The 125,260-nt window shown below is 33.9% G+C and overlaps 1 protein-coding gene and 1 long non-coding RNA gene across 2 annotated transcripts; one reads left to right on the top strand and one right to left on the bottom strand.

Annotated features, from left to right (window-relative positions):
- The first annotated feature begins 3,659 nt into the window (after positions 1 to 3,659).
- On the top strand, positions 3,660 to 90,352 carry LOC138856389 (uncharacterized). Its single transcript, XR_011395654.1, has 3 exons — positions 3,660 to 3,942; positions 41,983 to 42,065; positions 90,074 to 90,352. It is a non-coding gene; the product is annotated as an uncharacterized lncRNA (long non-coding RNA).
- On the bottom strand, positions 66,459 to 69,383 carry LOC106626248 (trypsin-1). The gene is made up of 5 exons (XM_036370259.2): positions 69,088 to 69,383; positions 68,723 to 68,964; positions 67,019 to 67,168; positions 66,717 to 66,948; positions 66,459 to 66,636 (listed from the first exon to the last, which is right to left on the bottom strand). Exons 1-5 carry the CDS (start codon positions 69,230 to 69,232, stop codon positions 66,515 to 66,517), a joined length of 891 nt encoding a protein of 296 aa, XP_036226152.2. The 5' UTR covers positions 69,233 to 69,383; the 3' UTR covers positions 66,459 to 66,514.
- Positions 90,353 to 125,260: the final 34,908 nt, after the last annotated feature.

Genomic DNA, 125,260 nt, shown 5'->3' with positions numbered 1-125,260 from the left:
GCTAAAAAATAAAAAAATAAAAGATAAGCGAAATATGAAAATTATTGATTGCAAAAATTCAATTGTTGTTGCTGTGCAAACATGCCACACGTGGCAAGAAGTGAATGTCAAGTTCACATAAATTCAAATCGCATAAACCTGCTTAGAAGCCAGCACGCTTACTTACACACATATGTGCAAATATAATTGTGTGTGTGTGCGTGTGAAAACGGCCAGTAAAAGTGGCGCAATAAGTCGCCGCAGGTTATGCAGAGCTAACTATCCAACAAAATGTATATACAGTCATAGACAAATTTTTTTAATACTTTTGCTCCTCTCCCTTTCTCTATAAGTCATCAAAATCCAACTGCCACACTTGGTGGCAGCCAAGCTGATGTGTTCAAATCAAAAATGTTTGTACTTCACACAACTATGCGTGAGAACGTTGCAGTGTGCAACGGTTGAGTGTTGCATGCAACAACGCAAATCGTTTTAAATTAAGACATTAATCTTTGCGGAAGTGCCAAGCGCACATTCACACACACACACATATATATAAACACAAACATTTTGTGCGTTAAGCGTTTCTACGATGTGGATGCACTTGCTGTTGTGTAATTAGCGCCTTGCCAACTAGTTATTGTTGCAGATAGCAAGTGACTGGTTACTTTATGGCACATATACTATATATACATATATACAAGTACACGAAAATTGTTATAAAACAAGAAAAAATGTTCTATTGTGCATTTTTTTATAGCATAAAAGGCTATAAATAGTTACTTCTCCTGATTTTTTGCGGTCAATTTCTATGGCAGCTATATGCTATAATGATCCGATCTGAACAATTGCTTCAGGGATTGTGCTGTTATATGGCATAATATTCCATGTCTAATTTTGTGAAGCTATCCCGTCAAATCGAAAAGTTTTCCATACAAGGACATGTATTTGATCGTTCAGTTTGTATAGCAGCTAGCTATGCTATAGAGGTAACGGTCGATAACGGTCATTCTGACAAGCGAGAAGCTTCTTGCGTAGAAAAGGTTGTGTGCAAAATTTCAGATCGATATTTCTAAAATTGAAGGAATAGTTCGCGTATATACAGACATATCACGTTTAACGGGATTAAATTAAGTCAAAGATCAATTTCCGTTGATTTTCTCGATATAATGGTAGCTAAGAGAGAAGAGTCAGGCGATTTTCTTTACCTTGACGTGAAGTCAAATATGCTGCTGGGTCGCCAAATGGCGTTGTATGTGAATTGAATAAGATTGTGTACCGATCCCATTACGCAACTATACCTCTACTAATTTTATGAAATCGTTTTAGTTGCTTATTTAATATGAAATTTAAAAGTGATCCATAGCATAACTTTTTCACTTTATTTTAAGTGACCCTTCCATATCATTATTTTTAGGCGTCACAAAGAGCAGAATTCACTCCTTTGGAATACCAATCTACTCGCAAATTTAGATTATTGCTCATACATATAAACGAATGGACGGACAATCATCACCAAGTCGTTTGGTATCGCCAATTTTTTCATTTTGGAAACATTACTCTATATATATATCTCAATTACAGTTAAACTTGCAGCTTGTCAAAGTTTGCTAAAGAGTTTTTTCTACTCAAATTTAAACCAACCGCTTTGTAACTAGTCACTTACTACTAATCAACGCACTAGTGAAAAAGTGTTAAAGCTTACATAACAACTTTTTAATTCTAACAGCATACTTCAAACTATACACACACAAGCTCACACATAAACAATTTTATAAATATAAGCTGCAACACGCATATCACGCTGAGGCAACCAAAGTATGGCATAAATATTGCAATGTTGCAAGGCTTATGTAATGCAACAAATGGCGCCACATATTCATATAAAGCTATAATCTGATCTTAAGCGCAAACACTCGCAAATATATATACACGAATATGTGCTGCACACAATTCATATCAAATGGCTGTCGCTTTGCCATTTGGAAAGCTTTTAATTTCATACTTTCGCATGCTTTTATTGGATTTTATTTTTCACGCGCTTTCATGTCGCACAGTAATTAATGCGCAGAATACATGATGCCGCAGAGGAAAGGGAAATCGATAGGCCATACGGATATTGTGTTGGACCCTGGCTCCGCTTTCTCTTCTACCTAAGGTACTACGGTTCTGCGTAGCGTTATTAGCGGCCAACACTCTTCTTTGCGCCGGTGCATTGCACTTCTAATAGCCATGCACTGTTATGTAATAGCCAGCGGACACTGATCTGCGCCGAGAAATTCGCAAGCAGATTATGTACAAATTAGCCTGACACTGAGCTGGGGTTTATTGCCCATTGAAAGTGGTTAAATGGTGAGGTACAGTCATACGTATATATATATTCATACATATGTATGGAGTTAAATGGTAGGTTGTGCGTTGGGGAAAATACTCTTACTGCGCAGAAATGATTGCAATGCAATTACAAATGTGGATGATTCAGTAAATTAATAAGCAGCTTATGCAGAACACAGAAGAGGTGAAATATGTACATGTACAAGTATATGTATATAGGTATATATACGTATATACGCATACAATATTATTTGGACGAAGCCTGGGAAATATTTTTGCAAATTTTTATTTGTCTAATCACAGCATTAATCCTTCCTCAATTTGCTTAATTTACACTTTTTCATAATGCATATACATCTATTTGAAAGCACGAAAGAACCTAAAAAAAATAATTGATATACTTGTAAGAATATAAATGTACTCAATTCTGCCGCATAATTGGCATTTCGGGCGTCATAAGCTTGAAGTCATTAAGGTGAGTCGAAACAAGAAAAACGGTTCACTTCGATTGCACTGAAGCTATAATACCCTTCGCAAATACAAAAGATATCAAATAATAACTTTGATCGTTCAGTTTGTATGGCAGCTATATGCTATAGTTATTCGATCTGAGCAATTTCTTGGGAGTTTGCATTATTTCCTCAGATAATAATTCATGCCAAATTTCGTGACGATATCTCCTCAAATGAAAAATCTTTCCATACTAGCAATTTATTCCGATCGTTCAGTTTGTATGACAGCTATACGCTACACGGGTGCGATATCGGTCCAATCTGACAAATGAGCAGTTTCTTGGTGAGAAAAGAACTCGTGCAAAATTTCAGATCGATATCTCAAAACTGTGGTTCGCATATATATAGACGTACTGACAGACAGGCGGACATGGCTAAATCGGCTTAGTTCGCGATGCTGATCACTTACGTGCACATTTTATAGGGTCTTCCAACAGCAATCTTTGAGCAAATCAGTTAATATCTCTGAAAGATTTCAGTGAACTTCGCAAGGCTAAAATTCGGCTCAGTTGCATATTTGCATGACGCAAATAAACAATCAACCAGACATTCGAAAATTACGTTCGAATGCAGCAAATTAAATTATTACCTCATAGTGTGTCAGACAGTGCTGTCATAGCCAACACACTGCAAGTACAAATCTCCCGTCATTCGCTACATGAAATGGTCGCTTCTCATTAATCTATAAGTGGAAATCTACCGCTATACAACACACTAACACACTCATACTTACTAAATTGAGATTGCAGGCGAATTGAGAGGCTTAGCGTGTTAACTTGTTGTTTGCCGAAGCAAACATAAATCAATGTCATTTATAAACATATCTTTTCAGCGTCTTCTTGAGTTGGTCACATGTTTGATGTTTGAAAAAATTGTGCAGAATTTGTCATGCGAAAACATCATATCGTCAGAGCGAAGTCCATAGACAGTGTGGGCAGCTATCGAACTGCTTTATATGGGTTAGTTGTACAATAACAACGCAGACGACTAATCATTGAGTAATGAGACATTGAAATGAGACACATAGTGGGAAAAAAGATTATACTAAAAAAAGGGTGAAGAAACAAGAAATTATTAGCGAACTAAAGCGGTGACACCTACACAGCGGCAACAGAAGGTACGTATGTATATAAATGTATTCGTACATATTGGTGAAAGATATGAAAAAAATAATTTATGAATTTATGACGATGCAGCGAACTTACTCATTTGAAAATAAAAGAAAAAAATATTTTTGTATTCTATATTAAAAATTCGAATATCAAAATTCAAAATCCAAATTAAAATTTTGAAATCAAAATTTGAAATTAAAAAATCAAAATTCACGCTTAAAAAGTTCAAAACTAAAAGCTCAAAATTCAAAACTTAAAATTTGAAATTCAAATTTCAAAAAAAAAAAACGAAATTTCAAATTCAAAGTTCAAAATTTGAAAACTCAAAATTTTATATTTAAAATTTACAATACAAAAGTCCAATTTCAAAATTTGAAATTCCAAATTCAAAATTCAAAATTCTAAATTCAAAATCTAATTATTCTAATTTAAAAATTTAATGTTCAAAATGCAACACTCAACATACACAATTCTAAGTTTTAAATTTGAAACTAACAAAACTACGTAATTCAAAATTCGAAAATTATAATTTCAAAATCTAAAATTTGATTTTACAAATCAAAAATATAACTTAAAAATTTTAAAATTAAAGTTCAAAACTTTAAATTGAAAACTCAAAGTTCAAAACTAAAAATTTCAATTAAAGAACACAAGATTTTCATAATTCAAAATTTGAAACCCAAAATTAAAAATTCGTAACTGAAAAACTTAAAGTCCAAAATTTAATGTTCAAAACTCAAAACTAAAATTTCAAAACTTAAAATTTACAGCTCAGTATTCAATATTCGAGAAACTAAATAATTTTTTCTAAATTTGAAATGTACAGTCAGCAATCTAAATTGTATCCTTCATTTGCAAAAAAAGACAATTTAAAAAATGTTGTACGAATTTTCTAACAACTCTTAACATCAAGGGGGTCATCACTTAATAGTATCTGTCTGTATTTTCACTTTATGCTCCTCTTAAAGTGTCACTTCCCTAACCATAATTCACTCTGAATATCCTTCAAAGTAAACAACTTGTTGGTAATCAACATTTTATTATCGCTGGTCGTAAAAAAATCGTAACAATTTTTGTTTGCGTATGTTACGTGTGTACGAGTGTCTAGCGTAAACTAACGAAGGCTGTCGCAATAAACATTTGTGGAGACACGTAAAACTGCATTTTTCAACATTAAAAACTCATATAAATACGCTGAAGCTATGACTTTTATAAATCCAACAACAAGTAGAAACACTTCTAAATAATCATAGACATCATGTGTAAAATGTCTGATTCTAATTGGTGGTGGTGTTGGTAGTGGTGGCAAAAGTCTAGGATAAGTGATAAAAATCACCATAAAAAGGCGGTTTGCGTTGAGGATGTTCGTTGAAGTTACTACATGTGAATTAAAGACACAACTGACCGGAGTTTGGTGCTTTGATTTGTTTCCTTTCTTTTTGTTTTTTTTTTGTTGTTTATCATTATCGACTTTTATTTGAAATGTAGTGATACGAGTAAGTTTTTGAATATATTGCTATACTGAGCCTTGGAACAAGAAAAAATATTATAGGAGTACTTGTATTCCAATTCTTCTGTGGAAAGTATATTCCTACAACCCTCTATTTAACGTTATAGGCTAGGACATCTGGGTTCTACGCAGTACTCTAGGCGGACATATTATATTTTTTTGCCGATTTAATTTTCTTATTGTACGTAGTAGCTCTGTATATACATAGATTACGTTTTACGGATGAATCTCAAGTGAATATAACCATTTCGAATTTGAGGCAAGTTGAAACACATCTGTGATCTCTACTCTTCCTTTTAAATTATATATTGATTTCAAGATAGTTTGACGGTATTTCTTTCAAGGTTTAATCCTAGTAGAGTTCTTGGCGACAACTACATATATATATGTACTTGTATACAAATATTAGAGTCAGTCTCCCAAAGAGGTTTCTTCGCTGTCAGATTCCTAAAATTCGCTGTCTAGTCAAAAATACAGATATTTGAATTGCAGATATATAATATCATGACTAAAATCTTTATGGTGTTTGCTTTCTTTCAAGGTTTTGATACATTGAAGGTTGGTTGCTAAATAGATCGAAAATACCATTTTAAATTTTAAATAATTTTTAACTTTCCAAATTTATATATAAATATATATATATATATTAGGGTGCCTTTTTTTGAACTATTTTTTTTTTCGATTCCACCATTTAAGTTGAAGTGGTACGGAAATTTTAAGTTGAATTGTTAAATGAGAATTCCGTACCACTTCAACTTAAAATATCTGTATCTCAAAGGGTATTAACATTATTGATTTGGTGCTAAAAACTTTTTTGTGGAAATTAAATTTCCTACAAGTTATTATTTACAATTTTTCTGTAGCTAGTGTTGTTTACGAGATTAATCTAAAAAAAGGGGAACTTCATGGAAAAATTAGATTTGGTGGCCCGTACTATCCCGCAGGTGCAAGTTATAACTTTACCGCAATGGAGACTTTTGTAGAACGTTCAATTCTGAGGAATACCTAATGACGGGTGAGATAATTCCATCAAAGGCCGCTGAGTTATAAAATTAAAAAGAAAAAAAATCAAGTTTTACGTGTATTTTAGATGGATAATCTTTACAGGCTTTGGTCTAGTGCTTAATATTAATATTAAAAGCTCAAACTTTCAGAGAATTTTTTTTTTGGTTTTTCCAACAAAATTTCACCATGGGATTGAAAAAAAAGTTAATAAAAAGCACCCTAATATACATATATATGTGAATTCTAGAGACATTAGACAAACTACGCAAAAGGTTATTACATAATAAAGTCATAGATACAATTCCGTATAAAATTTATTTTAAAAAAATATTTCCTATCACACCTAATGGGTATTTAAGAGGATTACATTTCTTCTAAAAGGGCAATAACCAATAAATTTGAACGAAAACAATGAAAGACAATGTGACAAAGCATAATTTACAAATAGAGGCTAGTAATATATATGTACATATATGGATATTTAATATATATATATATATACATATTTCAAAACAAAATGCTCATAAAAAATGTTAAGAATATTTTAAGCTCTTGCTCATCACTAATGTGAGTTTTAAAAAAGTTCGCTGAGCTAAGTCAAAAGTTCTGCGCACAACGACTAATCGTCAGAAATCTTTCTCTGCATATTTTTTTGCCTCCTCTTTTCGCCAACAACACTCTTTTCGCGATACTGTCTAACACAACCACACTAACTCAGGCGCGCTTTTGATTTTGATTAGTCCTCAGCCCACATAAATTTGGTGGTCAATTGTCAAACTATGTTGCTTTGATTAGCTTTCGCTGATAATAACGGTTTTTTGTGATTACTTTTGGTGTGGTGGTCAATCCAAATTCGGCATTCTGTGCAATTGAGATGATTTGATAAGATTTGCTAATTTTTTCTGCAGATGATTGTGTTCGCATTACGACAGTGAACTGAGAAAATTTGGTTGCAAGCTTAAAATTATTTAAATAATATATTTTTAGCTTTATTTCATTATGAGAGGTAAAAAAGTTTACTTTTTCGAATATTGTTTTTGCCAAATGTTGTTTGGCAATCTGTTTGCTGGTCTAAGAAGAGAGACATAAATACTTTTAGAGATTTGGGAGAGAGTGATAATTAGCAAAAACGATTTCAAATCTATATAATTTGTTCCTACTTGTATAAGAAGTCATTACCCCAAAGTCTGTACAAAAACGTATTGTAATAATATGAGTTATCAGACAATGTGAATTTCCTTACTACATTGGGATCTTAAATGAGTGAAATTTGTTAGAAGATATGTACCTATAAGAGGCTAATATTTCTATATAAGTTTTTTGATTCCTATTTTTGATCAGACTAAATCACTCTTGCTTCAAAGACACTTTTCTAAAAAAAATTTACCTCGGTTTGAATCCAATGTGACTGTGGTAGGATACCATAGCAGAGATATATAAGGATGTTAAGTTACTTAAGCGATTCATTCTAAAGGATGTGATTAAGCATTTTAGTCCTTTCCGAAAAACTGTAATTTTCAAAAACGAGAACTTTAAAAATTTAAGGTTATTATGTTATTATAAAAGTTGTACTTGAAAATTAGATCAGAAATGAGTATAGTGTACGAATATCAAGCTATATGTGGGCACTTAAGATACCCTTAAAAGAAACACAGAAGTTTCCACTAATTATGAGTAGACTTAAATGAGCCACTTTGCTGTTGAAAGAAATCCAACGCAGCATTCGCAAGCCGTTATAAAGTTGTCACTAAGAACGCTTTACTTGCAATTCACCAAAACCAATTTAATTAACAAATGAGCTGACAGAGAAAATAATCACCAACTTTGCAATGCATAAATGTTTGTCTAATCCTTCAAAGCTATGAAGTCGCACAAGTGGTAAAATAACGAATGACTCGTTTACCCGAATACACCAATACTAACATAACTCATGTAAGCCAGTTAATTGGCGCATGCGCGTCGGTAAGAGAAGTGAAGTGGCCACAGAAGTGTTGACATTCAAACAACAAATGACACTGGTTATGCTGTGGGCATACAGGAAAACTAATTTGCAAAATTAAGACAGCAACAGCTTTAACAAAAAAGAAAAAGTCAAGTAAACAGTTCTCACACCAATTTGTTGTTGCAGGCAACTATCAATGGCTGGGTGTGGGCCCTGCGTCGCTTTTAAATACCTGCTTTACAAATGACGGGAATGCGCAATGGGAAATGCAAATTATATGCAGCGGTGAGACAGTGAAAGAAACAGTTAATTGCCGCCGGCTGGCGTTGGGAAAGTTGAAGTTGTGGGGAAAAAATTAGAGTAACAGCGAAAGAGACAAGAGATTGTAGATTTCTTGCTTTGCAGTTTTGAGCTACTTTACTAACTGGATACGTAAACAACTAAGAAGAAGAGTATCAATTCAAAAAAAAAAAAAACAAAGGCCGGAAAGAAGAGCTTCTTCCGACAACCTACTCTTCGGAATATAAGCGTGGCTGTAGCATATCTAATATTTGTACAGATTGCCAGCGCTGCTGCCGGTTGGCTGCGTTTCAATGGCAGACTCATCAACTCGTACTGCTTATCCAGTTGTGTAGCTCAGTTGCCGTTAACTGTCAATGATTGCTTTGATTTTAATGAGCTAGACGACTGCTCGCTCTGCGACTTTTTTTTTTTAATACAGCTATGTAAAAACGCGAAAAAACGTAAGAAGAACCAAAAAAGCAACGCAGATAACGACATAGCAGTATCAAGAAATCTCAACAGCAAGCGACAAGTGTCAACCGAACAGCAAACAGTCGCTTGTTTATCTATTAAACATTACAAAACAAATACTTAACTCACTCAACAGGTATAAGTAAGTGAGCTGAGCTATTCAGCTTGTACTTCTGACTTAGAAGCTGCTTTGATAAAGTATTTGCTAAGGTTACTGTTTGTGTGCAAGCTTGTTTTGACTTGTTGCTGTTGTTATTGCTAATGTGATAGCAATTCGTATTCTTTGTGAATTTTATAAATTACGCATATATTCGTTTTTTTCTAAATTAATAGTTCTGTGAAGTTTTTAAGTTAAGTTATATTAAGTAAAAGTAAGTTAAGTTTAATTCTGCATTTTATAAATTACACATAGATTCAAGTTTTTTCTAGATTAATAGTTCTGTAAAGTTTTTAAGTAAAGTTATGTTAAGTAGAATTAAGTTAAGTTTTGTTAAGTTCAATTCGATATTTTGAAAATTGTGCATAGAAGAATTTTTTTCTATATTAAAATTTTTTAAAGTATTTAAGTTTTTTTAGGTAAAATGAAATTAAGTTACGTTACGTTAAATTTAATTCTGCATTTTATAAATTACACACAGATTCAAGTTTTTTCTAGATTAATAGTTCTGTGAAGTTTTTAAGTTAAGTTATATAAAGTGAAACTAACTTATGTTAAGTTAAGTTTAATTCTGCATTTTATGAATTACGCATAGATTGTGTTTTTTCTATTTTAATAATTCTGTAAAGTTTTTATGTTAAGTTATGTTAAGTACAAAAAAATTAAGTTAAGTTATGTTATGTTAAGATTAATTTTGCATTTTACAAATTACACATAGATGCGTTTTTCCATATTAATAATTTTGCGAAGTTTTTAAGTAAATTACGTTAAGTCGTATTATGTTATGTTAGGTTTATTTCAGCATTTTATAAATTACGTATAGATAAGTGTTTTTCTATATTAATAGTTCTGTGCAGTTTTTAAGTTAAGTTATATTAAATATAATTAAGTTATGTTAAGTTAAGTTTTATGAATTACGCGTAGATTGTGTTTTTTTTTCAATTTTTATAATTTTAATAATTCTGTGAAGTTTTTAAGTGAAGTTATATTAAGAAAAATTAAGTTAAGTTAAGTTATATTATGTTACGTTAAGTTTAATTTTATATTTTATTTATAACGCTTAGATTTGGTTTTTTTATATTAATAATTCTGTGAAATTTCTAAGTTAAATTACGTTAAGTAAGGTACGTTATGTTAAGTTTAATAGGAACTAGAGTTTTTTTTAAATAAATTTCCAGTAGTATTATGTATAAAGCATAGGCTAAATGGTTAAGTTAAGTTAAGTTTGACTAAGTTAACATTTATATTTTATAAAAAAAAAGACAGTTGCTTCGTTTTATATTCTAAAGCCGTTTAACAAAACTATGAAAGCTTCAATGGAAGTGCCGAACTCATTTGAGATTCACAGTAGAAATAAATTATTACCTCAAAAGTCATCGAATGTAAATTTCACGAAATACAAATATTAATAAGTGGAGCATATTTAGAGTTGTCTGTGCAGAATTACCACTTACAAAGTCGACCTCAGCATATACAGAAAATCTTACGGCTTAAAGCAATAAACGTTTTTGTGTCGCGGAGCGTGCAAGTACGGAGTAAGCCTTTCTAAACTTTCCTTATTGCAAGTTAATATTATTTAGGGTAATAGCTCTCTCACTAGTTGAATATATAGAGTTTTAAATAAGCGCTCTCTTCAACATCTTTCACGCGCTTCAGTAAAATTTACTTTAAATACTGAATTAGTTACAGATATGGTTCTAGAGGCCTTTTCCAGCCACTTGGCAAAAGAAAAGTAAATATAGATGGAGATAGATATGGTAACGCAAAACAACAACAAAAACATACTTACATGGACAACAAGTTCAAATTAACTGATCGCGAAGAAAGTCAGAAGTGGATGTCTCAATTTGAAATAGAAATCAAGGGATCAATAAAACAGTTATGGCAGGTTGTGCGACATGTTGCTAAAACAAGTAGAGTGCAAAGCTAGATAAGCAAAACATGCCGCTTTTTTGCTGATGACAATTTGTGGCAGCAATAAAAGCTTACGACTACTTAGAAGCCAAGTACATTGATGTATGCACTGCTACAAAAACAAGTTGCAACATGCTAAGCGCTATGTTCTAGTAAATACAAAAACATTTCGACTACCATTTTGGCTAGCGACAAACGCAAAAGTGCGGCAATCGTCACGCTGAAATCAGTCAGTCATTGGTTGGTGGCACGATTAGAATGCCTGCACGCCTCACATAGCCTTACATATGCCAGCTAGTTTGCTAGTTGTAATGACAACAACATAGAACAACAAGTACAGCAACTGCTTAAGAAGTCTACAGAGTGCAATTGATGTTTATTATTGGCAGCAGCGCCGCTACTTTATGGGCAAAAGCACTTAGAAGTCATTTACAAATTAACAAGCAGTCAGCGGTAGCACAACAGCGTAACCAAGCAGCGGCGGTGGACTTATGCGCTGTCTCGCCAACAGCTCTTACAGCTGGCAATAACGGTAAGCGCGCTAATTAGTATGAAATCCTCCGCACTTGGCTACTCTTACCACCGCCAGTATGTTGTTATTTATGCAACATGTGGCATGTTACATTTTTCTGCTATTTTATAGGCATTTCACTGGCATTGTTGCTATACTTTGCTTTGCTATGCAACTGGGAGTACATTCACCGCCAATCATATTTGTGCCATGACTTTGTCATTTGTGGCAAAACCGATTTGTTGCACTCCTTAAAAAATGAAAGCAATTTGTTGCTGCTTATCAGCGCGGCGCATAGTAAAATTCTATATGAGTGATTCATGCATAGAAGGAATGTAGGAAGTCCATGCAGCAATTGGATATGCTTACAAGCAAACTACATGCATATTTGCATGCTTTCAATCGCATGTACTTACCGGGTACTACGGTAGGGCCGTAGCCATAGCGGAAGTACAAGCGTTTAGTTGTAAATAATATTCGCAATTACCAATTTGGATTATGCTGCTGCTTATGCTGTGTTGCATTCTGTAAACTCATTTAACATCTCTACGATTTATGGGCAAATTTGCTGGTTTGTTTATGGTGTTGGTTTATGGCGCGCTATGTTGTAAGGTACTCGGCTTGTATTGCACTACAAATGTGACATATTTTCTAAGAAAAAGTGACGAAGGGCCACAGCTTAATTAACTAGGAAATGTAGCAGTCTGCATATTAATTTTTTAGTGCACATATTGTGTAAAAAATAAATTATGATATCGTAAGTAATATTATCACATAATATTTTAATGAAGCATTCGAATTTGTTTCTCTTGGTTCTATTTGCTATATTTTTAATGATTTTTCTATTTAACAAATATTATACGTTGCTATAATGGTGGTGTGTGACTTAGCTAAGTTGTGCCTAAATGTAGGCAACAAGTTGATTTTACTTCGATAGAAAAAAAATGTTAATTGCCTGCTTTTAGGATAATGTTGAATTCGAATCAAAAATAAACATTATATAAACACTGTCGTTTCTTTCTTAAGGTGCTACGTTGTCTGCGCTACCATATACTTCAGCATGGTATGTGACTTCTCTAATTTACGCCTAAATGTAGGCAACTTTTAAATTCGATACGTAAAAATTTGATAATTACCTGCTGTTAGCGTAATGTTGAATTTGAACAAGGATTATCAGTCAAAATAATTTAGAAAATCTCGAAAATATGTATTGAAGATTATAAAAACGATTTTTTTCTTCCAAAATAATAAAATTAATAGGTCGATATTATGCTATGCACCATAGTCGAGAATGATAGTAGATCCAAAATAAAATCCATGAGGGCAACTCCACTGCCAATGCTTCCACTAACTAGGGTGCTAATGAAAGTATCATAGCATGAATGCGATAGCCGATAATAATTTACATATTCTAACCTTCACCACAGCACAATTGATTGCTCCTGAATATATACGAATTCTAATTTACATTGAGCTAATGGAAAATATATAAACACATTTCGCGCAACCTTCTAATTTTGAGTATACAAAAACCGAACTCGCTCCACAACCGAAAGCAATAAAGAAAACGCAAATGTAGATAAAACGGAAACAGCTTGATAGCAATAAAAGTAAAACAAAAACAAAAATTAAACGCGCATGTGAAACGCTCGTAAAATCAGCTGCTGCAGCTCAAAGCAGCAATGCTGGCGACTAACTATACTCGTGGTATCATAGCTTGTATCAGTAGTGCAGCTCAAGGCGCTTTTTCCGGTTCAGTGCGTTTATTTGAATAGTGTTTAGCAGAAAAAGATAACTATTATAATGGAGATTGAAAAAGAAATGAAATCGTATTGAGATCCAACAATCGATTCTGAGTGACTGGTTTACAAATTTGCTGTTTATTTGTCTATCCCATCAAGCTTAGTAGTTCAACATTAACAAGCGAGACATCTTGCATCACTTGCTGCGCTTCGGTTCTCATCATTACGGCAGTTCTAGGTCAAACTGTGCGGAGCTCGCGTTTTGATTCGAGTATGCAGCAGCAGCGCTTCCTATTTTGCTCTAAAATGTATATGATTCCAGCAATTGCGAGCGTTTGTGGCACAAAAGTGGGCGGGCGCTGCTTAGTGCGCAGATAATATCGATTGCGGTTGTTAGAAATGCGCGTTTGTATGGTTGATGTGATGAAATGCAACTATGTTTTCTGTTTCGGTGCTCCACTTGTTTATTTTTATTATAGTTTTGTGGAGCACGATATCTCCGTGTGCTGCTTCAATTTCTTAAGTGCCATCTACTTAAATACATGTTTTAAGGTAGGGTAATTTATTATACAAGTACATATATTTTGTCATCAAAGACTTTTTTTCAAGGGGTAAAGCTAACGAAGTTAGAATTGTAAAAATATCTATAAATATATACGAAATCATAGTAGTAAAGAACGGATGGACCGTACTGTAAACTTAGAAAATAGATTAGAAAGTAATCTGATGGGAAACAAATGGCTGATTTCGGAGAGTTTTCGGTTAGTCTGTGGATGAGGTTGACGCTCCGCTAATCTGAAGCGCCGTGGAGTACTGGATTTTAACAACAGAGCCGTCAGCTCAGCAAAAGAGGTTGGTCTTGTGATGAACGATGGCAAGACATAGTATTTGGAGGCCACATGTAAAGATTCCTAGCATCTTGGGAACTACGTAACTGTTGGTAACTATAAATATTAAAAAATTAGAGACTTTGTATATCGCGGAACCAGCATAAATTCCACCAATAATCATAGCCGGGGGATCAAGCGCAGTATAACTCTTGCCAACAGGTGCCACTTTGGGATCAATAAGCAATTGACAAGCAGATCCCTCCCATGACGAACAAAAATTACACTCTGTAAGCCTGTCATTATTCCCGTCCTGTTATACAGCTCCGAAACTTGAGCGATGATGAAACGTGATGAAGTATTCGAAAAAACTGTTCTCCACAAGGTGGGTGGAGCCGTCCGCGTGAGCGCTGAAAATCGATGAAGATGGAATCTGTATGAGCTCTAAATAACGCATAAAAATCCAACGAATGCATAGGTTGATGCTTCAGCGAAAAATTCCTTCGATTCGAGACTTATGAGAGGGCAATGGAAGCAAGGGCGCCCACGCATCCAATGGCAGAACCAAGTGCATAGCGACGTGGCTGCCTTTGGGATGTACAACTGTCGTGACCTCGCAACGGATACAGGCAACTGGCGAAGTTTTGTATGCTCGGCACAGACCAACCCACAGTTTTAGTGCCAAAGAAGAAGAAGTTGATGACGTTGTCATTAAAAGATTAAAGCTGTTGATTGGACTCCGAATAAGCAACAAATTGCAAACAGAATTATTGGCTGTCACGACCATGAAAACTTAGTTAAAAGCTTTCGTGCAGTTACTGCGCCAATCTAGAAGAATATAGGTTAATTAATATTGGAGTCTTCAACCAAAAAGGTTCAACGGATCGTTAATTATTGGACAATATTCTGCTAATTACAGCCATAAAAAAGTGGGCATAAGTAACGGCAGAGGTGATTATACAATCTCACTGCACCAGTTCCACACTAAGCACAGATATTTAAGCAAAAACTTTATTTTAAATTCTAGCTCGAAACCAATTAGACGCACAACCAACCACCGGCGCAGTTAATTTTTGCTGCTTCATGCCACCAGCTGTCATATTCATATAGGTTTTGATTGATTTCCGTCAATTATAAACCCATTCAGCAGACAGACTAAAATGAAACTGTCATAGCTGTAATTTAATGCCAACAAAAACATAAGCAGCAAACAACAACAACTACAATTAAAAATCAAGTGCGCATGTAAAGTAAAATGTATGCAATATGTATGTGTGTGTGTGTGCGTGCGACAACGGCATAATGTGGCATACGGCATGCGGCAAACCAAAAACAATACATTATGCCTGCCCCAGTGGTCGGTTGGTGTAAGCGAAAAGTGTTGAACCACGAAGACATGCTAAATCAAGCAGAAGATGCTATCAACACCAGCGACTAGCAACAAAAGCCAAAACGGTTCATGTTGATGTTGATGACTTACAACAAGTAATTGGCTGCGCATCGTATGCCACAGCCGACACCGCAGCACAGCACAGCACAACAAATACAATAACAATTGGTTGACCGGTGTAGTGAGCAATATACTTGTAAAGTTGCTTGCTGTGGTTGAACGAAGAAGCCACAATGGCTGCGACTACAACTGAGACTCAGACTGTAAGCAAGCGCTTATGGCTGAGCTTGGCTGAACAGTTGGCAAGCAGCGGCGTTGGCAACCGCAAAATGCAAAGCGAGCAGTTTTTAGTTGATGTTTTTACGCAGTGACTTCGTTGTTGTTGTAGTCATTTTTTAAACATATTTTTTGTTTTTGTATATTTTTTTCTTTTTTTGTTATTCCGTTTCGTCTTCAGCGTCGGCTGTGCGGTCGAGTGCCGCAGATCAAGCGTGTGCATTAGGGCACTCTATAAATAATGTATGAAAGAGTATGTGTGTATGTATGTCAAAAAGTCTGTCACACACACTCATACAAACGCATTGTGGCACACGTGCGTTCATGGCATTGTAATGCACCAGAAATTTTGCGGGTTAAATTTTCAACTTGAATCTGTATGCGGGCGATTAGTCGCTTGGCCGGTCAGCCACCAAGCCGCAGCAAGCCTTCAAGTCAGCAAGGCAGTCAGCCCGCCAGCTTACATGTCGTTATGCTTGAATGGCTGTGCGATAACCATATGAGGGTCGGGGATGAGCACATTTGATTGCGGGTCAAGTTCACGGCTTCGTGGTGTGCAAAGTAGTGAACAAAAAAGATAAACAAAAAAATACAAAAATAAAATTATTGAAAATAAAAGTTGTAAATAAAAACGAAAAAGTCGAGCAGAAACTGCACGTCAAGGTGAATTGAAGCGTTTCACCTGCAACACACCTATTTGCTTCACATATGCGCACGCATATGTGCATCTGTATGTCGGTTGCTTGCAACACGCGTGATGGATATGCCGAATTGCTGCGTTGAGTAGTGCAGCGTTCTCGGTAGGTCGTACGGGCACGCTGACTGCCAAGTCAAGCTAAATGAAGTGGCGTGGCAAATGTTGCAACATTTAAATCGGCGAAGGATTGATTTGTAATGCGTTGCTTAAGCGTTGCATATTTATTTTCCGTGCTGTTTTGCAGCTTTTATATATTTCACTTTTCGCACGCTTTATATGTGTTGCATGTGGCAATGCAATTAGATTGTCAGTGACTGTCTCATTAGTTGATTTATGGACTTAAATTGTTTCTGTATTTTACTTAGTTGTTTTGAGTAATAATTATTGCGTGTACTTGCATTTGAAGGTGTGATTTTAGCCCGTTTTGTGCAAGTCAAGCATTTTAAGCATTTTAGGGATTGATCAGTCTAATGCTGATACTATTATATGGCAGAACAGTCGCCATCGGCCGATGTTCTGACTGATATATCAGAGAATTCACTGGACTTCGCCTTGTTTATATAAGTATAGAAGCAAAAGTCCAGCCTGGTGCGGTCGGCAGCACAACCCAAAACCCTCCCCAAGGCACTTAACTCATTCAAAGTTTGATTGAGGCTATGTTCATTAGGGGAACTGCACCACTACAGAACACACCAAAACATTAACTTGCGATAGGATAGGTTTTGGACAGACTAAAAGACTTATAATTTTTGGAAAAACAGAGCTGAGGAACATCACATTATCGGAGACCTGTTAAAGTGGTTTATGTACAGCATGCGCGGAGAATGCTGAAACGATAGATGATCTTGTGCGAATATTACCTTCAGTCGGTTGAAGTGGGATATCTTACCAAGCCCGCAAAGTTCCTATCTAAAAGATACTGGGTATCTAGGCTAAAAAGAGTTTAGGAATTCTATAAAGGCAAACGATTTGTGGAATAATGCTTAGTTGGCACTCACTTGGCAGCACAATGAGCCTAACGATGGCTTAAGTGCGCTCTATATCCATGGCTTGTATTTTCGAACTTCCTTTTTTACTACTACATTCGAACTGCTTATCCTCAGGTATCTTCACAATTTACACCACTAAACCATGAAACCAACCTTTTTTTTTAATATTTGTAAGACCAACTAGGCCCTAGTGGCTATCATATATAAGGTAAAACACGTGGAATAGTGCTTGAATACGTCAGTAAAATTTACAAACTCCGTTAGAATGATTAAAACACACTTTGATTTCATTACAAAATACTTTGATTACCAGGTCGCCAAGTCTAGCTCTGGCTGTCGTTTTTAGCTGTTGGAGGTGAGTGGAGTTGAGCTATTTTTACAGATGAATCAAAGCTTGTGAAGTTGGTGGAGAAACACTGTCCGGAACCATCCACCAGCTCCAGTTTCAGTCTTCCTAACAACTGCAGCATTTTCCAAATAGAAGTGGCTGCCATAAAGGTGGCAGGTAGATCTACTTTTCCGGAGCGCAGTCTCCTTCAGAGTGGTGACTATCCACTTCGATAGTAGGACAGCGATACTAGCCTTGTGCTCGCTGACTATGCGCTTGAGACTACTGAAGGGATGTCTATTGTCGCAGGTGTTCTTCATCTGGCATTGCAATGGACGGTACAGAACAGTCTATAAGTGATACCCCGCCTATTGAGGGATTAGACATCTAACCTAAACTAACCTAGTATTTGTATGACAAATTACAAAAAAAAATTCAGAACATATTTTATTTTATTACTTTGCCATCATTCAAGCGACTAAACGTTTTTTCATTAGAAACTTGACACATTGATGCATAACTGTAAACGTAAGCTAGTCGCCATTTCAAGAACAAAGACATAATATTAATTTCATAGCATTTTGATTATATTTAGCACAAAGCTATAATTTTACACGCATTCTTGACCCACAGATGTCAATATTAACGATGGAACTGTAAATGGAAAGTTCAATAAAATCCGCATGACAATATTATGCGTCAATAAAAAGTTTATGCAAAAAATTTTGTTTCCATAATACAATTCGCTATAAAACTGTTTTGCTGCATAAACGAAGCGAAGCATATTGACAGTGTTGCTAACAGTAGCGCTGTCAATGAATGAAAAATAATTAAATTGATGTATTTGGAAGAAGCGCAAATGGAGGAGGTAGGAAATTCATCTTTTGAGAATTGACATCACACGATATAGAAATTTACTTTTAACTGAAACCGAGCTCAGAGGACCTGAGTGATAGTAAGCACCTCTAATTCCTATATTCTAAAATCGTAATACGAAGTTGTGTATTACAAATCACAATAATTAAACGATTTTTGTTAGAAAATTTTAGATAGGAAATAATTCCAAGTTAGGGTTGCCAAATATTCAAAAAAAAATCAAATCTTTAAAAAGGAATTTAAATAGAACAAACATTCAAACTTAAAAAAAAATGATGAAAATTTTCGAATTAGGGTTGCCATCTAGAAAAAAAACTAGATTTTTTGAAATATTTAAACTAAGTTGTAAAAAAACTGTTTTGCTAACATAAATGTATATTTTAGAAATAATTGTGATTTTTCAAATTTTAAATTTAAATCCAAATAAGGGCAACCCTTCAAAAGGCATTTCTTCAAAAAATTCAAAGCTTCAATGAGTAATGTAAAAATAACATCTATCCGAAGCTGTAAGAAAAATAAATACAAATACATTTTCGAACTGGGGTTGCCATCTAGTTGCAATGAAAAGAAAATAGATTATTTAAAGTATTCAAACCAAATTGTAAAAAAAACTGTTTTATTTACATATTTAAGAAATAATTTTAATTTTTCAAGTTCTGAGTTTAATTTTATTTACCTATCGACTCCCACAGTGGACCTTCTGCCACATTTAGCTTGGCACATCTACCACTTAAGAACCAAAGATAACCGCCGACGAGCAACCATACCATACCCCTCCCACCAGCGACTGCAGCGTGCGCTTGTAACCGTAAATTTGCGCTGTGCGAATTGCACCAGAAAAACGGCTGATAAGCGTAGCGTAGGCTGTTGCACAGTCGAACCTCGAGTTGTTGCCACAGCGCGCGACCGAAAAGCGCAGACAATTGTGCCACATTTTGTAGCACACCAACGCGTCGACGGCGTGGCGCATTGCCAACGGTCGAAATGCTACGCGCTATCTTCATTTGCTTTCGCGCTGTCATGCCACAGTATTTTGCCATTGGATGTATGTGTGTGTGCAATCGGACACTGCCATCGCCATTAAATGCAAATTATTTCATTCCTGTGCCAATTCGCGCTCGCTGGCAGCCGTGTCTCCATTTTTACTTGCCTCACGTTGTAGTTTTAAACTGCCATTCCATTTGTGTGCATGTGGTGTGTGTGACTTTGGCGGTGGTCTATGTATTTGTGCCACAATTACAGCTTCAACGCTGCTGCCGCCGCCAACGATGTGGCAATTTGCTTTGGTTGTGCCACTTTTTGTTTAGCATTCAATTGCATATGCTCCGGCTGTTGTTGCTGCTGCTACTCTTGTTGTTTTGTTGTTTTTGTTGTTATACTTGAAATCCTGTTATGCTGCACTATATTTTATTGAATTCGCTTTTGTTTGTGTTGCTTTTCAATGGTAATAACTAGCGGTTGCGCTCGCCGCTGGTTGTGGTGCATCAGCAACAATAAAAGCCGCAACAATATCAACAGCAACATCAGATGCATTCGTCCAACCGCCACAAATTGGTAACAACAGCTGAACTGGAGCGTCAAGGCAATTTCGAAAATTTCGTTTATTTACTTTGGTTGTCAGCAAATTGGAATATTGCGCCAAGCGAAATTGCTGAGGTTGAAGCATTCTAAGCGCATTTCTGAGAAAAAACTGGCATATAGCATATTGTAGTGTTCTTATGTAATTCATAATTTTCACGAAGGAATTTGTAGAGAATAAAGTTTCTTGAATTGATCAGATTTCGGTGGACCTATTGATTTTGGCTTTTAATTTTACTAACAAGGCATATTTTTTCTGTTTTGTTTATAAAACTGAAACCTCAATCAAATGTTTAATTTGATAATATCAATAATATATAATCTGGTAGGTAACTGGGGTTAGTAGCAGTGGTTCTTCCTAAATGTGGAATGTGTGTGTCCCAATTGTTTTTCAATAATCCGTAATAATATTCAAATTTCCTTGCCTACATTTAGGGAGTTGCTTGATAAAATCACAATTATTTCTCAACAAATTGGTTAGATTTATCATAAATCATTATTCTGGTAGGTCACTTGGGTAGTTTTACCTAAATGTAATTAAATTGTAATAATAATCAAATTTTCTTCCCTACATTTAGGCGGTTTTTGAAACTAAAATTCAAAAAATATTTGTACCCTGAACAGGGTGTATTAACTTTGCCACGTGTTTGTAACACACGAAAGGAAACGTCGAATACTTGTAAATTATGTATATATAAATGATCAGCTTCACGAGCTGAGTCGATTTTGACATATCCGTCTGTATATGCTTGAACTAGTCCGTTAGTTTTTTAAATCACGACCGGAAATTTTGCCCACCTCCTTTTTTCACCAATAAGATGCTCATTTGTCGGAATAGCTGATATCGGTCTACTAAAGCATTTAGCTGCCATACAAGCTGACTGATCCAACTCAAGTGCTTGTATGGAAAATTTTTTTATTTGATACTTTATCTTCATGATGCCTATCTCTGAAAAAATTGTTTAGATCGGACAACTATAGCATATAGCTGTCATACAAACTCACCGATCGAACTCTAGTCCTTGTATGGAAAATTTTTTTATTTAAGAAGGTATCTTTACAAAGTTTTACATGGAATATTATTCAAGCATTGCCAAAATCTCCGTATATATTATTCAGATTAGACCACTATAGCATATAGCCCTATATATTGACCGATCAAAATCAAGAAAAATATCTTTTTTTTTACCCTTTTACAAGTATGCTATAAAAAAATGCAGCTATAAAGGTTATTATAGCTTCGGTGCAGCCGAAGTTAACGTTTTTGCCTGGTTTTTATTTATATTTTTTTCAAGAGAATCAGTGTTTTGTGCCTCGTTATCAATCGATTACTCCTCAGTGCGAGTTAGAGTAAAATTGATGGTATAAGGTGTGTTGCAGAATATTTTAGATCTACATTTTTACTGATAGGGTTCTTCTCATCATATTTAAATCAAGTAAAGAAATTTTTCTAAACTTTTTTTTAAAGAAATTTAAACAGATTTTGCTTTTGATGTATAGTAGATTTCTTGATGTTCGTGAAGTTCATATAAGGAATGAATTTTGGCAATAATTGGCAAGAATTTATTCAGAATAGTAGATATACCTACATAATTTATATTTATATAATTCCATAAAGCTGCCAAAAAAGCAAAGGAAGTCGCTGCCAGTTTAGTGAGCTTGAAATAATTAATAACAGCTTACAACTCCACAAGTCTAGTGCAAAAGTTGTTCATGTCTCAATTAAAAAATAATAATAAACTACAATACACAAATCAACTCATAATATTTGCATTACTTCAGCTAATTCAATATGTGGGTCGCAATTGTTAGCTTGGCGTGCTGTCAGCATTGTTCAAATGATAGTGCTTTTCCTACTGTTTTTGCCTGTGTTTTTCTCTGCTGCTTTGTTGTGTATTCAAGTATTTGTCTGACAACAATCTCTAATAATATTGCAATTTGTCGAGTTTGTGAACAAATATACAAGTAATTGGCTCATTTCAAGATATTCTATGTTTTCACAGTTAATCGTCTAAGAAAGTGTGATTTAGGTCAGATGATGAACAAAGAATATAAAAATAATTGAAGAAGTTTGTAGATGCATAGAATTGCGCTCCAAGTGAGAAGCACTAAAGAGAACAGTTAAAATTATTTCTGAGTTTTAATTGTAATCTAATCATCTGCTTAGAATGGGGAAACATGAAATAATTGTTTGGAGCGATGTACATAGGCTTGGAAAATGAATTTTATAAAACGTGATGCCAAAGCTTTCCGACTTCATACCAGAAAAAATATGCCGAAAAAATCTCATTAAACATTGAAACGTAATTATCTCCAACAAAGAGAACGAGAAAGAGTGTTATTATGTAGAAGTCTATAGAGAGATCGGTCAGCGCTTACATAGCAACTCGCTGCACGATAGAACTCGCCGCTTAAATATGTTAGAGCTCTGTGCAAAAAATGTTTTCAGTCTAAATAAAGTTTTCCAACTTCACAGAGGATTGTAAAACGCATTAATGATTATCATACAGATTGCTAAATATTAAAGTAAATAGAATTCATATCGCTAAATCACAAGCTTTGACAGTAAGCAACCTTATCCTTATTATTAGTGCATCGTCTAAGGTTTCGACTTTCACGAAGTAGCCATAGCACGCTCTGGTAGGCTTGTAGAAAGGAGGAGCTAAAATAGCTTACACATGGAAGTGAAAAGAAAAGAAAAACTATCCGTAGTCGGGTCGGCGTCTGTATGGTTCCAACACGTAAATTGCCTACTAATTACTGTTTCTTCAAATAATTTGTGATTTCCGCTAATCTTGCTTTAATTCAGCTTTGAAAATCGATTAAATAAAATTTCGAAAATCTTCAGCGGAACTTAAAAAAAAATTAGGTAATGACTTATTTCCTCCAAACCACTAAAAATATAATATGTTATACATTTTATTAGCATTATTATTTTTTTTTTTTGCCAAGAATTCATAAAGCTTCCGCAAACAAAGAGACAGCTTATACGCGCGTTTTGTTCCCTGCTAACAAAATGCCAATGAAAGAATTTGTCATCGTCGGTAGCTACACTCAAAACACAATAATTATGCTGAAAAAATCCAGAAACTAACTGTTTAACAGTAGCAAAGGCACTGTGAATACACACATACACGCACATGTGGCTGTGCATTATATAGGAAGTTTGCGCCGCATGCTGCTGTTGAAAAGATGAATGAACTCGCTGGCTAATGGCTTTTTAATAATATTTTTGAAAACAAGAAAATATCCCTGATCTAAAGTGCTAATTTGCGCAACAACAATAGCAATAAAATACGCGAGTCTATAAATAAGAATAATATCTTTTGCAGAAATGCCAAGAGCCACCAGAAATTAAAAGGTAATAAATTGAAGCATGCGACTCGAGCAATAGCTGAGCACTCAGCGTTAAGCAGTCTTGCGCAGAAATCACTTAAACAAGCATCTCGGCAGTGATGAACTAACTTAAAAACCACCGACAAGTGATTTCAGCATAATGCTGATTTTTTATTACTTTTATTATTATTTTTCGTCTATTATTTGGCATTTAATTATGGATGAATTGGCGTATTTCGCTAATGGTGTAAAATTAAATATGTTATGATGTGCAGAAAATTGGCACTCACGTCGGGGCAATAAAAATGAAAGATTAATAAAAAAGAGGAGAATTTTAAATTATAAGTGCTCGTATGTTACTTCAGTTCATTCATGGTAGCTGCTGTGTGTTGTAATTTTAGACTGAAGTAAATTTTAGGTTTTTTTGTTTTTAATAGGGGAAAATTCTATAACAGCACTGTAGTGCCCTATATCTAGCATAACAGCCTATAAAATTAAAAAAAAAGCTACTGTATTAATATTGCAAAATCTTAAATATATATTTTATTTTTATATCGAAATACGAAAACAACAATTTTGTTTTAAAATTTTGCATTAAGTATGCAACTTCAACTTGTTGAACCTAAAGCGTTCTAAACTAACATCTTGTAGACATACGCTTTTAAATATTGGATCAGAATAGTATTATATAATATATTATATAATTATAATATAATAATAATAGCTCAAAATTGTTATTAAATCAGTGGAGCATAAATTCACTTGTCCAACAAAATAATTTTGCTGCGCGATTTTTTATGATTTGCTTAAGTTTGCTTGACTAATTTTTATAGCCTTTCTCTTGAAGTAGCCACCGGATATTCCGTGTTTCTTTTATGCTTTTGCCTTTTTGCACGATCTGCATGTTTGCGCAAGCGTGATGTCATACCGTGGCTGGCGTCATGCAGATTAAAGCTGCTTATTATACCATATATGTACCGTTCCATAATTCGAGATAATCATATGGCAGGCCACCTCTAAGTAATCTACAAATTTTGTACGTTAATTAGGTTTTGTAAACATACATACATATATACATATACAAAAAAATATACAAAAAATATATAATTCTTATTATAATATCGTTTTATAAGTTTATTACTTCGATAACCCTTCATGGCAGTATTTTTAGAATTTCTTATGCCAAACACTGGCCTACGCGTGGCTCACGAACCTACCAGCCTACCCTTGTGCCAAACAAGTAACATAGGCTGCAGAAACAACTAACATGTTAGGTTATGTTATCTACATAGTGCAGCGAAGGAAGAAGTAGTAATGACCTAATAAAGTCATTTATACAGACACATCATATTTTTCTTTTGTAATTTTTTTCAGTGAAAATATAAAAAGTGTTGAGAAAATTTTAATTTAGAGATCATTGTATTACTAAATATTTTTAAGAGGTTCAGTGTAGTCAGAGACATGAAAAATTATAACTTTAAATAATTTTTTTTTTTTTGCCAGCAAATCTTTTTATTTTATAAAAGCGTCCTTTTATTTATAACATAGCATCATTAAATATGGTTTCGTTTTGACTTGATAGAAATTTGAAAAAAAAGTTAATAATTTTAAAAGTAATGGCTGTTTGTCTTAAACCAGCTTCAACCGAAGTTCCTTGTGGTAACTATCATCTAAAATCAATTGGAAAAAAATAATAATAGTTTTATTAATAGCTAATCTAGTACCTGATCGAAATTTTTTAAATTAACAAAATTGCGGCCTCCAGATTTTTGGAAAACAATAACTTTTTTTTTTTAATTGTTTATAAAAAATCGAAATAAAAAAATCCTTTGATCAGGCACTAGCTTTTCACGTGTTCAAAGGCTGTATAAATTGTATAAAAGTCTTTGGAACGATTTTCGAGTTATGGTGGTCACTAGTTTAAAAAAACAGAGTTTTGAAAAAAACCCATTTAAAGTTTTACATTCAATTTACCCGTTGCTGGTACATAGCTGCTATCTGTTCTTGAACGTACCAGAGAACGCTTGGCTAATTATCGAATAACTCAAAAAGTATTTATCGAATGTACTTAAAACTTGCATAGAATATTTCTAGAATATTGAAGTTTAAGTAAATGCAAAAAAAAAGATATTGTTTTGAAAATTTTAACTACGCCTAACATCTTGAAATATTTCGGATTTTTGTTTTTTTTAGAGTATGTCGGATTTACTTCAAATTTTCAGAGAATATTTCTAAGATATTATATTTAAGAGAATGCAAAAAAATAAACATTTCTTTGTAAGTTCAAACTACCCCGAACCACTTGAAATATTTTCAAAGTTTTAAAATATCGGCTGCTGGGTATTCTTCGGATTTTTGTTTTACCTTGGAATTGTTCTGAATTAGAAAAATATATTTAGCCTGTTATTGAAATTTTTCTACTTATGACTAAAACTAATATTTTTTACACTTAAAATTTTTAGTACTATATATATATTTAGTACCTATATTTTGGTTGCAGTCTAAATAAGTTCACTCTATCTATCTATATCTGAGTTAATAAATATTAAATCTCGAAAATGAGATATTTAGAATTTACTAACTGTGGTGTTCTGATTTAGCATTGAAAATAAAGAAAAATATTATTTTTCCGTTTGTGCAGAGAGGCACAATTTAGAAAAATAGCTTTTTATAGATTACTGAGAATGATTAGTACTAAGTTTGTTGCTCCACTTGCTCCGCTATATACACAGTCTAATATTGCATATTTTTGTTTTAAAAACTTTAATGTTTATGATTAAAATTTAATAATAAAACATATATTATTTCTACACTTCTGCACTAACTAGCGAGTACCCGGAAGCCACTAGTGAATTCTTCATCAAACAAATAAAACTAAAATAAAATAAAAAACAAAATATTTACTAAAATATTTATGTAAAAATTAAGTTTTCCCCACAACATCTGCAAGTCCTCCGCCTACAATGCCAAATATGAACTATTCCCATTAATTAACTTCGTATAAATTAAGCCTAAACAAGACTTTCGATTAATCTTTGTCAAAGAAAATTAAAGAAAATAAAAAGTGATTTTTTCCAGCAAAATTCGCTATCAAAAATCTTAGTAACGCACTTATAATAGTTCATTGGCCAGCGGGAAGCGCGCTTCAATGCGTTTGGCAGCCGCAATTAATTGCTTCACAGCCAAATTTGTAAGCTGCAAATGTGTGCGTATGTATGTATGTGTATATCGTATGTAGGTTGTTGCGTCGTGTTGCGTAACTTGTCGAACATGTGTGCGGTATAGTGCCAAAAGACATGTCGGGCATAATTAATTTTACTTAATTTATTTTCGGAATAGATGGTGTATAGTTAGATATGTATATACAAATTTACATGCACGTATATATATGTATATATATATATGTATATAGTGTTCTTATTTTACTTTTGATTTTGCAATTTGCCTCATTTGACGACTTCATTTGCTAATTTGGTAATTTGGTAATAACAAGGCGCCTACGCTGAACTCAAAAGTGCCGGGTATTGGCCATATGGAGTTGCTGTTACGTGAGTATAAGTTTGGAATTGTGTGTGTGGTTTTGAATAAAAATTAAAGAGGACCTTTAAGTTTGCACACAAAGAATCGAATCTTAATATGAGTAATGAATCATCGGCGTGCAGGCTCAGTGATGGATAAGATGTAACGCCACCAAATTGTTCTTAGCTAATTGTATGCGTTTAGAATGGTGAAATTTTTTAGACCAATAGTTGGTAAACATGTATGACAATAAATAAGGGTTTTGCAAAAAAAAAAAAAATAACATCAGCTGAACGTTTTAAGATTATTATTTAAAAAAGTACAAAATTCAAGGTCCCAAACATTTTCGAAGATACTCTCTTTACTGATCTAAGCAACATGAGAAGCTAGCTCGATTTTCACTACAGTTTGTAGAGTAATATTCTCACGAACACGATAGGTCAGTAGAAGCAATAGTTTTTAAGCTACTGCTATGAATAAAGCTTCAGTCTTCAATAGTAGTGACACTCAACTGTGGAGAAATGCAGGTGGAAGTATATGCAGGCGATGTAATAACGGCAGTATTATCTAGAGCGAGTTTAGAAAGGACTATACTAGCAAATAGTGGTTCTAATAGAGAGTTATTTTTACAATTACTTTTGCGATCGCATATACTATCAAATTGTAAATAGAGGTCTAAAGCCAAAATGATGATTGCCTTACATTCCTGTTAGAACAACAAGGTGTTTGCTTCCGCTCTGAAAATTCCTAAAGGGCATGTTCACACATAATTTATTTGCCACAAACCACATGCCAGTTTATTTGTTGTACAGCTAAAAATAGAACCAGACGCCAGCAAAAGCAATTCAATCAATCGTCAAGTAATCAAATAATTTTACACGTAATTCTTTTATTGCCTTACAGTTTCGTTTTCACTGCTGCGCAATGCAACAGCACACATACATACACATATATAATAAGATAATGGTCAATTGACCCCTGTCTGCGGGTTTCTCCTTTAAGCAAACTTGGTGTTGGTGTAAAGCAGCCAACAAATGCGAATTCCAATAGCATATTAAGCACACTTAACTTGGATACCATATGCACATATAAACATAATTTATGCACACAGATGTTAGTATGTGTGTAGTGGTAGTAAGTGCGAAAGTTATTTATGAAGCATACAGCAGCTTATATATATATTTAAACACATATGTATGTATGTAAGTGTACATATGTAACTGCATATATTACATAAATTAGTATGTGGCCAAAGTGTACTTTGTGCTGCAACTTGCCACAAAGAATTTCTTTAATGCATTTGATATTTTTTGCACACTGCATATGTTGCTACAAGCCATATGCGCTTCCATATAACACTTGCATTATTCCTATGTTTTTATTATGTTTTATGGAAAAAGCGCTTGAGATCCTCTTTTTAGATGCGGCCACTGCAACTGCGCCCAACCACTTGATTTTCAATTATTTCAGAATTTTTATTATTTCTTTGAATTCAACGTCTACTGCAAAAAACAGCTAATATTAGCGCAGTAAGTGAATGCTTGCAACGGATATGTTGCAAAAAAATGCAAAAAGTGTAGAGAACGAAAGAAAAAGTAAGTGAGTGATAAAGTGTGTAAATGTGTAAGAGGTGTCGAAAGTTATCGCGTTTTGTGCGTAGCCAAGATACACGCACTCGAAATTGCTTTTAGGCGTTGCCTACAGCATCGCCACGAAATTACATATACACACATGCACATGCATATATGTTTTTATAGAAATGCGCTGTTGCTTCTTAAAAGAGGCAGAAATATAGCATTTGCATCGTCTTTCAAGAGTCTGGCTGTCTGCCACAATGCATTTCGCTCTTGGCGCTTCGGTAGGGATTTTGCGTTCGAGCAATTAACCAACACTGACAGCTGACGATAGGCAAACTTTATTGGCCGATACATGAATTATTATTTCTTTTCGATTTCCACAAATAAATTTACATGCAAACGTGTGATGTAAAGCTCTAAAAGAATTGATATAAAAAGCATTTAATATTACTTTTATTGGATAACTAGAAATTAAAGAAAAATAAGCGTCAACTGTCTGGATATTATATACATTATATTAATGGGTTAGGGGTAGTCAGTGGCACGCACAAATGAGAATTTTCAGTATTTTTGTTTGCTATTAAATCATGTTATTTAACAAAAGTAGTTATATAGCATTATTATACAATGTTTTAACTTGCATTCACAAAAAATTCAAAAAAAAAAATTCAAAAATTTTCAAAGTTATAGCTGTCTGTGTTGACCCAGTTCCAAAAAAAGCTCCTTGCGGTGGCAATCATGAGTCTTTGGAGATTCATCTAAAATCAATCGCATAAAAAAAATTTGTTTTATAAATAGAAAATCCTGAGGCTGAAGCGAAGCTTTTTTTGCAAAAATTAACAAAATGGCGGACTCAGGAAATTTTTTTCTAAAGATGTATCACACTTAAAGAAAATGCAAAAAATTAATTAATTTTTTAATTTTTTGCCAATTCTGAATACCCCTAACCTCTAAAAAACTAGAGTTTATTTTAAAATAGTTAAAGCTACTTTTCAAAAAGATTTAAATTTGTTTTTTGTTTTTTTTTATTAATTTTTCAATTGTAATATACCGATACAAAACTTGCAGTGTAAAGTATATGCCTCCATTATAACGAAACTGCAAAGAGAACAGAAAATAAATTAGAGAAGAGGCAATGACCACATGTAATCAACAAAATTTGGTACAAAAATTTACAATTGCAATTGAAACAAAAATTTTGTTAAAAAATTAAATAATTTAATAATAAAAAAATCTCGAGAAAAATCAAGTCAAAAAGGCTCACTGCAGTGAAACATTTTCTACGCTCGCAATTTAAAATTGAAGACGGGTAAACAAGTATCTCACATATTAACCGCTGTATTCCACATTATAATAAAAAAGTAGCCGAAATTTTCCAAATTAGGTAAATTTTCGCTAGTCTAAGGTCTTAACCGATCTTATTAGTTGACGACACCACATCATATTGCGAACAAAAAAATATATTTTTTTTAAATATCTTACATATTGGGTAATATAAACGGTATAAGCCTAATTGGATGTTCAAAAATCGCTCGCATATATTCCCTTAGGCTCGAAGGGAAGATCTGAATTAATTTTTTTTACATATATTTAATATCAATTCTCGAGAATATATTCCCAACTAATTTTTTATTCGCCATTGTCAACATCATACTAGGATTTCGAAATTCGTTTTCTGTGGGTGCTATGTCAACGCTTGATTTCATTCATTTGCGGCGCCAAACTACAGCATATTCCAGATATTACGCTCACTTAATTTGGTTAAGCTATCTGAAAAATTAACCAAAACATGCGGTATAAAGTCAATCTCAAGTTGAAAAATCATTTGGGTATATTGGGCTAGAGAACGTACAGAACCGATCTTATTAATTTTTTAACATCCAATATGACTCTATTTCAAAAATATATCTCTCAAATTGGCTGATATTTTCTGTATCAAATCAGGTATAGGCTTTCAAGTTCTCATCTGGGTAAGCTGAAAGCTTGATATACCGCTTTCTTCCGATTTTAATTATTAGATTATTAGAAGAGCGGTTAGACATTTTGTTGCCACTATTTGCGTAAAATTTTAATCCGGTATCTTCTTTCATTCTTAAATGATGTAATGCAGGCGTGGCGGTAGTTCGATTCCCGACATTTTAAAAATACGATGCGCTTGTCAAGGGACTATCATATAACATATTGGTTCTATAGTTTCTGAGACATAACATTTCTTGTAAAATTTGACGATGTCTTGCCACTTTTCCTATTCTTACACACAAGCCCGGCTGCTGTTTTCTTAACGATAAAGGACCGTTTCGTTGGAACTTGGCAAAGTGTTCAGATTTGAGTGTTAGTTATGGTTATGCATTGTCAATATTTCTAATGAAAATGTGCTGCCGTTAAATTTAATTTTCAAATATTTTCTTCTTTCGAAGCTTGGAACTCAGTACGCGTATAATTATACTATAATTGAATATTTCTTCATTTATTTAACATATTATTGATTAAGTTATATTCGTGTTAAATTGCCACTTAAAAATATCGTGTGACTAAAATTACTTATATTAATTTATTAGTCAATCTGTTATCTAGTAGACACATAAAATTGCGCAATAATTCAAATAGAAGTCAAATAAAATTTAATTAAGTAACAAAATGTTTATATTTAACTTAATGTATCCATATATTAATATGCTTTTAATAACAAACTACGTTTTAACACGCGCATGCGCATACATGACATACAGACAGACTCACTCGTTACACACAAACCACCAGGGACGCACACAAATGCTTTTACGGACGACGCTCAAGTGACTTGCGCATAAGCCACATGTAAGTTAAAGCAAAAATACCACACCACAAATAAAAAAATGAAAAAAGTGAAAAATATAAAAAATGAAAAATAGAAAAGCTAAATGAATAAAAACGCAACACTGATGTGCGAGAAATGCAATAAATACACGTACGTGGCAAGGTCTGCGCATACATATGTGACTGAACAATCAGTAAGCAGCGCATTTTGACGTTTTTTATGGTGGCTGTCAAAACGTTTAGTCCGTTGAGTGAATTAACGCGCCAAAGTCACAGTTGTTGGCCGCAATGCTGGCAGGCGAAGGGCTGCGTAAACCTGACGTTTTAGCCCCAACACACATACAATAAACATTTATAAAAACCGCAAACATTTGTGTATACTTGTATATGTTTATGCTTTCATGTCAAATGCACATAAATTCTATGGCTTGCCATTTACCGCCAGCATACGATTACCGATGTTGTTGCGCATGCGCATCACTTAAACGCAGCTAAAGTCCATAAATGGTCAAAGCTCAAATATTTATTTCAGCACATTATGCGCCGCCCTGACGTATAGCCTTGCGCATATTTCTAAGCACACATACAACTAAATACATTAGTGTATGTATGTATGTATTTATGTATGTATATTGCATACTAGTCAGTTGAATCTTCGTTTTCGTTGAATACTTTGTTGCATTGTCCCTGCCACCGCCACCTGCTGCGTCAGCGCTTGCTCCTGTTTTGACGCTGCTTACTGCTTGCGAATGCCGCAAAGGGCTGATGGCGTCAATGTTGCGCATATTTTCCCTCATCTTTGCCTGTTATTCTTAAGTACCGCCGCCTATTTTGCAGTTGCGCAAAGAATTTCTTTCCACACGCACTTGTGAACCCGCGAAATTATTATTACTTCTCAGTATTGCTTTGCCAGAAGATTCTTTGACTTGATTTATCTTAAACTTGCTAAGGGGCACGAACAATTTTTCGCGTTCAATGTGTGATATGCGCTTATGGTGGTTACTCTTGTTGGACCAAGAAATGTTGGTCAAGATTTTTTTGTTTTTTTACTTTTCTACTATTCAGCTGCCTTTTGTCTATTTTGTGTCATGTGAATTGTGTCAATGCGAGATCCTTTTTGTGACTGTTGGTTTTTATTTAATTTTAATTGAAAGTTAATTTAATGTAAATGTAAATGTGAATGTTAATGTGAATGTTAATGTGAATGTTTATGTTAATGTTAATGTTAATGTTAATGTTAATGTTAATGTTAATGTTAATGTTAATGTTAATGTTAATGTTAATGTTAATGTTAATGTTAATGTTAATGTTAATGTTAATGTTAATGTTAATGTTAATGTTAATGTTAATGTTAATGTTAATGTTAATGTTAATGTTAATGTTAATTTAAGTTAATGTTAATTTATGTTAATGTTAATGTTAATGTTAATGTTAATGTTAATGTTAATGTTAATGTTAATGTTAATGTTAATGTTAATGTTAATGTTAAAGTTAATGTTAATGTTAATGTTAATGTTAATGTTAATTTAAGTTAATGTTAATATTAATGTTAATTTAAATTAATGTTAATGTTAATGTTAATGTTTATGTTAATGTTAATTTATGTTAATGTTAATGTTAATTTATGTTAATGTTAATGTTAATGTTAATATTAATGTTAATGTTAATGTTAATGTTAATGTTAATGTTAATGTTAATGTTAATGTTAATGTTAATGTTAATGTTAATGTTAATGTTAATGTTAATGTTAATGTTAATGTTAATGTCAATGTTAATCTTAACCTTAATCTTATTCTTAATCTTAATCTTAATCTCAATGTTAATGTTAAATTTGTTTCTTATAAATTTTCTCCGCTGCGTTAATTACTCAATTTTTGCACTAATATAAGCAAAAAAATGTATGCTTCTGTTGCTTATTTTATCGCCTAGCGCCATAACAGTAAATCGGTATGCTAACTGCCAGCGTCTGTGTCGTTTACAGTTTTTCCCAACGATTATCGTAAGTTACATTATTTCCCGTCATCGCCTTTAGCGCTTTGAAATATTACGATTGCGACTAAACATTGTCGATTACAGCGCAAAGTTATATTACTATATACATACGAGTAATTCGTATATCTGTGTGTTTGTGTGTGCAGAATGCTGCATAAATTTCACCTCGTAAAGCAGAAAGCATTGTGCAACATACCATTTTGCATGCTCAATCCGCCACTTAGTAGCCATTAGCTTGTTGTTATGGCCAACATTAGTTCATATAAGTATTCAGACATATAAACGAATATAAATGTTCGAGTATGCATTGTATATCTGTGTGAGTTGCAGCAGTAGTTCGTCAGTGGGTTCGTCGGTGGTGGTCGTTGGCGAAACTGGTAAAACGGTCAAATGCCCGCCAAACAGTAAAACGGCTGTTGTAAAGAGAAGGCAACAACATTATTAAGCTAATGATATGCCATTAATTTTATTATAATAAGCCTTTCTTTTTAGCCAGTCAGCAAATCAGCCAACTCCCTGGTTAAGTCAAGGCTTGCAGCTATAAAACGGGGTTGACCACGGCGCTCCCGTTGCTGCCGATTTGTTGTTAGCTTTTTTGTAATGATTTTTTTCCCTTGTAGATTGCGCTGTCGCTCCTACTGTTGCGATGATAAATTATATGCTGAAGTGTTCATCAACAGCTTAACTGATTTTTTATCATTTTTTATTGCATTATTTGAAGCTTTTGTTGTTTTTTATTTTTAGTATTTTTTTTTTGTAGTTTTTTCTACTCTCTTCAAGTCATTTCTTTTGCATTACCCTCTTTGCTTGCAAATTTGCTTCACTCTTTTTTCTTCAACTGCTACTGGCCACCGCTAATCCACATTGTCTTCTTTCGATTTGACCCAAATATATGCTGATAGCTGTTCATTCAACTCGTTCAGCTGATTTACATGGAAACCGTTGATAATTTTTGTGTCCAAAAGTGGGTAAATCACAACTACTTTACGGTATTATGTATCTGCAAAGTGAGTATATATAACTATGTATTCAAATAAGTTGCCAAAAAATGGGTGCAGCATTTGTTTTTTTTTTCTCTGAGAGGAAATTCTAGTTTTGTTTTTAATATGTTTCTTTTGCTCCTTTTCGGGTTTTATCCTCTATACTATAATTTTGCATATCTCCAATATTTAGCAATACCTTCTTCTTATTTACTCTGTATTAACCGTTTTGGTTTTTCCTCCACTTCTTTCTTGAAAATGGTGATCAGTGTCAAGTCTATCATATATGTATATATATATTTTTTATATACAATTATTCCCGGTGCATCCGCAGGCAACATTATGACTGAGACTACTTCTAAAACCATAGAAAATATTTCTTCTCTCAAAGTTCCTGGTACGGCAGCCATTGTTAACCTTCCGATTCTAGTTTTCATGCAGCAAAACTTCCTATAAAATCGATCAGCTATTTAAAGTTCCCGATGAATTATAGTTATTATTAACTCTGAGCTATAATTTCACTTTTGATTATTTCCATCATTTATTCAGTATGTTGACCTCAAAAAAAATTATTGATCCTATTTGAGCCAAATCTGATCTTCTATAATTGCATGGGGAAGGCATTTTTTCAACTCTAGATCCCACTATAGAAGTACCTATATTTTTTCTCTAATACCGATCTATCCCAGAAAATAACTGCCTAGAGGCATATTATAAGCATATTTTACAAAATAGGTACACTGCTTGGCATGAAACATCTTATAGCTGCAAGTGTCTTAGGTGGCTCCACTAACCTCTTAGAAACCTATATCTCCTACGCGAACTATATATACACATATATATATATACAAACACACTAACGTCTGTATCCCACTCCACATGTTGTCAGCCACTGGTGACACCTACCAAACCAAAACAGCAGACATGTCTCAGTATTACTACTACAGACATAGACACACGCTCAAATGCAAATATATGCGGCTACTAAGGACTAAAGAGGACCCCACGTGTTGTGGATTCAGCAACTTTAATTAAAATTTAATGTTTTCATTATTTTTTATTTACGATATGGGATAGCGCTACAGATACATGTTTGTATGTGAACTTGATTACATATTGGTGGTGTGGCAAAAGTAGAGTGGCAATGGAAGTATGTGGCCTGGTAGCCTGCCACATGCCTAGAAACATGAGTAAATGCGAGAACGAAGCATTGTTCGGTTTACAAGTGTAGCGCTGCTCGTAAATTCAGAAACTGCATGTTGCTGCCACAAGCAGCAATTTATGATTTCAACAAAACCAGCGGTGCACAACAATAACAAATAACAACAGACGTTGTTGTTGGTAATAATAATAAAGGTATAAAAAGGGCCTAGTGATCATAAAAACGGTGTGGCAAGAGTTTGTTTGCAAGCTACGCCACTATTTATTTACTTATTTGTTCGTTTGTGCCTGTGGGTGTCTCCGTTGATTTAGTTTATTTGAGTACTAACATTTAAAATTAAAATAAATTCAAATTAAATTATATATAAACATTGCAACTTATAGCTGTGCTAGCGTCTGCATAGCTACTTTGCCACAAAGACTCAAATAAAAAATAATAATATATAAAATAGATAAATTTTACAGCAAAAATATTTTCAGTTCCTTTCATGCACGATTGGCATTTCCAGTTCAATAACTTTCGAAGGAAGTAGGTACATGCAACTTTCATATGCCATGTTGCATGCATACTTTCACGTTGCAACATGCTGTACAAGAACGCGCATTGCACCATCTTTACTTGTACAACTTATTATATCACATTTTATGCCGAAAATAATGTCAGATAATATTATGATGATATTTATTATGAATATATGTATATTTAAGCAGGTCCACAACTGGCAACTGCACTTGCTTCATTGCTTTAGCTCTGCCTGCCACAGCCAACACTGTGCACGTCATCTACGTCAAGTTCGTTCTAAGCTTGCAATCGTCTCAGCTATTCTGCTTTCAACATTACTTCGTTGGCTTTACATTTGAATTGAATTGTCAACTGCTACGAACATCTATATATATATACTTGTATATATATATATGTATGTATGCGTGTGGCGATAGACATTTGCATAATACCATTGGCTGTTTAAACATTTTATAACATTTCGTTTCTATTTCATTTTATTTCCTATGCATTTAATAAAATTTTATTAAGTCATAAAAATCCTTAACAATGCGCATGCCGGTAGAATACCCACAGCCACATTTACACGCAAGCATAAAAGGAAGTGAGTCCGTGTCTTTGATATCGTCACTTGGGATACATAAATACATGTGAAATTTATGTTAAAATGCCATAGAGTTGTTTTTGCTTTGACTGAGGTTGAAATAGTTTTGTGGTATAGACATTTGAACCAGGAAGCTGTTAGTCACACACAATTTCTATTGCTAAATACTACTTTGTATACTAACTTATAAAAAATTTATATAATATATTAATAAGCTATTTTGTTTTGAATTATACTTGCAAGTAACAACCACAAGATAATTAAGAAAATTATGCAATAAGTAATAGTACTGGTAATAGTAATGGTATTGGTAATTTTAGTATTACTGGTAAGTGTAATGGTATTGGTATTAAAAATAGTAATTGTAATTGAATGATAATGGTAATGATAATATTAAATAAGTAATGGTACTGGTAATGGTAATGATAATATTAAAAAAGTAATGGTACTGGTAGTGGCATTGTTATTGGTAATGACAATGGTATTGGCAATTTAAATAGTATCGGTAAGTGTAATGGTACTGGTAATAAAAATAATATTCGTAATTGAGTTATAATGGTAATGATAATATTAAATTGTTTTACGATGTATAACAGTCTTGGACGTTCAAAACATTTAGAAACCTTAAAACTAACAATATTCATTGTAATTACAAAATAAATAAGTGAGTAATTAAATAAGTAATTAGCACTGAAGTTTAAAATTCGCTCTTTAAAAATTTTGCTTTTACAAGGTTGAAAGTAATCGTAATACTATTGGCAGTAATAATGAAAATTTTAAAAGTAATGATATTAGTAATTATAAAAAATATAATTATTTATTTTAACGGTAATGACGAAGGTAGCTGAAGTGTAATACACCCATTGTAATGGTGTACTTTTGCGGGAACTATAAAAAAAACAGTATACTTGCAAAAAAAAAAATTTTTGGTAATTATGGATATAATCTAATCTGTATAGAAATGCATTATCTAATAAATTTACATCTTACAATGCTAAAAATCATTCAAGTAAGAAACGATGGAAATGTATAAATTATTATAACTGTAGCGCTACTTATACTGGTACTTGGAAACATACTGATTTTAAGCAAATAATAGCGGTACTGTTAATAAATATATATGTATGAGTAGATATAGTACTTACAGTATGCATTGCAGTAAGTAATTAAAATACGTTACGGCTACTAAGTTATTTAAACTAATTACCGACTCACTCTGAAACTCACGAATTTCCGATTTTCCTTAAAAATCACAGAATACTGTTAAATTTATTTAATGAATATAGGCGTTTATTCAAGGTACATAAAAATTAGCAAAACAAAATATGTCATAGCTTTTTTTTATAATTAATTGTTGACATCGTTTCCATGGTTGTGTGCGCATATATATACAATATATCAGAGAACCATTTATAGCATGTAATACTTTAGAGTAAACGAAGTGTCTTTCAGCCTTTCCCACGTCAAACAAGGAATGCCCAACCACATAGGTCCCTATGACGGCAGATGTATATAGTATTTATATAAAAAAATTTCTGAAAATAAAACGACTTTTTATATGAACATACATATAATATTATATATAACTAAATAGTCCCATAATGCCTGCCTTTATTGAGTTGTTGGCGCTAGCGTTGGCGGCATTTACCGGGTATGTGTGTATTTTGTTGGCAAAACAGTAGCTGGCCGGCTTTATATTGCTGACGTTTTGTACAGTTCACATTTAGACTTGCACTGAAAGCGTCATGTCATGTCTCTAGTGTTGTTTTGCTTTTGTTTGTGTGTTATTGACGCAGCCGTAACACAATTCCGTCAATCATGCGTCTACATTAGTTAGCAATTTCAGTTTGAATTGACGTATTTTGTTGTTTTTATATATTTATTAATATTCACATGGCGTATATGATGTAACTGGGTAAGGAGAAAAGGTTTAGACTTGTATGTGTAAAAACTATATATATCATAATACTCATACGATTTTTATTGTTTGGGAAATATTTTCGGTAGAGTTTTACGATTTTTTCAATATTTATATACCCATAATAAATTCGTTTACAGTTATTGAATAGAACCGTTCTATATGCCATAAACTTATTACGAATAAAGGGAATTTATCAAATTATGCGGTAGTTAACTTTAGATCGTTATCGTTAAGCAGCATACGTGCTTCGGAATACTTTGTAGTACTCATTACAATATCAATTACAAGTATTTTGGCAATTTTATTGTGTACTAATGGAAACAACATTCAGAATTATATTAGTAGTGTTAATTGTAATCAAGGCGGTATGCTTATGGACAGTTTAAATGTAACTGGATTAATTAATGTAATGATTACAGTAATTATAAATTACTTAAGTGGTAATAATATAAATATTAACAACTCACTGAGTGGTTATATTAGCTATAAAAGTAATTATAGTTTTTTTCCTCATGATAATTGCTATTCTAATGGTAATGTGAATAAAAAGAAACATATAATGGTTATAAATATGATTACCATATGACTTATGCCGATATCAATTGAACTTAAATTAATGCAAATAATGTTTACAGTATTTGGAATTGAACTTAATATAAATATTTGTAACTAATGGAGTGGTAATGCTAACTACAAAAGTAATTATCAAGATAATTGCTATTATAATGGTAATATGAATAATAATGAAAAGTATAATAGTGAAAACTTGATTATTATATGACTTATGACCAAATCAATTAGAGTTCGAATAATAAAAGTAATCATTACAGTATTTGTAAGTGAACTTTATATAAATATTAGCAAGTCACGGCGTGATATTGCTAACTATAAATGTGAGTGGAGTTACATGTATTCCCCAATATAATTGCTCGCAAGAATAATGAAAAAGTTAATTGTAATCGTATAAAAATGGTAGCTGTAATGTTTATGGTTTTTTCAACTCATAAAATTAAAAGTAAAACAGGTAATTGTAGTAATGGCGACGATTGTACTTGTTGTAATGGTAATGAAAAAAAAAATAAACTAAATATTCTGCACATGCGTTACTCAAAAAACTCACTATGGTGGAGTATTCTATATAGCCACTGAAAAAAAAATTAATTAACAGAATTTAGAATCTGTTAGGAAAAGCGCTATATTAACGAAACTGACAAAAAAAAACTGTGTATAGATTTTTTTATTTAATGTTATAAAAGAGTTATAACTTTCGACCTTCCTCCATAAAGTGAAGTGAACGCTTTCAAGTGATGCTTTACAAAATTAATGAAAATGCACATCACATAAAATTTAATTTCATAATTCGTTCAGCAAAGTCATAAGAAATATTATTAAAATCACATTAACCTAATTCAATGTGCGTAAACAGTTATATCTTTTTTTTATCTTACAAAGATTATAGACACTGTACGTGCCACAAAGGCACACCCACGCCAATGGTAGGCGGGCATAAATCAGAAAAAGAAATAAAAAGCAAGAAATGTTGAATCAAAAATTAAAAAAAAAACAACTTAGATCCGAATCGACATATTAAAAAATAAAGCAAAGAACGGTGCTTTCATTCATGCAATTATTCAACGCAGCGCTTATGTAAGCGTGCAAAGCGTGTACAATGATTTTGCTCGCAAGCTGAAAGGCATATCGATAGCAGAAATCAAAGTAAAAACTCGTGTGACTTCATTGTAAAACAATCAACGCCAGCAGCGGGAGGCAAATAGCTCACTGTTGGCCGCACACACACACACAGTTGTACATATATATATAATCACATAAAAAATACACATTTATACATAACGTATACCTTTTATATACATACACACATAAACACCGTGTTAAATCTTCGTATCAAAAATTCGAAATATGAATTGGTATGAAATTAATGTCTGTCATGTTGTACATAAATTCATGCTGTGCCAGTGTAGCCAATGAAAGCACAGAAGTGGCAAGAAGCGCGGCACGCACGTGCATATTTACATAACAGCTAATATGTGGGTGTGTTAGTGCACTGTTAAACACTTGTTTGCATAAGTAAGAAGTTTGGTTAAAGTGTGGACTAGAGTCGAGTCCTTGTTCGGCACATCGATCATCGGTGGTCATGAATTATATATACACATATGTTTGTATGCATGTTGCATGTTGTTACCAGCAAATGTCATTTCGAAGCTATTAAAGCATTAATGTGCGAGCGCTAATAATTCATGGCTTATTAGTCATACAAACAATTTGTAAGTGTGCTTTTGGCATATGTGGGGTAGTGCGAGGTCTATGCAGTGCCAAAAGTAAATCAAAAACAAAACTATTAAAATGTTGTACTAGCCAAGGTAAATAAGTCACAAATTAATAGTCTTAACAACTTCTCCAGTCTTTCGCTTTAGGAAAATATGAGTACTTCACATTCACCTCCTAGTGTCTCTAAGCAAAGCATATGTATTTAAATTTCAGTCCAGCGGATGTTTATTAGCTACCGATTTCTATACAATCGTTCCATGAATAGTTATGGCGCATTCTTTGACATGGTTTATGTCTTCATGAGGTCTTTCATATTCATCCTATTAATATAGTGAACTCTACAAAATATGAGAAAATCGAAGACTGTCTAATGAGATATTCAACGATTTTTAAGTTATCTATTCACTAATGACTACCCATAAGCTACCTGGAACTCTCAATAAACTGCTCTTTGTCAGGCCGCTCAAAACAAATTGAGCTCTAGTTAGAACCCGATGAATAACTGCTTAGGCTGCGAAAATATAGAAAGAAGAGGCACATAAATGCTGAAAATTTTGAGGACTTCACAGAGGTAACGAGGAATACAGATTTATCTGAGAAAGTAAAGCAAATCGTAAAAGTATACTTTGTTCATGAGAAGAATGTTATGGAAATTGATTTTTTTTATGTAAATCACCGACTTCGCTTATTTATAATATTTCCAATTATAAAATTATAGTCTATCTACTTTAGTAATCAATACATATTAAAAAAGTTTTTTTTTTCTTTTCTAAGTTTTCAACAAATTTATTATAGTAAGTCTATTCACTTCTAATTCATCTTCTTAATTCTAATGCTTTTTTCTTTTTGCATTTCTTTGCGTGCGCATTATTTCAGATTATTGACTCTTGATTTATGATAAAGCTTGAGCCGCTCACTTCTTACGCCTTCAACAGCCGAAAACGGCCTCTGGCACTCTGGTAAGTAAATAATATTTTGTTTGTTATGTTTGGTGTTTCTATAAATTTGAGCGATGTTAGCAACACCCGTTTGCGGGTGCTAAGTAACGCGTGCGCAGAACAACGAAAACGAGCAATGAGTGTACCAGCCAAAGGCGTTAGTCAAGTGATTTGTTCTGAGTATTTGTAAAGGTGTTTGAGGCATGTTAAGCTGTTAAGCGATACAGTGAGAAAACTTATGTTATTGTATATATTGTAGAAATAAACACTTGTGTCACAGAATAAGCAGGGGAGTGGTTATGAAAGCCACTGAGCTGAAAGGTGAGAAAGGCATTTAGCTTTTGTGTGGAGAAATGTGTCGCTTTTGCTGTTGCTCTTTCGCAATAAAGTAGCAGTAGTTTTGTGATAAATGAAGGTAGCGAAAAGTCAATATTTATAGTGAATAGTATGATAACTCAACAAGTTATAGCAATTTATTTAGATTTATTATTTTTGTTTTGCGGCAAGAAAAAATTGCAAAAATAAACTTTTGAAATTTAAATATTTTTTTTTGCTTGAATGCTTTCTTTACTTTGATATTAAAAAAAAAAAATTTCAGATCATGCAATAAGATTATTATATGCACATATGTATACATATATAAAATATTTTTATGTATTAATTATTTTCATATATTTTTAAATTTTTTCTTTTGACGCATTCTGTTTGTTCCTGGGCCGTTGAACTCTTCCGCAGATGCTAATCAGTTTCGACACTCAAACATTAAATTAAAATCAACTTTTTCATATAATTACAGTAGAATAAGCTATTTTTTTCAACCAGAAAAAGTAACCAATAATTACCTTTCATTGACGGTGTTTTGCATAAGCCGTCCGCAGGCAAAGCATATTATTTAACTTGAGCATGAGTAAAAAAAAAATAAAAAATTTTGGTTATATAGATAAATATAGGCATTAGTGTCTGCATGCCTCACAAGTGTAGGTGCGAACTTTCAAGGGTTTGAAAGAACATCAAAAAAACAAATGAAGCAAAAAATTATCGCAAAAAATATTTATAATTTTGGTTTTTGTAATAAAGCCTGAGACGTTTTACAATTTGGAAGTTTTGAAAAAATCGGCGCGATGTGTAATTTTTGAGATTAGGATGTATACGGCAAAAAATTAAATTTTCTACTGTTTATGCATACATTACTTTTTACTTATGAAAAAATATATTAATATATGTAAAGTAAATCTTTAAGATAAATACAAAGATATAGACAATATATCTGATATTCGATATATATACATATATATATATATATATATATATATTATAAGCTACAGGCGGTTTGTTTATAGCTGCATTCGCGAATTTCATTCTATTGACTCAAATGAGCACTCGTCAAATCCGGAGCGAATATTTGAGTCGCTGAATCTGAAAAATTTAGCATGGAGTCAAGTCTAATGAATAATATGGCTTCGCTCTCACGGCAGTCGATTCCACATAACCGGAACAGATAAACATTTTAATTTGGCCAAGAAATGTCATCTTGACAACTAACCTCAAAAAGATTGGAAAATAGTTACTGTTACTACAAAAACAACAATAAGCTGCTTAAACGATGACTTCTATTTGTTTTTGTTGAGAAGAATATCTTTTAATAGCTTTCTTTGCAGCGTTTTTGCATGAAGGAAGCTGTTTTTGTACTCGTCTATTCCTCTATTTCTTCCATGCTATTGTCATTAATAAAGATGGATTGACGATAAGTTTTGCTAAGACTTTTTTTTATACAAAAAACCACTCGAAGTAAATCGGACTTCTTCAACATTCAACAACATTCGTATGATTCTATATGCATTATACTAATATACCATATATATCCAGTGAAAAAAAATTTTTTTTTTGCTAAGCGTGAGGGTAAAATCTGTAAGTTATAAAAAAAAGTTTTGGACAAAAAATCACATTTTTTGTTTTAAATTTTTGGACAAAAAAATTTTTTTTTAACATCACAGTTTAAAAGTAAATTTTGAGTTAAAATTTTTTTTGACAAGAAAAAATTATTTTTGGTTTAAACTCTTTACATTTATATAAAAATTACCGAATGTGACGGTTTTTGGCTCAAAATTTATTTTAACGTTTAAGGAAAACGACAACATGTTGAAAACTTTTTTTAAACTCCAATAATGACCACAAAATTGTTTTTTGAGTTGATAATTTTTAATTGGCTAAAAAGCTTCTAGAACACTTAACAAAAATTTTTTACGAAATAAAAATTTTAACTCGAAAATTTACTTTAAAACTGATGTTAAAATAAATTTTTTTTTTTTATTTTAGTCCAAAAATTTTATATTTTTATAATCTACAGATTTTACCCTCAGGCTACCCTATTGTGTAGCCATGGTCTTACCTCTGACTATAGTTGTAACAGAGACAAAGTGACTTCACGGAAAGCAGAGTTGTTTTAGCCGTCTCTCTGGTTATATGGCAAATAACCAAAAACTCCTTGTTTTTTACTTAGTGGTTGATATGTTGCTTTGAATAATGTTGAATTAGGTACAACAGTAACTAATGTTATAAATATACATATAAATAATTAATTATGCTCATGAATGTACACTTTAGAATCGAACTTTAATGGAGACAAAATTATTTAGCTGCTATTGCATCCAATGGCCTTTCCACCGCCTTTTTCCACGTGCTCAATGCATAATCTATGATCAGTGAGAATATCAAATTATCCAGTGCAAGAATCATCGAGCTCCAGCACAATGCGAATAATTCGACGACAAATTATCAATGAAACTAAATCAGCGCCAAAAGTATATATTATTATTGTTTTAATGCACCACTGATTATGCGAAATTATTGCACATAATTGGCGCATGTCAACACCGCACACAACTGACAGCCAGACAGCCAGACATAGAGGCAATACACACACATAAACACAAACTGTGCGATAAGATTTAGCCAACTTTTACGATCAGCTAAGTTCAATAATTAATCCGCTTAAATATGATGATTGTAATTTTCCCGAGCACTTCTAAGTGCACGTGAATGCGGACAAAGCGTTGCAAGCAACGGCTGTGGCAATGGCATTGGCAAATAATGCCAGATATGCTGCATACAAGCAAATACTAAGCACAACCATGACCATGATCATGACCATAGTCACGGCCAATGCTGTTGTGGCAAGCAGTTTTTTGCAGCGATTGTTGTTGTTTGTGTTGCGCGCAATATATCGCTGACGCATCTTTTCTGCTGCAGCGCTGCACAACTAATCGCATTGTGGCAATTACTAGGCATATCGGCGAGCATAGTGTGTTGGTCATTGCATTGTGGGTTTGTGTCTTAAGTCTTTCGTATGCATCCATATTGCTGTGTGTTTCTGAATATTTTGTTGTTGTTATTTTTTGCTCATTCACTCGCACATAGATATCTTAAGATTTTATTTGATTTTTAATTTCACATATAAACAATATAAAGATGTTGCATGTGTCGCTGCGTTCTTCTTCGCATTGTTTTCTTCTTACATTTCCCTTTATGGCAGCATAGTTCTGAAGGCCGTTTCATCATCGTCGCCGTCACAAGTAACCAAAAGTCACTCTAGGCATGCGAATATGTAGTATATGCGCGTGGTCGTTGTCGTTTATACTGTTGCTTGTTGTATATATAGAACGCTTCTGCTCGCGCTTCGCTCTCCGTGGTGTCCGACAATAATTTCGTTTGGCTTTACTGGATTTTTCTTTACTTTACGGCTCGCTGGCGATTATGTGTGATAATCTCTGAAATTACTGCAGCCAGGCGCGTATTTATATAACCTGCCATATTTGCCATTTGTAACGCCGGAGCGTCGCCATAAGGCGCAGTGGTCAATTTTGAGTGTTGAGTGTATTTTATTTTGAAATAACATAGTACTAATATGAGTAAATGAAAAATCAGAATATTAGTGTTTATTTAGGGTTGCCACTCCTACTAAATACGTCTGGATTATGTATAATTTTTAAATCATCTTTGCATGTGCGTTACATGGCTGTAAATTACATAATTTATTTAAAATATAATAATTGTTTAAAGTGGCAACTTCGCACTAACTTCTAATTTTTGCCACTTTTTCAAAATACTTACGCCGTTTTTAGTCATATTTAAAGATGTACAACAGAAATAATAATGGTTTTACTTATTTAGCTTATAATAGTTTACAATCGTATCTAAAGAGTCTTCAATGGTAACTCTTTTTCGAAATTTATTTAATTTAGTTTTTTTTTTGCTTTTTTTTTTAATGTGTATCTACATATATGTATATGCTTTTGTATGAGAGAATGTATAGAATATAAAATTAAATTTAAAAAAAAGTTTTATAATTGATTTATAGGTAACCCTAAAAAACATTTTGATGTATTCTTTAAAGGTAATTAATTTAGTATAATTCTTTTTAATTGCATAAATAAAAAAATTTGTAATCAGATTTTACTTAGGTGGCAACCCTATTTGTACACAAAATACCAATTTGGCGTATAAAGCGTCTACTTGTATAAAGCTGAAGCATATACCATGTGAGTAATTATGAAGGTGGCAACTCTGCTTTCCGAATTCTTTCGAATTTAAATTGACGATAGTAGCTGGCGATGGCTTCTTCAAATATTATTTCTTCTAAAAAATTTTTCTTGCTAAAAAATTTTTTCGAATAACACATTCGTATAATACAAGTATGTGGCAACTTAATTTCAATAATTTTTCAAATTTATGTAAATAATTTTTTGTTTTAAATGTATTCCATATACTCAATATAAATATAAAATATAATAAAAATGTAAATTTTCAATAAATACTAATGCTTATCACCCACAGTGGAACCCCTATAACCTTTCACACCTCTCCGCTTGCTATATTTTTCTTTAAGCTATGCTTCCAGCGAACTGTCATAGGCATTCCTGCGACTGTAACAGCATCTTTATTTGTTGAAATTTCGTTATGAGTCAAAGTCTGCTATTGCCTCTTGCCTCCTTATCAACCGAAGTCCCTTTTCATGTTAAACCATGCTTTCTCATTTTTCCCAACTTCACCTCGCATTACCAGCTCATCACATATTTATTCAATTCTATAAAAAATTTATACAACTTCGCAGCACTTTTCCCCGCGCTGCCACGATGCCAGCCAAGGTCGTTCTATCCTCTCAGTTCGTTTGTCTGTTTATCTTTTAATTCTCGATGCAATTTGTGTTGGAATCACTGCTTCATCGGCATTTTTATGCTTTTCATAATATTGACAGCAAATTATTGTGTCAGCCGCTTTCATTCAAACCAATTAAGTTCCATTTCACAATGGTTAATGTAGTTTTACTCTGTGTTACTATGGTATGTGCTGCTGCAAATGAGAATGACTTTACCTATTTTGAAGTGCAGAATTATGGCGTTCGATTGGGGCGTTGAAGTTACCGAAAGATATTCGATTATTGCAAAATGTCTAGATAATTGAAATATTGGCGCCGCTGTATTATTGAAAGAGCTGTTCGGCTATTGGTCGGATCTCACTAGGTAGAGTCAAGGCTAACTCTGTAGTTGTGCGCCACCGTAGTACATATTTTCCTTAGCTATGTCAGCGGAGCACTGGAAAACTTTCGATTGAAATTTTTGGTTTCAGATTTGTATGCAACGATAGAAATTACATCAGATTAATATTCCAAGAATTCCCAATATGCTGTACATATCAATTATCTCCAAAATTTAAGCGGTATATGTAGTTTCCAATTTTATGTTTGAATTTTAGATATTCAGTAGTTACGTGCCTCCACACCTTTCTAAATTCCTTCAATTTTAAAAAATATTGTATCCGAAGCTATATAACCCTATATAGTAACATATTTGAGAAGTGCAGAAGCATTCAGCATAAAGCGGAAGAAATTGTGTGCCAGCGCCTAAAACTATACAAGGCAATAAATAAAGCTGCTCAAAAGTCAGCAGACTTTCAGCTGGCTCCACAGTGCTGGATATGTAGTACAATAGGTCAGCTAGATAACACTTCTAATAGCAGTTTTACTTTTAAAAATTTGAGAGGAGAGAAAAATATATGGGTGTGCTATTCTATCTCCGAACCTAAGAGTAAACTGTAGTAGGTATTTCTGCTGCAATTGTACTTATATCAGTAATAAATGACCTACGCTTCTACATATATATCATTTTATCACCCGTAAGCCGCTGCCTACTCATTACACCGTAGATGGAAGTCCTGTGCGCCAAACGCCAGTTACATCGGGGCACCGAATAACTTATCAAAATGGAAACAAGTGTGTATGTGTATGCATACGATCATGAGCATTCTGTAAGCTGCTCGTAAGTCTGCGGCAAATTGCTATCTCTTCGCATTAAAGAAAATAACTTCTGTGTGTCGCAAGATCACTAACGCATAACTATAACCTGGTATCTACGCCCTATTGCTGTTCCGGCAGCCACTAGCACACCTAGCCGACAGTCAGCGGCGGCAGTTTGCAGCAACACTTAAAGATTACGCTGAACATGAAATTGATTAGAAGCAATTTCATATAAGATAATATTGATTCTAGGCGAATGCCACAATTGATGGAAGAGGAGTAGTAGCCGCCATCAATTTTGTAATATATAATTTTGCGAGTATTTATGTTTGTAACTTTTTATATGTGAGTATAGGTACGTGTATGCGTGGTGGTGCAACGAGTGCGCAATTTTGCAATTACACAAAGATTAATTCATGTTATATTTCCAACACCTCAGCCGGGTGTTAAAATGAAATTTCAAATATTTGAGCATACACAAACTTGTGTATGTATAGTTGGTTATACATATGTATGTATGTAAGCCTATTAACCAAGACAGCATGACAGAGCAACTCAAAGCTATCATTAAGCGGGATTTGCAATTTAATTCGGGATAACAAATATGTACTATAAATATAGTGCTTACACAAGAAAGGAGGGGAAAGTTAGAGAGAGAGAGCGAAAAAGTAACAAAGGAAGGCATCGCTTAGAGGTCTGTTTCTATGAAATCAAAACATGTTTTTTATAAAAAATTATACTAATTGGAATTATATTATGTAAAACGTTAACTGCGCCTGCACCGAAGCTATACTTGTATTACACCTCACATATACAAAAATTCTTTACAAGAACTTTGATCGGTCAGTTTGTATGGCAGCTATACGCTACAGTGACTTACCTAGGACAATAACCCATGCAAAATTTCGTCAAAATATCTCATCAAATTAAAAATTTTTCCATACAAGCACTTGATCCCGATCGTTCAGTTTTTATGACAGTTATAAGCTATAATAGTATGATATCGGTGGTTCCGACAACTGAGCAGCTTCTCGAGAAGAATAAACGTGCGCAAAATTTCAGATCGATATCTCAAAACCGGAGGAACTAGTTCGCGTATACCATATACAGACAGACGGGCGGGTTAAATCGACTCAGCTCGTCATGCTGATCATTTATATATACCATATATGTTATAGGGTCTTCGACGTTTCTTTCTGAGTGTTACAAACTACGTGGCGAATTTAATATAAGCCGCAGTGTACAAAAATGTTGAATAGATAAAATTTAAATTGTTAAAGACTTTTAGATTGAGAAATTTATAATTGAAATATATTGAATAAAAAGGAGTAACAAATAATATTGATAATAAAAGCTTTTTGAAAGTATTTAAAAATTTTAAAATTAAGAAAAAAATATATATAATTTACAAAAACAAAAATTCGAAAAATTAAATCTAAAATAAAATAAAAAGTATCGAAATCGCTTCAAAATAACTTAAATACTTGAAAAATATTTAAAAGTAAAAGTTATAATAAGAACAAGTAAATTAAAACATTTTTAAGAGTATTTATTAACTTTTATATAAATTGAATAATGAAAGTTAAAAATTTGTTTTCACTTCACAAAATTAATTAATATTTAAATAATTTTCTCGTTATGTTATAATTTGCTGCAATCTGAGATACTTCGAGTTTGCTATTAAATTTTTTTAAACCTAATCGATGGGAATATCACTACACTTGGGCCATCACAGTTCCTATGCTTTCATTATATAATACAACCTTTCGTTCCGCACTGTTATCTTAAACAGCGCACAGCGAGTATATAAATAAACCTAATTCAATTTTAGCGCTAGACTTTGTAGCTATTTAAAAATAGGAAATTATAGTCCGTTGAAAACTAGGAAATGCTTAAACAAAATCACTTTATACACCGACGACAAGATCTGACATGTAGCGTTGACCACAGCGCTTCCAACACACGCTCACACCAGCACACACAACTTAATTAATAAATTAATGAGTTGCGGCGTACCGAATGGCGCGTTCGATCGTGCGACCACTTCGTTGCAGCGGATGTAAGTACACGCGCCCTAGCAGCGCCAGAAACAGCCAGCCGGTACGTAGGCGCAGTATATTGGCAGTCCTCGCACAAGGCGCTGCCATGGCAGATTATCTGCCGATCAATGCGATGTGTCTGCGCGCGCGCTAGTGAGACTTCTATCGGCTAAGGACTGCATAGGGCCGTCAAGGCGAGAGTCAGTGCGCTTCTAAGCCGACTTTGATAGACGTGTGGCGCGCTGTTGAGACCCACAGCTTAGTTGATATGCAAGACACAGTTGTTGTAGAAGAAATACACACACATACGAACACAAAAAAAGCAGATTTTAAAATAAAAGCCAAGGAAGCATTGATCGACACTTTGATTAGCACGGCATGTAAAATTAAGTTGGTAGACCAACTCGGTAGAAAACTTTACTTCGCTCGGCGTCTCCACATTGCAGAATTTTGACCGTTTTATTTTTTTACTTTTACACGCATTATACTAATATTTATGCCAATGAATTGCGTTACGCAGCGTTGCGTAAACGTGCGTATGCCAAGAGAGTTTTAAATTAATATGTTGCAGGCGTTTTGTAATATATTCATGGAAGTGGGCGTGGTATTGCTTAGGAGAGGTGTAAATATTTGCAGAAGTTATTAAAATTGTATAAAGCGTGACAGCAATAAAACATATTTTATATGGGTTACTGGCACATATTAATGTTTGAGGTAAATGGAAAAGCGAGAAAAGTAAATAAGGCTTGAGATTTGATATATATTGTGATACCGACGTGATATAATTAAAACTAAGTATAAAAATATTAGTTTGGAGTGATTTAGTTTAAGTAATGTCAATATGTGCTTTTCATATATTTAGCCTGAACAATAAGTAATTAAAACATTGCTTTATTTAAATAGTATATTTGATATTTGCTATGGGCTGCGGGTGTGATTATTATATCATTACATGATAAATTTCACTAGTTTTGTTTTAAATACAATATGACGAAATATGATATGATATGTTATAATGAGATGAGATGTTTTAAGATATGATGCCATGAGATATGGTGTGATGAGATATCATTTGTTGTGATATGATGTGACGAGATGTCATGTGATATGGCATGATGTGATGAGAAATAATCTGGCATGATGTGATGTGAGGGGTTGAGCTTAGATGTGGTGTGTTTATTGCGATGATAATACATATATGTTACTAGTATATGTGACTGTCGGTCGGGTAACACGTCATGCGACTCACCAAATCTCATATTTTATATTTTGTAAACACTTTTGATAAGTATGGCATTTATCTAAATTAATTTAAATTGATGTGATGTCTCGTAATGTGCTTAGCTGCCTATTTACCGATAGAATATAATATTTTATAGTAAAATCAGTAGATTTGATATTGCAAGATCGACTTTTATATATTGGGTGATATGCATGTATCTGTGACTTCAGTCAAGGTTCCGTCATTTGCTATGATTTATTCCGATTTTATTTGCTGCAATTGTAGGAAGCACCCTCCAGTGATATTCTGAAACTCTAAAACATGGCACTAAATCATATCTATATAATTCATATATTTGAAGTGACTGCATAAATGTTCCTAACCCACATACATGCGCACACATACGCATTTATACATATATAATAAATATAACATAAAGTTGTCGGTTACGGTTAATAACCCCTCATATACACATTGTGCTTCTAAGAAAATAATTGCTTCTTTCCTTAACTTTTTCGAACAAAGACAACAACTATTTATAAACCAGATTTGATTTAAGTTTAATTTGCTGAAATGGCACACATACGTACGCTGAAGTCCATCAGAGTGATGTATATAGTTGCCATACAAAAAAGGTGATTTCAAGAAATTCGCAAAACATTAATGACCTTGACTTAACTTTAACTATGTCTATTTGTATTGTGGTGATGTAGTTTAATATAGCAGCTTCGGTTTAATTGTGGGGGTTGAAGCTGAGAAAAAGTGTTCGCGCAGAGCAAAAAGGCGGAGGTTAAAAAATTATTTTCTGAAAAATATGTGTATTGAAGTACTACGACGCAAAGAGGAATAGAAATTTTGAAATAAAAAATAGATAGAGAAGAACAAACGAAGTGTAAATTAAACGTTATCTTTTGATGCAAAAAAACTCGGTAATACCAAAACGTGCTTTTGAGTCATATGCGTGCGCAACAAGCGAAATTTATAGTTGAGGGCTTGTTTACTGTTAGAAGAGAGTAAAACTAATCACCACTGCTTTTTACACTTTCAATAGACAATCAGCTCTCTGATGTTTTCTGCATTTTTGTATCGCTAACCGAATATTTGGTAGAGTCTATGAGAAGCTTTTTTTATTAAAAATAAATTTTGGTTACGACTTGAGGTTGTATATTGATTTGGATCCAAGGAAAAAGCAAATCTAATATATGTATCGGAGAAATCTTACAAAAAAAAAAACAGTTTTTTAATATTCCAAAAAATTTAAATATATATAATAAATTGCTAGAGATCCAACTTCAGACAACCATACCATGTTGGTAAAGGCTTATATAGGTAATATTTTATTTCGAAAAAGATTTCAAATACGAAAACTACTATGCCGCTTAAAAGTAGTATTCTGCTTGCTCCATACATTTATGAAGTTTTATACACGTGAGTTCTTATGAATGCATATATGTCGCATTACCACTTTTAATATCGTCATACCACACCCACTAATGGTAAAAAAAAAATGAAACTGGACAACTACGCGCCACGGCAGATCGACATTGGTGACAAAGTGCGGGTATTGAAAAGCGTGTATGTGTACTGTGAGCACACCAGCTTGTGTGGGTGAACTGGCTGGAAGATTTTGCATTAACACACACGCGTTAGTTATGTAAGTATGTGTGTATGACACGCGAATTGTTGGAATATATATAATTCAGTGAACGCAAGTTGAAAAAACCAATTCATGTGTGTGCGCATGTTTCGCCGAAGAAGTAGAGCTCAAATTCCCGGCAGCAGTCGCGTTGTGATGAATCATCGCGGCTTGGCGGCACATTAGCCAATCGGCTTGGCAGCGAGGTCACTGCGCATGAAATGATGCTGATTATTTTATTACTCTTTTCAATGTTCTTGTTGTTGCCTTTATGCTGTTTCATTTTTAAAAATTTTTTTGAAACTTGTTGCTATGCCCACACATGCCACACGCAGCACGCCTTTGAATCTGAGTCTATGTTTAAACAATAATCACTATCCAACTACAACATTTGCTAATGAGCATCTATGCTTTTTAGCCTAAATCGTTTTTTTTTACTTAAATAGAAGTATTTCTCAAATTTCTTGTAGCTGTCTATATTTGTGTTTTAGTAATTCTTCTCAAGCGAAATTTGTTCTGCCTTAATTGCTGAAATTTGATTGATTTTTTATGCGCTTTGGTGCAAAAGGTTGCCACAATTGGGCAATTTGATGGATTTCCTGCCAAAAAATTACATTAATTTTTTATTTTATTTTTTTGTTGTTACAGGTGGTGTGCGCTGGTGTGTGGGCTCACACTGCCTAAGGAGTCCCTTTTATGCTTGTTTTCTGTATTTTTATGCTAATTAGTCTTGTGGCAGCACAACAGCTGTAGCATCTAAATTTATCAATTTTAAGGAATTGGGCGTGGCACTCATGAATATGGGTTAGTCGCTTAGGTAATTCATTATCTCTTAAGTACAGGTATGCTTACTGACATCTACATATATATTTATATATAACTATACACACCCATACAAACATATTTTCAGTGTTAGTCAACTCATTGAATTTTGTAATTCTTTATAGAAAATAGTTGCCTCTAAGCATCTAAAGTTTATATGCGTCCGTTTTATAGCCATAAAAGCCCTGAGGGCGTCTGCTGTAACTGCGCTGGGCGGTGGCTTCACTACTCAACTTACATTTTTATGGCAAATCAATGCAAACTAGGCGGCACATCAACGCGTTTGCTTTTGCAGTATAAGCACACATACACATTAACGTGAACATGCGCACATTACACATACAAACAAGCAACTTACACTCATTTGCTTGCTAAGTTTTAAAACCTCAAAGGGTGAACTTTCAGCTTTGCCTCACACGCTTCAAAGTTGTTCAAGGCATTCCGTTTGAAATCGTTAATAAACACTTTTTTCTACTTTTCCACATTCATGTTGAACATAAAATTGTTAAAGGTGAACTGCCTCCGGCATGGTTGTATATTGATTTAAGCTTTGTATTCTAAATATCTATGTTTCTTTGCATTTTAAGTACTGCTCTGGTGGGTTATAGCAGTGTACATGTATATTACAGAAAACAAAAAAAAAAAAAAAATTAAAAACAGTAGTTGCGGTTTAAACTAGCAATTAAGTTGGTAAATTAGTACTGTGGGTTCACTTAGTGGGAACGAATAAGTGGTATAACTGCAAAGCAACTTTTGAACAGGACGTTATTTATCAATCCTGTCGAAAGAGTTTGCATGTCTCTAGAAAAATACGATAACACCGATTAAATTTTTTTAAGAAGTTTGAGCCAATTTCTTTTATCTCAAGTACCTTTAACGACTTCAGGTATCGAGTTCAGCGCCCAAACACATTTATGAACGTTTTATAGAAAAATATTTAATTATAATCGAATTTTTTAAATATTAGATTCTAGCATTAAAAATATTGAAATCTCATTAGTGTTATTTGCGTTCTTATAAATCTGAAAGCGATAGCTCATTCAACAAATCATTAGTGGAACTCAACAGTTGTTCAATAGGAATATTACTTGTAGTTCATAAATTCAAAAATTAGGTCAAAGTTGGGCAGAACATCTGTGAGCTTACCTCTGAATCTCTGTAACAGGTTAATAATCCAAATAACATCACACAGTATTTTATTTCTACTAAAAGAGATAATAGAATATAATAACGAATTTAGTACAATTTTCGAAGCTAAGTACGATTTTGATGTAGATAGAAAATTAGAAAATTATTTTAACTCTGCTTGGAGCTTAAATTATTATTAGCAGCATTGAATTAAGTTGCTTAAATATTTTTTTATTGAAAAGTCTAGTTTCCTATATCATATTAGCATTTTATAGTGCGAAAATATTGCTTTATCTCTTACTAAGGTGCTAAGCAAGAGTATAAAATAATTGAGACTGTACTTTAATCTCTTAAAAGAGATGCTTACAGTCATTTCACACGCTTAAGTCACCCTGTGAGTACTTTACGGGAGATTATCCATAGCATAAATACACTCGAAGTTTCTCAAAAGCTTACAGAGGCCAACTGTCGCTATTGTAAAGAACTTTTGGATTATTATTAGCATAAAGATCGAGTCGAAATCTTGCGGAGTAGTTTTAAATAAGTTTTATTGTCAAAAATAGCAAGATTCTTCTAATATAAATCCGGAATTATTGTATATCTGTACAAATACAAAGGAACAACATAAATTGTCTCAAAACCCATCAATAATATTAACACCCCCATCACAGCTTGTACTAAGAAGACATAAGCTTATTTTTTGTTGCACCGCCAACCAACATCAAACCAATTAATTTCACTTAGCTCATCTGCAACAACAAGTAACTCAAAGAAAACAACAGTAAAGATTAATTGTTAGAATGGCTTTGGATTTACTGCAGCTGTTTTTTTTTGGCTTTCAACTTTAGGTTTGTACCTGTGCTAACAAGAGAGAATTAATTTTTTTTTTGTATTTTGTAAAAAGGTTTTAATTATTTTATATTCGACTAAAGTAGTTCATGGAGCGTAGCCAATTAGACTTGAACAGAATGTGTTAGCATATGTTATATATAAGCATATATATTTACTTAAAAGCAGATCTGCACCCAAATAAATACACACAAGCGTCCAGTTTCTGCTATATAAACAGACATATGTGTATATATTTATAATGCTTAATTTATTTATTTCCACTGCGCTACCTCAGGCGGATGTTGTCTTAATTTCAGTGCCTTCACTGCCAGCTACTGCTGGTCATCACTCCAACGTCAGCCACATTTGCTATACGTAGAGCATAGCGTATGTAAATTTCGCGTTTTTTTTTTTGGGAGTCTTATTTCCTAATTCTTATGAAATCGCACTTGCCACAGTTTTTTCTAAGTATTGCCAGTTAAATATACGCTTAAAATGTATTAGCTTTAGTAACGCCTTTGAATTTAGTGAAGTGTATCGCTACCAAGTTCGTTGCTTAAGTCTATTGTTTTCATTTTTAAATATTCGTTTTTGATAATTACTGTATTTTTATTTGACTTACGACCTGTTTGATTCCGTTTTCGAATTAATTAACACTTTTTGTGCGAAGTTATTGCAGGTTTTATTTTTATTTTTGTATTTCGTTGCATGTACTTAAGCAGGGGTGTGTATTCTTTGCAAATGTTTTGACAATAAAAAGAAATACTCACATTACTAGTTTGGTAAGAAATAATTATAACATAACGGTGCTTTGCAATTTATGCAAAAAATGTGGGTGCTCAAAAATATTTTGCTTGCGAATTCTGTGAAATTTTCAGTCGGTATAAACACGGTCTCACTAAATAGTTAGTGTGGCATTAGCTTTCCTCATTTTAAACGAGCCAGAAAAATCTCCGAATTTTGTATGACGAAGGATGTCTTCATCAACTTACAGATCTAGCTATATCTCATCATCACCTTGCTCTCACTAAAATTTTCATATAAAATACGAGATATTATCTACACTTAGCACACAGATGTGGCTCGGCCTTCAAAAGCTTATTGTCCTCGCGTTAAGAGTGCGAATAAATCGACTATGGAAGCTTTGAACAGAAAAAAAAGCTCTGAAAAAGCTTTGGCATAAGTTTATACTCTCAAATATTCTCGATCTTCAAAATGGTGTTATTATTTTATAGCTAGGGAAGCTTTGTGGAGTTATGAAAGCTGTGGTGAAAGCTCAAATAATCAAACGTGCTAGAGCTTCTAAGATTTTTCAATTTTATTAACCTGCGGAAACTTTAAAGAGTAATGTAAGCTCTTAAAACTGCGAAATCACAAATATTTAGTTACTCTTTCTTCTAAATTTGAACTAATAATAAACTAATACCCGACCTGAATCAAATTGAATCCACTAAATAGACTGCAAATGCCTGAAAATCTATATACTACCTTTTCGAACTTATCTACACACACTCATTTGGTCTTAACAAAGTAATTACGTCTACTTAGCCTACAAATAGAAGTCAAATAGGGTGAAGTTAATAACTCATTTTGCGTGTTGCCAACTTTAATTGTTGACGGCGCATTTTGTGCGCAGCAACGTCGTAAAAGTACGCGTACCGGCAGTTACAGGCCAAAAGACCACGAACACATCAACCGACAGCATTGTAGCATGACAAGAGAGTAAAAGTCATTCTAGTAGTCGGCCTCTATGCCTGCGGTTGAATATATTTTAGTATTTTAGTGAAATAAAAATATATACGCAACCATTTAACTGGAAGCCGTGTCGTTTGCTTTGCGTCGATGACTTAACACAAGTATTATGTGGCCGGTTCGACATGCAACTTGCAATTTGTAGTGCTGCACCTCTGGAGGCAGCTAACAAAGCTAGTAAGTAAGCAGGAGAAAGATGGAGAATGGACCAACTACAACTTGTGCCAAGAATGGCTGGCTCTAAGTGCTGTGCAAAACTCATTAGGCGTATTCTATAAGTGAATGAATGATTGCTGTTGTTAGTGCTGTATTCCACAGCCGCTTTTCAATAAATATATAAAAGAAAATTATTATGGAATTTTTATGCGTATTTAGATTTATTGCGTTTCTGAATGTGTTTTGTTCAGAAAAATATTTCTGCGTGTATATTGGTTGTCTGCCTTTGATGCGCTGAGTTTTTGGTTCTCGAATATGCTTTTTTATTATATGGAAATAAAAATATAGAAAATGTAAATTGTAATAAAATGGGGTCTTAAAAGTAAATTAGCATTTTTTACCGTTGAAGTTTGAAGCAAACTGTAAAAGAGAAGATAATTAAGTATTAATTAAAAAAAAATACTCAAGAAATATAAAGCATTTGCTAAAATTCTCAGATTTTGCTGCAGTTCTCCTCAAGGAACACACTTTCATTCTTATTGGACAAAGCAGACCAGTTTCAAGCATTCGCCTCCTTCAGACGTTCCAATTGTTAACAGTAGAAGTCGAATTTCAAATTTAGCTTCAGGGGAGCGCCTCAAGTAGTTGATTCCCCGCCAATCCCACCAAACACATACCAAAACCTTCTTGACCGTTAACCCTGGATTCATCTTCAGAAATATATGGGTTTTGTTGCGATTCGCTGATGTAAATTCTTGTTTTGAGCATTATTTAAAAGTTCCAACACAGTGACGATCGGACTCGACTATTTTCGTTATTTTCTCGATATTTTCGACAATTTTCAGCCGCTTTATCGAAGTCTTATCTTTCTAACGCCATATAGCGTAACCCGATCTCGAATATGCAACGAGAGTTGCTAAATCTTATACATGCATAAAAAATAATTGACTTCGTGTGTATATGTACGCATATATATGTGTATGTCTATAAAATGATAAGTTGCTATATATGTCAATAAACTTTGAACTATAAGCGTATTTCATTCATTTGAACCCACACAACCTTTACTGGTAGCACAATAAAAACTGTGAGCATATACAAGTACAAAACAAACAACAACAACTTAATGCAATTATAATTTGTCTTAAGTCCGCTATTTACTAACTTATTTATAATGCTTGTGTGTAGTTACGAATCTAACTTTACTTTTTTTTAATCACACAGCAGTAATGATGTAATTGACCGGCATGGCTTAAGGCTTTGCTACCACTGAATGCAAATATAATGTTACAACATGTCGAGTAGTAAAGCAAATATTGCGGCGAAACACATCGCTCATAATTATGTAAATGTGGACCAGATACTGGCTTTACCGATTACGCAATTTCTTTGAGCTGTTACTACACATATCCCTCGAGATTTTCAAATCTATAGGTAGAGTTCAAAAACAACTGAACAGAAAAATCAAAACTTGACGAGTTTCAAAATAAATTTGGCATTTATATGTATATCATTCCAAAACGCTTTTTGCTGATTGCGCGATCCAACGACTCACAAGCCGTACATATATAGCAAAATATTTTGTAAAGTGGTATTCTAGTCTAGAAATAAAAAAAAATCGATTTTTTGTTGGTTTTCAAAATTTAACTATTTAGGAATATGCCTACTGGAGTATTTTTCAAAATTAAAATTATTTTCGAAAATATAGGCATTATATCGGAGATATAAGTATACGCGAAACTTTAAACGCGTTTTTATCGAATGTGTCTTTTTCAAAAGGATATCCACGATTTATCAATTTCTACTGCATCGATTTACCTAAAATTTTAGATTAATTTAGAGAGACTTCTCTATAGACCTGTCTATGCGCTAACTATCCATATTCCCATATTCTCAAATTTTAATTTTTAATATTTTCAAAAAATTCGAAACAATAAAAAAAAAATTTAGAAAAATTGTTTTTTTTTCAGATAGTCGCCAATTCGGTACACAAATTTTACAACTTTACCGCAAATCCAGACTTTGCAACATTATTCTAGATGTATAATTTTTTAGTTTTTTTTTTGGGTTTCAGATTGCTAGGCGGGTTAAAATCGTGGGTATTTTCATGTGCCAATATATTTAGATCCCCCACTTTATCAGGTGTTAATTATTGAAATTTTTAATTTTATTTTAATTTTTAATTTTTTTTCCTGTATATGACATATGTTGTGGTCCTATAACCAAATCAATATATAGGACTCACTAAGCGCTTTAATATTACCTCTTTGGTTACAACGAATTCCTACATCTTCTCTGCCTTCATCGTTCTGCGCGCCCACAGCTTTTAAATATATAATTTTCGCCTCATTATAACATTTCCGTGGTGAATCCCATTTGGCTAACCGAAAACGCTAACTAATTTGTAGTTGTATTCAATGTCAGGGACTGCAACTAAACGAAAATATAGTGGAATCTAAGAAGAAAAACAACAAAATTACCAACGTTACAAAGGTAACAAAGGCCAACTGACCACCGCATTGTTGCAACAATTTGTTGCATACAAATACAGGCGTAATATGAACCTTTGGCGTTTTTTCGGCTGATAGGGCGTGCGCACATCGCACGGGAAATGGCCTCAGGGGCAATATTTGCTAAAATGGAAAATCCAAATGCGCCGGAAAAATGTAAAAAGTTGCAAAAAGTGTGAAATAAATTGTACAAACCTAAAGTGATGAGCAAAAGAAATGCACTCAACGCGCGCACTTATAATACTTTAATACACACATACTCGTTGCAATATAAACGGCTGTTGTGGTAAGGGCGAACAAACAAGAAAGCGCTGCGCATATTTTCTTTTCGGCGGCGACAGTACCGAATAAATCGCCTGGACGGCCGAGAAAAGCTGGCGAGTGCGGACTGCTTGCACGTTGCGCGCTTACCAAAAAAAAGCAAAAAAACAAAATCAAAGCAAGGCATAAAAACAATTGCTGCGCTGGACTATCAATTTATTTTAACACCAACAATTGAGTGTCAGTTGCAAGTTGCAAGCTGAAGACGACAATTGCCAGCATTACCGGCATTAGAACGTTGCCACAATGAGGCAGCAAAGCATGCAACAAAATCACCGGCTTTTTATTTTGCTAAACTTTGCAAACGAGTAATAGAAGCAATTCAAACTGAGTGCAGTGTTGCAGCACTACTTGCAACACCGTCATTATCGAGTCACGACAAATTCCTAAGCGCGTAGTGCCAAGGAGTTTGGCGTTTGAAAATCGTTCGTTGCGCTTGGCGATTTACTGTGCGCATCTGCCTATTGTTGTTATTGTTGTCAGTCATACTGTACAGTCCGCACATGCGGCAGGGAGTTGTGCCTATGTCTGGTACTTAAGTGCTGAATGTGTGGCGATGCATTTGTGGCGTGTTGCTAATTTTCTAGCGACGCTTGATTTGGTATTAGAAAGATGCACTTTTCCTATTTATAGTGCCAAACTTGGCTAAGCAATGGTGGCCCGTGGCGGCTGATGACCACAAATGTTGCAACAAACGACGCGCCACACTGTCAATAGCAGTAATAGTGAGCGAAAAAACGAACGTCGCTTGTTACATTGTGGCAAAAGTGGCAATCAAAAGCAGAGCAATGACAACAATTGCGGCAGTAGAATATGGTTGCTGTTGTTGTAGCTGTAGAAGTTACGCTATTGCTGGTAGCGACAGCAAAGAGCCATGGTGGCGACGATAGCAATGCCAATAAAACACCGAGCAGTAGCAACAACAACGCATTAAAATGCAATGCTGCGCCACAGTTTGGGGCCACAATCTGCTGCGCTGCTGCCACATGCCACTTTGGCACTTTGGCACATTTATTGACCATATCGGTGTGGTGTGGAAGGTGTGAAAATTACAAATGCAAACAATGCGGTGAGCGCGCGCTCGTTCTTAACCGAAAGCAACCATATTTGCCAGCAGCCAGCAATTCAGTAGTGGCGCGCGCTGATCAAAGCGACCGGGGCAAACAGCGCGCCACTTGGCATGGCGGTAGCAACGCCTGAAGTGGCGGCTTTTAAAGCTGGTGTCTGCTGATTGTTTCGCATGCACATATATTGTGTGATTCGATAATGTGTGATTTACAATTGTTGTACTTAGTTGTTGTTGTTGTTGTTGTTGATGATGCGACTACTCATTCACTCGTCGAACTACAAAATTGCTGGTGATATGTGTCAGTCAGCCACATTTGCGTGATCGCTGATCGACAATGCAATTGTCATGGTAATTAAGAAAGAGCGGAGAAAAGAGGCAGGAGAGTATTCTTTGCTTTTATTAGAAACATTTTATTTTGTTGCAACATACATGAAGAATAGTATAGGCTTTGTTGTAACCTTTTATTGTTGTTTATTTGAAGATGTCGAAGTCATGTGTAGTCTGCTTTGGGATAACTGAAAGGTTCCGGATTTCTTTTTAATATTTCTCAAAAACTCTCCAAGTGCTTTCCGTCTGTAGATGAATACGAATCAACTCAAACACTTCCCTACGATTCATCCTCAACTAGTTTCATATATTACACAATATTCTGCTAGCAACATTTTCTTATAATAAATCATATTACCATAAGCTTTCACTAGCAACATGTTGACTAATTGAAATTAAAACACTATATTCAAAATTTGAAGCCCGCATATTTTTTTGAAAGTTTCCCACATATAATGTTGCTATGCAACATGATTCAGCAACATGTTGCTATACAATGTTGGCAAACAAATTTTGTTTGAAAATACGTAAAACTTTAGCAGCTAGTTCTTTTCACGAAACAACAACAATTTGCTGCAAAATTTTGCTAAACTCGTTTTGAATATGTTGCTTTTACCTGAAAGCCACAAGAAACTTTTCATAATCGCATCGAGAATATAAACGCACCAAGAATACAGAAAATAAACAAGAAATCTTAATCAAAATACTTCAATATGTATTTACAGTATTTCGCTGAAATTTTTTTTAAAGAAATGTTGCTCAACATTGTTGCTTCATATTCGTTTTTTTATTCAACTATTAAAATTTAAAAAATTTCATTAAAAAATATGAAATAAAGAACGCAATAAAAAAATTATGTTGCAACATGTTGCTGGAACAAATTGAACTAAAATGTTGCGCTAGTACTTACCATCATAAGGCTTCAATATGTATTTACAGCATTTCGCTGAATAATGTTGCGAAGCATGCAAAAAATGTTGCGCAACATTGCTACTTCATTTTCGTTTTTCACTCAACTGAAAAAATAAAAAAAAAATTAAATAAGGAACGCAATAAGAAGTTATGTTGCAACATGTTGCTTGAACAAATTGAGCTCATTCGCGCTAGAACTTACCAACACAGATTATTTTAAGCAAAAAAGTAGAAATTTCTCATTAGATTTCACGAAAGTTGCAGCTACTTCAAAACCATTTGTTAGCAACATGTTGCTAAAATTATACAGGTGCGCAGCTGCTACATTTAAGTCCCCGATACACACCCATTTATTATGCTGGCATATATTTAACTGTCCGTAACCAATGCTCCACACAGATGGCCTCAATTACATAGCTTGGCATTCCAGTTACTCGCCGCTGATGATGACCATGAAGCATCAGCAGACTCTATACAATTCTGGTATTTATTTACACGGTACCACTTTCGAGTCTAAGTGATGCTTTCGCCAATTCCTTGCGGTCACCACAATCGAAATGGCAAAACGCCTTCACTGTGCCACATAACGCAAAGTCGCGCTGCTCTACTTTAAATAGTTGCACTGCACACACACACACACTTACACACATATATTCATACGAATTTATTAGCACATCAAAAGCAGCGTGTCAATCTTATCTAGCTGAAGTGCAGAAAGAAAAACAAAGACACGGTCATACCATCATTTGGCGATTGGTTATGCGCATGCGCGCTTCCACGCTAAAGCTATAATAAATTCATTTCAACCAAGTTGCAACAACTGTGCGGCGACATCAATCTGCATACAATTGTGCGCCGGACAAGCGCACCTGAGTGCATCCACCGCCGCGCCATTGCCGTTTGCCACACCACACATTGACAGCCAAAACGCAGCGTTTTTTTCGGCCCACTTGCCGCCACCTTCGCCGCCAGCACTTCGTCAACGCTACATCATTCATAACTTTTAATGTTAAGGCGGTTATTCTTCAAGCGCTCAAGCGCTTGTTGTTGCCCTGTCGATCGTTTACACAGATAGGCCGTTTGTCTAGCTCAAGCGCACTTCACGCACACACACGCGCACACGAATAGGCGTCTTGTTGTTTTTGCTTGCCGCATGATTTACAATGTGAACACTTTATGGTTGTTTAAGTTGTTAAATTGAATTAAGATGAAATAAATTCTGCACAATAACAACAACAACACACATTTTTATTTTGTTTTGAATCATATACTTGTTTGTTCATAAATTTTGTACGCACCTCACGGCGCTCTCTGTATCACGCACCGGCTGCGCGCACTCCCTCTCTTCTTTACAAATCGCTGAGCAGCTCTTCTCATTCTGCAACTGGAGATTTTGCGCTCGTAAATTCACTTTAAGAGGGCGTAATCATGCGTTGGAATTTAAATTAATTCGCTAGTAAAATCATCGTCTGCGCGGACGTGCAACGATCAGCCGGCAAGTGATCGAACGCATGCGCAGCGCCCAGCCAATGCATCATTCAACCGATTGCCCCATGCCGTCGCTAATCTGCGCTGAATTTTGTAGCACAAGCGCACATGCCTATTTTTACCGCATTACGAGCTCATAAATCTTGCTATGAAGATATCGCATTTAACGTTTAGTCGCCTGCGACCGCAGCGCTCTTAAGGTGACCCCCGCCGTTTTTCTTATTGTTGTTGCTGTTGTTGCCGACTGCAAATTTAACGCTTAATTTCATAAAAGAAGAAATGAGCAGAAAAAAAAACAACTCAGTGCTACGGTGAGTACCATTTTGCTTGTGTCAGTCAAACAATAAATATCTATGTAGCGGCCTGCCAGCGAGAAAAATCACAGAAACACATAAATAATTCATTTCATCCACTTGGCGCGGATAATACGCTGTCGTGCATTTTATAAGATGCGCGCAGACAGCATAGATTTCAGTTGCAATAGCGAAACGAGAACAACGAAATTATAAATAAAATAGAAATTAAAATAAAGTGCAAGTGCCCTTGGGAACGAGCGCGCCACTTGAGGGACATAATGTAGAAAGATGGAAATATATTTTGTTTATGGGGTGACCACTCTTCTCTTGAAAAACGTTAAGGCATAAAACAATAATCGTACATAGAAATCTTATTTTAGCCTTGACAGTAAACTCTAGCTAACTTGTTCGCACTTTGGGACTTTGGTTGTCCCAAGTATGAGGGTTTTGCTGATATGTGGGAGAGTTGGCAGTCGTGCTATGATTGATGAGTTGAAAAGCAACTCTTGATGCTCCAAAGAAACCTAAAACGAGTTTTTGGAAAATACTAACAGTTATGCTGGTCGAAAGTTTATTTTAGACTGACATAAACTCGTCTTTTAATCTACGGCTTAATATTGGCTGTGAATACTTCGCATCGTAGCCAGAAATCTAAGCATTATCTGGGCTTGAATTGACGTCAAAAAGCAGCAAGCACAACATTCAGCCGACCGATTCCCTACTTGACTCTGAATGATGTACTACCGCTTATTGAAAGCTACATATAATTATGATTTTTCTCTTCATAGACTCTAGTTTAAGGCTTCCAGACAAATGCAGTCTCTCTCACCCTGAAGTGTCAGTCATTCAAGTACCAGAGCGGTTATACTGACATTGGTCTCGCTGCCTTTGTGTTCAAGGTTGGAATTGCTTGGAACTTTAAAGTGGATAAACTTAAAAGAAAGGGCACTATCGAACCAATTCCGTCAGACTGCGAACGCGTCGAACTCTGCTGACTTTTACGTCTAAAACCAGACGGAGAAGAGCCAGCGGTATGAGGTCAGTAAGTGCTGATCAAGAACCAGCACTTGCCCAACTACGAAATCCTTCTGGCCCAGAGTATTACACAAGCGATTAACTTGTTCTTGGCGGAGTTCATCTCAAGGTGTATAGGTTTTTACAGAGCACTTTCCAATAGGACGAAAATGTGGAAAGGACAAACATTTTGACGACGCAAATTGTAAGATCTGCCTGAGAGAGGGCGAGGATCTGTTCTTCTCTGCTGTCGTGTCATATCTTTGGTAAGCCGTCGATTATTTGATATTAGTCGTGTCAACGAAATTAAGATAGGATTCAGATCGATTCGTCGATTATTAAGAGTTTATTAATCCATGCGTAGTTATTTTAGGATCGCAACGGATTGATCTTTTCCTTGGAACCTAACAAGTTTGCCTTTGTTTGTGAAAGATTCAACAGGCAAGTTCGAAGCTTTAGTGAACCGAGAAACCTTTTTGTATTAGCCATAAGCCTTATACTTGAAGAGCATAGAGTTGGCACTTAAAATGTCGTCTTCCACTAATATGCTATATATAAAAACTACCAAAAAAAGCACGCGAAAACAAATTATATACATATTTTAGTTTTATAAAATTTTACTTGATTGGCTGGAAGGGAAGACATTTTCTATTACTCAAGTACGGCAGTAGCAACCTTCGCGTGTGTTTTGTTTAATCCAATCGAGGAATTTACTGACACGCGTATAAACACCCGGTGCATTTGCTTGAGCGCAGCCGTAACCGAAAGAGACAATCCCTATGAAGAGAGAAAATAACCAATTAATTTATATTTTCTTTAAAAACTTTACAAAATCGACAAAATATTTTTGAACTCACCCGCCAATTTGTATCTGCCTTCATAGACAATCAGCGGACCACCGCTGTCGCCTTGGCAGGCATCCTTGCCACCGGTCTGAACGAGTCCAGCGCATAGCATAACATCGGTAATTTTGCTTTTGTAACGCGTTTCACGACATTGATTATTAGTAATTATGGGCACGGTGGCCTCCTGCAGATAATTGGAGGTGACGCCACCCTCCTTCACAAGACCCCAACCGGCGACGATCGCCTGTGGGAAACACAAATGAAAATATTCTTAAAAAGAACCAGAGTAGCTATTGTGTTTTTGTTGTACTTACTTCTTTGTTGTCGAAATTGTGATTGATATCGGGCAGACAAACGGGGCGCATGGTGCTGCTGAACAGTATGGGCGAATCCAACTTCAAAATGGCGATGTCATTTACAATTTTGCTCTGATCGTATTGCGGATGTATAATTGTTTGGATGACCTGTGTGGATGTTTGGAAAACGTTTGCTAGTTATTCTCATTGAGTATCACTTACAGTTATTATTTTGGCTTGAGCGCAGCTAATAATTTATTTTCGTGCTGAGTCTCTAAGCCGCAGTGAGTGCTTTTGTTTGTAGGGAAGAGTGAGTGCAGCACTAACAACTTCCGGCAGCTGTTTTAATGGTAATGGTATACCCATTATTATTGCGGGTTATTTGTTAAGGCGCTGAATATTTAGCTACTATTATGGCTTGTGATTTCAATTTTCATACCCAGCACATCAGCAAGCCAACGGATGTCGGGAGAAAAAATGCTGTATGAAAAGTCTGAACGCTCGCAGAAAAGACTGAGATTGCTTATCTGAGGTGTTCAGGCGTTTGTTTTGTGCTACTTTATGCAGCTTGTGGTCTTCTCATGACAACTACAGAACGTTTTGAAACTTTGATTTTAGGATGTGTATCTAAAGGACTAAGCTTTATGTGCTTCCAATAGTGGTACTGGTTGAACTCGTGAAAATAATACTAAGACTGTTAAACTTGTTGGATTAATTAGCCTTGGAATTCTATCTTCTTGTGTGAAGTTCTTTGAACTTTAAGTTTGAGATTAGAGTATTAGCAACTGAGAGAAGCCACGGAAATTTAGAGAGCTGTGAACTCTGACCCTTTGTGAGTCCCAAAACATCTAGAAACGGATCACCAGACTCTTATAGATCGAAGAAGCGCTTTGGGTTAACCGCAAATTTATTAAGCGCAAAGTTACAACTTCAGTCTGGCAAAAGCTGGTCATTTCACAAGGCACTTTTTTGATTTTAACTTGCCTTTCTCCATACAACTTTGGCAATTTGCATCGTATAAGATATCGACAGTGTCCAGTCGGAACACTTACCATAGCGGCAAGTTGAGCCTTGCTAAAAACAAGTAGTTCAGAGAATCTCTTGCGTTCCCGTCTGGGCCAGAAAATTCGCACAACTACACAACTTCTGCCCAGCGCCTGCCAAGCTTAGGAGAGGTCCATAATTTCAAAGCTAGAGCAAAGTATCGACTCGTTTCCTCCCAATCTTAGGAAATTAGGATAGGAGTGTGCTCTCTAGCAAGCTCACTGTCTTTGAAATTTCCAGCGATTCAGTTATGACCAGCTACCCAAACAAGTCGGAAAACAAAGTAGCTTGATATTAAGTGAGTAGTTTCACAGATGACGCAGTTTGTCTTTTCGCGAAAGCTTAATATTGAAGAGATCGCCAGAGAGTATGGGTCCAAATTTCAGAAGGAACAAAATTTTCAGTTTGACGAGTTCGCGAAACAGAGTGGGGTGACAAAATTTCTGAAGGAAGATTATTTACCAACCTTCGAGAAAAGTTCAGCTTTATTGGAAATGTATTTAAGCAATTGCCTCAGTAGAGCGCTCAACTAAATAGGACCCAATGAATATTGAGTTCACCTGAAATTTGTCAACAAGAAAAATCACTGTTGGTTCTTATACCCAACATTTTCTGATATCACTCTATAGCACATGCTCCGGCTTCTTTTTTTCTTTTTTCTTATTAGCACAATCTCACCATTCTAGTGATACCAGGATCCCCCGACGATCTATCCAATTGCAGTAATCGTACAGTTATCTGATGACGATTATTTTTTACACAATGCGCCGCCGTCAGCACATAGCGATCATTAATCAACGAGCCGCCACAGAAGAGACGCGCATGCCAGCGTCCCCTAAGTAGTTGCGTCGTCCAAGGGTACTTGTTGTGACGCACCTGTGTGCCGCCAACGATGCGATTGACATTCGGCGTACCACAGTCTATAGACGCAGACGTAGATCAACCCATAGAAGAAGCATGAAGAAACAGCCAATAAAAAAAAATTAAGAAAATAGTGAAAAATTAGAAAGTCTTTTACAAAAAGTTATGCAAGAAATACTCACAGCATTGTGTGGCACATTGGCCGTAACGTCCTTTATCTTCATCCAGAAAATCCGGTCCATCGGGACGTTCATAGAAATAAGCAGCTTGCACGCCAAGCGCCAAACAACACACCAAACTGGCACAGCACAATATAAAGGATTTCATTGTTTGGACACTATACACTTTAATAGAAAAAAAACGAAAAGAACACGCACTTGGTATGCACGTTTACGCGTAAATTAATAAAATTCCTTGAGGCAACGAAGTACTTGGCTGCCGCTTGCCGCAGCAGACTGTTGCGAAATGTTTCAGCGTTTAGCAAACGGAGCCCTTCTTATAGTTTACGCACTGTCGCTGGCGCCGTTTATTGCGTCTGCGCGCACGCGATCAAGACCAAATGCGCAAAAGTATAACAGAAAGCAACAAAGAAAATGATCCAATAACAATATTATTGTCAGCCAAAGTTTACAACAAATTAAAAGCACGCATAAATCATATTCGATTTTGGTTCGCAGCTTAATTTTTATCTTGCCGTCTCCTTTCCGTCATGTTCTCAAATATTTTAGCTGAACTTTCTTTGTTGTGGCATACACACAAACTAATTTACAGACAGTCATTCCTATAATCACGATGAGACTGTGGCTTATCGTTCATTGAACACCATGGCAGAAAAAATTACAGCAAAATGGTATGCAAAAATAAAATTTAAAAAAAGAAGCGTCACAATCGATACTTTTCGTCCAGCGCCTATAAATTTGTTTATTAGCTCATTTGAAATCGCTGAATTTTTAATTTTACACACTGCTTTGCATTACCATAAAAGCGTGCTAAATGTGCTCAGAACAAATGTTGGTGCTAACGACACTTCCTCCGAAGTGATTCAAAATTTAATAGCCCTTAATAAAAAGCACAGTACTTTTCTTGTTTTTTTTTTTTTTTACTTTTGGCGAAGGTGTGGATTATTTTGTTGTTAGTGTGAAAGATATCTGTATACAATATTGGAGTGCGAGTAACGGTTTTACTTTAATAAGCGAAAGACAGCATTAAAGTGCTAATTAAAAGGATGTTTCATATGTTAAACTGACTTTGGGAATTTTAAGACACACCGAAAAAATCTTTAAATTTTGAAAATAAACTTCTTAATATTTAATATATAGATTAATTTTATATATTTTTTAAAACTAAAATTTTAATTATGACAGGCAAAAAAATATATTGAAATCAAATAATAAATAAAAATTTAATTCATACATTTAATTTAAAAATTTTTAAACTCACAAACGTATAAAATTTTCTAAAAAAATTAAAAAAAAATATTAATAATAATTAATTTGATTCCTAAATTTTTGCACTAAAAAAATTAAAGTTTTTCAAAAAAATCCAAAATAAATATACAATCATAAAATACTGAAAAACTGTTGAAGGATACTAAAATTTACATATTCTTTTTAAATAAAAATTTCATGAAAAAACATAAAATTCATTCTTAAATTTTTACAATGACAAACATGTTACATTTGCATAAAAAAAAAATTAAATTAATTAAATAAATAATTAAAATATTGAGATTTTACATATTAAAAAAATATTAAGTTTTCTAAAAAATAATAAAATATATGCACAATAATAATGCACTGAAAAAAGAAAAGATATTTTAAAAACAAATTTAAAAAAATATGTAAAATTTCAATATATTAAATTAAAAAATAATAATTTTTATATTATCATTTTAAATAATTTTTTTTGAATTAATATTTCAACTGTCACAGAAAAATATTTAATTTGTAAATCTTTACACCGAAAAAAAAAAGAAATTTTTCAAAAAAAAATAACATTATTAATAATATTATAAATATATTTTTTTTAATAATACTTCAATATTTACGTTGCAAATTATAAAAAAAAAAACACACTGAAATTATTTCTTACAATTTTACAATGACAAACATTTTACATTTTTCAAAATATAAAAATTTTAAATAACTTTTTAAATTAATATTTCAATTTTCACGGAAAAATATTTTAAATTTAGAAGTAAAATAATATAATAAGTCAATTTCATTTGTTAAGTTTTTAAAAATATATCATGTAATATAATTGTAAATATATCTAATAAACAGTTAAAAAAAATACATGTAATATTTAATTTTTTTAATAAGAATAATTAGTACAATAAAAACAGAAAAATTTAAATAATTTGCGTTGATTTACATATTAAACTTTTACATTAAAAAAATATACGAAAAAATTTTTACAATAATTAAAAATTAATTTTTATACAATAATTTTCTACGTATTAAGTTTTTTATATTATCTAATATTCTTTAATCAATTTTTTTTTGTTTTATTTATTTCTTTTTCTTTGTTAATAACTGAAATATATTTACGGTGTTTAGCTGAAATTTTGTAGTTCACCTGTTACAAGCATTTTGATAGATATGGTAGCTCTTTCAAGAACTTACATACAAATTGAAGAGTATGTGACGCATGTCGAATTCAGGCATTGGCAGCAATTAGTCACGATTTTTTCTCGTCTGCGTAAATCCATTAAAATGTCACATTAATTATAAGCTCGTTGAATCTGCATACTCGTATAAAAGCAAATCAATGGTGGTATTTTATGGCAGTGCGTATGTTATTAGTGCGGGAAAGTTTTGTTGGACGAAGCATTGTTTTACTAATTTTCGCTAATTGACTTCGTGATAGAGAGCTTATTCTCAAATTGATTAAACATATTTCACTACAAAATTAAATAAGGTTCACGCATTGCAAAGAAGTATGCATATTTTAAGGTGTTTGACTATAAATGGTTGTATTTTGGAGCAACTTTTTAGATAAATGAGTTCATTGGAAGTTCACAAAATTCCCAAGTCCATAGAGTTCTAGTTGTTTACGTACTGAAATGCCATTAAAATTTTCCGATATAACAAATTGAAATATGGTAATGAGCAATTAGAAAAAGTTCATAGATTTCCACAGTATTCAAAACTTTCCAATTACTATTATATTATATAAAATAACAATATTTTTAAATTTCTATATCTTATATTAAATACAATACATAAAATCAAAGCGACTAGACTGTAAGACAAAAAACAACACCCAACAAGTAAGGAAATTCTAAGTTCGGGTGTTTTCGAACATTTTATACTTTTGCAACTTGCAAAGTGCAAAGCCAGGGAAAACCTGCAGGTGTAGGTAAAACTTTATATTAACTTACCCTAGTAGTTTTGTCCTGATTTCATGAATTCTAGGCAAGAGGTTATTAGAAAGCAGTTATTTCCAAAGTTCATCAAGATTTCTTACATACTGACCGATAGATAAGTTATAAAGTCAACCGGAAGTTCGAAAATATTTATGTTAGGTATATGGGCGAAGTATTGACTCGATTTTAACCATTTTTGGCGCAAGAGCATGTTTGTCACTATAAAAATATTTTACCCGAATTTGAATACTAAATCATACAGATTGAACGATATGCCCGAAAGAAAATCCGCCTAATGCACTGGGGTCCACATATATAGTATATGTGTCCTTAAAAAGTTAAAGTCAGATTTCGACAATTTTTGTGCAAATTGTTTTGTGATAACTTCATTGTTGTTTGATTTGTACACTATAAAGTGAAAGATTCAGATGGAAAGTATGTTTTATGGGTAGTAGGCGCGGTTCTAATCAGATTTCGCCCATCACAGTGTATAAAAGGAATGCTTGGATAACCACTAGCTTGACAAATTTGGTTGAAAATAGTTAAGAAATTCCTGAGATATACGATTTCAATGAAAGATTAGCGGTGCCATGCTCCTTGTCCAATTTTTACACCCGAACCTACAAAGCTCTGCAATATCATCTCGGGTGTAAACTTGTATGTCTCTGCCGCATTTACTCATAGATTTATCGCACTTTTAGTAGTGTTCAACAAAACCGTTATATGGACAGTGGGCATGGTTATTATCTGATTTCACTAATTTTCACAGTGTATGAAGAAGTGCTAAAAAGACTTCGTATCAGCAGGTTTGGTTTGGCAAAAATGTCTCTTAATATCCTGCATTAAATTACAGTCTTGTATCTATATTTCCAGGTTAGTTATGACACTTTATACGTTTTTAATGGTCCGATGACGCCCACCTGCAATATATAATATATAACAACTTTTTATAAACTTTAAATATCGGTAAGATTTATATTCACAATATTTAAAAAAAGTTCAAAATTTTGAGGCGCATAATTAGTAATATAACACACAAGAGATACCACCGTTTTTTTAAATCCCTACCTAAAAGCCGGCTCTACGCGGTTAAAAAATTCAATATTTTTTTTTTTTATAATTTCTACTAATTCAAATATTTATGGTCCCAGATTTAATAAACATGTTGTTGTTGACTTATGGGTTTTAGTTTGGCTACTGTGCCTCAACAACAACAACAACTTACACACATTGAGAGTCTGCATAAATTATCTTGTGCGAATTTATGTATGCAAATGCGATGCTGGCGCTAAATATTTGTAAATTTACATATAAATTATGGCTGAAAAAAATTTTAGAGAAATGCTGGCGGGCGTTAAAAAAGTTAAAAATAAAATCAAATTTAAAATAAAATATGGCTTTAGTATATATAGCTGCATGTAAATATGTATATATGGCAACAATATTTTATAGTTTCAAAGAATTTAAAGCAACATGTAATTACTTTTGCACTTGCAACATAATACGCGGTAAATGAGTAACCCGAGACCGCCCTTAAATGTCTGGCTGCGTGAGAACAAAAGCAAAAAAAAAAAACATAAAAGACAGAGAGAAGCAGCAAACGAAGTCGCTCGATATTAAACGACATCGATTTATCATTTGGCTTTATTAATTTCATACATACATGCCCCGCGGCATACATAAGTGTGCGTCTGCTGCCGCAAACGCGGCGGTGACGCATTTTTGCACGCCAAAAGGTTTGTTTTGCACTAATTCACGCACGACAGCAGGATGCTTCACGCGGCACGCCACATGCTGCCACATAAATTAGTGACTTGTTGTGTACGGTTGCACAATGCATGTGGCATGCAGCATGCAGCATGCAACGTCATGCCGCTGTGCGTGCAAATAAATTATACAAACAGGTTGCAAGCGGGTGGAGCAGCAGTTTTTTTTCGTTGTCGCTCCAAATGAAAGAGAGTGAGCACATCAATTCGTGCACAGGTTTTTAATGGATTTTTTTAATAATTTTTTTTTTTTATAATCTTTACGCGCAGGCAGCTGTAACAGTTTGCGCAGTGGGGCGACAAAGCCAAAGAAAGTTAACCGGTGTGTAATGCGGTTTTGTTAAAAACTAATTTATATTTGCGGAAATATGGAAAGAGTATACATCCCTTCATAGTCATCTTGCTTTCTTACCTAGAATATATAATTCTAACCCACGTCTGTGGGTTCAAGAAATAGTAATAATGTTATTCATCTTGGTTTGACTCGTGATATTAATCTTGATTTGAATGGAAGCTTAGTTTTGTGTTAAAATCATGTTACTCTTCGCTGACTTTGATAATTAAAAAAAAGAAATCGTGATATAGGTTAAGTCTTAGGGTTTCCAAATTTAATGGTTAGACTGGTATTGCAGAAAACTATTAGGCTGATGAGCCTCCTAGAACAGGTACTGCAGTCGAAATAACTGAGGAATGGGAACGGGTAGGAGCCCCATTCACTTCTTGTGATTCACCACTGGACTGTTGGGGCTCAGACCAACTCAGCGAGCGTGATAGTTGATCAGCAGCTGCCCTTCTCTTTCAGGGTAAATCACCAGCGGTCTAGGGAAATCTTCGCTCTCAGCAAAGTCCACCTTTCAATGGTTGTAGGAGTTCTAACTGGACACTGTCCGATCAGGATCCATGCGGTTAAATTGAATATCTTACCGGATGTCAGTTGCATCAGCTGTCTGGCAGAAAATTAGAGAGGCTCATCTCAACGCTTCCTGAACAAATGCCCCGCTTTTGGCAGATCAAGGCTGGATCTCATACTTTTAGACATCCAGGTGAAATGGCGGAAGTACGACTGAAACACCTAAGCAGATTTGTAATAGGTTTATGACGTTTTTGCCAATAGCTGGATATCGAATTATATTAGTTTTTCGCCTAGCTACACAGATCATACTAATTTATTCAATAAAATGATTATTTAACTGCGACAACTGCTGTTAGAAAAGGTCTGCATCAGAAAGAGCAATCTATAAAATCTGATGAGTTCTCTTTGCAACTGGGCAATTCATCTCAACATTGCATTTCATTCCATGCAAATTCCGTTGCAAAAAAAACTGTTGTATGAACTATATATAATTGTGCGTGTGGGGATGTGCTTGTTACAAGGCCTAGCATTAATTGCAGTTTAATCTGCAATTGACCGCACAGTTCAACAATTTTCAGAGCGCTCAATTCGCGTTGAGGCATGCATCTTCCTCCAACGGTGCATACCAGTAACTGCATACAGTTAAAAAAGTAACAACAACAATAGAAAACAGCAGTCTCTAACAGAGTAAATTGCAGCAGCCTAATTGGCATATTCGTTGTGTTGACTTCGGAAATTCGCTGGAAAATGGTCGCATTTTCGCTGATGTTGCTGTTGCTCAATTAAATTTGACATGCATTCAACAGCCATAAAAAGGCACCACCTACCAAATGTAGCCACAGCCAAATAACCGCACGAGTCCAAGCAACCGAAGAAGCAGCAGAAAAACTATCCAGAGATGCTCCAGCTAACAAGAGACGTCACACACAAATTTGTGGCAAACAAGCAAAAAGGCAAACAGCGCATGCGCAGCCAGTCCAAGGCAAATTTCACGACAGTGAAAAATGCACAAATCAAAATAAAATGTATTGACTTGATTCAGTTTTCTGAAAATGCTCGCATTTTTAAGCTTCTTTATGTTGTTTTTTATTTTTTGCTTTGCTCGCCTTTTCGCCTGTCAATTTGTTGCCTGCTGTCGCGCGCAGTTAGCATCATTGCGACAGGCGACAGCCGCAATAGTATTACCATCAGCTAGCTACAACAACAACAACAACACCAACAACGTAGTCATATCTATACAGCATTACAACAACGTCTGACAGTCGTGCGAACTCCACCTTTGGTCATTGTCTGGAGCGCGGCATTGTCGCGCTGCCGCTGACGCCTCTGCTGCCGCTAAAGTCAGTCAGTCAATTTTAGTGCCTTCTGGAGTTTTCAACTTGTTAGTTTAGAGGCTATAGCCCCTCACCCATTAAAATGCTGACTTTTATAATAGGCGTGTAATACTTATTTACAGATTCCTGCTATAAATTGTAAGAGACAGCAATAATAAACATAGACACAAGTACGCATGCGCATAGCCACATCACAGCCAGTTGAAGGCTCTGCTGTCTGTCTGTGTTGGGTGTATGTGGAGCTGCCTCTTTAAAATCAAATGATAATAAATCACCGCCAGATATCATAAAACATGTTTATGCTGATATTTTTAACTGCTCAGCCATCATAATCACCGGCTACGTGCGTCCTCCTCGTAGGCTTTTCAGCGGGCATATGGGTGAGCTGTTGCCGACTGCCAAGCAGTCAAGCACATAGTTAGCCAGTTAACATTCCTGCGTGAGACTCGTGAGTGTCAAGCGCGTTGGGCACTAGCCGCAAAAGGGTAGAGTAAATATATGAGTTGAAATGATGCGTTGGCTGGACTTTGACAAAATCTTATTTATTTTGTAAGATTTTAATTCTTAGATATGGTGGGCACTGTTTCACGAATTGTGTGTTATATGTTTAGACCATTAGTCGTTAGTATGTTTAAGTAATATTTTTTTGTTGAAGGCTTCATAAATTTATATTCACTTGGTTCTATCGTGAGTTTAAAATATTCAAACTTTTCAATTGTGTTTGGCAAATAATTAAAAAATGTTGCCTATATATAGGCGAAAAATACGTAATTTATCAAAGTCACACACCCACACCGTGTATATACTATTTTTCTTTCAAGCTTGTATAATAACGACTTTATAATAAAATTAGATATCTTTGCTGAACAGATTTACTTTTAAAAGGGTTACTATCTTACGCTCAAATTAAAAACCAAACTTGTCTGACAAATAACTTTATAGAATTAAAATAGAAAAACAATAAGCACTGTCTGAACACTTCGTGGCATATCTGAAAATGAGATATCTTGAAGAAAAGTTATTAATAGGAAGGGCATTAGTGTCTGTTCATCAACGAAAAGAAATTAGAATATTCTTCTCTAGATTACACAATTGTCAAGATAACCAAAGATAAGGATTTAAGGGGGTATTATATTCTAGAGACAGGAATTTTAGGTGATTTTTAAAGTTTCGTAAAAAAAGGCAATCAATATTTTTATTATCGATTTTTCTATCAGTTATTTATTAATGTTGAAAGAGTACAGAAAAAAATGTAAAAAAAAGTTAAAAATTTAAAAAACTGGCAGCTGATGAAGTGGGAGTCTGCAGTGATGTCGCAATTGTATGAACTAACGATAAGTAAAAAAAAATTATTTTGACAAAATGGCGACTGTTTGAACAAAAAAAAAACGATTTTTTTACCATTATTTTTATTTTCTCGTATTTTTTAAAACTTGTAAAATTTTAATTTTGTGGATGAGGCTAGCTCATACTCGAGAGAAATCTATAAATAAGACTCTCTGAAAATTAAGTAAGTCAGTTTAGTAGATCTCGAGAAATCGTGGGTATCTTTTTGAAAAAGACTGGTCTGAGAAGAACGCATTTAAAGTTGCGCGTCAAGTTGTTTGATCGATTAGACCCAACCGAACCAGTTTGGTGGCCGGGTCAGTAAAATGTCTATATCTCCGAAAATAATTTAAATTTTCAAAAATCCTTTTGACATATTCTTTAAGCGTTAAACTTTGAAAATATAAAAAAAATTTCCCACTCAACTTTTGATAATCAATTTTTGACAAAATATCGCAACTAATGTCTTGTCTCTACCTCCAAATATATGAAAGTACACTTTCTCTGTCGTTTCTCCCATAATTTCCGACAAAAAGATATTTAGGATTGTTAGCTTGTGTTGAGTGCACCTTATTCTCTTCTTTTCAGGCAACACACATGACCATCGATCTACGAAAATATATTTTTCTATGTAAATGTATATGTTAAGGTATTCATAACCCTGTTGCCACTTATTTATTCATGTTCAATTTGCATAAATGACAATGAGCAGCTCATAATGCATGCGTTATTATTTCTCCTTCAACCTCCTCGACTGCCTTGGCTGCCTGTTGTGCGCCACCACATGCCACATATTGCATGCCACCAATTGCTGCCACAGCTACCAGTGTGCGACAGAAGCCTTTTCAGCTCATATTTACAGCATTCCCCTGTTTGCCTTATTAAATATTAAAATTTGCATAGTTTCATAAGCTCATCAGCATGTACATATGTGTGTGTATGCGCATGCAAATGGTCACTGGAATTTCTTGCTTTCCTTTTAGCGTCAGCGGAAGATTCTAATCAGTTCTTCGTGCATGCAGATTTCATGCTAAAAATGTTTGATTACAATTTCGCTTTTAAACATTGAAAAAGGAAAGGGCTTGCAATTACAATTATATTTTCTTCCTTGTGGCTCTGCCACGTTGGAATTGAATATGTTGCTAGTTTTTGGTAGTAGCATGTTTAAAAATTATTGGTACCAAAGCGTCTCCAAATATGGCTAATGATATTTTTGTTGTTATATAATATATTGATAGTGCAGTGAGAAAAATAATTTTTCTTTTCATATTTCTAAGAGAGATTTTTTAGAAATATTCGAAATGGTCTGGGTATTTATATTTAATAACGCTTTCTAAATTACATAAATTTATTACAAGTATCTTATAAATTTAATATTAAATTTAAATTAATAAAGTCATATTTTTGAGCCACACGTTTTCTACTACAAAATATTTTTAGAATTATATGGTATTTACTAATTAGTAATAAGTAATTAATATCTAGTATTTAGTAGTTCGTATTTATTTAGTATTTAATATTTAGTACTTAGTATTTAATATTTTATATTTAGTAGTTAGTATTTATTTCGTATTTAATATTTAGTATTTAGTAGTTAATATTTAGTAATTAGTAGAATATTAAGTATTAAATATTTAGAATTCAGTAATTGATATCTAGTATGTAGTATTTAGTATTTAGTATTTAATATTTAGTATTTAGTATTTAGTATTTAGTATTTAGTATTTAGTATTTAGTATTTAGTATTTAGTATTTAGTATTTAGTATTTAGTATTTAGTATTTAGTATTTAGTATTTAGTATTTAGTATTTAGTATTTAGTATTTAGTATTTAGTATTTAGTATTTAGTATTTAGTATTTAGCATTTAGTATTTAGTATTTAGTATTTAGTATTTAGTATTTAATATTTAATATTTAATATTTAGTATTTAGTATTTAGTATTTAGTATTTAGTATTTAGTATTTAATATTTAATATTTAATATTTAATATTTAATATTTAATATTTTGTATTTTGTATTTAGTATTTTGTATTCAGTATTTAGTATTTAGTATTTAGTATTTAGTATTTAGTATTTAGTATTTAGCATTTAGTATTTAGTATTTAGTATTTAGTATTTAGTATTTAATATTTAATATTTAATATTTAGTATTTAGTATTTAGTATTTAGTATTTAGTATTTAGTATTTAGTATTTAGTATTTAGTATTTAGTATTTAGCATTTAGTATTTAGTATTTAGTATTTAGTATTTAGTATTTAATATTTAATACTTAATATTTAGTATTTAGTATTTAGTATTTAGTATTTAGTATTTAGTATTTTATATTTAATATTTAATATTTTATATTTAGTATTTTATATTTAGTATTTTGTATTTAGTATTTAGTATTTAGTATTTAGTATTTAGTATTTAGTATTTAGTATTTAGTATTTAGTATTTAGTATTTAGTATTTAGTATTTAGTATTTAGTATTTAGTATTTAGTATTTAGTATTTAGTATTTAGTATTTAGTATTTAGTATTTAGTATTTAGTATTTAGTATTTAGTATTTAGTATTTAGTATTTAGTATTTAGTATTTAGTATTTAGTATTTAGTATTTAGTATTTAGTATTTAGTATTTAGTATTTAGTATTTAGTATTTAGTATTTAGTATTTAGTATTTAGTATTTAATATTTAATATTTAATATTTAATATTTAATATTTAATATTTAATATTTAATATTTAGTATTTAGTATTTAGTATTTAGTATTTAGTATTTTGTATTTATTGTCATTAATATTTATTTTTTAACTGAGAGCCCGTCCATTCAAGCATTATGTTGCTGTCATAATAATCAGCTTTACACACATTTTTATTTATGCATATTTGACTTTTACCATGCAGTTCGTTCGTTAATCGTTGTCGGCTCATTGCGATGCGATGAAGGCCACGAGCGTGGTTAGAAGGTCAACTTTGCCATAAGAAAAACTAACACAGACTCCTTATCATAAGCACACACCTGCCTTCGTACACAGCGTTCACTAACGACATGAATGGAAATCAAAGCACAGTAATGCATGAGAAATTCTGTCGTTATGCAAAAGAGAAATTAAAAGTAAGTAAAGAGAGAAACAAAATAAAAAACCGCTTAGTAGACACATGGGAAGCATGGCTGCAAACTAACAATCAACATTGTCCTGCTGTCTATCCTGTCGTTGACTGCCCAACGATTGCCGCCTAGTCAACCAACCAGCCAACTTTCCAACGCTGCTTGCCACACAAAAACCCACATGAGTTGCCGCAAGCATAGGGCTGCGTTGAGTGTTGGTTGCATGTGGCGGCGTCGGTGTTTGGCAGTTTTGCCTCGCAATTTATCTTAACAGCACTTGTCGACGAATTTGCCAGCAAACAGCGGCCTAATAATAATGCTCGTAATAATAGCAACAACAACAAGTGCATTTACTTAACAAAGTGTTAGAAGAGTTAAAATGAAAGGAAGGCACAAAATTTCACTTTATAGGCATAATTTATCATGGCACGTCTTGGTCGTGTTGCATGCAACATTGTGCTTTGATCGGTTAGCAACAATGTGCGTATGTGTATTGGTATGTGTGTGTGTGGTGTGCTGTGTTAGCACAATGTGTCACCTTTTTAAGGTTTGCTGTTGTCGCTTTTGCTGTCGGCGTTTGTCGGCTGGCTGGCTGCCTGTCTGTCGTTAGATTGTGGGCAACATGCGACATATGAAGGCACTGCTGGAAGTTGTACTGCGCATATGCACATATATGTACGTACCTATGCCTGGTATTCATATGTGCTTATTGTGTGCTCGTAAACACGTTTGTTGACTAAACTATTGGAAACTTCGCTTTGGCAATCATTAATGGTGTGCTGTTGTTATTGATGCTGTAGCCTTTTGTTGCAGTTATTATTATTATTGTTGTTGTATATGTCACCATAATTGGTTGTAGCACGATTCTCAATGACTTATTGGGAAGATTATTATTTGCTTCTAACAACTGAAATCGGTACTCGACTGCCAGGCAATGTGTCGGACAAACGTGTGAATGATGACGATGGAAGGCGTTTGAGAGCTGGTGTATTTTTTTATATATATATATTTGTATGAAAATATAAGTACCATATATGTTCTCAATGAGCATATTGCGCTAGCGAAATTATTATATTGCATATGTATTTATATATTTTGTAGTAAATTTGGTTTTATTTTGAAAAAAGTTGGGGCAACTACTTGGACAAGTTTTCTTTATTTTTTTTTTAAATTATTTTAGTACGGCAAAAACCTAATACATATTATTGCTAATTTAAATTTAATTTTAATTTTATTTTTTTATTTAAATAAAAAAATTCTCAACAACCTCAAAATTATTACTTATATCCCTAAGATAAAATTTTTTGAACGAGAAGCCTATTTAATTGGTTTGTTAAGAGGTATTGCTTGTATGTACTTCCATTATCTGATTAAGGAATATAAATCTAAAGACATATGACTATTGATTAAGTGACTATTTTGAATACTCAAGAAACCTTTTTGTAGTTTATTAGTGCTGGTATGACGACATCGGTTTTCAAAAAGTTACTACTTGCAAGATTTGTAAAGTTTTTTATTTGACATTAGGGTAGTTCATTATATTCTCTTTAACTTTTTTGCACATTCTTCCTAAAAACGTGAGAGCGTGACCAAAAACCTTTAAAATTAAATATAAAAAATTACAAGTAGGCTAAGATGCGCAATACTTTGAAAAAAAAAATGTATATATGTATAACTACTAAAATTTTTTTTTCAAGTAAATAATGATATTTTGGCAGGTAGAGTGGCTGTTTTATGATAAGAAGCTTTTTAACGATTAAAAATCAGTTTTTCTAGCATCTTTTTAGGCGCGATAGCTACGTTTTTACAATAAACAAGTAATCGTAGCGTCTAAAGGTTGGCGATCCCTCTCGTCTTCATGTTAGGGAATCGAAATTTTAAACCAACGCTCAGTTTACGATCATAGTCAGTACTATGAATACATTTTTCATACACTTTCCCATCACTTCGCTGCCAAGCAAAATGGCTGCTAGTAATGAAGTTCGCGCGTGTCAGAACCAATCACAAAGCCTAAATTATGCGCTATATTTATAGATAGCTTCCCAACAACAAGCGCATTTCCGTATTGCGAGTGCTGCAGTAAGCAAATAGCACTTATCGCCATAATGAAATGAATTTCTCAAGAAATTCAAACTAAGTAACACATGCTTACACACACACACACATATATGCATGCATAGCAACACATGCGAATTTTCAGCAGAAAATTAGATGCTTAGGTTGTTTGGAGTGCGGCTATCTCTATTTTCATTTGCCTCCCGTATTTTGTGGCAGCTCATCACAGGGCGTAACTGCCGGAGATTATCTTGTCCGATTTTCATGGCATCTAGCCATCAATCCGCTGCAGATTGTTGCACTTGGCAGGTATTTAAAGCCCAAGCAGTTAACAGTTGGTAAAAGCAATGGTAGCGAGTTGGGCTCCAGCAGCGCAGCGGCAATTGCAAACAAAGTTAGATAATCTTCCAGAAACGTTGTGGAAGGGAATCAACAAGGTAGACTAGTTAGATGGGCGCACGCTGATAGGATGGTGGCATGCAAACTTGGCTGCGCTGCTAACAAAAGCGACCTATTTGCAATTAGAACAATGACTGTTAAACATGCGAAAAGTGTGCGCCGCCGCACATGCGCAGAGCATTTGAGCACCTGCAGAACCGCTGCTGGCACCAGACCAAGTATGAGGTCGGCTAAGGCAGAAAAAAATTAGAAAAATTGCAGAAAAATTTAAAAAAAAAAGGAAATGCAAAAGGCATCGAAACGACGGCAATTTTTCGAGCAGCACTTGAATTTATTGCGGTGCGTGTGCATAACTCAAATAGACAATTACATTGCTGCCTACAGTATGCGCCAGCTTAAACGTGCAGATTTCAAGTGCGCCAATTTACAAGTTGCACAACAATAAACAAACCTTAAATGTGCAAAAGAAGCAAATAATTACGGCAATCTGTGGTAAGCAGTAGCCAGTAATGAGCGTAAGGAGCCAACAACATCGTTGAGTTGCCTGTATAGTTGCCACGAACGGTTGCAGTTGAGATGTAACTAACCGTACTTTTCAGTAGCGTTTGCCTTTTACTAGCTTAAATTCTTCTTTCTTTGTTTTGTTTTTTTTTTTTTTTGTTTGCTATTTTTTATATTCAAACATTTTTGCCTACTCCTGCTTGCAATGCTTTGACACGACAGCTGAATTTCTTCATTTCCTCAAATGCCACTCCAGCGTGAATGCAACTAATTTAGAATGCTTGACAATGAAATCGCATGCAGATTTGCAACAACAACACTGGCAGTCAGTTAGCTGGTTGTGCAACTGAATGTGATGTCTTTGTTCACAATCTTGTTCTAAGGGCCTCATTTTATGCAGGAAGTGCAAAAGTAAGTGGAAAAGTATTGCTTTTTTACCGCTGCTGCTTTTTGTTGTTGCTTTCTGTCGTCTAACGATTTGCATACTGCTGCAGTTAGAGAGTTAAATTTTCGGATTCTGATTTAGTCGACATGCAATGTCGTTGTTCTTCGCTTTAGTGTCTGTTGTGCGCAAAAAGTGCCGTAGATGACAGCCATGTATAAGCATAAAACAATAACAAAAACAATCAGCATTCTCGTTTTATAGAGTTTTCTTACAGTTTGAAATCGCGTAAGTTTGACCTATTCGAAAATTATTAAAAGTGATTTCGCTGACAGTAGTACCAAACTTATTCATATCAGCAGACTTTCCAAGACTATCTACTTAGCTCAGCCAAATTTTCTAACCAAAGGAGTCGTTTCCCGTCAGATATAAGCACTCTTGACCAACTCTCCGGAGTAGTTCGTAATATCAGAAGTTGTAAGGGTACAACTACCAGTTGTACCCGTATAAAGTGAGCGTTAAGATACATATGTGTTGGTATCGAACATTTGTTTTGAATTAACCTTAATTTTTTTTTCTGTTTGGTTGGCATGACATCTGACAAACGTATATAATAACCTTACAGTCATTGAACAAACAACATCATATTTTTTCAAATTTTGTGCCGCAAAGTGAGGATTTGCAAAAAGCAATCATTTTTCGCTTCCATTTGAAATTAAGTGCCGCAGGGTCGCATCGAATGCTTGTCGAGGCATATGGTGGTCATGCCCTATTAGAAGCAACATGCAAAAGTTGGTTTCAAGCAATGGTCAATACTTTGATTAATTTTTTTTACTTTTCCATTCAAAATTTGTACTTCTTTTTCTACAAAAAAAAAAAAAATAAGGCTCATTGCATACCGGTACACCTGGTAAAATAGATGCTACCCAACACAATAATTTAGAAAAAAACAACACAATAGACTAGTTATATCAATATCTGCTCGCGCAAGATCAGGGCTATTCGAAAAGAATGTCAAATAGTTCTATAAGAGACTTTCAATTAAAATGTAATCGTTTAATCAGTTTAAGAGATAACCCAATTATTAGAATTTCAAGGAATATTTGGGTCTTTCTGGGTTTGTAACCTAAACTGGGTGTATTAAGTTTGCCACGAAGTTTATAACATCCAGTAGAAAATGTCGGCTCCCCTATTATATATATACTCTATGATATAGTATATCACTATAATATACGAGTATATATCGTAAATGATCAGCGTAACGAGCTCTTTGAGGGTTACTTCTAAGTAGAGGCAATAGATGTACCTGATATAAGCGACCCATTACAATAGCGCTAGTTCTGATCCAATCTTGATTACTCAGCAAGTGAAATAAAAATCCCTTAACAAAAATTACGCTCCAGCGCTTCCTATTTTATATATCTAAATCCTGCATGCATTGTTACTTTTGTTGCTGTTATTGCTCAAGCTTCTACTCTGGCTAGCAACATCTTCTTCGACTTGTTAACTGCTGTTGTCTACTTTATGTTAAATTAAGTTGAGAATCGTGCAATGCAAATCAGTGCAATGAAGAAGGCACTAGCTTAATAACTATGCGCTAGACCGTAAATATGCATATATATATATGTGTATGTCTAAGTAACTAACTAAGTGCGCATCAAGTTGCACAATCGTCTAAGGCACACAGCATTTTCTAATTACAAAAGGGACAAGCAAAAATTCAAAACAAAAAAAAACAAAATAAATAAATCAAAAAAGTTGTAACAAAAAAAAAAAAGTTGCTGCTGCCACAATGCTTGTATGCAAAATAAGCTACTATTAGCTTGCTAGCTCGTTTGCCGACGTTTGTGAATTCTAATGCGAACTGCTGCTACTGCCACTTGCTATGTTCGTCGCTGCTAATTTGAATTATTTCATTACGGCGGAAAAGCTAGAAATAAAAATAAAAAACGAATTTCATTTGCATAGTTAGCTAAGCGAGTGCATCTATTTTCGTGTGTTGGTATGTGTGGGTTTTTAAATTTATTTGCCAGTATGCAGATTTGTGCAACCATTTAGTTTTTGTGTGTGTATTGTGGCAGTTATAGGTTCTATTATGTATATATGCATGTGTGTGTGCCAAAAAACTACCTACTCGTAGATCTCGCTATAAGCAATACCTTTGTATGCGCATATTTATATATTAATCTGTGCTGTTAATAAAATAATCAATCCAAGCTTTATTGCATAATTAAAAAAATATTATAATTTATATAGTAGCTCCAAGTAGTTAATAATCGAATTGTAAAACCATATAATAGTAGGATTTATCTTATAAGCACGCAATTAATTTTCTTAGGCAAGGCCAAGGTTAGATTACTAAGTAGGTAGCCAGGAGAAAACTTGGAGCAGCGTGAAATAGTTGTATGACGAAAGAAACTAACTTTTGCAAATGAAAAAAATCTGAACTCAAGCAAAAATGTATCTCAAAATCTAGATCAAATATTTGACGTAATCCACAAATATTGCAAAATCCAACAGGCGTCCAAAATTGAGCTGATACACCGACAACTGCTACATAGTTAACATGAATATTGCATCATTAGTTAGCAACATTTATGTTGCAGCCAAATCATACATATATTTGAGCTATCGATTTCTGTTTGAAAAAATGAAGCCAGAAGTTGCAGTGACAACAAACCGTAACTACAGGCATGTTGATAATTAGGAAACTGGTGCTGAAATAAAAAATTTTTTTTTTTTTCAAACTGGCATTTAGGATTAAAATTTTAAATTTTAGATTTTAGTCAGATTTTGTGTTTAAGAATTAACTTTTATGCTATTTTAGAATCCGGTATTTTGAATTAGAAATTTAAAAATAATTTTTATTTAAAATTTTAGAGATTACCAAAAAAAATTTTATTTTAAATATTAGTTCAACTATATTTTTAAGGATGGGTTCTACCTTGTGAGATCAAAAAAAAAATCTTTTTGTACATTGAAGCAGACACATGTTTCAAATAAATTCGCGCTCAAAATGTCAAGTTGAAATCTGTTAAATTACGAAAGTTATCGGCCGTTTGGTGGAGCGTTGTCAAGCGCGCTGGTCGGCCGCGACCTGACGAAAACGCGTTTCTCTCAAAATCACATTTTTCGAGTTGGTGGAAGTCTAACAGGACCCAAAAATTGAGCAATCGCCATAAAATTTTTTACACATATCTATCAAGAGTTTATGCATGTGTGGTACTAGAATTTGCCAAAAATATTGAAAATTGTTTATTTACAAAAAATGCCCAAAATCGATTTTTTTTCAAAAGCCCATAGTTTGGCATTTTCTCTTTCGTTATAGTACTACGGTTACGGAAAAGTGTACAGATTAATCAAATATTTTTTGTTTGTATTTTAGTTTTACCTATGACTGCTAGGACTTCCACTATGAAGACGATATCCCCCTTTACTTGAACTGAAAACAAAAAAATTTCTAAAGCTCCAATACATTTTTTTCCAACAACTGTGCGAAAATTTCATGCTTTTACCTATTATACTTTCCGAGAAAAAAAAAACTAGAAAAAACGGCAGATTTTCCGGCCAACACGGTAGAAACCCTTTTTAATGCTTTATTTGCAACACTGGTAGCAAATGAAGACAAGAGCCACAGAGATGAGTAAAAACCGGAAGAAATTATTCGCGACTGGCTGGCTATTTCGGGTTTTCTTTTTTCAAATTAAAGACTTAAATGACAAAATCAAAAGTAGATTGGTTTTGAGTGAATGCTTTGTAAAGAGTTAATATGTAGCAAATGTACGAGTGTATACTAAAGTCAACTGTAGAACTTCTAGCTAGCATTACATTAGAAAATAGTTACTTTTACAGCCTCGTAAGAAAATTTTACAAACTGCCAATTTCTTTTTTAAAAATTCCTAGTTACTACGAAACTAAATTTAATTGATTTACCTCACCTGTTTTTTTAACTATTTAAAATTAATATTTTACTAGCGTCAATGAGCCATCACAATTAATTAAACCAATATTTTCCGCCAAATAAAATATTTATATTTATGAAAAACACGGCGTTTAAAATAATTATCAAATTATATTCAATCAACCAGTAGTGCGTCTCATGACTACTAAACGCTCATTGTAAGTACACAGCATATTCTATGCTGAAATATTAAAAAATATATTAAATTTTTTATGAACACACAGTAAACTTTTAAGCGCTGCGTAATGGGAAAGTTTTAAGTTGCCATAAAAATGGCCGCTGGACATGAAACAGGAAGTATTGCGGCGATTTCTTTTGCCTTCGATAAATGTGAAAATATGTACACCTTTAGGCAACAAGAAGTGTTGTTGTTGCACCGTCGCCGCCACCGCTGCTGTTAAGAGTAATGTAAACGCTGGAAAAATGGAAAAAATCAATTAGCGCAAGGCATCTTCAAGTGCAGACAGCAACAGTAGTCGCAGAACGGTACATAAACTTAATTGGCGGCTCCGGCAGCAACAACAACAGCAACAGCAGCAGTGAACAGCACAATTAACAGTTAACCAATTGCGCACAACGAGCTAGTAGGCCGCCAGTGTGGAGTTAGCCACCCATTAGCTGCGTTGATTTGCATGTCGAGCGTCGCGCCTGCCCACCGCGGCCATCTACACTCACTCTTCACTGCCGTCAGACTGACTTGCGCATTTCTACGCATAACTACCGCTACGCACTGCTTAACCGCTAGTAGCAAACTAAATGCCTTACAACTGCTGCTTAGGTGTGTGCGTGTGTGTTAGTTTTCGCAGCGCGACGTACTGAAATTGAAAACTCATCAAACGGTGAAATGGTGATTACAGCGTTTACGCCGGCAGCAATGCAAAACGGCGGAACATAATCACACTAGCACAAATACCCAATTACAAGCACAATTTGTCTTTTATGCGCACATACTTGTTTACACGCACACATACATTTGTATGTAAATTATTTCCTCGTCGGCTGTTTGCTCACACATGAATTGCCTTACGTGCGGCGTCTGCTTGAAATAAGATACTTCCAAAACAAAAAGAAAGCATGTATGTGTATATATGTGTGTGTGCTTTGTTTATATGATTTTAAAATGCTGTTTAGCTAACTGTAAAAATATTTACGCCGCATGCTGCAGTCGACAACTGGAAGTAAGGCGCGTTCACTGCCAATATTTTTCACTCTTTCGATTCTCTTTTTGCTCTTAACCGTTTCTAAGTAGCAAAAGTTATTTCGATTTATTACTTAAATAATATTTATTTTATTCGGAATTCATTCAATCGGCCGTTCGTCAGTTAAGCATTGAGTCATAAAATATTATTATTGAAACGAAAGCAGAGTCCTACTCATTTTGTGGCATATATCGACTTGAGCTAAAGCAAATAAATGATGCCTTCTATGCCTTTGATGAAGGCAACAAAAACCAAGTTTGTCACTGAAGTCTTTTGTTGCTGTTCAAATGTTCATATTGAGTACAAGTTCGTAGCTTAAGTCTTTTCTATTCTTTTCAGACTTTCTCGCACATTCACAGGTTTAAGAATGGTAAGCGAATATTGTGCTGCAGACTAAACGAGCCAGATAGATAAAAATAAAAGCTGCTTGTAGAAAATTTTTTTACAAAAAATTTAAAAATTATTTTATAATTTTCTGAATATAATGCTGGCTTGAAGATCCAGTTGGTAAATACAAAAACTAGATTTTATTAATTTTATTCTATATTCAACTAATATCAGTCTATTAATTTACAGATGAATTTTAACCAAAGTACTACAATTTTGTGTTCTTGTTTTTAGAAAACTATTTAGGAATATTTTTAATAGACTTGCGAAGTTTTTGCTTAGAAAAAAGATATTATAAAAAAATATTGAGAACCAAATAATGCTTTACAAAAAAAATGCTTTAGTTTTTCTAAGACATATTAAAGCTTGTGTGCTTCTCTTATCTTAAGTATTGCAACATTGAGTAAGATAATCACAAGGCTTTATGAAAATTGTCTAGGTTCAGAAATACTATTTTTCAGATATTTTTTAAATTTAAAATCAATCAAGTGAAGTCTTTTATTGGCCACAGCTAAATGTTTTTTTTTGTCTGCTCTTTTTTCCAGCTCGTTCCTTCCCTTTACGAGCAACTCAGCAGGTATAATGTTGGCGTTAGCGCGTTTGTTTGCCTTGGATTCGTCAATGATCCAAAGACTGTTTGCTAACAGTCAGCGAGAGTCAAATCAGTAGATGTGAATAACTAAATAATGTAATCTCGTTATTTTAATATCCGAAACGACTAAAAACGCTTGCAAGCGTTATTTATGGTAATATAAATGGGAGCTGCAAGCCAAGAGTATACGTGATGCAGAGTTTATGGAACCACAATTTATTGAACGATAAGCAACAAAGTAAGTAAACTTAAGAAGAAACATGATTCCAATCTTTTCTTCCCGCTTTTTCACACAAAACTAAGATTATTTGACGTTTTTCCTCTTAAAATATTGGCAATTAAAACAAAAAAAAATTGAACGCTCAATCTTTTAATGCACCAACATAGACACACATGTTGTACAGACTAGCATGCTACACAATCAAACTTCATTTGCCATTATTGCCTTGGCAGTGGCAATGGGAATATAACACTTTGTCGGCAACTTATTGCCAATCAAATGATTTATATCGCCTACAAAGCGACTGGCAGACGCCCTAACTATCGGAAAACATAAATAAATAAATGTGTTTGTATGTGTGTAAATAAATGTGTTTGTATGTGTGTATGTGTGTGTGTGCTTCGGCGGTGATTTTGCTTCCTACTCACGGGCAATTATTGCAGTAAATATATACTTGCGCTGTTTTGATGGGCATTTGCTGTATACTATATAGAAACTGTTTAGTTGTGCAGTTGTGTGTGTGTGTGTACTATACTATAGCTTACCGTATTCCCTATGTAGCGAGCACGAAGACGACACTGTAATTTATTGCCAAACATAATGTCTATCTATTGCCTGATATCATTCGTAATTGTTGCTGTTGTTCGAATAGGATTTTTACTTACCTATTATTTGAAATATTACTATAAATAAGTTTTGCGTTGTTCATTTTCTAACTGCTTTACTTTTATTAGCAACTTTTTGTATTTGTTTTGATATTTGAAATTTAATTATAAACTAAATTTTTTTTTAAAATTTGGTTGGGTAACGCAGTTAAGAAAAATTCTGAAACAGTGAATGCTGTGACTGAAAAAAAAATATCTTACTAAGGTTTGATGGAGCACGTCAAGGAACTGCGCTGCTTATGAGAAAGGATTACCCAATTACTTGAGAGTCCTGCCCAATCTTAAAGCTAACTATTTATGTATTGTAGAGTGTACAAGGCTAAACTCTGGCATAATAATTGCACTTTTCTTGTCTTTGTCACCGCATCTTCATGGAAGTTGTTTTGGGTAGCCTTTCTTTCATATTAATCGGTTCTATTTCTGCCAAATTGGCGCGATTTTAAGTGTCTCTCAGACATTGCAGCGCTACTTAACATTAAAATGGCTCATCTAGCACAACTAATTAACCTTTGAATTTTAAATATAGAAACATACTAACTGTCTTTAGAACTAGTCTCATTATGGTTGAAAGATATCTGCTTCTGCTTCATTAAACTTTTGTATGTTGGCGTGATCCACTAGCGATTGGTCCTAGTTATACCACAACTCAACCGTCAAAGAACTATGCTGCTTCACTACGCACATATTTCCACATAAATATACTCAAATGCAAATGTATATACTTATATATATATATATATTGTATACAGACTACCGACTCCTCTCTGCCAGCAGGCAAGCAGCTAGTAGGCTCAAGGGTCTGTTACGTGTAAAATGCGTATCATATTGCATTTCGTTGAGGCTGATTTATGAGTGGCATTGCCATTAAAAATTACATGCAGCATTAAAAATAAAATAGTCGTAATAAAGTAATAAAATAACTCATAGTTTTGCATAGTTCAAATGAATACAACTTTAGCCTTTTCACTTGAAAAAATATATAAAAAAATACAGTGCATTTTTTAAGTAGAAAATGTAAAGTAGCTTCAGCTTTTGCAATTAAAAAATAAAAAATAAATAAAAAATAAAAAAAAAATTTTTTTTTTAATTAAAAGGTAAAATAAAAACAAAGAAAAATTTTTAAATTAAAGGTAAATTTTTTTTAGTAGAAAGTGTAGGGATGGAAAAAAAATAAAAAATTTGGTTAACATAAGAAAAAAACGAGGTCATATATAGAATGAAAATTTTTAATGAAATGCTGGGTTGTTATATCCAAATCACTAAAAATCTGACAGCATTTCTATATATTTTTTTATGCAAGTCCATTTAAAAAATTTAGTTCCAATTTTTTAATATATTTTGATTTCATGTTTTTTTATGAAAACTATAAAGTCTCTAAATTTTTATATTCTTTTCTGAAATTCTTTAAGGTACATACATCCACACTATCTACCCACCATTTCGAACCTTTAATTCTTAAAAAATAATTTCAAGTTCTTGACCTAAGCGTCTAGAATCAGCGCTGAGCGGGTTCAAAAACATGTGAGGGGTTTGTACCTAAACAATGTTTATGCGCGCTAAACTTGGTAGCTTTCATAAGTATAATAATTAAAAAATATTGCCACTAGAACAGTGTCATACCGACCAAAGTGATCGCAAAAGGGTTAAATCGTTTTTTTTAGTATTCCTCTAATTTGCCACCCAACCCAGAGCTATTCGCTGCCTTATCCCATTCAACGCGAAAATATGTAATTCTTAAACACTTAAGGGCGACTCGTTTTATCGCATCGCGAGACATTTTGATTGGCATCAGCAAGTGAGAAGACTTGATGAGAATATTAAGCCTTTCAGCAATGCGCTTTTTTTACACTTTTTAATTGCTGAAAGCTAGAATAGAAATGGATTATGATTTTTATTTTATTGTGTTCATTATAATCTTTGCGTACTGTAAAATAATTTAAAGTAACCCAGTAAACAAAAATATCGACTATTTTAGAAACAATTATCATAAGGGAAGCCGATATGCAAAGAAAGATTGGAGGCTCGCAGAGACACCGAGGAATTGAAACGTTCCAACTGCTACAACCACTCCATGGCATTGATTCGGCTCTCCGTGATTTGATTAAATTTATACAAGTACTTTCGCAACGTTGGGTTATGTTTACAAAAGCAAACTATCCACCGCATCCATAAGATTAGTCACACCAATACTTATGCAGGCAAACTTGTGTATGTGCGTTTGTAATGATTTTAGCGTATAATTAAGCTATTAACTTTTGATGGTATTAAAAACCAAGTGAAAGCGTCTGCACAAATACTTTTTTCTTCGTTTTTTCTGTAACACCTTTGTTGTTGTTGAATTTTAATAACATTCGCAATGGTTTGTTATGTGAGAGATTAATACCCTTTTTAGTAAAGTTAATCTAAACGGAGTGCAGAGATTTGCATTCTTAGCGCTGCTCAAGCACTTTAGTGGGAATTTGTTTATATTAACTATTTATATATACGAATATTTATGTGTTGATGTGTGCTTTTATGCTTTGATGCGAGTAAACGCTCATACAAAGCGCTGCTGTAGTTGACAACCGTAAAATTATTTAGTATCTAGTGTGTGGTAGTTCACTGTACTTGGATATCCCTTTAATCCATTTTTCGATTAAGCGCCTTTCGTTGAATCTCTAGATTCTCAAATAGTTATAAAATATTTTTTTTTTGTTAGTGCTGGATAAAAGATAAATTCATTTAACGATTTATTAATAATAAGCTCCTTGGTAACTCCATTTCAGGGTTTGAAACGCAATAAAATTACTTGGTAGCAGAAATTTTGAGGCAAGTGGATCAACATTGAAATCTTCGACGATATTGCTACTGAGAGAGTTCAGAAAGATTGATTGAAATTTATTAAATATTTGAGAAATTAATTTGAGCTACGGAAATAAAGCTTACAGATCTAGTCTTATTTAAAAAAGGCGAATACGAGTAGAGGGTTCTAATGGTGAAGTAGGACAAGATTATCACAGATCTCACACGTCACTGTTGGATCTATGTAACAGAGATGTAAGTTTAGGTTAGTTTTATGTTAGGTATATGTTAAGTTTAGGTTAAGTTATGTTCAAAGGCCGTTCCAAAAACCGGTTCCACTTGGACAGCTGAGAACACCGGTCCATAATGATATCTCCTAAGTACTGAAATACTTTTAAAGATGAATGTTTCAACTAGAGTATTACAAAAGCTGGACAATGGAGGCTGAAAAGTCTGAATGTTTCAACCTCACCTACTTCCATACAATTTCGATATATATTTTATATATATATTCTTTTTTCTTTCGGGGTTACAAACATCGTGGTAAACTTAATATTCCCTGTTCAGGATATAGATATAGCATAAATAATAATCTAGCACCATACTGGCAGCTATACCACAATTTTCATGAGTCGTTTCCTTTTTGCGCCTACTTTACATGGTCATATGTGCAGTAGTAATACAAATATTTTCAAAGAAATTTAAAAAAAATAAATTTTTATATTATTCATGTCCCACACATACACATTATTTCAACTAATTAATCATATCGCAAATTAATATATAAAATTAAAAGTTATAACTTTTGTCATTTCCAGCCAAATGCACTTACCTTTTAAGTCACTGCGCTGTGAGTACCTTCACGTTGCACTTTTAGGTCATTGAGCAGATATCTGATTACATGCATCTAATTATAGCGCATCACTCATGTGGCAAAACGCGAAAACACATCACTGCCAAAAGGCACAAAGCAAAAAAACAAAACACACACAAACACTGTACAAAAGAGAATAATGTTTATATTAGAGAGATATAGCAAATAGCAAAATTGTAAATGTAATAGCAAAGAAACACATAATGTTTATTTGTGTGTCTGACATCACTTGATGTTTAAGATTTGCAATTTATATAAACATATGTGTAGGGTTGTATATATGTATGTTTGTAGGCCGCAGCACACCGCGAAGTGTGTCAAAAGTGCGAGGCGCAACAGCAGCTTCGGCAGCCGCGCATGAAATCAATTTTAGCCGCCTCTAACGATAATTTCCAAAGGCTTATCAATGAAAATTATGCGCATAAAATTCAACGAAATTGTGTGGGCAGCATAAAAAATTACAGCAACAACAATAGCAAAATGAAATCAGCAACATTAACGCTACAAACTGCTTTACAATAATTCGTAAGTGCAAGAAACGATAAATGCCAGTGAAAGCTGTAAATGTTCATAAGAGTTTGCTGTCAGCGTTTAACTGCAGCTTCTCCGTCATTCATTCGCGCTAACAACGTTTAATCATAGAGCTATGAAAACGTAAGCAGCCAAATTGTCTGACGGCGCTGTATGGTATGTGTCGGTGTATGAATGTGTGCATAAAGGTTCTTATGAAGTCATTAGGTGGTAAGTAACTGTTTCGCTAAACTCAGCAGGCCATGTATCAGCTCTACAGAGTTTGGCGGCCAAACAGCGCGCGATTATGTGTAGTTGTAAATTACTTTTTTGGCGTTCGATAGCTCGCGGCACGTTAACCCATTTTTGTTGTCGCTTTGTTCTAGCTATGTTGTACGTAAGTTGCAAATTTAATTCAATTACCGGCAACATCAGTCGAACTCGTGTTTATTGTAATGTGAAGCGGGTGTTGAGTGGCTTAATGAGCACAAAATGTCGAGCTAGATATTGTTAGATGCTGAAAGAGATTTAATACCATCTTCAACAAAGAAAAACAATTTTTGAATTTATAGTATAATTTGTTTATAAGTTACGAGAAATCCCAAAAAAGCTTATCCTACAAACTTTTGAGTTTCGCGTTCTATGGGCATGCCTGGTTAAAATTATCGCTTATGATTTGTGTACACCAAACTTTACTGGAATATGTACAGCAGTATTTTAAGGGGGAAAGGGGTGTAGAATGACTGACCTTTAACAACATGCGACAAAAGAGCGAGCGAAACAGAGCAATCGACAGAATTTTTGCCGTTCCCACAACAGTGGGGTGCATGTAACCGGAAGGGACCCGAATTTTTATCAAGCCAACTACTGTCAACTCGGCATCATACCTCCAAATTGCTGCAGGGATGTTTTACGCTGATAAAATAATAACAACAACAGAATATTTGCTACAATGTTTACCGATAGCAATCGTCGGTGGATCTGTTGCATGAAACTCTGTCTTAATTATAACAAATGAAGATCTATCGTAAAACTAATGCCTCACCAAGCTCGCTCGCACCTAACTTATAACCTCTGAGGAAAATACTCATAATCAATAGGTATACAAATTATAGGAAGAATGCAGCGATGATCCTTAACTCATACTTATCCAAGATCATACAGATACTACGAAAAGTACATGCACTTTTATTGCATCGTAGAAACTGGACGAAAATAAAGGAAAGATCCAAACAGATCCGTTTTATAACCGGCAGGTTGCACTTGTCAGATCTCTGACAAAAATAAATTAGCCAGTAATGTGCTATGTTCAAGAATAGGGGGGAAATTCCGGTTTATTAAACCAAAAGATCTGTGAAAGCTTCAAAGACCTTGTTTGAGAACTTTTATGAATATACCATACAAACCGCAAAGCAGCATTAACTGTCACTACCTGAGAAGAGAGTAATACAAATTATGAAAAAAGAAAAATCAAACAAAGTTAAAAACAGAGCCGAAGTTAAAGCCAAAGCTGGAAACTAAGTCGCAGACCGGGATACGAGTTAAGGGAGTTGCTTGAAAACCTAAGTATTACAAAACTCAGAGGGATAACCATGTATTGTAAACACTATAGAAAACAAAACCACAAAACAACCAGAAAGCTGAATACAAAAAAAAAAGCCCTACAACAACTAAAACAGCAACACTTACAGCCAACAATCCAGTACAAACAGTTGTTAGACACGCCAATCTCTTGATTGCCATTGAAAAACACTTGAGTGTCGAGAAAAAAATACTTAACAACAACAACAAAAACAGCAACAATCAAAACAGCGAACTAGACATCGCCGACACCGATAACAATGAAAAGCGTGCGAATTTCTCACGAAAAATAAGCATGCAACAACAAAAGGCAAAGGCGCGGCGCAAACGCCAAAAGCGGGTGCGATAAGAAAGGCAGTGGACAAGCGGCAACAACAACAATGCCTTAGAAATTACTGCTAGATTTAACATTGTGCCGCCAACACTTGCATACGTTGTTAGTTTACTAGCTCATTTTCTACCATTTCTCATTGTTTTTGGCGGCAAACTTCGAAGCGGCAACGACGCCGCCGCCACCTCAGCTCCAACTCGAGTCAGCAAAAACAACCTACTATGTGGTATGTAGTTATGTATGTAGGCAAGCGAAATGCCACAACGACAAAATTGACGGCGGCAACAAATAACGCTTGGCAAAAAGGGTGGAAATGCTAGGCGGCAGATGCAACCAATGACTTTTGATGATTGTGGTGATCTGTCCAGGGTACGAGTATTAGCAAGTCTGGTCATTCGTCTTGTTCTACGAGCGTACACTGTGTTTCCTTATTACAAACAGCTATGCCGCCACACTCACAAGACCCTTCGAAAAACCGCAACACTGATTTGCGCACATTTATTTTTTGTTTGTTGGTGTTTGCTATGGTTGGCTTGCTGGGTGACTTGTCGGTTGCACGCTTGATGGATATACGAGCGTCGCTCATGCAATCGATTGTATATATGTGTGTTTGTGTGTATATTTGTGTGTATATTTATATATATACTCGTATATATGTGTGTGTATCTCGCGTCGAAAGTCTCACCATCTAACTGTCTATTAGACTGCCTGAGTGGCATGTGGGTGTTGATGCGGTAATTTCGTGCTTTTCGCTGCTGTTTATTGTTGCTTCAACCTTCTTATGATGCAGTTGGGAAATTATTTTAATACACTCCCACATCGAAAACGCATATACATGTAGTACAAATAATAGTGTAGCACAAAGGAAACATCATACATTGGTTTGCTCATTTTTCAGTTAAAATTAACTCATCGATTTTGTAACGTGGAAATCTATTAAAAACTAAAAAAAAAAAAATTATTATACATATGAAAACATATAGTTTTATATTTTTGTTTGTAAATTTTTTAATCATAGTTATTCTATATAATTTTCATTCAAATATTTTTCTGCGCCTTTTCCTCTACCGTTAATCTGTCAATGTTGGCTTGCATGCTTCAATTGTTTCAGTGATTATTTGCCCTGGAAATCGGAAATTGGAGTGACATCTGTCAAGCCGATTAGGCCCAGCTGCGAAATTTATACTGAATACTAGCTATGTCAGCTTAGGCTTGTGAAATATGCAAAAGATACACACGATTTGAAAAGCACTATTATGCAATAGCTTGTATGATGCTTGCAAGCAAAATTTCTTTAACATTTTTTTAAATTTTTTTGTGATATCTTAATGCTTTCAGTTATTAAAAAATAACTATTTATATATAATTATATTTTTTTTTTTTGATATTTAATTTTTTTAATAAGTATTACTTTTATTTAGTTTTTTTTTTTTTTATTATTCAGTTTTTTTTGTAATCCCATAATAATGAACTAAACAACTAAAACGTTGCCACTTGGTCGAAAATTTTAAGTCAAAACTACCATTTATATTCAACTAAAAATATTGGAAAAAGCCTAGAACTATTTTATAGAGAGTTGCCACCTATTTACATTATTTTATTTAAATAAAAAATTTTAATAATTTTAATTTAATTTTTATTACTTACTTACTTTATTTTATGCTGTTTGGTTTTCTTTCATTTAATATTATTTTACACTATTTATTAATTTTTATTATTTTTTATATTATTTTATTTTATATTATTAATTTTTATTGAATGTTATAAAATTTTTTTTTATTAAATTAAATTAAATTTCATTTTATTTTGTTAATTTTTTTTATTTTTCATTTCATTTTATTTTAAATTGTACATTTTTATTTTATGTTATTCAATTATATTTTATAAATTTAATTTATTTAAATTAATTGATTTTATTTTTTATTTTGCTTTGTTTGCTATTTTGTCTTACTTTTTAATTTATTTAATTTTATTTTATTTTGTTTTATTTTATTTTATTTTATTTTGTTTTATTTTATTTTATTTTATTTTAATTTATTTTATTTTAATTTATTTTATCTTATTCTATTCTATTTAATTTAATTAATTTATTTATATTTTGTTTTATATTATTCATTTTTATTTTATGTTATTCAATTATGTTTTATTAAATTCAATTTAATTTAAATTTTTTTGTTTTGTTTTACTTTTTTATTTTATTTTATTTTGTTATATTTTATTTTATTTTATTTATTTTATTATGTTTTGTTTACTAATACTTAGTTTCACTTTACATCCATTAGTTTTAAGTTACATTTTAATGGTTGTTTGTATACACTCAAATTATTATACGCCGCTAGCTCCAAATACTGGTACGCATAGAAATAAACACAGATTATAGATAGGCAAAGTAGACAAGCTTAAAAATTGGCACAAATTTATTTGCATATTTCAATGATAATGTGTATGCGTATGAACGCCATTCCTTATTGAACTTGTATAGGTATGAATATACAAGTATGCCCCATAAATATGCAACATAGTTCGAAGCAAGCTACTGTTTTTAACCACATTTTATATGATCATCGACATAGTAGTACTTTGTTATTTACAGTGCGGCGACAGCGCGCATCTCTATTAAATGATGCCTTCCAGCGTGAGATGGGAAGATGTTGAGTCAGCATCATAGGAACCTCCTTTTCGTATGGAAATTTTGGACGACAAGCTATACAAAAGCCAAGCATTGAAATTTCTTTCTTATTTTTTGGGTGAATAATATTACGACAAGGAAATTTGCATTTGTAAATACAGGTTTGGGTCAAACGATGTCGAATCACAAATCGCACTGAAATAATCATTTTCTTTTTGATTTATATATTTAATTAATTATAGATTATAGATTACATATTATAGATTATAGATTATAGATTTTAAATTAAAGATTATAAATTTTAGATTATAGAATATAGATTATAAATTATAGATTTTAGATTATAGATTATAGATTATAGAATATAGATTATAGATTATAGAATATAGATTATAGATTATAGATTATAGATTATAGATTATAGATTATAAAATATAGATTATAGATTATAGATTATATATTATAGATTATAGATTATAGATTATAGATTATAGATTATAGATTATAGATTATAGATTATAGATTATAGATTATAGATTATAGATTATAGATTATAGGTTATAGATTATAGATTATAGGTTATAGACTATAGATTATAGATTATAGATTATAGATTATAGATTATAGATTATAGATTATAGATTATAGATTATAGATTATAGATTATAAAATATAGATTATAGATTATAGATTATAGATTATAGATTATATATTATAGATTATAGAATATAGATTATAGATTATAGAATATAGATTATAGATTATAGATTTTAAATTAAAGATTATAAATTTTAGATTATAGAATATAGATTATAAATTATAGATTATAGATTATAGATTATAGAATATAGATTATAGATTATAGAATATAGATTATAGATTATAGATTATAGATTATAGATTATAGATTATAAAATATAGATTATAGATTATAGATTATATATTATAGATTATAGAATATAGATTATAGATTATAGATTATAGATTATAGATTATAGATTATAAAATATAGATTATAGATTATAGATTATAGATTATAGATTATAGATTATAGATTATAAAATATAGATTATAGATTATAGATTATAGAATATAGATTATAGATTATAGATTATAGATTATAGATTATAAAATATAGATTATAGATTATAGATTATATATTATAGAATATAGATTATAGATTATAGAATATAGATTATAGATTATAGATTATAGATTATAGATTATAAAATATAGATTATAGATTATAGATTATAGATTATATATTATAGATTATAGATTATATATTATAGATTATAGATTATAGATTATAGATTATAGATTATAGATTATAGATTATAGATTATAGATTATAGATTATAGATTATAGATTATAGATTATAGATTATAGATTATAGATTATAGATTATAGAATATAGATTATAGATTATAGAATATAGATTATAGATTATAGATTATAGATTATAGATTATAGATTATATATTATAGATTATAGATTATAGATTATAGATTATAGATTATAGATTATAGATTATAGATTATAGATTATAGATTATAGATTATAGATTATAGGTTATAGATTATAGATTATAGGTTATAGATTATAGATTATTGGTTATAGATTATAGATTATAGATTATAGGTTACAGAATATAGATTATAGATTATAGATTATAGATTATAGATTATAGATTATAGATTATAGATTATAGATTATAGATTATAGATTATAGACTATAGATTATAGATTATAGGTTACAGATTTTATATAACATAGATTAGAGATTAGGTGTTATAGATTATACAACCTCTTGTTGTGTTGGAAATATCAAAAGTTGTATGGCTTCTTAGCTTCGAATTAGTATCGTTTTGATTAAAGGAAGAAGAATAAAAGTCAGCCATAGAATAAACAACATATTGCAGCAACAATTATATTTACCCAGATTAGCGGTACCAACGCGGCAAAGCAACAGGAAGTTAATGCTTACAGCTGTTGCACATAAATTACCAGCTGTGAACAATTTCGCTAATTGCTTGCAACATGGTCAACATGACCCGCATAGAGGTGCATCGTTTGCCAACAGTGCGAATACTAGTTGAAAGCAGCAGGGAAAACAAATGCAAAAGCAACAACAAAGTGCATGAGACAACGAAAACAAAAGTAGTGTAGAAAAGCGTTTGTCCAACTCGTTGCCGAACACAAGCAAATTAGCAGCGGCAACAGTAACTGTTGCACCGCAACACCCACAACCAAGGCAACGACACACAGCAACACAAACAACAACAAATAAGTACACCAAAGCCAACCACAAAGCGGGAACATTAGAAGACAACAAACAAGTTCGTTTATGGCATAGCGTAAAGAACAACAATAACAACAAAAACAATGGAGAATCGTATTTAGTTGGTTGAAAATGGCATTGCATTCGCGCGCTTTGTCCGCGCCTTTGGTGGTCACCGATGTCTTCGCTCGCATGTTTGCTCAAATGTTGCGCGCGTATGTTCAAATGTCATGTTAGGCAACCGCTGGAGCTGAAAGTTAGTTGCAAAAACCAAAACTGCCACAATCCCAAGCAAATGGGTGGGTGGCGGTGTGCGGGTAGTGTGGCGTGCAGTGACGACAGCCTCGCGGCTATTAAGAGCCCGGAACGCGGTCTACATTGTGCGCTCGCGCTGAACAAATGTTGAAATAGCCGCGCAAATACAATAAATTATGGGAATGGAGAAAATTCTATAGAAATGGAAATGCAAAAATGTTGCCACACGTGTATATGTGTATGCGCATATCTATATTTTATTGGCTATGTGTGTGTTTACCATGCAAATGCATGCATATTCGTGCTGCCCGTTGGATGTTGATGTGAAGCAGCTGTAGTGTTACTGCTGCTCTTCGCTAACTCCGCATTTGTTCCGCTACATTTCCCCATACACAGCAGCGTATGCGTTGCAACATGGATGGGTAAAAGTGCAACGTAAAAAAGCTAAAAAGCAGTTCAATAAACAAATCAACGCAAATAACTGTGACAACGAAAGCGGTTTGGAAATAGTTCTACTTGCAAGGCGGGCGCTGCAAATGCTCTAACTGGCGTTCAACGCATGCGCTCAAGAGGCACACACTTATGTACGTGTGTATGTGTGTGTGTGTATATGTTTGCTTGTACATAAACTCGTATATTCTATGTTAACTCGTAACTCTACAAGGATACCATCAAGGAAGTAATGCTCGATTGACTGCATACAGCATTTTTGTTGTTACTTGCCGTTGTTGTTATTGTTGTTGTTGGCTGTTGCACTGGTAATAGTTAGTTAAATATTATACGAATGTAGACACAAGATTGTTTTATGCGTGTGTGTGTAGTTATGTAAATGCATATGCTGTCCGCCAAGATTATAGTGCCGTTGCAGCACGTCATCACTAATTGATGTTTCCATGGAAAGCAAAACTGGTACGAAATGCGCACGAAAAAGCGTTAGACATAGAAAACGAACTCGTTATTGTTCTTATTGCTGATATTGCTGTAGTTGCCAACTAGCATCGTCTGATTTTCTTGCATGCATATTTAATAGCATTTGCCATTTCTGGTTGTAAAAGGTAAAAGAATTTTGTTTCATTCCAATCATTGGCTTGCGTTTCGGTAGTGGCTGCGCAGGCGTAGAAAGCGAGTAACGTCGTTCTATGGCCAGATTAAGTTTTTCTATTGAATTTGATGATGCATTTATGTAGAATTTCGGGCGATTCAAATGAGTGAATTATGCAGTTATAACGAAGTAATAGATTTTGATCCATTTTTGGCATAATTGGATGCGTTTAGAGAGAGTTACTAAACGGTGCAATATATTCCGATGCTTGGTCGCATGTGAAAATTTAATTACAAAATTCTTAAGGGGCGAATTTAAAATTAGAGAGAGAGAGAGAGAGAGAGGGATAGAAATTATTAAGGAGCGATTTTAAAATAAGAGAAGGATAAATAGAGATAGAAATTCAAATCTAGATTCTTAAGAGCAGATGCTTGCTTAAAAAAGAGATAGATACATATATAGAGAAATGTAGAAAAAGAGAGGGAAGGAGAGAGTGAGGCGTCTTTGTGAAGTCTATGTAAAAGCAATTCATTAGATAAAGACTGAGATACATAGATAAAGGAGGTAGAAAATGAGATTGGGTATGTGAGAGAGAGAAAATGCGAGAGAGAGAGAAAGAGAGAGAGATACAAGTTTGGTGAAACGGGTGTAAAAGCAGTGCGTTAGATAAATGCTGAGAGAGAGCCATATAGAAAAAAAATTGGGAAAATGAGAGAAAGAGAAAAGGAGAAACAGAGAAAATGAGAGAGAGAGAGAACTCTAATCGTTCTGTGAAGACTGTCTAGAACCAGCTCGTTAACTTATCTCGCTAAAAGGTAGAGATACTGTCGTCTTCAAGGCCTTTCTTAAATAAATAGCAACATATGTGTCTTCCTTGTCTCTTTGTTAACGAACTCTATTATCTGGAACTTTGGCTTTTAAGCAGTTCAGGTATTACCATTTTTAATATCCTCTGACGGTTCTCTACCAAAATCCAACTGAATTCTATAACTTCAAACGTTGCACATGAACTCGAAGTAGTGTACCAACATGGCTGCCTTGGAAACCCATATTAGAAGTGCGATCGATCTAAAGATGTAGGCGGTTTAGAACGACCTACATAAATCTTGTGCAATTTATCCTCTCATATATCCGATAATTCTTTTAAGTGTACTTCCGGATCATTCTTTAAATTTAATCTTTGTTGATACGTAAACTGCTCTGTATCTCTAGCAACGCTAAATCGTTGAAATTGTATAAAATATTATCAATAGGTTATTAGTTTTGAGCACTCTATTTAACTTTAGAATGTAGTATACAGTTGGTGGTGAACTAAGCAAGTATAATCAACTGGAATCGCGATCTTTTGACTGAACTCCCGGTTCTCAGAGTTTAGCGTTCTACAATAATCCAGCGAAGTCGCAAAAAGTCACATTGACATTATATAAATCCCGTAGTTAGTTTCCATGTACATCAAATGCATTTTAGAGAACTCTTCATATGAGAAAGCTATTACTGAAGACTTCACAAATCTACTACATTTTCTTTCACTTTATTTCTTTTCTTGTATAACTATTATTCAAAGGCCAATTGCATTTCTGTCGACCTTTGAGTTCATTACAGCATACTTGAGGTTGCACACCCTTTTTGCGCAACTCAACCAAACCGCAGTCTCATCAACTATTTTGGTCATTTATCTCTTGTTAACTGCCAGTCAGCAAATCGCAGCGCATCTTCTTCGCCAGCAAGGTTGCGGCGCACAGGTATTTTCCGCATGCGCTGACACTGTGCATACCTCAAGCTTCATTTGTGTTGCCACTTTTTGTGTTTTTTTTTTTCTCTTCTCTTTTTTAACCGCCACAACACCCGCGCCAATGGCTAAGCGAAAAGGGCTCAGCTGCAAGTGGCGCACAGCAAACACATCCCGCATCCGCGCCAACATGCCAGCTGTGTCTGCAGCTCGCAGCATTCACCTTGATTTCCGCTTCTGATTTTCGTTTTGTGTTTATTTCTATCACTTTTTTCCAAATTCTTATTGGTCTGTTTACATTATCGCGTGGCAGAGGTCGCATTGCTGCTGCTGCTCATTCCAAGAAAGTTGACATTGCAACGTTGCAGTTGCTGCTGGCGGCACTGCGCTCGTCGTCTAGTCTGCCAGGTAGCTAGTGTAGCGACAGCGTTGTGGGTTCGTTGACTGTTGCAACTGTTGCGTGGTCTTATTCTATGTACGTCCGCTGCGGCTCCTTTTGGCTGCGCTCGTGCGCTTGGTCGCTGCTGTTGTGGCTGTGGCTGTTGACGTCTCGTTCTTGTCTCGCTGTCAGTGTCGCATTGCTGTAATGCAATGAATTTTATTTGAATTTTTTCACATTCCTTCTTTTTTGCGAATTCAATTCTGCAGCTGACCGTTTCTTCCAGATTCTAGCAGTATTCGTTTATTCGTTATTTTATTCTTATTCTTGTGCAGTGGGCGGTCAAGGAAGACTTTTCAATAATGGCATTCAATATGCTAAACGAGTTTATTGATGATCTCATTTATTTATCGGTTTTCGTTTTTTTTTGTTTTTTTGATTTGTACTTTCATATTATGTTAGCAGCTTCGGCGGGCTTGGCAATGGTATTATGTGAATTCTCATCAAAATTTGAGCATTTGTCTTTGAAGTTCGCCCATTTGGCCCTACGGCTATGGGTGTGATTGGGCTTTAGTTACCTGCTGTTTATTGTTGTTGTGTGTGTAAATGCACAATATAATTTTGCTTCTCTGTAAGCGCGTATTTATTATAGTAGTTATTGGTTTTCGGTTGGCTATAATGGATCAGTGCAATTTTTCTTGGCACAAGTTCGTGTCTTAAGTCTTTTGATTGCTTTGGCAGCCGAAAGTATTTCATTTCCGTGCAAAAAGTCAAATGTTTTAACGTAGTTAAATGCTTTTTTTATAAGTTAAGTTAATAGTTAATAGTTATTGAAAATATTTAGTTTTGTGGGTTTGACCAAGCAAAGAGTATTTTTTTAAGGTTCAGTCTGCAAAATAGTTTTATATACCTTGGGAATATATATACGAGCAAAATTAAAAATACTTCCTACTAAATAACGCTTTCATGCATTAGCAATTTCTGGTTGTAGATCAATGTCAAGCAATATACTAAAATTTAAAGCCAAAATTCTGAAATATTAAATACATATGTCGGACTCATAAGTTCTACAAGCTTCTTTAACTCTCACAAAAATAAAATATGTTAGAGACCACGCATCTAACTAGAAGACTATCTTCGCCGAAGCAGAGTCAATACCACACTCCAAAGTTATAAGAAAGGCAAGCATCTTAGTTGATTTTTGTGATGCAAGTCATCAACTTTCTTTTGTTTAAGTCATTACAGACTCTCTCTTTAAACTACAAATATTTATGGCGTTAAAAACTATATTTGAATTAGTGAAGCACTACAGTAAACCAAAAAAAAAAATCAGTCATTAGGACTTTAAGAGTCTAGCGTATCCCACAGGGGAGTCATTATGGAGCCTTCTTTTTTGAACTAAAAAGATTTGTGGAGTTGAAAACAATACTTGAACTTGTGGAACACCTCAGTAAACTTAAGAAAAAATCAATCATATACCCTTGTAGAGTCTAGCGTAGCGCAAAGGGGAGTAAGGGTGCTTAAGGTCGGCGCGGTTTACTACATTTTCGAAAACAGTACCTTCGAAGAGCAAGCTGAAGGCAGCAGTCTGCTGTAAGATACCTAAAAATGTATTGAAAAAATATTACTGCTCTTTGCAGGCCCTTGGAGGTCAATATATATTGATTATTGACCAATTATTTATTTGCAAAAGATATGAGGCCTCCTAAAATACGGGAACTTTGGTATTTAAACAGTGAAGTCATTTTTATATTGCTTAAATAAAAAAATAATTTAAAAATTCATATAAAAGAGTGCATCATTAATCATACGATTGACAGATAAATATATTTTTGCAGGATCCACGTCCAAATATTTTATTTTATTTGAGAAAACGAACAGCGTAGAAGTTTTTAACACCCAGAAGGAAGCGTCAGAGACCCTGTAAAATATATATATAAATGACGAGCTGAGTCGATTTAGCCAGTCAGTTTTTGAGATATCGATCTGAAATTTTGCACACGTCCTTTTCTCACCAAAAAGTTGCTAATTCGATACGAAACGACTGATACCGGATCACTATAGCATATGGCTGCCATACACACTGAACAATCGATAACGATAACGATATATCTTCATAAAATTTGTATTGGGTGCCTAAGGAAAAAATGCAATCTTCGGAGAAATTGTTTAGATCGGATCGTTATAGCGTATAGCTGCCATACGAACTGAACGATCGGAATCAAGTTCTTGTAAGGAAACTTTTGTATTTGTTAAGGGTATTATAGCTTCGGTGTAACAAAGTTAGCGTTTTCTAATTAAGGTTAGGTTTAACAAAACCTCAATTTTTAACGGCTTAACTGTATTCTAGTTATAAATTTCGCATTCCGTAATGCATTGGAAGGTCAAGCCGTTTGAATTTCATAATTTTTATAATAAAATTTCGCTTCTGCTTTAGTGTAAAAGCCATTTAATACTCATTAAATTATAAGCACTCACTGTAAATGCGAACGAAACTGCTGTTTTCGCTTTTCTTACTTTGTCAAAGTCAAAGTTAACATAAAAATTTTAATAAGCAAACGTTTTTTCAGCTAATTACATATGTAAATGATACTTTAATTTGTGATTTAATGATAATGTTTGAATGACAGTGTGTGATTCTAATAAATAATAATGCATTTGCATATTTCGTATGTGCATATGTATGTATGAGCGTGTGTGTGTGTGTGTTGTATAACGCCCTCATTTGCATAACACTGCATGCAAGTCGGTTAAAAGAGCATAAAAGAAAATTTATTTATAAAATGAGGCATAATAAAATTGATTGTTGCATGTGAGTGTTTGTGTGTGTGTGTGTAGGCAGCTGCTGGTGGCGCGCATCTCCGTACTTCTATTTAATAGCCGCAAATAGTTTGCACAGTTGCAGTTGCAGTTGCAGTTGCACAAATCCAGTAGCATAAAGATTTAGAAAACATTAAACATTTTTAATAATAACTTGCATATTTGTGTGTGTGTTCTGTTGCAGCTTTTTATTATGAAATTAAATATGTGTAATTTTATAGCTTTATTTGCCTTGCTTGCATTAACTATTCATATATGTATAAAAAAATTTGAAATAACTATAAAATGCAATAAAAGTTATAAAAATTTTAAAAATATAAACAATAGTAAATAATTAAGCAAAAATTGATGAACTTATGCCAAGAATATGTTATGGCGTCATATGCAAGCAGGCTTAGTGGACGCAGCTCGCAAATCATAAGCATCAAGTAATGTAAGACATTTAATCATAGTCATACACACTTGTATTATATATTATATTTTATATAAGTATATAATAGTAAGCACAAACAAGTATGTGTGTGTGTGTATGTGCGTTGCATACACGTGTGTTGCTGCACATTAATGAGTTTTGCCATTGATAATGAGAATGCTGTGATATGCACACTTTATACCGATTACTGTTGTTGTATTCGTAAGTAAATCTGATAAGTTATGTTGATTAAACGTTATTGACTCTTAAAGTAAATAATATTTAAAGCATTAATTAAAAGTGATTTAATGAAGCAACAGGCAGGGATACTGTGGCTATTAGCACACGCAAACACACACATACACAAATAAAAGGTGTCATGCAGGTCAAGTGCACAGTTGTTGTATAACAATACACGTTCATATTCAGTGAGTGTGGAATCTCCACAATAATTTACCTTGACAGCTGACCCTTTAGAATGATTTGAAAATGAAGTAGAATTAAGCGCGAATTTCAACTTTCGTCACTAGCTGATATGGATGGGTAAGACAACCTATACTTCGTGAAATTCGTGCAATTTGTGAAATTTGTGATAGCTGAAGTGTGCTTCTCGCTTCGAAAGTAATAGGCATTCGGCTAGTTAAAAAGGAGGATAAGAGGACTACTTAATGTTGTACCAGGCAAGTGTTGACTTTTTATACTCTTTCAACATGTTGCTACAGAGTATAATAGTTTTTTCACCTAACGGTTGTTTGCAGCAGCTAAAACTAATCGAGTTAGATATAGGGTTATATATATAAGTATATGTATAAATGATCAGGATGACGAGTGCAAATCAGGGGGACTGCCTGTTCGTCCGTCTGCCCATCTGTGCTTGCTGTAACTTGAGTAACAGCCGAGATATCTTAATGAAACCTGGTACACAGAGATATAAATTGTATACCCGAGGCGGTACGAGAAGACTTTATAAGAGCCACGGTCGAAATTGGACGAACATTTTAGTGAAATTACATATTTCTGGACATACTCCACCAATTTCAACTAAATTTAGTACCTAGGAATATTTCCACATTACAGTGCGAAAATGGGTGAAATCGGAGTACAACCACGCCTACTTTCTGTATAACACAATTTTAAATTCTATCTGATATTTTCACTTTTCAGTATTAAATCAAGCACCAATGAATATAACGCCATAAAATTTGCACGAATAGTGCGCTTGAAGTGTGCCACCTTATGACCAAAAATTGTACAAATCGTTCCAAAAATATTCAAGACCCTCAATACCCAATATGTGGATCCCAGCTGCAATTGCAAATGTTTTATCGAAAATATCGTTCAATCTGTGACATATATAATAACAATTCGAAGAGCATCATTTTGTGATAATAGTATGCTTGTATATTAAAATCAGATTAAATCAGATCAATAATTCCCTTACTCCCCATATGCCTAATGAAAAATTTTCGAACTACAGACTGACTTTATATCGCATACAAGTATATTGATCAACATGTGAGTTATCTTAATGCGATTGAGTGAGCGTGTTTATTCCTAACAGTGCATCTGTGTGCCGAAAATAGGTAAAATTTGGTGAAAACCCCCATTTAATTAATATCAGGATTTTCAAACATCAACTTGACTTTACTCCTTATAAAGGGTGTGTTTTTTAGATATATAGAACTTTAAGTTGGCATTACTGTTTAAGATGGCGACCGATTTAACAGCTGTCAAGTGATTTATTCTCAGTTTGGTTTGGCAATTCATCATGAATAGACTCATGCCTGAACAACACTTGCAAATAGTGCAATTTGATTGTATGTGAGGTACCTTAATGAAACTCAGAGAACATTTGTTTCGGTTAATAATATTTAGTAATGCAAAAAATATATAAAATCAGGTCAATACTGCACCTTTCTCCTATATACCTAATACAAGATTTTCAAGCTTCCAGTTGGCCTTATACCGTATATATCGGTCATTATGTAAGATATCTTAGCAAAATTAACTGAAACTATAATATTCGATAAACTTTAGTTTAATGCCGAAAATATGCGAAATTATATTATGTTTACAAACATATATACCAATTTCCGTTATTCTAATAAACCTTGGTCTTAATCTCATATCCCTAATATCAGCAATTGCGCTCTTCTGATTAACGTTTTACACATCAACTCAATATATTAAATTTAGATTCTTCGGTTAAGTTTATGTCAGATATATCTCTTTTTAGGATTATTTTAGTATAAATTTCGCTGCCGGCAAGTATAATAAAGTTATAAAACTAATCACGACTATGAGCTATAACTTAATGAAATACCAAATTTGAACGTAATTCATTTAGGAATGAATGTTGACTTATTTCGCAACATCTTTTTATGTGAAGGTATTTTCTTTGCTTTGATCCTTGCAAGTTGCAAGAGTATGTAATGTTCGGTTACACCCGAACTTAGCCCTTCCATACTTGTTTTTTAAATCTTTTTATGTTTTCTTGAAATATGTATAAACAAATGATATAGAAATGGATTGTAAAAATTTCAATTCACATGCTCGAAATTCAGGCATCTAGACCAGAATAGCCTCTTAAGCGCTACTTTTTGGAATTAAAAACCATTTATTACTGCTTTACAATGAATTTTTAAATAGTTTAATAGTCTAAAATAACACAGAGTTTCTTGGTAGTGGTGAGGGTACATGAACATATCATAAAACTACTAATTTCATTTCATCACAAACCGAGAATGCCATATAATATCGCAAATCAATCAATTCAGCGATTAAACACAACATATGGTTTTAAAAAAAGGTTGGTAATTACTATATTTTTCTACAAAATATAATTACTTACATAAATGCAAATAAGTCGTGGGTAATTATGACATTTTATGAAAATACTTACGCGCACACATGATGAATTGGGGAAAGAGAAGAGAAAAAATCAAGTTGAAAAATTGTATTCAAATTGATATTCCAGCATGTGCGCTTGCATTTTTCGAAAATTGAGTTAAAATATTTATTTGCATTAATGACAAATTCATTACAAGCACGTACAGCTGATGCTTGCGGTGTGATGCAGCACGCGGTGTCGCGGCCGCCTGCTGGTGGCTGAGCTATGCAGCGGCTATGGGCAAATTGATTTATGCGCCAGCGCATCAGCCAGTGTTAATTGAGAAGTCGTCATGCGGTTGTTATTGTTATTGCTATTTCACTATATACCATATGTATGTATTTTTTTTTGGTTTTGTTTTGTTTTTGTTGCTTGTTGTCATTTACCAGCGTTGCTCCGCGCGCAAGGTCGTTACCGCTTTTGCCTCAAACTTGCCGAGTCCGCTACATGTTTTTTTTACGATGCTGGACTTATACGGCAGCGCAGCAGGGTGTGTCGGTATGTAAGTGTGTAAGAACCTGTGTGAGCATGTGTACAGGCACCACAATATGAAAGGGAAGCCATAGATTGATGAGCTCATCGTTTGCTCGAGCTGGTGGCGTTGGGGCTGCGCTGTCATTTTGCGTTAGTGACAGCCAAACACAGAGGGAGATTTGCCAAATGCCGCAAAGTGAATGCAATTCGATTAATAATATTCTATTAATAGCTTGTGTTTATATTTGAAAGCCGCCTGTAAGTGCTGGATTGCTTAGTTGTTTCCAGTATTTTTGCAATTTTTGTTATTAAAAGTTAGATCTTAACTGTGTTTTGTGGATAATTTTTTTTTACACTTTTTACCGTCGAATTCACTCAGGTTGGGTTCATAATTACATGGTATCACTAATAAGGGTCGAGACTTTAAGTCCTGACTGAAATAAAACCGAGAATTACAGAAAAGCGTTTGCTTATAGCGAGATGGTAGTCTCTTGAAATATACCAAGAAACATCTGATAATTTAGCTTTAGGCTGCCGGACCACTGTAGTATTTCTCAAGCAGAAATGGCTGCTATTAAGTTGGCATTAGGCATACTGCTACGAAATGCAGCCTCTTTCAGGGAGGTGAGCATTCACTCCGATAGCAGAGCAGCAGTACAAGCGCTGAGTGTATTCTTACTAGAAAAAGCATCATGCTACTTCATCATCAGACTCATTTGGGTGCATGGGCATAGCGAAATCGCTGGCAACTGCAAAACCGTCTAGCTAGCTAGAGGGGTCAACCTTGCCCCGCTGACATTGGAATGGGACCGAGTTTGGTCCCCATTGGCATCTCGCGTTGCAGCACTGAACTAATGGAGCTCGGCTGTGCTTAGAAACATCTGACATCAAAATTATTGGAATGAAATCGACGAAATCAAAATTACGCATGATTAGCTCAGAATCACAAGCAATATACACATTTTCAGCCGCCTGGCTTGCGTTTCCCCTTTCTCGAAGAAAAACTGTAAAATATGGTGAATTTTCTCTTTGCTGGTGTTCAAACAATACTGAGTCAAGCAAGAACAAAATAGTTTAAGAAATTTTTTTTAGTACGAAGTCGTATCTTTCTAACGCCATATAGCGAAACCCGATCGCTTTTATACAATCCAAAGGCGATGTAAATTTCATACTAAGGTCATGTATTGGAAAAACAATGGATTTATTTTTACTAGACCTTTTATGATCAAATATTTCTTTCTTACAAAATCGGTCTGCAACTAGGAGGTAGCTTTCCAATCAGTTTTGTTTTGGTCCATAATAGAGTTGAGCGTTACGGATAGTGTTGAATTAAGGACATTATTTAGCTTATAATAACAAAATTAAAATTTCACTTAAGAATCATTGAATTATTGCATTCACCCGTAAAAGAATATCTGCCAAGGAGACCCAGGAGCTTACGGCAAAATTTGGTATTTCGATAACTTAGCCTATTTGCTTTAATTCCACCATATATAAAAGATATTAGCATCAACTCTTCACCGAGTTTTTTTAAGCGTAACAAAAATCAAGCCCAAATCTTTTGCCCGAATGTCATCGAACTCAAAAAGTTCCATATTTTCTTCACAGAAGAATGCACTTTGTTACAGTTGTTGTAGTTGTAGTTGTTAGTTATTGTTTAAGCGGCTATTTGGTTATTGTTATACTTGGTGTTGCAACATTTGTTTATTCTACCTTGTTATATGAGTAAGCTATTGCTGTTGTAAGCCCCACTAAATGTATTTGCATGCGAGTTTGTGTGTGTGCTTGTATGTGAATGCGCATAAAAAAGTATTATGTTCAGTAACCGCTGTGGCTACCAGCATTTTCTCGCTCCATTTCATTTTTAACCATGACGCAAATTTGTTGTGCTAGTGCACGGTGCTTCCTCATGGCAGCAACAGCCACAGCGGCAGTTCACGCCAGCAATAGCAGTAACTCCGGCAGCAGCAACAATAACAACAAAAGCAGCAGCAAAGGCAAGAGTGGCGGCAAGAAGAATATCTGCAACATTTGTGCAAACGGTCACTGGCAGGCACTCAGGCAATTTAATTCGAGACAAGCCACAGTAGGCAGGCAGCAAGGCAGCGTGGCAGGCAGTGTGGCACGTAGCAACTGCAACAGCAGCAGTAGAAGAGTGCAATGGCCTCGAGAAGCAACAGCAGCAGGCGACAACAACATATCGTTCGATGTTAGTAATGCTAGCAATGTTGTTGTTGCTTTAGCGCATGTTTTGAAAAGAGTGAAAGAAGAAGAAGCAAGGTGAGCACACGCGAAGGGGGGAAGAGCCAGTGTGAGAGACAGTGTGTGCAAAATGAGCAAATCAGCCAAAGCAACCAATTCATTCTTTGTTGTTTTTGTTCTTATTATTGCAGTTACTGTCACAAACTAAAAGCAATAGGAATAACAATGCATAGAGCAGCTAAAGGAAATAAGTTCGCACATCTTACTGCTGCGGGCTACGTCTCCATAAGAATGGGCACAGTTGAAGACGGCGCTGCAGTTGAAGACGGGAGTTTGAGTATGCCGTAAATTCAAAGCGAACGAACGACCTCGCATCATTAGAAGTGGTGCTCAAATACCCTCCTCAAGTCTTCCAAGCAACTAAGCCCGCGCACACATCTAGCTGTATTGTAACAAAAACTTAAGCAGAGTGTGGCAGGCAAACGGTAACGAGGCAGAGAAAGGTGGACAAGTGGATGGTGAGTGTTCTTCAATGCAAACATACATATACATATACATATATAATATATATATTCTCGTATATATATATATTTACACGAATACAAACAAAGCTATAAATTTTGTTGCTATTACTTTTGTCCACACTAGCAGCAAACTAGGCAGCGCTGTCAGTGTTGTTGCCAGCTGTACTGTTGACACAGAATTAGTCGCTGTGGCAGAGTTCGCTGGTTCAATACTGCCACGTTAGAAGCACTTACATAATAACACTGACAAAAACAACAAATCGTGGAACCAAATTTGGTCAAAATCTGGTACTTTATATCCCAATTATGTCGAATGATTTTTGAAATACTTAAAGGTTCAATTATTCATTGAAAACAAACTTAAATTTTCAGATTATGTCTGGCGAAAAAAATCTGAAAAACTTTTAGACAGTTCAGCATTATATTTAAACAACATTATGGCAATTTATTATTTAACTCACCAGTTTACTTACCAAAAACGACTTCTTGGAATTAAAATAAAAACAACTCTATTTAAAATTTCCGACGATTTAAAAACAGGTCTTCTACTGCTGCAGTGATTTCGTCCCTCTTCGTGGATGAAACCTAAAAAAAACCTCTAGAAGTTATTATGTGATACAATGACCTACAATCAAAAAAAAAAGTCAAAAATTAATAAAATGGCGACATTTAAAATAAGTTGATTTTACCCAAAATTTTGGACATCGATTTAAAATCAAATTAAAAAACTGGTACTGGTATTTGAGATATAAATTTAAAATTTTAGTATGCTAGTTTTAAAGATATATCGAAATTAAAAAAATATATTTTTTTTTCTTAATTTTACACAAGGTGTGCTCCTTCATCATTCAAAACGGTGGACAAACTTACTGCGGAGGTTTGTTATGAGGGTATTTCAATTTAATTTTATTTTCGTAAAGGCCTGGACATGGATGTATTATTGTTAATTGTTAGACAACCAGCGAACTCCTCACAGCGAAGACACCCGCATAAGACCATATTAAGATAGCATGAAGATCTCAATAGGCGGCGAAGTAATTGGGGTCGTCTCTGATTCAACAAAAACTATTTGATAATGATATTTTTGGGTGGTAGGCGAACCTAACCTGATATATTACCCCCTTGCGATGATCTTAAACGAGTGGCTTTAGTATAAAATTCCCAACTGGTGGCGCGTGAGATGAAATCACGTATTAATGAATCTGGATGTATACAGCATCTACTAATAGGGCTGACGTGATTTTGATAGCTCGTAGCAACCATGTTTATTTACGGCTTTGTGTCAAATTTTATCAGTGCGTTCAGTAAGGATTGCAATTTCTTCAGGTAACGCTTGGAAAATGTGCAAGGTTATTACGTAACTTCACGTTCTCCGGTGGTTACTGTTTTTCTTATTTTTCACCGAAAAATCTTCTTCTCAGATGGGGCCCATTTCTGGACTCAGTTCATGAAGTCAAAGGTATACGCCAATCAACCGGCAACGCACCAGGAACTCAAAGACAACATCTAGCGCACTATAGCCGAAATTCTAGCCGAAATGCTGCATCGGGTCATTGAGTCGGAGCAGAATGATATACCCTGTTCAGGTTATTATCGGTATGAAAAAATATTAGAAAAACAACTAATTGAAAACGAATTTTTGTTGGTGATCAGATAAACGGCAATGAAATTGTTCTTGCAACGAGGGCTCCTGCTTTTTCAAGTACTATGTACGTTTACTTTTAGTATCTACTATTCTAGTCACAACCAAATAAGTTAAAATGCAGGGTGTTAAATATTGAATTTTAAGCTTTCTACGTTTTTATCTCCTCTCATTATAAAAAGCGAGCAACAGAAATCGGCTAATATGTTCATGACTTTATAGAGTTTTCAATAAGTTTTTTAAAATTATACAGTTCTATGTCTACCAATACTTTAAAGTCAATGTAACCAAGCTGATCAGCTAGATTGAAACTGCTCTAGGAAATAGAGTCACCGATGCCCGCGCATAAGTTCCCCAAATCAATTCAACAGCTGTAGGCGCTTATGCAGCACTTCACTTGAGCTCAAGAACCACACTTTACACTACAGTAAAGCCAGTGAGAAGTATGCGTGCCTTCGAAAGTCCACAATAGGTAAGCATTATTGCTCATTCGGAAATACTACTGTTGCAGCTGTTGTTGCTGATGCTGTTGCCATATGACGCTATGCAAAAATAGATGCGACGCACAGGCTGTTGTGGCTCATGGCTCTCGACAGTGACTGCTGGAAATGATTCGTTGCCACGCAAACGTCATTTTTACTGTCTAACAACCAACCGACAGTCAACGAACAACAACGCAACAGCAATAGAGCAACAACAGCAAAACAGAAAAACAAAAAAACAAAAAAAAAATAACAAATCAGCAACAACAACGATGCACACTACAAGAAACTGCAGCAGCAATAACAGCACAAGACAGACGAAATTGCCAAGCAGCATAAAAGTTAACAACTATCGAGTTGTTTGTTTGTTGTTGTCATCGTAGACGTTTTTGTTGTTGTTGTTGTTGCTGTTAGCAGTTTGATGTTTGTCCATTGACTTTGAAATGCCCAACATGCATGTCTATAAACATATGTAACTACAAGTGCATGCCTCGGTTGTCGGTTTGTGCGCCTTTCGTTCACATATGTATGCATGTATGTATGTATGTATGCATGTTTGTGTGTCAGTACGTTAGTTTATGTTCGTAAGTAAAAGCTTGCATTCAAATAGCCTCACTAACTTGTAGTTAGAATGCGAGCGTGGAAAGGTTATTGCCACCGCTTCACACACACACACACACATACACATGCATTTGCGCTTACTTTTCTACAAATGTTGCAGCATATATACGTTTATATGTGTTTGTCTGCAAGAATCGTAATATAAACATACATACATGCATATGTAGCAATATATTGAATTCAGCTCTGTGTTGTTGCTGCGGCAAATAGACGATGGCGGAAATGGGTGAATAAGGTAAACAACTTAGGGCCACATGCTAGTTGTCTTGTAAACACGCATACACATATGTATATGAACAAGCTCTATAAGAAGCAATATGCATGAGGGTATAAATATGAATATTGATGGTTAGTTTGGTCAGCTGAAGCGCTCACTATAATGCAAGGTATGCGATTGTTTATTAAATCAAATTGCAAACTCAGAACTGCAGATGTCATACATTTAGAAGATCGAGCGTAATAAAAAAGTGACTGAAGTCAGTTGGTGGCGTTTTGCAATGACTGATTTACTGCTAAGTATTTGCCAACTCATTGGCATATTATTTGCAAATCACTCAGCAGTTTGCTTCGCGTCGTTGCCACACGTCGTAATTATTGTGGGCTTATTAAAACGAAATAAAAGTTTAGAAATAGAAAAATTAAGCAACTTTTAAGAACTAAAAATATTTTAAATACGTTAATTAAAAAAATGTTTATGAAACTTTGTTTTCGCCATTTTTTTTTTTTTGTGTTTTTTTTTTTTTGTTGAAACAATGTTTTGCTATTGTTAGCGCAAAAATCCGCCAAATGTCATATTTCAGCAGAGAAAAAATATTTTGCGTTCATAGTTTTATTTTTTCTCCAGATTTTTTTTCTATATTTCGAATATCTATGAAAAAAAAATAAAACTTTAGGGTATTGAAATTCGGTTACGATTCCTCAAATGATGTTCGAAATTAAAACTAATACGAGTTTCAAAAATTTTATAATTTTTCTTAAGTTTTTCGAATAACTTTTACAATATAAGCTGTCTTGCGAGCACGCCTATTTTCTTCAAGCTTTTCAATGCTCAAAAATTATACGTTGCTTTTAAAAACAAACGAATAAAAAGGTGTAAGGCCAGATCTGAGTAGAAAGTGAATTTCAATGCTTTGCGACACCAGACGTCTAGGGAATTTACTTTGCAGAAACTAAATAGTTTTATTCGCAGGATAATATTGGACGTAATTTTGTTGAAGTTACTAACAGTTAAAATATTTTTCACCTACAAATATTTTTCTTTTTTTGAAACAAGAAAAAATTTTAACTACGGTTGCACCTTCACAAATTAAAAAGTTTCAATACAACAACTCGATTTTGATTGGTGAGTTTGTATGACAGCTATATGCTAAAGTCGTTTCAACAAATGCGCAGCTTCTTGGGTAGAAAAGCCTGTGTGCAATATTTCAAATCGATATCTCAAAAACTGAATAACTAGTTCGCCTATATACAGACAGACGGATATGGCAAACTCAACTCATGTCGTCATGCTGATTATTTACATACGTTGTAACATCTGCCACGTTTCCTTTTGGCTGTTATAAATTTTGTAACAAACTTAAGATGAAAGGTGATGTTTTTAGCTTCAATGTCCTCCAAGCTTTATTATATATTCCTTGCTCAGATAAGGCAGAACAATTAAAAAAGTATGAAATGGATTTTTCGTTCATCAAAAATAGCTGCAGTACTAAAGTTAAGTGCCAGCCATTGAAACCATTATTGCATTTGTAAAGTCGGTAGGCAAAATTCTATGAAAAACTTGGCCTTTATTTGGAAAAATTCAAATCAACCCTCAAAATGCCGAATAGTGGTGCCACTGCCACCAAAATAATGAGAGCACTGATGATACGATTGCGGATTTGAGCCATACCCACTCTCCCTCTCTCAACAAAACCCGACACCAAAAGATGTTTATTTTCATGCATGCCATTGCTTAAGTATCAACATTAGAGACGACTGCAGCCGGTACTATTTATACAATAAACCGTACAATTGTTAGATATCTTAATCGGATTAAAATTTTTTTAAATTTTAGCTATTATCGCTTTCTCTTGTCATATTATATATTTTATATTAGAGGACTGAGGCTAATTTGTTAATAATTCAAGATATTTACTTCGAAAAATATATGTATTTTTTTAATAACTTAAGTAGCCAAATCCACTAAAATATCGACGCTTAAGTAAGTTAATCTAAGTTGTATAGAACTGGCAAATCACACACATCAAAGTGTCTTCATAAAATTTGAACCACTTGCACTACATTTCACTTAACTTCAGTGATAATTTGAGATATAAATATGGATGGTAGTCGCCAACCTGAATATCTCTTGCTCTCCTTCTCACCCCTAACCTACGGTTACTCATACGCCATGCAGACACACAGCGCGGCGCAGCTCTAATGATTTAATTGGCTAGCCAAGTGCCGACAAACAATCAAAGAGCCAGCCATGGCATGCGCCATAGCATGTAAACGCCAAAAATAGAATATGTGAGAGCAACATGCATAAAAGTCTACTTGTTTGTTTTACGTATGTGCGTTTATTACCTTTTCATACGCGGCTGCAATTCAGCCATCAACTGTAGCCGCACAAACACAGTCAGCTAGAAATATTATGCCCGCTATTTACATTTAATATTTTTATAATTTGACTCCACTCGCTGATTGCGGTAATTTGCAATTGCTAACTGCAAATTGTAAATAAAACGCATCTGCGGAAAAAGTGAATTTTTCTTTTCATCATTGCAATGTTTTTTTTTGTTGTTTTGGTTTTTGCTCTGATATTTGCTTCTTCGTGCCAGTAATATTTGTTGAAGTGTATGTTAAATATGCGCATGTGTGCAGCATAACTAAACACTTGGGTAATCAATGAACTCATCTAATGAAAATACACACACAAGCACACACACAAACAGACGTTCGCTGGCTGGCAGTGCGTGTTTTCAAATCATTATATATTTTGCGAATTTTTTTCTACTTCAATGGTATTTCTGCAGTTGTACGCGTTTTTGGTTTTGTTTTTGGTATTGTTTTGTTTGTATTTATTGCTTTCATTTGTTTGCTTGCGAAAAAATTTGCATTGTCAATTTTCTAGTCATTTGCGAGTGCGTTCATCAATACCGATGTATGTATGTACCATATGTTTATGTTGTTGTCATGCTAATTAGATGTTCAAACATTAGCACAAACATCGCTGAAAATAGCAAAGGAGCATTATGCAAATAATTGAATGACAAATTTGTTGAAATTAACGTAAATTACATATTTGCATAGTGGCCTTGAGATTATTGGTAAAAATGTGGGCATCAAATGCAAACCTAGATAATATATCTATGTCGTTATGTATTTGTGCTGTGTTGTGTAAATTAAATTGCTTTGCTTTAATGATTGTCATTGAAGAGTAGGTTAAACGAAATTACTATATGTGCTATGATCTTGTTGGTGTTTCTATTATTAGGCCATCAAAATCTATCAAAAATCTTTTAATACAGAAGCTGTTGTATTTAGTTAAGCAAAGCTATACATTTTTATGTTATGTTATGTTATGATATGTTACGTTATGTTATGTTACGTTATGTTACGTTATGTTATGATATGTTATGTTATGTTTTTTTATGTTATGGTATGTTATGTTATGTTATATTATGTTACGTTATGTTATGTTATGTTACGTTATGTTATATTATGTTACGTTATACTATGTTATGTTACGTTATGTTATGTTATGTTATGTTGTGTTATGTTTTTTTATGTTATGGTATGCTTTTTTATGTTATGGTATGTTATGTTATATTATGTTACGTTATGTTATGTTATGTTACGTTATGTTATATTATGTTACGTTATACTATGTTATGTTACGTTATGTTATGTTATGTTACGTTATGTGATATTATGTTACGTTATGTTATGTTATGTTACTCTTGCTGTCTTGCTCTTATCTAAAAAAATTGTTGTGACCAAAGTGAAAATTATGGCATTTCCTTTCAGATATGTACATAATTCAAAAGAGATATTGAGAGAGAAATGTCACTGAAAATATTGCTAAAATTTTAAATGTGCAACAAATTTGATGCCGCCTCCGAGCCACCTACTAGGTCACTGTATTTACGACCACTCACAAACACAAATTTGGTTGTTAGTTTGTATGTAGGTTTGCAGTTATGCATGTGTATGTGTATGTATAAATAGCTGTGCTTGCATGACATGACCATTAAACTGTTTTGTGTTGCAAATAACATCAAATGCAACGAATGCTTACCGTAATCCTCGTACTTATTCGTTCAACAGCGAATTCGTGCGCAACCACTTCATACTGGGCCGTGAATGCGGCGACCTTAACCCTTTTATGTGTGTGTGTGTGCATTTGTGACACTGTATGTGTGCGTTTGGTGCATGCCGCTGTGTTATGTGTCTAAGGCCGCTGGTGTTGTCGCCGACGTTGATGACCAGCACCTCAATGCAACAACAGCAATAAGACGTGTCCAACAAATGCTTCGAAAACAATAGCAACAACAAAAGCAATAACAAACAGCAGTCAGTATTCATCAGCAACGACACGAATGCCATCAAACTATATTACAGCTATTTGCGCCGCCAACAATACGGTATATACGGGCCTATATAAGGCTGTTTGAATGTTTGTTTGTATTGTTAGATGTGCAATAGCAGCAATGGCGTTGCTGATAAATGTGAAAATTGAAATTATAACGGCATCGCGCAGCACCCATGAAAAATAATGCTTACACACCGAGTACCGTTAGTTAAGAAGTGTTGACTAAAGATTTTACACGAAAAGTCGGCGAAAACTCCCTCTAAGTAATAAGCGTTAAAAATATGCTAAACAAATTTTTTTGTTGTACCATTTTACGGCGGAAAAAGTCAAGTTTGACCCAATGCGGAAATAAAATCAAATCAAATTATACCATTATCGTAAACGTACATACATATACCTACAAATGCAGTTTTGTATTTAAGTAGGGATGTCCTTTTAAATGCAAAACTTGAAAATGTATGTTACTGAAATAATAACGGTAAAGAATGCCTATTTAATCAAAATTTTTAACGTAACAAGCTTCGGTTAACCTCAAGCTCAGCAAAGACTCCATCGCGTGCCTTATCACAGAACTAAAACTTCATGCTCATATATGATTTTTGTAATAGTAAATGTTTCGACGATCTATACTTATTTTCGAGGCGAAGCAACTGCAATTTGCCAATACTAAAGACTCAGCTTTGACCATTTGAATGCTATTAATAAAAATATAATTTATAGCAGGTTTCATTGGAGGGTACCTCATATATTTCTCATGGCGCCTCAATAATCTTAAGTACACTAGTAAAAAAAGAAGAAATCAGAGTTTAACATTTCAGTTAAACGTTAAAAACTATTAAGTTGAGAATAAAAAAAAACCAAAAAGTGTTGAAAGAAAAAATTGTATTTCATAAAGATAACTACCAAAATATGTCAGTATACTTGTAATATGACTAGATCTATAAAATCGATTAAATTAATTCAAATTACCTACATATGTGCACGTACGTGCATCCCTAATGTATTGTAGTTTTCGTTGTAAGCAAATTTCACTTGGCGAACTGTTGAAGCATTCGTAGCACCCACCAATGCCATAAAACACAGAGGTTGTGTAAAACCAAAAATAACAAAGCAGCATAAGGCACTAAATTGGATAAGCAGCCATTGAAAAAGGTAACACAAATCCTCTTAAAGCTGATAGATAATGCGTCATCGCTGTTGTTATTGCTTGTCAGTGCGAGTTGGCAATAAAACTGCACTTAAAACTGGGCCAACAAAAATATTGCCAACATCTGCACTAATAAAAACCAAATAGGTAAAAAGATTTCAGTTTATGTAACAGAAGTCTGGTTATATTAATGTAAGAAAAAATACATAAACTGCGGTTGCACCGATGCTATAATGCCCTACACAAATGCAAAGTCTCTATAGAAGCACTTCATTTTTATCGGTGTGTTTGTATGTCAACCTATGTTATAGTGGTTCGATGTAAAAAATTTAAAATGTTTTCGGAGATTGTACCGCTGCAGTTAGACAATAATTCATGCCGAATTTCGTAATGATATCGTATAAAATTAAAAGTTTTGTATACAAGGACTGGACTCTATCAGTTTGTGTGCAAACTATAAGCTATAGTGATCCGATCTGTATGGATTCTGTGGAGTTCGTACTATTGCAGTAAACAATAATCTGTGCAAAATCTTGTGAAGGTATCTTGTCAAATAAAAACATTTTCCATACAAAGACTTAATTTGAATCCGTCAGTTTGTATGGCAGTTATATGCTATAGTTGTTTGATCTAAACAATTTCTGGGGAAAACTGTAGAGATGTTAAAAATAATAATTTCTGCCAAATTTCATGATGATATATTGCCAAATAAAAAAGTTTTTCATACAAGCACTTGATTCCGATCGTTCAGTTTCTATGGCAGCTATATGCTATAGTGGTCCGATATCGGCAATTCCGATAAATAAGCAGCTTCTTTGCAAGAAAAATGCGTTTGCAAAATTTCAAATCGATATCTCATAAACTGAGGGACTAGCTCACGTATATACAGATTGCCAACATTTTATATACACTATGTTATATAAGGTCTCCTACGTTTCCTTCTGTGTGTTACAAACTTAGTGGCAAACTTAATATACCCTATTCAGGTTATAAAGAAAGCAACAAAACAGAAATACTTTATTACGTTTTCAAACATTTCAAGGATTCAAGGCGATATTACCAAGACAAAAAGACGAAACTTTTAACTTTACAAAAAAACCAACAAATTCATAAAAAAAAATAAACTCCTTACAGAGTTATTTTTATAAATAAATAATAATAAAATACAATAAAAAAGTTGTCCAATATTTATTTTTTTTCCCCCTTTTTTTCACCCTGTATTTGTGTGGTTGATGTAACGGCTAAAGCTTATAGTCAAGTTGCACACCAATAAGCTTAGCTTGCGGAAAAACAGGGTGAATCAGCTACATAATTTGTTCAATCCGGAACTAGTGTAACAGCGAACCTAAAACTCCGAAAAAGTTTAAATATAATCAGATGTACATATAGCTTAATGATGGTGTAAAATAATCGATTATATCGACATTTATTTATCGCGCAATATAGCAATTTGTGGGGTCGGTTTAACGAAATTTTTGCGGTATTTTAGCAGATAACCATGTTATAATTATTCTTATTAAACAAGATGGGTATTTGTCAGAACGGCGATAGAATATTTATAAAATATTTTCATGTTAAACTTGCTTTGAAATTAGAATTTCTATAGGGAAATATATATATATAATACAATATATATATATATATATATATATAGAAATGCCTTCAAAATTTGTTTGGAAAAGCTTTCGGTCTAAGATGATGAATTTATTATCATTTACTCTCTAAGATGAAGACAGGCTTTCTGCGGATATATAGAGAGTTTTCTACGCGATTATTTCTACTTTGTTAGGAACACTTTATTGAAGTTTTCTAACCGCTATTATTTGCTTAGAGCCTAAGTGTAGGCAACAGTTTTCGGTAGTTTTCAACTAAAGTCAAAAAAACACTTTAAAGACCATACATTCGACCGACATCCCAAAACTTTTGAAAATGTTTTGTCGAATGCCAAGTTAACGCTCATATTTTGCATTTACATATCTTCCTTGAATAAAAACCTAATTTTGTTTGCATCAGTTAGTAAGCACATTTAAAAAAGGGTTCATATATACATAAGTACATCCATTCACGAATACCGT

This window comes from Bactrocera oleae, chromosome 3 (assembly GCF_042242935.1).
Source record: "Bactrocera oleae isolate idBacOlea1 chromosome 3, idBacOlea1, whole genome shotgun sequence".
Classification (NCBI taxonomy): Eukaryota; Metazoa; Arthropoda; class Insecta; order Diptera; family Tephritidae; genus Bactrocera; species Bactrocera oleae.
The sequence above is the reverse complement of the archived record's forward strand: the minus strand, read 5'-3'. Positions and strand labels throughout refer to the sequence as shown.

Coding starts and splice junctions, on each gene's coding strand:
- LOC106626248 (XM_036370259.2), bottom strand. CDS start 69,232: ATGAAATCCTTTATATTGTGCTGTGCCAGTTTGGTGTGTTGTTTGGCG. Junction 67,169..68,722: donor ATCCTGGTATCACTAGAATG/GTGAGATTGTGC, acceptor ACATCCACACAG/GTCATCCAAACAATTATACA. Junction 66,637..66,716: donor AGGCAGATACAAATTGGCGG/GTGAGTTCAAAA, acceptor CTCTCTTCATAG/GGATTGTCTCTTTCGGTTAC.